This window comes from Choloepus didactylus, chromosome 11, assembly GCF_015220235.1.
Source record: "Choloepus didactylus isolate mChoDid1 chromosome 11, mChoDid1.pri, whole genome shotgun sequence".
In the NCBI taxonomy this organism is placed as follows: domain Eukaryota; kingdom Metazoa; phylum Chordata; class Mammalia; order Pilosa; family Megalonychidae; genus Choloepus; species Choloepus didactylus.
This window is the reverse complement of record NC_051317.1, coordinates 43,398,055-43,542,233: the sequence shown is the minus strand read 5'-3', so window position 1 is coordinate 43,542,233 and position 144,179 is coordinate 43,398,055. Positions and strand designations below refer to the sequence as shown.

General features: G+C 36.1%; 1 pseudogene; it reads left to right on the top strand.

Annotated features, from left to right (window-relative positions):
- The first annotated feature begins 47,471 nt into the window (after positions 1-47,471).
- Positions 47,472-130,363, top strand: LOC119505997 (annotated as a pseudogene).
- Positions 130,364-144,179: the final 13,816 nt, after the last annotated feature.

Below are 144,179 nucleotides of genomic sequence, written 5' to 3'. Positions count from 1 at the left end.
TCTGCGCCTTTCTTGTATGAATGAAAGGAACTGCAGGAGGAAACACAATTTATTATCCAGTCTGAAAGATGCACCCCAGGGTTATCACCCTTGGAAGACTCACTACTCTGCCCACTGAGCCAGTCCTCTCAGGTTGTAACTCCTTGCTGGCCTTAATAGGACCAACCTTTATACTTCTGTTACCCAATTCACTAAGGAGTATTACACTGTTGCCATTTTGTTCCAAATTTAAACCAAAACACAATCTTTCTTTACTGGCTCCCAATAGACAGTGTGGTTTTCCATTAAGCCTCCTGCTATTAGACTCTGCACTCACAGTAATTATCTTCACCAACAATTCCATTTTCTGCTTTTTGCCTTGTATAATGTCCTAGCAACTGTGTGTGGTTGGTTTCTCTATCCAAATGGCTTTCAGGCTGAACACATGCCTCAAAATAGCTTAAGCATTTGGGCAGTGTGGGAATTACCTATTACTTAGGGTGCTCTCACAGACCACATTTCTACTAGGGAGATAACCACATCCTTCCCAATCAGAGGGGGAGGGAAAAAAAAAAACTAGGTATAGGGTTGCTATGCGTGTAAGTACAAAAGAAGTAGCATTTTGAATTCTACAACTGTATCAATGTAACCTGAACATTTATATAACTTGGTCTCTATCAGTATATTCAAAGCTGTGAAAACTGAATTAAGGTCTCTCTAATTTAGTTTTTTTTATTTCACTTTGATCATTAGGTTTCTTGTCCCTCTTTATTCTTTTTATTTTTTATTCTATTCTTTTTTTATTCTTTTTTTCATACAGGGTATGGATGCTCCAATGTGATTTTTAAAAATGTATACTATAATTGTTATAATTTCTAAAATTGTACAAGTCAAATGACCAGGCAGTGAAGCTACCAAGTAAATTGACATGCAGCTATTCATATATTATCACCTCTAAGCCAAGGAATGAAAAAAAGGATGATGAAGACATGCTAAATCAAATTTATATTTTAAAAATAGTGTCTATTGAACCAATGGGTGGGGAAAAGCAGAGGATAAAGAGGTAAAGAAGCTTTCAATGGTATCCTGATAATAAAAGAAACACATTTGTATTCTAACAAAATGGGAAGAATTTAAAAAATATATATCTATAACTCCACTATCCAGATTTACATTTTCCAGTTACATTTTCTTTTCCTTCCCTCACTCTGTCTCTCCAGTTGGGTGCTTATCATGCAGTACACTTTATATCCGTTTTTCATTTCATTTATAAGAAAATGTGAATTTTTTCCATGGCACTATTCTTTTACAAATGGAAATAGGCTATTCTATTATACTGAATGGATCTTAATGTATTATTCTCAGACTTACTGCTAGATATCTTCTCCTTCATTCTTCTACAGTAATGTGATTTTACCTGCATATTCCCACACTTTGTGCCCTTATTGATGCCTGTGATATGGATTTAGAATTGACCATGCCGATGAGCACAGCCTTTAAGAGTGGGTAGAGTGACAGTTTGGAGGGAGCTTGAAACCCTGGCCAATTTGTGGAGTACAGTCATCATATCAGAACTAAATATCCCAGCCCAAATATTTCTAAAGGCATGTCTATCTCTTAGGTTGCAATATTTCAATCTAATCTAAAAAGAGTGATAGTTAGAAGGGACTTGCTGCTTCTCCTGCTCTTGTATCTACAGGTAGACTGTACTCCAGGGCTTTTAATGTTACTCATTCTCATATGAAAGAAAGCAAACTTTGCTTTCTAATAGTCCAAGACTTTTGCCTTCTCTGCTTCTTCATTATCTTGCACTCACCTCTCTGACTAAAAAGGGCAAGATCATACTCTTCAAATGCCCTACCTTTCAGCAGAGGTCACTAATGTAAGACAGCTTTTAACTCAGCCTCTGGGAAGCAAAATTCAGTAGAGTCACCTGTATTGCTGGGTAATAAAATTCTTTAATTTTCATCACACAGACATCTCACTCTCAGTGTGATGATTAAGTTCAAGTGTCCACTTGGCTAGGTTATGATGCCCAGTTGTTTGATCAAGCAAGCACTGGCCTGATTGTTACTATTAGGATATTTCATGGATTTAAATAATAGTAAATTGATTGCATCTATGGTTGATTGCACCTACAGTTAACTAAAGAGATTGCCTTCAATAGTGACAGGAGTCTCATCCAGTAAGTTCAAGGCTTTAAAAGTAGAATTGATGATTTCAGCAGCAGAAGGGAGAATTTCCTTCTCTACTTCAGCCAACCAGCTTCTTCTGGGGAATTCATCCTCACTTTCATCGGAGTTCCCAGCTTGCGGCTTGCCCTACAGAATTTCCTTTGCCCATCTCCACAGTCATCTGAGGTAATTTGTCAATAAGCCTCAAAAATTGTTTGCCTGGGTGTGCAAAAATGTTATTCATAGACTAAACAAAACTAATAATTTTGAGTTCACAGCCTGATCCAAATTATACAAAATAAATTAGTTCATTCCAGATATTCTCTGTGCCTAATATATTTTTTGTGACAGGCATGGCTAAAACCCTTATTATTGATTATCCCTTTGTCCTTTAAATGATAGAACTCAGGGTTCTATCTGGTATCTATCTGGTACACTAACTGCCCATCTAGAAATCTAGAAATCATGTTTCTAGAAATTACATCTAGAAATTACATTTCTCAACTGGTTTTGTAGCTAAGAATGTATAAATGTAGCTAGGGCATTGAATAAGTTTTGACAAATGAAGCCAAAGTCCTGGGTCATCTATCTTCAGATAAGGCTCCATGTAGATGTTGACTAATACTACAAGCCGCAAGCCCTTCAGAGTGAATTTCACTTCTCTCCTCCAGTCACAACCCTGGTTTGTTCTCCTCTTTCTGTAAATAATTTCATAGAGACATTCTCACCCTTGCCTCCCTAAGAAAATGCTACTACATTTTTTCTCATGGTTTTTCATATAGTACTTGATGGGGCTGCCTGCCTTCAAAATTTTACAGGAGAGAGTAGTATCCTCTATTCTGAGATTTGACCTAAAAGAATCAGAAGAATAAAGATGCCACACCATTTACACTCACTCTTCTTAAAAGCTATTTGACCCCTTCATCTTGGATCGTTTGGAAAGCCATTAAATGCACCATCAGCGAGAGCAGAACAGGAGGAGCAGGTTGAGAGGAGAGTTACGTATATTATCTAGTCTTTTTTTTTCCCTCACGTGTCATATAATATCTGTCTTAGCTTGCTAGGCTACAATGATTCTAACCTAAACAATGAGAATTATTGGGTCATGGTTTTGAGGCTAAGAGAAGATCCAATAATGCCACCTCTAGTAAAACTTGGTGATAATATATGAGTAAATAGGGCAAAACAAGGCAGCTAGGGACCCACATGCTGTGAATGTCTGTGCATGGGGAAGCAGAGGGAAAGAGAAGTGGTGTCTGATGGAACTCAGAAAAGGAGAAGCTGCTTGGATTAAGCATGGTAAGTGTCTCTCAGAACAGCAGCCAAAAATAGGAGGGATTCTGGAGAATCCAATAGGCAAATTGGGAGCGAGGGGATCACAGCATGTTCTGAAAATAATTTGGTCTCCAGGAACTCCTGAAACTAAGAGTCCAAAACTTTCTTCAGCATAAAGCCCTGTCCTGAAGAGAAAATGATATCTAAAACATACAGGACAAAGAAACAGAACATCCAGAGAAAAGTGAAGGAGGAAACAGGAGGAAACAGAGAAAGCAGATCTCAGAAAGAAGTGCTTTTTTTTTTTCTTTTTGGATCATTTAATGAAAACAGCAGAAGAGAGAATTCTAGAGATATGGAGATGGAAATCGTATCTTGCCCCTTTTCTTCTTTCTAAAAGTACATAAAAACTTACTTTAACTTACTCTTAAACTTCTCAACAAAAAAATTGCAATCATTCTGTTTATGAATATGAACCATAATAGCATCCCTGTAGATAATAAAATGACCAAAAAGGGAAAACCAATATAACAATAAAAATTGTATACTAAATTTGAAATAAGCTAAAGACAAGAAAATAATGGAAACTATGAAAGAATAATAGCAATAAGAATTTTTAAAAAATGAAAATGAGATGAATGGGTCAATAATTATTTAAAAAGAGATCATAAACCTGAGAAAAAATAAAATGAAAGAAAACAATTTCAGAGATGAAGACAAAAGTAGAACAAATACAAGAGAAAATAAATATAATGGGGTACATAAGATGGAAAGAATAACTTAAAGTTTAAAAATAAATGAAGAGACAGATAACAATGGATTGACAGGACATCAGTGTGAAGTCTGATGAATTATCTCTTTTCACATAGTTCTGAGAAGAGTGCAGGTGCAGGTGGCTGTATTTCATCACTGAAGTTGCTCAAAATTGAAAGCTTATGGCATTAAGAAAAGAAGACTGATTATAGTCAGTTTTATGATATTTATATTCTCTGCAAATAATGCATCCCCTTATTATTCTTGCCCTTGGTGACTGCTCCCACTAACCTACCTTGAGATACCTCATAAATCAGGCAGTCCTTTGTAGAACTAAAAAGAAAAACAGCAAGAAATCTGAAGAGAAACCTAACATAGACCCATTATCCTGAAGAAGAAATTCTCCCTTACCTTAAGGGTACTGCTCCCAAAAAGTCAGTTTCCTATTTTGAGCAGTTCATGGGAAATCGGTAAAAAATGGAAAGTGTAAAAACTATGCTCTCTGCTCCAAGCTGTTGCCTTCAGGCTCTATTGTCTTTTTAATAAAGTAAAGCCTGCAAAAAGACAAACCTCTAACCAACTCAAAAACTTATGGGAGCAAGCAAGATACTTATCCAAAACACAAAATACAAGACATACCATGCTTGCTAGTTTGGAGCTCTTATGGACCCCAGAAAGCCATGTTCTTTTAGTCCAATCTTGTGAGGTGGGACATATGATTAGATTATTTCCATTGAGATGTGACCCCACCCATTCAGGGTGGGTCTTAATTAGATCACAGGAGTCCTTAAGACAGCTGAGAGCCCACACAGACATAGATGCTCGGAGACACTGGAAGATACAGACAGAAGGATGTTTGGAGATGCTAAGCTAAGAGATGCAGCCCAGAGTTTGCCCCAGAGAAGCTAAGAGAGGACTTCCAGATGCTTAGAAAGAAACTCCCCAGGAGAACCAAGCAGAGATCTAAGAGAGAGAAGCTAAGAGAGAAAGAAGCCTAGAGACATTTTGGAGAAAGCCGTTTTTGAAATGCAACCTTGGAGCAAAGGACCAGCAGACACCAGCCATGTGCCTTCCCAGATGAAAGAGGTGTTCCAGATGCCATGGGCTTTTCTTCATTGAAGGTACCCTCTTGCTGATGCCTTAGTTTGGACACTTTTATGGCTTTAGAACTATAAATTTGTAACTGAATAAATCCCTTTTATAAAAGCCAATCCATGTCTGGTATTTTACATTCTGGCAGCATTAGCAAACTGGAACACTATGGACAAAGCAGAGATCTGTGGTGGGGAAAACTATTTCTTGCCTTCAAATGTCAAGAAATGCTTTTATAATTTCTACAAAATACTCCCAAAACATAGATATAAAGGAGATACTATTTTGATCGTTATCTTCTGAGCTCTGTTTTCCCACTGGCCAGGATGAACACAGACATGCACATGCACATGCATACACACACACTTGTAAAGACTAATAAATAAGACATCAGATTACTCCTGTGCTTTGTTCTCAAGTCTGTGACTAATTGGCTATGTGCCCTTAGGCCATTAAGTGTAGGAGCACAGTTTTATTTATTCATCATTTGTAATATAAATGAGGTTTGGAATAGATGATTTCCAGGATCTCTATGTGAGCTAAGCAGAAGTAATTGAGTGGGAGAGTTTGATAAGAAAAAGAATGAGTCAACAGAAGAAAGATATAGTAGAAAGAGCTTGGATATTGATCCAAGGATCAGTGTTTAAGGTACAAAATCTGGAACAATTGCCTGTATGTTCATAAGCTTATTTATAAAGCAAGGAAAAATTATCTGAAAGAGTTGTTGTGCAGTAAATTATAGGACATTTCCTTGTTAAAACACTAGAAATATATCATACATATATATATATATATTTTTTAAATGTCTCTGCACACGGTTGGAGAAGATGCTGAAATTGGAGCTGCAAAAATTTGAAGCAGGCAGAATTTCAACCTTGGCTATCTAGTGAAAATTTGAAGTCGGCAGAGTTTTAACCTTGTCTATCTAGTTAAACCTTTTCAGTGCTATATGATTTCTCTCAGTTAAGGAACTTTAATTCCTTTCTTGCCTTCCTTCTCTTTCTCCAATCCAAAATTGGGAGAATCAGGCTTTTCTTTCTCCCAAAAATCTAAGGAAAGATGGTTTCTTGAGGAAGTTCTGTTTTCTGGGGATCAAGATCTCACCTACTCTAATTAGTTCAACACTTTCCCTCTGATCTCACAAGCTAAAATAAGATACTTTTATTGTGGCAAATTTGGATGGACCATGCAAAAATTTAAAGCTCCTTTGCCTACATTTTCCTCCACGAAGAAACAAGATCTTGGCACAAGTGAGCATCTTATCATTTCTTATGTATCAATGGCAATTTTCCAACACAAAACTCAGTGGCCAAAATGTCTCACCACTCAGTAAATAGAGAAAAGCAGGGGGACAAGGGATCTAAGGTGGGTGAGCAGGGAAATTAAAGCTAAGGTCACTCATTTTATCTTGGTTATCAACCTTTGAGCTTTGCTGAATATCAGACTCCATCCTAACTGAAGAGGTTGGTGTGCTTGTTGAAGAGGTATGGGGTAAAGATGAGAAAAGTAAGAAAAAGTAGCATCATTAAGTGTTTAAATAAGCCTAGTCCTATTAGGGACTACTGTGTTTAAGTTCTGAATGGCAAAACTACATGTTAGTAATGCTGAATTTAAGTGATATTTAGAAGTCTTGCAACTGATTCTCTGTTCATCACCATAGAAACTAGATGCATTCAATCACTGTGCAAAATCTATAACACAATCAATGCCATGTCTTTCATATCCCAGGTACAAAGACAAGTTTAAATTTGAAAATGCCCTCAATAGGATATATGTTTGAAGATGGGGTATATGAATATGCGTGTGTGAAAAAAATAAGAAAAGGTAGAGTTATTATTACATGATGAAAGGCAAGTTAATACAGATACTATGCTGATTTCATTCACAGAAATTAAAATTTACATCAGTTAATGAATTATTCCCATATAGGAGCTTTAAAGCAGGGGTTTCAAATTGATTTATCTTAGCCAGATTTCTTCATGAAGTGAGTCCACAAATCTCCCTACCTCATTATATCTCCAACAACTTCTTGTCTTCAAATATTTCTGAGATAAAAAACAAGACTTCTGAAATGTTTGTCATAAGGAAACCATTCTGTAATATGATATTTCAAATGTATGTAAGTGTACTGTGAAGATTATGAAAATAAAAATCTCTCTATGATGCTACAGAAACACTTTATATTCTATCCTTAAATATTTCTGAGAAAAACAGTACAATACAAGCAGACAATGTGCAATGATTGTGATCGAGATGGGAGGATGTTGGACTTTGGATTTGGTAGCTAACTCACTTCTTTGTGCTGCTAGGATTTGTTTTTTCTTTATTTGAGAAGTTGTGAGTTTGCAAAACAATCATGCATAAAATACGGGATTCCCATACACAACCCTGCAATCAACATTGGTTTAGGTCATTTGTTACTATTGATGGTAGCACATTTTTATATAATTGTATTTTTTAAAAACAGTAGTTTCCATTGTTATAATCAAATAAAGGTTATTAAAATAGTTCTATCATCCAGTATTTACATTAGGTAAATTTTTCCCATTTACCATTCTATTATTACCACCTTGTCATACATTTTTTATAACCCATGAAAGAGCATTCTTAAATTTGTACTATTAACTATAGTCCATCATCTACAATAGGGTTCGCATTGCTGTACAGTCCCATGTTTAATCTTTTAATTTTTATTCTAGTAAGATATACATCCTGAAGTTTCCTTTTTTAACCACATTCACCTGTATAGTACAGTGTTGTTGATTACACTCAAAATAATGTGCTACCATCACCACTATCAATATTCAAGCCTTTACCATCAGCCCAAATAGAAATTCTGTATGAGTTAAGCATCATCTCCCCAATCCCTAACACTAATCTATCCCCTGATAATCTGTATTCTAGTTTCTAACTCTATGAGCTTGCTTATTATAATTAGTTCATAACAGTGAAATCATACCATATTTATCCATTTGTGTTAGGCTTATTTCACATAACATTCTGTCCTTGAGGTTCATCCATGTTGTCACATGCATCAGGACTTCATTCCTTTTACAGCTGAATAATATTCCATGTGTGTGTGTATATATATATATATATACATATATATATAATACATACACACATATATTCCATGTGTATATATATATATATATATATATATATATATATATATATATATACACACACACCACATTTTGTTTATCCATTCATCAGTTGAAGGACACTTGGGTTGTTTTCCATCTTTTGGCAATTGTGAATAATGCTGCTATGAACATCAGTGTGCAAATGTCTGTTCAAGTCCCTGCTTTCAGTACTTCTGTGTACATAGTTGGTAGCAGGAATGCAGGATCATATGGAAATTTTATACTTTGCTTCCTGAGGAACTGCCAAACTGTCTTTCACAGTGGCTATAGAATTTTATATTCTGAACAGTAGTGAATCAGTGTTCCTATTTCTCCACATTCTCTCCAACAATTGTAGTTTTCTGTTAGTTTTTTTTTTTTTTTTTAAGAAGGGCCATTCTATTGAGTGTGAAATGATATCTCCTCATGTTTTTAATTTGCCTTTTCCTAATAGCTAATGATGTAGAGCATCTTTTCATGTACTTTTTAGCCATTTATATTTCCTCTTTGGAAAAATGTCTATTCAACCCTTTGCCCATTTTTTTTAAATTGTGTTTTTTTAATTGAGTTGTAGAATTTCTTTATATATTCTGAATATTAACTTTTATTGGATATGTAGTTTCCAAATATATTCTCACATTGAGTATATTATCTTTTTACTTTCTTAACAAAGTCTCTTGAAGCACAAAAGTTTTTAATTTTGAGGATGTCTCATTTATCTATTTTTTCTTTCATTACTTGTACTTTTGGTGTAAAGTCTAAGAAACCATTGCCTACTAAAATATCTTGAAGATGCTTCCCTACATTTTCTTTTGTTTTTACTGATTTATTGTTACAGTTTATATATTTTAGAACCTGTAGGAAGTAAATAGTGGAGTTATAAATCAAAAATACAATATTGGTATTTATAGTTACCATGTGATCGTTACTAGAAATCTTTATTTCTTCATGTAGTTTCAGTCAATTGTTTAGTGTCCCTTCTTTTCTGCCTGCTCAACTCCCTTTAGCATTTCTTATAGAACTGATTACTGGTGATGAAGTACCTCAGCTTTTGATTATCCAGGAATGTTTTTATCTCCCCCTCATTTTTATCCTCCAGGTGTTTGTGAATTCTCCAAGTCTCTGATGGTTATTGACTTCTATTTGTATTCCATTGTGGTCAGAGAATGTGCTTTGGACAAATTCATTTTTTTTAATTTATTGAGGCTTGTTTTTAATGTCCCAGAATATGGTCCATTCTGGAGAAAGATCGTGATCACTAGAGAAGCATGTGTGTCCTGGTGACCTGGGATGTAATATTCTATATATGTCTGTTAAAATTTTCTATATCTCTCTCTCCTTTCTTTGTTTCTCTGTCAGTAGGGCTCCCTTTAGTGTCTGAAGTAGGGCAGGTCTTTTATTAGCAAAATCTCTCAGCATTTGTTTATCTATGAAAAATGTAAGCTCTCCCTCAAATTTGAAGAAGAGTTTTGCTGGATAAAGTATTCTTGGTTGGAAATTTTTCTCTCTCAGAATTTTAAATATGTCATGCCACTGCCTTCTTGCCTCTATGGTGGATGCTGAGTAGTCACTACTTAGTCTTACGTTGTTTCCCTTGTATGTGGTGAATTGCTTTTCTCTTGCTGCTTTCAGGACTTGCTCCTTCTCTTCAGTATTTGACGGTCTGATCAGAATATGTCTTGGAGTGGTTTTATTTGGATTTATTCTATTTGGAGTTCACTGGGCATTTATGCTTTGTGTATTTATATTGTGTAGAAGGTTTGGGAAGTTTTCCCCAACAATTTCTTTGAATACTCTTTCTAGACCTTTACCCTTCTCTTCCCCTTCCAGGACACCAATGAGTCTTAAATTTGGATGTTTTATTTTATCTATCATATCCCTGAGATCCATTTTGATTTTTTCTATTTTTTCCCCATTCTTTCTTTTGTTCTTTCATTTTCCATTCTGTGGTCCTAGAGGAGGCTGAGCTGTTGTTCAGCTTCCTCTAATCTTGTATTATGAGTATCCAGAGTCTTTTTAATTTGGCCTACAGTTTCTTTAATTTCCATAAGATCTTCTATTTTTTATTTACTCTTGCAATTTCTTCTTTATGCTCTTCTAGGGTCTTCTTTATGTCTTTTATATCCTGTGCCATGCTCTTCTTCATGTCCTTTATATCCTGTGCCATGCTCTTGTTGCTTGTCTGTAGTTCTTTGATTAATTGTGCCAAGTACTGTGTGTCTTCTGATCTTTTGATTTGGGTGTTTGGGTTTGGGTTCTCCATATCATCTGGTTTTATCATATGCCTTAAGATTTTCTGTTGTTTTTGGCCTCTCGGCATTTGCTTTACTTGATCTCTGATTTGTCAGAACTGCAGCTTGGTAGTGTACACTTTTTCTATCTAACCAGCAGATGACGTCTGTGAGTCACCTATTCCCCTCAAGTCAGTTCTCCCCAGCTTCGTCTTTGTGGTGTGTGGGGATCTGACTCTTGTGGGGTCCAATTGGTGCACTTAATTTGGGTGTGTTGTCAGTGCTGTCCACCCTGAATGAGAGGAGTGTGTCTGAGGGTTAGGGAGGAAGGGCAGCTTTAATAATCAAACCTCCCAGGTGTTCCCGGAGATTTAAGGCTGTTCTCCACCACTGACCCACAAGTCCTTGGTATTAGCGTAGGTTCCCTGGGATTTCCAAGCAGTTCCCCCTTCCCTCCTGCGCTCTTCCAGGACCTCTGCTGAGGGAGGGCCGTGCCGCATCACAAGAGTGTGCCAGCCTCCAGGGAAGCCCTGGGATGCCGGGCTGTGTAGGGGCGTTCCCAGTCCACTTCAAAGATGGTTGAATGGGACTCATTAACTTCCCCCTTTCCACACAGCAATGCCCTCCCGGCTCCAGGACAATCAGCCATGGGTGTATTAAAAGCCACTGTCCATGGCCAACACTGTGGCATGTGTGCGGTGCTGCAGGAAAGACTCCCCATCACACTGGGCTTCTCAGCATGGCCCTGGGCTGCGGGTCTGGCCCCAGGCAAGAGTGTCCCCCACCTGCCGGGGAGATGGCTGCAAGTTGTGTAGTCCTTTCTCCCTTTGGCTCCCCTTTGCTCCCCTGGACCTGAGACAGTCGGCAGTGGGTGTGGGGAGGGGTATCCTCCACGCCAGACACTGAGGTGTTAGCCCAGCCCACTCCCACTGTGCTTCACTGTGGGGCTCTCCCTGTCGTATCTGCCGCTGTTCCTGGGCTTTTTTTTTTTAAAGAACTAGTCCATCTCCAAATGCCAACCCACCATTTCCGCACACTGCAGCATGGCTGAGGGACTTTCAGCTGACTCACTCACTTGTTTCATAATGCAGACTCCTGGTTTCACCAAATGCACAGTCCCTGTAGATTTAGCAGACCTTGTCTGGCTGTTGCTACTCTGGAACTGGTGTTCTGGGTCACTTTCTGGTTTTTATCTAGTATTTTTCACAGAGGTGTTTTTTTGCCCTGTCTCACCTAGCCTCCATCTTAGGTTCTCCCCTACATTTTCTTTTAGGAGTTTTATGATCCTAGTTTTTATATTTAAGTCTGTGATCCTTTTGAGTTAATTTTTGTGCCTGATGTGTGATAAGGGTCCTCTTTCATTCTTTTCCGTATGAATATCCAGTTCTCCCAGCAACCATTTGTTGAAGACACTGTTCTTTCCCAGTTGAGTGGACTTGGCAGCCTTGTCAAATAATAATTGGCCATAGATGTGAGGGTCTATTTCTGAACTCTCAGTTCATTTCCATCAGTCAATATATCTATCTTTATGCCAGTAATATACTATTTTGTCCTCTGTAGTTTTGTAACATGCTTTAAAGTCAGGAAATGTGAGTCCTCCAACTTTGTTCTTTTATTTCAATATGTTTTTGACTATTTAGAGCATCTTACACTTCCAAATAAATTTGACAATTGATTTTTCTATTTCTGCAAAGCAGTCTTTTGGATTTTGTTGGAATTTTATTGAATCTGTAAATCAGTCTGGGTAGAATTGACTTCTTAATATTAGTTAGTCTCCTAACCACTGAACACAGAATACCCTACCATTTATTTAGGTCTTCTTTGATTTCTTTTAGCAACATTTTGTAGTTTTGTATGTACAATACCTTTCAATCTTTGTTTAAATTTATTCCTAAATATTTGATTATTTTAGTCTCCATTGCAAATGGATTTCTTTTTCTTGATTTCCTCTTCAGATGGCTCATTACAAGTGTGTAGAAAACTATTGATTTTTGCAGGTTAATCTTGTATCCCACCACTTTGCTGAACTTATTCATTAGCTCTAGTAACTTTGTTGTAAAATTTTGGGGACTTTCTATGTATAGGATCAAGTTATTTGCAAATATGAAAGTTTTATTTCTTTTCAATTTTGATCTCTTTTATTACTTTTCTTGCATGTCTTGGTTTGCTAAAGCTGACAAAATGCAATCTACCAGAAATGGATTGGCTTTTACAATGGGGATTTATCAACTTACAAGTTTACAGTTCTTAGGCTGTGAAAAATCTCCAAATTAAGGCATCCAAAGGGCAACACCTTCTCTGAAGCCTTGCTACAGGCAAGCTTGGGCTCTTCTGTCAGATGGCAAGGCACATGGTGACATCTGCCAGTCCTTCCCTCCTGGGTTTTATTGCTTTCAACTTTTGGCTTCAGTGGTTTCCTCTCAGCTTCTCTGGGGCTTTTTATGTGAGTTCTCTTAATTTCATCTCTTAGCTTCTCTGTGTTTTATCCTCTTAGAAAGGACTCCAGTAAGAGGATTAAGACCCATCTTGAATGGGGTGGTTCACATCTCAATTGAAATAACCTAATCAGAAGGGCCCAACTGCAATAGGTCTACCTGCACAGGAATTGATTAAAAGAACATGATCCTTTCTTGGGTATGTTCAGTCAGCAAACTGCTACACTCCACCCTATGGATCCCTAAAATATGTGTTATTTCTATATGCAAAATACATTAATTCCATCACAATATCACTAAAGGCTTACTTAAATCATTCCAGTAATAATATTAGGTACAAAGTCTCATCAAAATCAGTTACAGGTGGTCTGTCCTGGGGCAAAATTCCCCTCCTGCTGTGGATCTGTGAACTTAGAACAAGTTATCTGCTTCCAATATACAAAGGAGGGAGAGTAACAGGGTAAATGTTCTCATTGTCATAGAGAGAAATTGAAAGGAAAACATGGTTCACATATCCCAAACAGTTCCAAAAAGTTTCAGGGCATAATTCATTAGATTTCAAAGTCTGAAAGTCATCTATAGAATGACATTTTGTCCTCAGGGCTGGATAGAGCATCAGCCCCACTGTACCCAGGTGATGCACTCTCCAAATGCCAGAGAGAGGGTTCCAACATTTCCAAACATTGGAGTAATAGCCCTGCTCTCTGCTCCACTTTCTTCAAGCAGCATAGGGTGATGGCCAAACTCCAGGCCCCACCCTCCTCAAGTTTGGTATGGCAGGCAGACTCTACAATCTCCAGGGCACAGTTTCAACCCCCTCAGAACATTGAAGACTCTACCCAACCCATGGGGAATGGGCTTCACCCTCTCTGAAGCCTCAGGTGGTAACACTCCCCCTGAAAAATGGGGCAGCCAAGCTCTCCTCAATCTCCCAGGTATCTGAGAACCCAGAGGTGGTAACACTCTTCCTGATCAAGTGGAAGAAAGCCTGCCTTATGCAAGCTCCAGGGTAAACTCACACTTTCCATTTACATGGGGAGGTCCACTCTCCTGGCCTTAGGTGTCTTCTCTCCAGGCCTCAACTTCCATTGTTGTGCCTTTGAAGACATTTTTCCTTCAGTCTGTCTCTTTGCTGACCCTCTTAGCCCAATCTGGTAGTGGTTCTGTTCATACAGCTCTTACAACAAACTTGTTGGTTTCCCATGTAGCATGCAGGTGTCCCAACATAAGTCAGACAATAGAACTTTCCACAAATCCTTTCTGGATAAATTCACTTCCAATCCTGACTCACACTGAAATGGCTGACTGGTTTCAGGTTTGGTTGCATCCTCACAGAAGACACTAATCCCTGGGAACTCACTTTCCAGAAGCTCAGAATTTTCCAATTTCTGGTTTCTTTGTACCCAAGAGTTCAGTTCTCAGTTTATCCAATTTCATTCACATTTTACTATAAGCTGCAAGGAGAAACCAGGCTGTGCTTTCCACATTTATTTTGGAAATCTCCTCAGTGAAATATCCAAGATCATCACTTTCAAGTTCTGCCTTCCATATGACATCAGCACTCAATTTTGCCAAATTCTCTGCCACTTTAAAATGAAGATCCCTTTTCCTCCAGTTTGCAATGACACATGCATCATTTCTGTCTAAGACCTCAGTCAAAGCACCTTTAGCATCCATATTTTGACCAACAGCCTCTTCAAAGGAACCTAGGTCTTTTCTATCAAATATCTCACAATGCTTCCTGAATCTTCTCTTATTCATTTAAAAAGCCACTTCAGCATTTTTGGTATTTGCATCTCAGCATCTCACTCTTCTGTTACCAAAATCTGTTTTGATTCCATAAAGCCAATGAAATATACCAGAAATGGATCAGCTTTTACAACAGGGATTTAATAACTCACAAGCTTTCAGTTCTTATGCCATGAGCCATGTCCAAATTAATGCATCAACAGGATGATACCTTCTCTGAACACTGGTTACCAGTGAGCTTGGGCACCTCTGCCAGATAGCAAGGCACATGGTTACAACTGCCAGTTCTTTCCTCCTGAGTTTTGTTGCTTCCAGCTTCTGACTTCAGTGTCTTCTTCTCAGCTTCTCTGGGGCTTTTTCTGTGGGCTTTGCTTAATTTCATCTCTTAGCTTCTCTGTGTTTTATCCTCTTAGAAAGGACTCCAGTAAGAGAACTAAGACTTACCCTGAATGGGGTGGGTCACAACTCAATGAAATAACCTAATCAAAATGTCCCACCTACAACAGGTCTCCATCCACAGGAATGGACTGAAAGAACATGATTCTTTTTGGATACATGCAGGCTCCAAACTAAGACATTACCTAACTGTTCTAGCTAGAACTTCTAACACAATGTTGTATAACAGTGATGATAGTCAGCATCCTTGCCTTGTTCCAGATCTTAGAGGGAAAGATTTCAGTCTTTCACTACGGAGTATGATGATAACTGGGTTTTTTCACATATATATATTATCATCTGGGGAAGTTTCCTTCTATTCCTAGAGTACTAAATGTTTTTATCAAAAAAAAAATGCTAGATTTTGTCAAATGCCTTTTCTGCACCAATCAAGATGATCATGTGGTTTTTCTCCTTTGATTTGTTAATGTTGTGTATTACATTAATTGATTTTCTTGTGTTGAGGCATCCTTGCATATGTGGAATAAAACCCACTTGAGATGGCATGTAATTATTTTAATATGCTGTGGGATTCAATTTGCAAGTATTTTGTTGAGGATTTTTGCTTCTACATTCATTAGAGAAATTGGTCTGTAATTTTCTTTTCTTGCAATATTTGTCTGGCTTTGGAATGGGGGTGATTTTGGCTTCATAGGATGAGTTAGGTAGTGCTCCCTCCTCTTCAATTTTTTGGATGAGTTTGAGCAAGATTGGGATTAATTCTTCTTGGAATGATATGCAAAAATCCCCTGTGATGCCATCTGGTCCTGGATTTTTATTTGTCAGGAGGTTTTTGATGACTGATTCAATCTTTTCACTTGGAGTAGTTATTCTATTTGATGCCTTCTACTTCTTTTCAAATCACTGGAATTTGTTCACGTTTCTGGAAATATGTCCACTTCATCTATGTTGATTAATTTGTTGGCATATAGTTATTTTTATGATCCTTTTTATTTCTGTGGTCAGTCAATGATCCCCTCTCATTTCTGATTTTACTTATTTGTATTTTCTCTCTCTTTTTCTTTTTCAGTCTAGATAATTGTTTGCAGATTTTATTGATTTTCTCAAAGCACCAACTTTTGTTTTGTTAATTTTTATTGTTTTTTCCCTTCAATTTCATTTATTTCTGTTCTAATCTGTGTTATTCCTTTCCTCCTATTTACTTTGGGATTAGTTTCTGTTCTTTTTCTAGTTCCTCCAGCTGTGTAGTCAGGTTTTTTAATTTTAGTTCTTTTTTCTTTTTAAATGGAGGAATTAAAGTCTATAAATTTCCCTCTCAGCACTGCCTTTGCTGCATTCCATGAGTTATAATGTAGTGTATTCTTGTTTATATTCATCTCAAGATATTTCCTTAAACCTCTTGCAATTTCTTCTTTTACTCACTTATTGTTTAAGAGTGTATAGTTTAACTTCCATACATTTTTGAATTTTCCAGTTCTCTGCCTGTTGATTCCCAGCTTTATTCCATTATGGTCAGAGAAAGTGTTTCAATAATTTCAAACTTTTTAAATTTATTGAGACTTGGCTTGTAACCCAACGTGTTCTATCCTAGGAAATGACCAATGAGCACTTGAGAAGAATGTATACCTGTGTTTTGGGTGCAGCAATCTGTATATGTATGCTAGGTTTAGTTCCCTTATCACATTAAGATCTCTTTTTCTTTACTGATCCTCTGTCCAGATGTTCCATCTGTTGATGAGAGTAGTGTGTTGAAGTCTCCAGATGTTATTGTGGAGACTTCTAGTCCTCCCTTCAGTTTTGTCAGTGTTTGTCTTATGTATTTTGGGCACTATAGTTAGGTGCATAAATAATTATTACTTTTATTTCTTCTTGGTGGATTGCCCCTTCTATTAACATATATTATCTTTCTTTGCCTCTTAAAACAGTTTTGCATTTAAAGTCTATTTTTATCCAATATTAGTATAGCTACCTTAGCTCTTTTTATGGTAATAGTTTGTATGGAATACCTTTCCCCAACCTTTCACTTTAAACCTATTTGTGTCTTTGGTTCTATGGTGAGTCTCTTGTAAAAAGCATATAGTTGGATCTTACTTTTTTTATCATTATGCCAATCTGTTTCTTTTATTGGGGAGTTTAATCCATTAGAAATCAATGTTATTACTGTAAAGGCACTAATTACCTCAAGTATTTTGTCCTTTCCTTTTTATATATCATATCTTATTTGTCTGGCATTTTACCTTTTTAGTTACCCTACTGATAATCTTCTTTTCCACACTCTCCTCCAAGCCTTTCTCCTGTCTTTTACTGAAACTATTTCTTTGATTATTTCTTGTAGGTTGATCTCTTGTTGACAAGCTCTCTGTTTCTGTTAATCTGTGAATATTTTACAGTCTCTGTCATTTTTTGAAGGAAAGTTTGGCCAAATAAAGAATTCTTGGCTGGCAGTTTTCTCTTTCAGTACTTTAAATATGTAATATCACTGCCTTCTCATCTCCATGGTTTCTGATAAGAAAGTATCTCTTAGACTTATTGTAAATTCCTTGTATTTGACAAATCACTTTTGCAGATTTCAGGACTCTATCTTTGGCTTTTGAAATTCTGTTTAATATGTGTCTCATGTAGGTCTATTAAGATTTATTCTGTTTGGGGTACCTTGAACTTCTTGGATATGTATATACTGTCTTTCATAAGAGTTGGAAAATTTGGGGCCATTATTTCCTCAAATATTCTTTCTACCCCTTTTCCCTTCTCTTCTTCTTCTTGGACATTTATTACACATATGTGTGTGCACTTCATGCTATCACTCAAATCCCTGAGACCCTGCTCAATTTTGTCCATCCTTTTCTCTATATGTTCTCCTGTCTGTAAGATTTCTATTGTCCTGTCTTCTTGTTCACCAATTTTTTTCTTCTTCCGATTCAAATCTGTTGTTGTATACCTCTCGTGGATTTTTAATCTCTTCTATTGTGCCTTTCATTCCCATAATTTCTGTTCTGTTTCTGCTTATACCAGCAAGTTTTTCTTTATGCTCACACAGTGTCTTCTTAATATCCTTTTTCTCTTTAGTCATATTTTTCTTCACCTCCTTGAATTGATTTAGTAGATTTTTTTTTGAGCATCTTTGATTTGTTTTACAAATTCTGCATCTTCTCAAAAATTTTAGCTTCTTCTTTTGACTTGGCCATGTCTTCTTGTTTCTGATTATGTTTTGTAATTTTTTACTGATGTCTAAGCATCTAATTTTCTTGAAAGTTTACTTTGAATCTCAGTTTCTTTCTCTTGGATAGGATTTACGGCTGATTGGCTTTGTGTTTGGCATTTGATTCACCTTATTCTAGACATTTAGAGTAGCCCATATTCAACTCAGTAGATAATTCCCTAAGAAATTATCTTCCTAAGAAAAGGTGGAGGCAGGCCTAGTTCAAGGGACTGCCCTCCCTCAGAGAATTCAGACCCCAGGGCCTGGGAAAAAAAAAGAAACAGTTTAAGATGGAATTCTGATTCACTCTTGGTCCCTGGCTAGGGCAGAGTATGCTGAGAATTAAAGGCACTGCACCCTTTTGACCACTAAGGAGCTGCGGGCTAACAAGCACCACCTGCTGGGGAGGATAGGAAAAGCCCAAAGTTAGAGACCTCACAGGAAATTCTGACAGTCTGTTGGGCCTCATCTTCAGGGAAACTTGACACTGATTACACCTCCTCCTGAGACCTGGGCCAATCTGGACTTGAAAAATCTGATTGGGGTAATCAAGGAAACCAGATACCTAGACAACAAAAAAATTATGAGTCACACTAGAAAACTGAAGATATGGCCCAAAGGAACAAACTTACACTTCAGATAAGATACAGGAGTTGAAAAAATTAATTAAAGATGTTCAAAATTATGCTAAACCAATTAAAAAATCAAATCAATGGGTTAAGGAAGGATACTGCAAAGTATATGAATGATATAAACAAGATATTGGGTGAACATAAGGAAGAACTTGAAAGTTTGAGAAAACAATTGGCAGAACATATGGGAATGAAAGGCACAATAGAAGAGATGAAAAACAAAATGGAGATATACAACAGCAGATTTAAAGAGGCAGAAAAAAGGATTCATGAACTGGAGGACAGGCATCTGAAATGCTACACAAAAAAGAACTGATAGGGTAAAGAATGGAAAAATATGAGCAGGGTCTCAGGGAAATGAATGACATGAAGCACTTAATATATGCATTATCAGTGTCTCAGAAGGAGAAGAGAAGGGAAAAGGGGCATAAAGAATAATAGAGGAAATAATCAATGAAAATTTCCCAATTCATGAAAGACAAAACTACAGGACCAAGAAGTGCAGTGTAAGCCAAACAGAATAGATAGATCCAAACAGACCTACCCAAGAAATTTAATAAGCAGATTATCAAATGTCAAAGAAAAAGAGAGACTTCTAAAAGCAGCAAGAGAAATGCAATCCATCACATACAAGGAAATCTTAATAAGACTATGTGCAGATTTCTCAGTAGAAGCCATGGAGGTGAGAAGGCAGTGGTATGATATATTTAAGATACTGAAAGAGAAAAACTACCAAGAGTTCTATATCCAGCAAAACTGTTCTTCAAAAATGAGGGTGAGTTTAAAATATTTTCAGACAAACAGACACTGAGAGAGTTTGTGAACAAGACACCTGGTCTATATGAAATATTAAAGGGAGCACTACAGGCAGATAGGAAAAGCAAGGCGAGAGAGTTTTAGAGAAAATTGTAGTAATGAAACTATCAGTAAAGATAGAGAGAGAGGAAATAAAATAAAATATGATGTAAAATTCCAAAAGACAAAATGGTGGACAGTAGACATTAGGTTGTGTGACATTAGCCAGAAACAAAATGACAGATACTGTATGGTCTCACTAATATGAACTAACATTGATAAGCAAACTTTGAGAGTTAAAATTGAGAACACAGTTTAACAGGAAATAGAAACAGGTTAGGGATTAGGCACTTGATGCTGAAGGAGTACAGAAGATACAACAGGATTGGTTGTATAGATTCAGAAATGGATACCACAATCCTGAGAGATGGTAGCACATTACTGTAAGTACCCTGAAAGAAGATGAGTGTGAGTACTGTTGAAAGAGGAAGACTTGGGCATGTGTGACACCAGAAGGAAAGATAGAAGATAAAGATTGGGATTGTGTAATTTAGCAAACCTGGAGGTCAATGATGGTGATTAAATGTATAAATATAAGAATGTTTTACATGAGGGAGAATAAATTAATGTCAACATTGTAAGGGGTTGAAAATTGGATGGTACCAGGGGAAAAATACAATCAATGCAAACTAGAGTCTATAGTTAACAGTAACATTGCAATATGCTTCTATTAATTGTGACAAAGGCAATATACCAAAGCTAAATGTCCATAAGAGGGGGATATAAGGGAGTGGCATGTATTCCTGGTGTTGTTGCCTGACCTTTTCATTTTATTTTATTTTATTTCATTATTTTATTTTCTCTCTATATATTATTTTTTTATTCTTCTTTTTATTCCTTTTTTTTTTCTTTATAGAAGAAATAGAAATATACAGATTGTGGTGGTAGATGCATAACTATATGATTATACCAGGAATCACTGATTGTTTATTTTTGATGGATAGTACAGGTTCTGAACAAAACTGTTTGAAAAATGAACACAGGGATACAAGTGCTGGAGAAAATGTGAGAGAGGTATTCCTTGTTGGTGGGGAAGTTAATAGTGCAGCCCATCTGGAAGGCAGTGTGGTGGTTCCACAGGAAGCTAAGGATGGGTTTGCCATATGGCCCTGCAACCCTGTTCTTGGGTATAAACTTTGAAGAACTGAGAGTAGGGACACAAATGGACATTTGCACACTGCTGTTTGTGGCAAAGTATTCACAATTTTCAATGGATAGAAGTGGCCTAAAGGTACAATTGATGAAATTGAATGGTGAATTATGGTGTACGCATACAATGGAATATAGAGCAGTTGGCAAGAAAGAATGAAGTTGTGAGGTGTGCAACTAGGTGAATGGACCCTGAGGATAGCATGTTGAGTAAAATAAGCCAGAACCAAAAAGACAAATATTATAATGCTTCACTCATGTGGACTAACTCCATTGTGCAAACTCTGAGAATTGAATCTGAGAGCATAGACTACCAGGTAAAGGTTAATGTTACCATTACCAATATAATGTTCTTGTGTTGTAAGCTGTAACAGCAGTCACATCCATTCATGAGTTGTAATGGTTATTTCTAAATTCTGAGATGCTGAGCTGTTTATGTATTCCCTGGTCAGTCCCTGGAAATTCGGGTATCTGTGTGACACCTGAGACTTGGAGCCAGAGTGCAGAAGCTGTGATTATTTGCATTATCCCATACAGAAACTGTTAAAAAAGCTGAAAAGGAAATCAGAGTTCAATTACAGATACAAATGGAGCTGATCTGGTTAGGACTGAGGCAAATCAGACTAAATGGTAAATGATGATATTGATGGTGTTTTTAAACTTCAACTTCTGTGTGAAACCAAAGGAAGAGATGCCTATTTGTTGCAAATTCTATATTTTCTGTAGCACAGTATATAATTTAACTTGTATGTTCAGTTTATTCAAACACTATAATTACATGGAATCTTGAATAGAGAGTGAGATCTGGTTGGTTTGTACAGGTTAGTTTTAAGCCCCAATACATCCCAGAGTACCCAGAGAATATAAAGTATTTTCAAACCCCCCTTGAGGGACTGGGGGAAAATGTGGAAATATTAAACTTCCCCACCTGGGGAATTCCTGATATTCTTGCAAGCATTGGGGACTACCAGTTTAGAAGGCCATGTCCTATATCTTGGGCTTGCACTTATGAAGTTTATTACTACAAAGGAGAGGCTAAGTCTATTTATAATTGTGCCTAAGAGTCACCCCAGAGAACCTCTTTTGTGGCTCAGATTTGCTCTCTCTCTCTAAGCCAACTCTGTAGGTAAACTCACTGCCCTCCCCACTACATGGGTCATGACTCCCGGGGATGAGCCTGGACACAGCATCATAGGATGGAGAAAGCCTTCTGGGCCAAAAGGGAGAAGAGAAATGAAGCAAAATAAAATTTCAGTGACAGAGAAATTTCAGATGTAATTGAGAGGTCTTTCTTGAGGTTATTCTTATACATGGATATCCCTTTTTACTTTTTAGCTTTTGGTTTTTAGTATTAGAATAGCTAGAAGGAAATACCTGAAACTGTTGAACTGCAACCCAGTATCCTTGATTCTTGAAGATGATTGTTAACTATATACCTTACACAGAGTGAGCATGTGATTGTGAAAACTTTGTGGCTCACACTTCCTTTATCCAGTGTATGGAGAGATGAGTAGAAAAATGGGGACAAAAAGTAAATGAATAATAGGGTGGAAGAGGGGTATATTTTGGGTATTCTTTTTTACTTTTATTTTTATTCTTATTTTTATTTTTATGTTTTGGAGTAATGAAAATATTCAAAAATTGATTGTGGGGATGTATGCACAACTATATGATGATACTGTGATTGTACACTTCAGATGATTGTATGGTAAATGAATATATCCCAATAAAATCACATTAAAAGCAGATTAATAAATATTAAAAAAAAAACAATGAGAAACTATTTTGCACCACTAGAATGACTACTATTAAAAAATATGGAAAATAATGTTGGAGAACATATGGAGAAATAGGAACACTCGTTCATTTTTGGTGGGAATGTAAAATGGTGCAGCCACTGTGGAAGACATTTCGACAGTTCCTTAGAATGTGCAATATAGAATTACCATATGACCCAGCAATCAATCCCACTTCAAGGTTTATACCCCAAAGGAATTGAAAGCAGGGACTCAGATAATTGTACACTAATGTTTGTAGTACCATTATTTACTACTGCCAAAAGATTTAAGCAATTCAAGTTTCCATCAACCAATGGATGGATAAACATAATGTGGTATACACAAACAATAAAATATTATTCAGCTTAAAAAGGAATGAAGTTCTGATGCACGTGACAATATGGATGCACCTTGAGAATATCGTGTTGTGTGAAATAAATGAGACAAAAAAGACAAATATTGTATGATCTTGTTGATATAAAATAATTAGAATAAACAAATTCAGAGGAGCAGAATCTATAATATAGGTTAACATGGGATGGAGTAGCAGAAGGGAATAGGGAGGTAATGCTTAAATTATACAGTGTTTCCCACAATTGCATGGAACTTTGAATAGGAAGTGAGATCTGGTAGGTTAGTATAGGCTGGAGTGAAATAGTGACAGATCCCAAAGTAATTTGGGCAGATAATAAAAAATATATTTACAGGATCTGTAATATATCCCGAGGATCTGGGGGAAGGTGCGGATGTGTTGGACATCCTCACCTGGATTGGTGTTGATGTTATCACAAACATTGGGACTGGCGGTTTGATGTGCTGAGCCCTCGAGCATGGGACTTGCCCTTATGAAGCTCGTTACTGCAAAGGAGAGTCTAAACTTGCATGTAATGGTGCCTAAGAGTTTCCCCCTGAGTACCTCTTTGTTGCTTAGATGTGGCCCTCTCTCTCTCTAACTGAGCCACCTCGACAGGTGAACTCACTGCCCTCCCCCCTACGTGGGACCCGACTCCCAGGGTTGTAAATCTCCCTGGCAATGCAGAATATGACTCCTGGGGATGAATGTGGACCCAGCATCGTGGGACTGAGAGTATCTTCTTGACCAAAAGGGGGATGCAAAATGAGACGAAATAGTTTCAGTGGCTGAGAGATTCCAAATGGAGTCGAGAGGTCACTCTGGTGGACATTCTTATGCACTATATAGATAACACCTCTTAAGATTTAATGTATTGGAATAGCTAGAAGTAAATACCTGAAACTACCAAACTCCAACCCAGCAGTCTGGACTCCTGAAGACAATTATATAATAATGCAGATTACAAGGGGTGACAGTGTGATTGTGAAGACCTTGTGGATCACACCCCCTTTATCTAGTGTATGGATGAGTAGAAAAATGGGGATAAAAACTAAAGGACAAATGGGGTGGGATGGGGGGATGATTTGGGTGTTCTTTTTTCACTTTTATTTTTTATTCTTGTTCTGGTTCTTTCTGATGTAAGGAAAATGTTCAGAGGTAGATTGTGGTGATGAACGCATAACTATGTTATCATACTGTGGACAGTGGATTGTATACCATGGATGATTGTGTGGTGTGTGAATGTATTTCAATAAAACTGAATTTAATAAAAAAAATTGTGCAGTGTTTCTATTTGGGATGATGGAAATGTTTTGGTAGTGGATCATGGTGATGGCAGCACATTGTGAATTTAATTACAACACTGAATTTTATATTCCAATGTTGTTAAAATGGGAAATTTTAGTTTGCATATATGCTACTAGAATAAAAGTTTAAAAAGGAATCATTTGTGTCTGTACAGGGCAAACAGTGAATATTATGGTAAACCATGGATGATATTTAATACTATAATTATTTAAATGAGCTCTCATCAATTATAACACATGTACCACACTGATGCTACATGTTAAAAATACAGGTTATAGAAACCTGTATTTTATGCATGATTGTTTTGTATACCTGCAACTTCTCTAATAAAAAAAAAAAAAGGAAAGGAAAAGGGAAGCAAAAATTTTAAAAACAGAAAACAAAGAACAGATGAAAATGGAACAAAAGTTATTAGATCCTTGAGAAAAGAAAGTGTGAGCCCAGGACAAATGCTATAGGTAAATTGTTTTCTTCTTTGGGAAAAACTACTAACAGCCTTAGCCAATCCAAACTTGATTGGTGAAACTATAAGAAAATTTAGTGCCAACATATCCGTACTATGAAAAATATTAAGGGAAATTCTTTATGCATGAGGAAAATAAAACTAGATGGAAACATAGAATAAATAGTTCCAGGAATGGCAAATTCATGGGTAAGGATAAAGGATATATAGATATATTTCTATTCTTAAATTTCTTTAAAATATAAATGAAAGTTTAAAGCAAAAATAATAAAAAGTAATTTATGACATACAAAGATCTAAAAAGAAAGATAAGTGTAATCCTAAAAAGATATGATAAATGGAAGTATAATTGTTTTAGTTTTCCTGGCTGCTGAAGCAGACATCATGCAACGGTTTGGTTTAAACAACAGGAATTTATTGGCTCTCGATTTGAGTCCAGGTGAAGTCCAAAGGCATCATCCCAGCAATGTGTTCTTCCCAAAGACTGGCATTCTTGGGTTGGCTGCCAGTAGTCCTTGGTCCTGGGATCCAGGGTCACATGACAAGGCACACTGTGTCCTCTCCTGGCCTCTCCCTTACCTTCTGGGTTCCCTTGATATTCAGCTCTTGGCTGCTTCTTTGTGTGGCTTTCTCTCTGTATTTCTGAATGTCTTCCCTGCTTATAAAGGACTCCAGTAATAGGATTAAGACCATCCTGATTGAGTTGGGCCATGTCTTAACTGATGTTACCTCATCAAAATGTTCTACCTACAGTGGGTTCACACCCACAGGACTGCATTAAATTTAATAACATTTTTTGGGGGGATGCATAACTCCAAACCACAATAATAATGTTGTATGGTTATTACATTAAATGTGAAGAAGTATGTTATTATTGTAAGGTAGAGTATATGACTTTTGATGTTTAATATTAACCCAAGAACAAGTGATATTTAAAACAAAGAAGGAGGTTAATATGAAAATAGTGGAGACAGAAGAGAACATTAAAAGGCATTTAAATGATCCAAAATGAGTAAAAAAAATTTAAAAAAGAATTGATAAAAAGGAAAAACAAGCAGATAAAAGCAAATAGCAAGATGGCATATTAAAATCCAACCATATTATACATACATTAAATGTAACAGGACTAAATGCTCTAACTAAAAGCAAAACATTTTACAACTGGATAAAAAAAGTAAGATCCATTTATATGCTGTCTGAATTAAACCTATTTTATTTTAAAGACAGACATAGGTTAAAGTAGAAAGAAATGATAAAGCACTCATGCATTAATCATAATAATTCTAGATAGCTATATTAACATCAGAAATAAAAACTTCAAAATAAAATATTATCGTCAATGAGAGCAATTTCATAATTATAAGTGGTCAACTAATCAAAAATATATAATAAACCTAAATATTTTTGCACTTAATAGCAAAGGTTCAAAATACATGAAGTAAGAATTGATGGAGCTGAAGGTAGAAAAAAAAACCACAATTTTAGATGGAGATGTAAACACTTTCAGTAATTGATAGAATAAATAAGCAACAAAGAGATATGAGACTTAGACCACATTTTCAACCAGCTTGATCTAATTGGCATTTATAGAATACTCAACTCAGCAATCATAGGATAGACATTCTTTTCAAGCGACATATTACATTCACCAAGATAGACAATAATTAAGGCCATAAAATGAGTCTCAATTAATTTAAAAGTTTTATGTTGTACAGAATATGTTTTCTGAGAAAAATGAAATTAAATTAATTGCATAAATACATTTAGAGACGTTCCAAGTATTTAGATATTAAATAACATGCTTCTAAGTAACCTATGTGTCAAAGACGAAATAACATGGGAAAATATAAAATATTTTGAACTAAAAGAAAATGGAAATGCAACATATTAAAAATTGTGTTTCAGTGTTTTACAATAAATTTATAGTTTTAAAATGCTTATATTAGAAAAAAGAAAGGTTTAAAACAAATAATCTGTTTCTACCCTAAGAAACTAGAAGTAGAACACCAAAATAAATCCAAAATAAGTAGATGGAACAAAAAGAATGAAAATAAGATCAAAATCAATGAAAAGAAATGGAAAAATAGTAGAAAGTCAAAGATAAAATCAAAACATGGTTCTTTGGAATGAAAAGAAATTGATTAATCTTTGCATAGATTGATCAAGAGAAAAAGAGGAGCTCTCTTCACTTCCACATGAAATCCTTTTTTTTTTTTTAACCTCTGGTGCAATATCTGTCAGCATCAGCAATTAGGTTTCAAAGAACCACATTTCTTTAGAGTAAAAGATAAAAGGAATTGGTGGGAAAGCAGTATATTCATTGGTTCTGGATAGTTATCCCTCTCTGTGCATAAATGTTTAAGTATTAAAAAAGAGAGAAAAGGAGAGAAAGGCATAAATTAGTGATATCAAGAATCAAAGAGGGGACATGACTACAGATATGAAATGGATGGTAAATGAACAAATTTATGCCAATAAATTAAATGCATATGACCATTACCATTTAGCTAAGAGGTGACAATTCTTTTTGACATTGGATGTATAATTTTATAGCTCTTGCTCTTTTTATAATGCAATTTTATTGAGATATATTCACACACTGTTCCAGTTTGCTAGTGCTGCCACTATGCAAAATACCAGAAATGGATTGGCTTTTATAAAGGGGGTTTATTTGGTTACAAATTTATAGTTCTAAGGCAATAAAAGTGTCCAAACAAAGATATCAATGATAGGCTACCTTTACGGAAGAACATCTATGGCATCTGGGAAAACTCTGTTAGCTGGGAAGGCACAGGCACATGGCTGGCATCTGCTCAGGGGTTCTGGTTTCAAGATGGCTTTCTCCCAGGAACTTTCTCTCTAGACATCTGGGGCATTCTCTTAGTTTCTTCCCAGCAAACTCCAGACTAGCAAATGTCTACTTTCAATGGCCATCTCCAAAATGACTCTCTCAGCTGCAGCAGCCCTGAGAGCCTTCTGTTTGTCAACTATTTTATATGGCCCCAGTGATTTAGTTAAGAACCACCCTGAATGGGTGGGGTAACAACCCCATGGAAATTATCCAATCAAAGGTCTTGCCTACAGTTGATTGAGTCACATCTCCATGGACACTCAATCAAAGGATTCCAACCCAATCAACACTACTATGTCTGCCCCCACAAGATTGCATCAAAGAACATGGCATTTTGGGGGACATACATCTAAACTGGCACATACACCGTAAAATCCATCCAAAGTATACAATCAGTGGCTCACAGTATCATCGTACAGTTGTGCATTCATCACTGCAATCAAATTTAGAAGATTTTCATTACTTCAAAATAAAGAAAAAAGTAACAATAAAAATAAAAATAAAAAAGAACACCCCAAACATCCCATACCCATTTACCCCTCTAGTATTTATGTAGTTTTTGTCTTTATTCTATTATGCATCTTCCCATACACTGAATAAAGGGAGTGTCAGTCACAAAGTTTTCACAATCACACTGTCAAACAATAAAAGCTATATAGTTATACTATCATCATCAAGAATCAAGTCTACTGGATTACAGTTCAACAGATTCAGGTATTTCATTCTAACTATTCTAATATACTAGAAACTAAAAGGAATATCTATACCATGCATTAGAATAACCTGAAAAATGACCTCTTGACACTACTTGAAATCTCTTAGCCACTGAAACTTCATTTTGTTTCACTTATTTTCACCTTTTGGTTAAGAAGGCATTCTTAATCCCAAGAAGCCAGAGCCAGGCTCATCCCTGGGAGTCACGTCCCATGTCGGGGGGTAGAGCAGTGAGTTTATCTGTAGAATTGGCTGAGAGAAAGATGTCCCATGCTCTTAACCATTACACTAGTTGCTGATAAGTTCTTTGCTTTCTTTTAAATATTTGCATAAATGTTTGTAATTCATAGAATCAAAGATATGGTAGGTAACTTAGATATTACCTTTTCTTATGCTTTTATTTCACTTATATGCAAACACTGCTTTCATTTTATTATTTATATTATCTTTAAATAATAAAATTATCAGGAAATTATAGATGTCATTATATTTTTCATTATTCCATACTTAGATCTTCCTGCATGAAAAAAATGTGAAGTGGGGAAGAAGGAAGAAGTCAAGAGAACAGATGAGAATTTGTATGGTCATAGAGATCCTTTTTATCTATGAAAGTAAATTATTATTATTTAAATGTTTATGAATTACTATTTAACAAAAAGCATTGAAAAATATTCTGTGTATCCCATGATCAGATCCAAAATGCAGTAATAAATTTATCTTTGTAGAAAACAGCTAATTCATTTCAATGGAAAAGTTAAAAGCATTGATTTTTAGGCCATGTAATGAATGGATAGCTTTTGCCCCATTTAATCATGATCTAAATTGACTAATTTATTGAGTACCTTACTCCTCAGGGCAGAAAAAATTGTATTCTCTCTCTCATCTGTCCCTCAATAAAATACCTAGGACTAATAAGTACTTCTCACATAGGAAGATTTAGTTAGAACAAGAATAAGTAACTGAAGGAGGAAAAACTAATACCCAGAGAGAGAATCAAGGTAGTTGAATCATTTACCTTCTTTACACAGCAGAGTGTTTTAGTTCAAAATTCAATTGAGCATCTACCAAGTGCTATAATAGGTACTATGATGTCAAAACTGCTTAAAATGAGCTCATAGGGGAGATGATTTACCAACAAATAGCTGGCAATATATAATAAAATGCCCTGAGCATTCTAAAATGTCACATACATTGGAAACAAGATTAGGAATCTGGATGTCTTCATGTAGGAATTGTTGTTTAGGTAGACCCTCTAACAAAGGGTTGGGTTCATCCAACAGGCAGTCATGGAGAAACAAGGTGCACCAGGTAAACCAGTGCTGTATAAGTAAAAACACCCAACCACAGAGATGCAGGTGATCTTATGCTTAGTGTGTCCATGATTTGACAATGTAGAGGGCAGTAAAATAGGTGAGGTATTCTGAGTCCTGATGCAGAGCACCTGGACTGTTATGTTAATGAGCTTTCTCTTCTGGCTAAGATTTCCCAAATGGTTGGATGTCCATGGCTGTGAACACATGAATGCAATAATCCACAGTTATATAAGCTTGAGAAGTGCTTGGTAAACTCAGTTCTCTACTGAAAGACTCCTCAGGGCTTTGACTATGACTTGTGAATCTGCCAGGGGATGGTAAAGATGGAGGCAGAGAACAGACATAATATACATTATTTCTTCAACCTGATGATAGAACTCATTTCCATCACTTGGATTTTGTGAGATACCTCACTAGCATTTGAGAAAAATAAATATGTGGGGAGAGGCTACTGAAGAAAATGGAAGGGTGTTACATGAATAGGAATGAATAAGTGATAGAAAATTTTGAATAAAATCCATAAAAATAATCAGGTATAGAAGGCATTGCATAGAAGAGACATTCAAAAAAAACAGGAGGATACAACAACTGAAAAACTGAGAGTAAGGTCATTACAATGGTTGGAAAAAATGAAAAAGTAACAGGTAATGGATGAAAACGGTATTCTGAAATACTGTAGGAGAATGTATATATGTGTCATAACATTTTTAATTGTCGTGATTAAACCTTGAAAAAATTGGAATATTTATCCATTACAAATTTAAAATATCTCTACAAGTCACCAAAAACAAAGTTAAATGATAAATAAGAAACTGATAAAATATTATAAGTAACAAGCTAAGTGTTAATATAGGAGTGTGTGTGTGTGCATATGTATGTGTGCATGCATGTATAAAATTTAGAGAAATGAATACCCCAATAGAAAAATAAAGACTCTAAATAGGTAATTCACAGAAGAAAGGAGTCAAATAAATAATAGATACATGAAAGCATGCTTACCAATAAAGAAGTGCAAAGGGAAAAGGACATAAGTCATTATTTTTGCTTTTGATATTGAAAAACTTGAAATGCCAGAGATAATCCAATGTTAAGGAAAACCAGAGAAGTTCCACTATGGGAAGGAGTAAAAAATAGTACTTTTTAGAGAGGAATTTAGAATCCATTATCTATCACCATCTCTTAAAAATATATATGATATATGATATATATATATATGTATCATAGCATATGTGATAATCTATTAAAATGGACACTTTTGTGATAATATTAGTGGAGAGCAGCCAGAAGGAAGACATTTTTTTTTCTACTTTTAAACCCTGCATATTTTGCATGGAACATATATGAATTTAGTGACAGAATAAAGAGATAAAATGCTCAAGGGAGTGGGATTTTCAGAAAATTTAAATTTAAATAATCCTTCAAGATAAACATATCATAGGCTTAATACTCAAATACTGAGATATCTTAGAGCAGAATGTAGCTATAATGTATAGGGGTATAGACAAAAAAATTAAAATTTCAAGTCATTTTTTAACCTAGACTGCTTATAATACATTGATAAAATAACTATATATATATTATTACACTGTATTATATAAAATCCTACAGTATATTATAATATGCCTTCATATTGTTGAGTGCACGAGTTGATGTCTTTGGAAGGGCACTAAATTTTCAGATGGTGGTATAGTATTCTGTAGTGGTTAGGATCACAGGCTTTGAAGTCATTGAAGAGAGGATTTGAACCTTGGACCCATCATTTACTAGCTGAGTCACTCCAAGTAACCTGTCAATAGAGCCTTTGTCCTTGCTATTTCCTCAGTCTGAAATGCTCTGAGTACATCACCTGGTTTTCTAGCTCACCTGACTCCAATCTCTATTCAGAGTCTACCTTATCCTGATGGCCCTATTTATCATATTTATCATAGCAACACCAACTTTCCTGCCATTACCATTCTTTACTTGGCTTAAATTCTCCTCTTAATCCTTACCTACCCTTGGAAAATGTATTTATATTTACGCACTTTGTTCATTGAACAAAGTAGTAAAGGTAAAAGACATTCAACAATTATTGACTGAATGAAACAATGAGTAATGAATGGCTCTGAGCCTAATTTTTCTCATGTATAAAATCTTGATAACACTATTTCCTATAGTTATCGTGAAGGTGCTTAAATATGGTTAAATGGTTAGCACAGTTTCTGACACAAGTTACCATTTAGAATATAACTGGAATTAGTGTATCTTGTCTTAGTTTTCTATAGTTTCAGTGTTTTACCTTTTTGAAGAATATGGCTAATTAGTAAAAATAATTTATTTTAAGGCTTCCTTAAGACCGCTTTCTTCTATCTCTCTAAATATGTCTAGTTTATATTATTTGGGTTTATATATCATTTTTATCATGTTTTGAAATTGCAATTGATTGTCATTATGAAATTATACTAAAAACAATTTTAGCACTATAGTTTGCAAGGATAAAAGACTTTATTCACTTTTGTTTTTGTTCTCCAAGCCCTTTAATATTCACTTAAACAGTTGAGGCACAAGCAATAAAAACTGTATTTCTTTTATGTTACAAGAAAAAAAATTTGTATCATGATCTCTTCTGCAATAACATTTCATTAACACTCTGGTCCATAGGTTGAATCAGTGAGGTCACAAAGACAGGCAGGAAAGAGGTAAAAATTTACTGAGGGATTAGAAGAATCAAGTATTTACTGACTGTATGCTAGGCACAAATATATTAGGTTTTACACATTTTACCTAAGTTAAATGTGAACATAAGGTCTAGTTATCTATTAATAGAAAAACAATGCTACTGTCAGGTAAGCCTATGTTTTAAATGCTTTCACCTTAAATACAAACTATAGAACCTTTGTATTTAACAAAGATCTTTCCCAAAGAATCATGTCAACATACCCTAATACATGTTTGCATTTCCAAAGATTTTATAACAGCATGCAACATTAGCACATGGTAACATTGTCTGTTTTACTCAAATTAAATATTGAGTTGTTTACTCCCATCTACTGGGTACCATTTGGCTAGCATCATAATTCCCCAGTTTCATCACAACTATAAAAAGCCTAGGTAGGAAACATTGTGTTCACTGGGGGCAAAAAAAGTAGGTGATTTTTTTCTTTTTTTTTATGTAATACTTTCAAAAGTACCAAAACTGATTAAGCCAAAATGTACTTGGCTTAATCAGCTCTAAAGTGAGGTTATCACAGACTTTTCAAAAAGTCTTTAACCAAAGTGGATTATTTTCCAGAAAGCCAAGTGATACACAGCTTGTACTTCACTACAATTTTCAACGACATATACAGTTGGCTTTCTACCCTCCCCAAATCTAAATTGACCCCTACTCTTCCAGCCAATTCTATTTTCTGGGCCCATTCTTTCTTTCCAAGCTGTCTGCTCCTGGCTCGTTTTTCCACCTATATTCTCCCTCTATCCACCCCACACACCACCCCAATCTGTTCCTAGACTATTGCAAGAGAAAAGCTTGTTTTTCAGCTGCATGGTCAATTATTAAATCACTACTACAATGTTTTGAATTGCAGAGCCTATTAGTAAAATGACTGTCATTTTTCTACTGATCATCCCCCCCAAAAAAGTACACCAAGTGTCATGATAATAATAATGAAAGTAAGAAGATACCTGAAGGAAGAGTCCTTAAATGTTTGAACCATCTAGTTTGATGTTGTAATTTATAGGTGAGACTATTACAGGTGATATGACATGATATGCCCAAGGCTATGTGACTAACTAGAAGCAGAAACTAGACCTGTATTTCAAATTCTTTCCACTGTACCACAACCACCACACAGAAAAACCCCTAAGATAAGTAAGAAAAGTTTGTTAGTAAACTAAAAGCCCAGTGTATAGGAAAAACCTTTGGGATCTCTCTGCAGACTTTTAGACAGCATAAAAGCAAGTTTTTACAATGTTCACCACATGCCATACAATACCAAGGATCTTTATTCTCAGTTCAGAAATTGACTGCAGAAAACATGTCAATATTTGAGAACAAAAGGTCCCACTAGCTGCATTCTTTTCAGTCTTCAGCCACAAGGTTATGCCTTACTCTTTGTGTTCAACAAGATAAATGAATTAAGTTGAATTAGGATTAAAGTACATTAAAGAGGAATGCAAAGGGGAATAAACATTTCTTACAAGCAGGTCATCCAGTTACCAATACACTTCAAATTAATTTACAAAGTTGTGACAGAACCATATGATGTCAATGAAAATCAACACAATAGTTAGACATTAACAAAAGATCAATTTGGAAATACTAAATCAGGTAAGCATGTGAAATTCAGAGTATAAAACAATGCAAGGCCTAGTAATCAAACAAAGACACTCCTCAGGTGAAGATGGATTTGAAGATGCTGAAAAGAATGATATACATTAGGAGCTCAAAGGGATGCCTCAGCAATCAGTGGACCGGTTCCCTTATTTTACAAATGAGGAAAGTGAACAGACATGAACTGGTGAAGCTCACACAGCTAGTGTTATTTGCAACTACACATATCTAAAATACAGGGTGATAAATACCCAGAAAATATCAAGCCCACTGCTTTAAATAAAACATTTCACTAAGCTCATTGATTTAAACAAAGTATTTCAAGACTGATAGAAGGGGTAGAGGTGAAGTTGATAATATAGCACAGCAGCATGTTTCACAAATATTTGATAAACACAATCAAGTTTTCAAACAATCTTCTGATGCATAGCAAAATGTACTAGCTTTAAAAAAAAATGTGCAGCCTTCAGCTTTCTCCTATACTTTTTCTGTCTTATCTTTCAAAACTGAGCACTGGGTATTTTTAACCTAAATATTGTTACATGTTCATACATTTTAATTGCACATTTTAGGAAGAAACTAAATCCATGATATTTCAGTAACAGTGTATTTATAAAATGAAAAATACTCATCAAAATACACTTATCACTGGGAAAAATAAATAAAACAGACAAATGGATCTACACAAAGTAAAAATTAACGTTGGTAGACTTCAGTGTGGTATACAGTCCATATGAAGCACATTTGCCCTTATTCCCCCAGAGCTGTTCATCTTCTGAATTTTTAAAATATTTTAAATTGAGATTTTATTATGCTGACATTTGTTTTTCATTCCACATCATCTTCAGCCAAGCTCTGAGCACTTATAATTCTCCAACTAATTGTTGGTAGCCTAGTCAGAAGCATCTGGAACACTGGGGGTGGACGAGTTTGCTGTAATACTTGCAATAATTGCTGTGGCTGTCCACACACAGCAATTGCATTTGTCAAATGGTCCACACCCTTCTTATATTCTCCTTGGGCTAGTAACTCTTCACCAAGCTGTATTTCTTCAAGGAAAAATTTCTGAACAGCTTCAGCATCTTTAAGGTCAGATAACTTGGAAAGCCCAGCTCTCTCCTTGGCAAGTTTCTGTTTCTTTCTTCCTATTTGTGAAGGAGTCAGTCCCTTCTTGGCCAGCTTGTCGATTTGCTCCTTCACATCGTCAGATGTCAACTTCAACCATGTGGGGATGCTGTGGTGATAGGGCAGAGCCGACTGGGACAGGCCCTTCCCAGGAGCATGCAGGCAACTTTTTATTCACTTCTATTATAAAAGTTAGAGGTTGTCATAGTTGTAGGATACAGACTGTTTCTATGAGTACTACATTCAGTTTTTGTAGAGTTACTTTCTGCCTAAGCTTAAGTTCATTTATTTCAAACTACATAGAAGATGGATTTTATAGAACACAAAGTTTGACAAATGTTGCTATATCTGATTTTAAGAGATTGTGTATCTCCTCAATGATCTTTAACAGTGGTCACAATACAAATATTTGTTGTTGCAGTCAAGATCCTGGGAAGCTGACAAGGATTTTCATGATGAAAATATACAATTTGTTTCAGTAAATATCATTAAGTAGTAAAGGAAACTTAAGAATTATTATCTCTTTCCTAGAGAGTATTTGACTTTACATCGTTCTATGTTCCAGTAAAAAAAAAGCCCAAGAATTAGCCACTCTAGAGAAGATTTCTAATCCCAGGATGACTCTGACATTGACAAGTCATTTACTTTCAGTCTCCTTGCCTGAGAAATGTGAACTGGCTAGACAATCATCAATTCTGCAACACTTGCAAATCCTTGCTAAAACTGCAGGAAGTTCCTTGAGTCCATGATTAAGATATATATATATTCAATAAAAATATTTTTAAAAAGCAGTTTTTTCATCTTGAAAATTGTGACAATTTAGAAAAACTTGTATTTTTCCCTCTTAAGTATTTCAAATTGAAATTCCTCTTCAGTATTTTCACAATAGTCAAATAACATTAGTCAAAATTCTTCTCTCTTGTTAATTCCTAAATTATTTAAATGTATGAATCACTCATATAGATGGTTATAGACACTGCTTCTTTTGTCTGTATTAATGTCTTATTTCTCCAAAGAACTGAAAACCCTTAGACAGTGGATGTGTCTTTTTAAATTCGGGTCTGCCATGCACCCAGCAACCTTTGCCCACAGTTGGCACTTAGTAAATCATTTTTAAATAAGTGTAATTAGTAATAGTTAAGGATATTTCATCTGAATTGCCCTTAATGAATTAAATTAAAAAATATATTTATGAATATAACATATATACAGAAATATTTCAAATTACAATCCAACAAGTAGCTATATAGCCAATTGCAAAGAATGTTACAGGTTACAGTTCCACCATTTTAGTTCTTTCCTTCTAGCTATTCTAGTACCCTAGTAACTAAGAAAATGAAAGAGATTCAATAGTCATAATCCATTATTAAATTCTATCTTGTCTGTTGTTACACCTTCCTCTAGTTTAATCATTTTCCTGATCTTCGGGCAGTAACCACCCTAAATTCTGCATGTTGAAAAGGAGCATCGATATTATGGGAAAAGGGGACACAATTGGTTTAGATTCTTGCAGAATCTAAGGTTATAACTGAAACCATGTTACTGTAACCTATAACATTCTTGGAAATTTCCTATATAACTACTTTTTAAATCATACTTCGAAAGTTATCACCTTTTTACATATATGTTATATTTTATAATAAATAACTGAAACTGAAAATGCAACCCATAACATTCTTTGAAATTTTCTCTCTACTTGTTAAATTGCACTTGGAAAGTAATCACTTCTATGTAAATTTGTTATATCCCACAATAATATATGTGTGTGTGTGTGTGTAATATAATAATATATATATATACATGTGGGTATTTGTGGAATTATTGGATCATAACAAATTTTAACTTAGAGCTTCAAAGAAGATTTTAAAACTTATTTTAAAATAGCAATAGAAAATCATCTTAGAGATTTCTTAATAGGAAACATTAATTTTTGACAAACGCTTATTGTGTACACCAGAAGTCTAAGTCATTCTTTTCTTGAAAAGAAAGAAAGATGAGAGATGTAGGGATCATTCAGACATGAATTTGAACATCAAGACACTTGCAGTCTGCTATAAAAGATAAAATTTGTATAAGTAGTATAAAATAATATATTACAATACAGATTATGCAAATTGCAAGAGATTTTAGAGGACAGAGTACTAACTCCCACCTAAAGGAATCAAAGACAAATGTATTTTCAAATCACCATCAAACTATTCTATTCAAAAGTATAACACCTTTGCAATTGTAAACTTATAAATCATAGGTTAAGGAATTACCTATTGCATTTTCAGTTGGACTCATTTTCTGTCCAAAGAATTAAAGTACCTTGCTAATTGATGTATTTCAAAGGTAAGAAAGCATAGAAATGATTATATACAATTTCAGTATTACATTTGTATGTGAATATATCTGTTCCCCAAAATATTCCATACATATACCACACCTATATGAGTCTGTATTTGTGTGTTTTATGAAAGTCTTATGAAAAAATTAATAAATATAATAAAATAAATCATAGAAAATAAAGTTCTTTTGTTGAATTTATTATATGATTTGAAAAGTTATGTATAGCTGATTAAAAATTTCTTCAATAATAGTGACCCATTAAGTAATTACAATGAGCCATATCACCTGCACATAATGTTTGATGGTAGATACATTTGCCACTTTTCATAGTTGTGGTTTCTGATAAACAGTGAGAAGCAGTATTTGACCTAGAGCTCTGAACCTTATTTTCTTAGCCATTGTGGAAGCCTCCATGATGGCCCCCAGAGACCCTCCACACCTGGTATTTGCACCCTTGGGTAGTCCCCTCCCAGAGTTTATCAAAGTAAGTCAGTGTGATCAGTCAAATGTGACAGAAATGATTGTGTATGACTTCTGATATTGAGTCATAAAAGATATTGCCTCTCTGACTTGCTCCCTGGGATTATTTTCTCTGGGAATAGTCAGCTACTGTGTATGTGGACAGTCCTAGAAAGAGGTCATCTTAGAGAGGAGCTGAGGCCTTCTCCCTACAGCACCACCAACTTGCCAGCTGTGTGAATGAACCACTTTGGGATTTTCCAGTCCCAGTTAAGCCTAAAGCTGACTGCACCCCAGCTGCCATATTAACTGCAACCCCATGAATGACCCAGAGCCAGAACTGTATAGCTAAGGTGCTCCAAAATTCCTCACTCACTGAACTGTATGAAATCATGTTTACTGTTGTTTTAAGCCACTCAATTTTGGAATAATTCATTACATGGCAGTAGACAAGTAATATGGTCCCTAACATTTTCTTCCAAAATATATGCATCATTATATGAAAGCTGTAAGAAATGTAGGCTATTTCTTACATATTCTTTATGTATTTTATTAGAAACACTGAATCATTTCAGAAAAAATACAACCACCACCCTCTTTTATGGCCCTAGCATATATCAACTAAAATCTGTTGTTCATTTTTGCTTTCTCTATGCACAGCTAATGACTTTGAATGGTGTTAGTTATGACCTGACACTTATCTTTGTTATAGTAGATCAGTAAATCTTTGTTCATAAGCAAATTTCTTAGGAATATAAAATACACTTTACCTATTCAATGTCAAAAACTGAAATGGTTTACCTTTGAAGCAAAGAGTACTATTTTACATTAATATTGACACAATTTATAAATTTTATAATCTTGAAGATAATATGATCTCTTAAAGCTTGGCATTAAATATCTGCCTTTCATTGTTCAAAATCTAAAACAAATTTTCAAACAGTTTCTGATAAATGTGAAAGGAAACATTTGACCAGACATATTAATTATCTATCAACTCTGCCAAATTTAATGAAAACAAGCAGGACAAGAGAATTTTGCAGATAGAATTCCTCTAGTTTCAAAAACTGGGGGAACATTATTAGAAAGAGATACTGGTACACCAGAGCATAATTCCCTTAATTGTGGGGAGGAGTAAATGAAGGCATACTCTAGCTCATTTTGTGGACAAATGAGGCTTTGACAAATACTGTAGATCTGACAAGCAATAATTTGAATAAATGAAGAGAAAAAGAAATGTTCCCAGTTTGGAGAAGGAAGGGGTTTTCACATTAGACAAGACAAATTAATGGAGGTAGAGAAAGTAAGGGAGTATTCTGGTGTGTTCCATATCCAGAAAGGTACAGAAATCCTTGGGATGACACTGTTTAGCAGGGGATAATGAGACAGAGTTCTAATCTCAGGTCCTAGGAGTTTTTCCATTGACTCTCTTGTGTTTTGTTTCCATGTTCAGGGGTAAGCTCTTGAGATGTGCTTTTAAGCAAAGACTGTAGATAGGTTTCTCCCAATTATTGTGAAAGTTGAAGTATCAAATTTCAGGAGATTGTTACAGAATTAGTGGACTTTCTGTTGTCTTGCTGGGAGCATTTAATTTCCGTTCACATCTTAACAATGACCATGGTTTTTTCTATCAGTGAAAATTTTTATCCATACTTAGTTCAAATCTTGTTTCTGACTAAAGGTACATAGTCAAAGAAGAGAGAGGAGTTTGGGAAAGAAAATCTATTTGCTCCTCAAAATTTGGGGGTTTGTGATACAAAGAATTAGCAAATCCTATTTAATAATGCTTTTTAATAACGCTCTGAGAGAGGTTTTCTTTTATTTCTCAAATAAATTGATTTTGCTTATTTAAAAATCCAAATTCATCATTTAGATCATCTACTGTTCACCTTCTAAAATACTATGCTTTATTTCTCTCTTATCATCACTTCTCCAAAATATATCTGTTCTCTGTTTAGAACATAATTCAGCACTTTTACCATCTTGCCTATCTCTTTCCAGTAAGGATAAAGATTAGCAGCTGAGTAGGCAGTATTTCCTAGCAGAGGTGATATTTCAATAATGCAATCAAACCCTGAAGTATGAAAGTTGTACCTGAGTCTTCCCTTATATTCTATATTGACAGTACATGGTAAGAAGCAAATACCACAATTTTAGAGTTTCTTAATTATCCATACATCTAAATTGAAAGATGGTACAGAAAATTTAATATGGCAGATAATCATGAAATAATTTATACTGATTTTTGTTGCTTGTGATAGATTTTGTAATGTTTAAGTACCAGTTTTGTCTTACTACTTGTACTAATAATATGCTTACATTAAAAGTACTTATTCATGTTGATAAATGTTCAGTAACTGGGGTAACCAAATCCAATCTGTATTGAATTAACACTATACAACTGTGCTGGTTTTAATCTGTTATGTACCCTCAGAAAAGCCATGTCCTTCTAATCCAATCTTGTGGGGCAGACCTATTTTTGGGTGGGACATTTTGATGAGGATGTTTCCATGGAGATGTGACTCAGCCCATTCAAGGGAGGTCTGAATCCCCTTGCTGGAGTCCTCCATCAGAGGATAAAAGAAAGGAGCCCAGAGACATTTTGGAGAAAACCATGGAAACCAGAAGTTAAACCCAGGACAGTAGGACCAGCAGGATCCAGCCATTTGCCTTCCCATGTGACAGAGGAACCCCAGATGCCATCAGCCTTTCTTCAGAGAAGGTATCATCTTGATGGTGCCTTAATTGGGACATTTTCATGGCCTTAGAACTGTTACTCCCATTGTAAAAGCCAATCCATTTCTGGTATATTGCATTCTGGTAGCTTTAGCAAGCTGAAACAATATCCTTCAACAGTGAACCAATTAATTGTTATTAACTTTTAATTCAATAAATGTGTGTGGAAAACCAACTATGTTCAAGATGCTACTCAATAATAGAAATGTGGTGTAACACATTGTGCTGGCTTGTATATATTATGTCCTCCAGAAAAAGCTATATTCTTTAATGCAATCTTGTGAGGGCAGATGTATTAGAGTTGATTAGGTTGGAAACTTTTGGTAGTTTCCATGGAGATGTAACCCACCCAACTGTGAGTGGCACCTTTGGTTAGGGTGTGACCTCTGATTGAATGTTTCCATGGAGGTGTGGCCCCACCATTCAGTTGGGCCTTGATTAGTTTACTGAAGCCCTATAAAACCTCAGACAGAAGGAGCTCAGCTGCAGCTGAGAGAAACATTTTGAAGATGGCCTTTGGAAGCTGACACTGACATTTTGGAGAACCCCATTTTGAAACGCAACCTGGGAGCCAGCAGAAGCCAGCCATGTGCCTTCCCAGCTAACAGAGGTTTATGGATGCTATCGGCCATCCTTCAATGAAGGTGCCCTGTTGCCATGGACACTTTATGGCCTTAAGACTGTAACTTTGTAACCAAATAAACCCCCTTTATAAATGTCAATCCATTTCTGGTGTTTTGCATAATGGCAGCATTAGCAAATTGGAACACATGTTTCTTACCTTTTCTAAATTATATTCATCCTCTAAGAAGACTCCATCATTTCTTCTAGAAATTTTCTCAACACTGCAGATTAAATTATTCACCAGTGTAGAGAGGACCCTGCACTTCACTTCAATGTCACTTATCACATTGGTAAATATGTATTCATAAATACAAGCACAATGATGATGGAGGTTTTGTCTGCCTTCTTCAGTACTGGATATTCAGAACCCAGAATTGTTCCTGGTAAACAATTAATTCTCAATGAATATCTGTTAAAGAATATCATATAGGCATCATTTAACTCTTCTTCCAGACTAACAGTGACTGTCTCTTTGTTGTTCACTGCTGTGCTTAATATAGGGTCTTATATATTGTTGGTGTCCAATAGCATTTATTTTCATGAGCACTTCATTTTGTACAATGCATGCCTTTTGTTGCATTATAAGCAGCCAAAGTTAAAATTGAATTTTTAATATTTCTAAAATCAAGGTACCTTTAAATGTAGGCTATGATAAAAAGATGATTTTTTAAAAAATTAACAGAGAACCATACACAGTGTCTTCATTTGACAGGGCTTCTGCAACATGCTAGCACAGACTGATTGACTTAAACAACAGGAATTTATTGTTTTAGAGTTTTGGAGGCTAAAAGTCCAAATCAAGGTGTCAGAAGGGTCATGTGTTCTCTGAAGTCTGCAGCATTCTTGTGGTGGCTTACAGTCAATCCATAACTCAATCTCTATACCTCTATCACATGGTCATCTGTCCGTTCTGTCACCTATACCTTCTACTGTTTCTAAATTTCCTCTTCTTATAAAGACTCTAGTCACATTGGATTAAAGTCCACCTTCATTCAATTTGGCCACATCCTAGTAAGATATTCAAAGATCCTATTTACAATGACTTCCCATCTACAGGACTGGGTGTTGGGACTTGAACATGTCTGTGTGGAGGATATGATTCAATCCATAACACCCAGGATAGTGTGCAGTATGGCAGACAGCTCAATTGCACAAGTTTCACAATGTTGTAGTATGTTTCTTTCATTCAGGATAAGGCCTTCAATAGCCCTAAAACTCAGGACCATGGATCACTCTATTTTTTCTTCACCACCTCTAAAACTTCAGGTCAGATATACTGTTTAATTAAAAAACTTCTTCTTAATAAATGCTTTTAAAACTGAACTGTTTGAATAAAATGAATTATGACCTGACTTTATTTTATAGAAAAGTTGAAGCAAATGTTCCCTGTAAATGGGCTATGTATTAAAAATCAATAACAGAGATTAAAACAGATAAACTTTTCAGAAACACTTTTTAAAATATTGTTGTTTAAAAGCATCCTCTAAATAATTAAATTCCTTGATAAAATGTGGTAATTTCCTAATTTTTGCATTTTAATACATTTTTTATTGTGAAATCCAACATAAATGTATAACAGTGACAACTTTCAAAGTATAACTCAACAAGTAGCCAGAGAGCAAACTTTAAAGAACATCCTGGACCACAGCCCCACACTCCCAGCTACCTCCCCGCTGTGAAATATAACACACACACAGAAAGGTGACGATCCCCAAAGTACAATTCAATAAGTAGTCACATAGGTAACTTCAAAGAATGTCATGGGCTACAGTTCCACCGTCTCAGCCATCTCCCCACTGTGAAATACAAGACACATACAGAAAGGAGGCAACTCCCAAAGCACAATTCAAAGAGCAACTATAGAGCAAACCTCAAAGAATGCCATGGGCTACAGTTTCACCACCTCAGCCACTTCCTTCTAGCTACTCCAATACCCCAGCAACCTACCCCCCACCCCCCAAAAAAACTATTTGTAAAAAGGTTCAGTATTCTTGAACTTTGTTAAATCCTATCTTGTCTGTCGCTACCCCTTCCTCTCATTTAATCACTTTCTCAATCGTCAGGGGTGTCTAAGCAGTGACCACCCTAACTTGTTCATACTGAAAAGATGTGTGGACATTATGGGACGTTATGGAGTGGTTAAATGCTTGAATGCTACTGAAAGTTAAGACACTTAATGTGCTTAGCATGGCATTTGGCATGTGGTGAGTGCTGACTAAATGTCAGTCATAATAATCACTATAACGATGGTGATTCTTACAGCCAAGACAGAGGAGTGCATTATATCTTCTGACATCTCTTCAAAATCTCAGTGTTCCATAACAATCATTCCATTCCACTCCTTCCTTCCTTCCTTCTTCCCTTCTTTCCTTCCTTCCTTCCTAATTAAAATGTACCATCACTTTTGCCATCTGTGAAAATGGAGTAACATAATGTATATGTTCAACATAAATTTAAATTTGGCTCTGAAATTATTCCTCTCTTCTCTTACTTCTTCCCTCCTTCCTTCATTTCCTTTTCTTTTAATCACTTGGCTTCTTGATTTTTTTCACCAAATCACTAATACTATTAACTAAAGAGTAAATTCTAACCATACGGTCTGAAAATTATTTAATCCATTTATTAAAATGTATTCTCTTTTAAATATATTCATATTTGACTTTGTTTGATTAATGCCTAAATTCCTGCTAAATTACCTTATACAACATTCTGCAATCTACTCATTTTATCTTATATCTCCTGTTTTTTCACTGATGTTTTCTTACATTTTATTGAGAAACCAACACAATGTTTTCCAAAATTACCTTCTCACTTCAGTAGTAAATCTTTTGTAGTTGTTGTTTTGTCAAATTGATGCTTTCATCTCTGTAATTTGAGCATGTGCTTAATCTTGGCATCTTGAGTTCAGTATTCCTTTTCGTTTACATGATAGTATAATCAGACCTTCAAAATGCTATTTTTCTTAAATGTGGAAATATAATCAAGCATCACATTTGCTAGTAAACAGTGAGTGAATTCTCCTTGCTTTTCCTTTTACCAACACGATGGTGTAAGATATCCCCTGAGAAAGCACCACCAGAGATTTAGTGAATAAAAGGACAAATCCCACTTATTTAGAACTCTGGAAGATGGTAGACACTGGAGAAAGACTCCACAAATGCTGAGTCAAAGAAACAGAAAAAGCTCAGGTAAGAGAATTCTATCCCAGACACTGGTTCATTCCTGCTCATTTCCTGTATCCTTCTGCCTCACTTGCTCCCCTATAGATTGGGTATCACAACAGAGGCAGCATGGCCCAGGTCTCTCCCAACATGGATTGAAACTATGGAGCAACTCACAGCAATGGGTTAGACCTCCACAAATTTCCAAGCACAGTGATCTAAGGCTGGGAAGACCCAGGGTGGAACAAGAGCTGGTGATGAGGGTTCCATACAACAGGGCCCCCAGGGAAGAAAAAGGGAAAGAAAGAGAGAAATCATGGTTCAGCTGCTAGCAAGAACTATAGTACCCTCACTCAATCCAGTGTCAGTAAGCTGAACCACCTTACTACAAAACAGACTTTTCTGAAATGATCACATTTCTGGATTGACCCCATCTGGCTCCCTGGGGCAGGATACCCTAACAGAGAAGAAACTAGAGGCATTAAATCCTCACCAGAACAAAAAGGGGGTGGGGGAAACCTGAACTGCTGTAAGATAGGAGGGGTCCCAGAACTGAAAAGTATAAGGAAAATGGGGCAATGAGTGAGGGAGGGAATTAACCAAATCATAGGAACTCAGGAGAAAAGTCTGCATAAAAACAGAGAGAACAAATGAAGATTCCAGAAGAAGGAACAAAAGGAAGCTCTCTCCTGGAAGTGAAACTATTGCAAAAATAGTGCAATCTGAAAAATTGTACCACATATCCAGGGCAAAAATCAAATGAAGAAGAGGTGAAAACTATGATCAGTTAAACACAGGCCATTCTACATGTCAAGAATAAGTTGAATCAAGTGTCAAAGAAGAGCCTTAACAAAGCCAACCATTAATAAAACCTTAAGCCAGAGAAAGAGACTGAATTCCAGAGTAAACTCATCAAGAAAGTAAGAGGCCTAGACATCAGTGAAAATTTACATGCCATACTAAGAAATAAGGAGATAATTCCCAGTAAAACAACAAATTTAAACTTTGGAGGAGACACAGAATTTGAGACAACTAATTAATGATTTGCAAACAAATCTCCTAAATCAATTCAAGGATATGAAGCAAAATATGGCTAAAGAGATAAAGTATATTAAGAAGACACTGGGTAAGTATAAAGAAGAATTTGAAAGTATAAAAAGAAACATAACAGAAATTATGAGAATGAAATACACAATAGAAGAGATTAAAAATCTCAGATTTTAACAACTAGAAAAAAGAATCAATGAACAATAGACAGGACAAAGATATCTTAGAGAAAGAAAGGAAAAAAAAATCAAGGCCTCAAGTTCTCAGGGATTTGGGTGACAACATGAAGTATAAAGCACACATATCATAGGAGAAGAGAAGGGAAAAGGGGCAGAAAGAATATTTGAGGAAATAATGGCCCAAAATTCCCCAACTCTTATGGAAAACAAAAATATACATGTCAAAGTGTGCAATGTACCCCAAACAGAATAAATCTAAATAGAGCTACTCCAAGACACATAGGATGTCAAATGCCAAAATAAAAAGAGAATCCTGAAAGAAGCAAGAAAAAAGTCATTCATTATATACAAGGGAACTATAATAAGAGTAAGTGCTGATTTCTCATCAGAAACCATGGAGCTAAGAAGGTAGTGCTGTGATATATTTAAGATACTTAGAAAAATTTCCAACAAAGAATTTTTTATTGGGCTAAACTGCCCTTCAAAAATGAAGGTGAGTTTAAAGTATTCAGATAAACAGAAACTGAGAGACTTCATCAACAAGAGATCTGCCCCACAAGAAATAGTAAAGGGAATTATGCAGGCTGCAAGGTAAAGACAAGACAGAGAGACTGGAGTACAGTGCAAAAATGAAGATTATCAATAAAGGTAACTAAAAGTGTAACAAGAGACTAAAAAAAACAAAACAAAAACAAAAACAAAAACAATGAAGGATATGACATAAAACCCAAAGCATAAATTGAATGAAGGAAGTACTGCCTTTACAATAATAACATTGAATATAAGTGGATTTGCGGTCGCGTCTACTGCTTCGGGGGGGGGGGAGTGGCTGGTTGCTGAACCCTCGGCTCTCGGCGTTGCTCGGAGGGTACCGGCGGCTGGGGCTCTTTCCCAGAGGCGAGGGCAAGGCGGGGGACTTGGCCAGGTCCCCGGCGGTGGCGTGCAAGGTGTGGAGGGCAGCGAGAAGGGAAAGACAAGACACTCTTCCTCCAGTAGGGGTAGAACAAAAGGGCAAAAGGGGCTTTATTCAGGGGGGTAAAGCCAAGAGCGTTTATTAGGGGTGAGCACAGGTTATATAGGCTGGCATAGAGGGCGAGGGTTGTTACATGCCAATGCTGAGAGGATAAAGGCTAGGATTGGTTCTGAGAGGGTGCGGAGGTTAGGATTGGTTCTAAGCGGGCGCGGAGGTTGTTTGAAAAGGGGCGGGAGTTGCTCTGGCAACGGTGTCTGGCAACAGTGTATGCGCACTGGTGGTGGCGGGAGTTGCTCTGGCAACGGGGGGTGTGCGGGCAAGATAAGGGGGTGGGGAAAAGGCGATTCCCTCCGGCAAGCCTCCCCTAACGGTGGTATTTTGGGTGAGGAAATGGGGCCTGCCTCCGGCCTCACTTTCCCAGGCCTGGGGGGCTGTGGAGGGCGCTGTCGCCCGTGCCCACCACCCTCCCCAGGGGCTGATCAGGTCCCCCAGCCCAGGCCCGCCAAGTCGAAGCACGTAATCAGTATCCCGCATTTCCCCCTTCTGTTCTAATTAAAGGAAGAAGCTTACCGGAGAGATCCGCTAAGGGATGAGGGAAAGGGGAGACCGGGGAGGGGAAAAGGGGTAGATGGTGGCTCAGCGAGGCTGGAGCTTGACGTTGGTGTGGCGCCCGGGCACTCGACAAGGGCCTTGCTGCTTGCGGGATGGACGAGGGTGGCGGCGCTGCAGAGGGTCAGTTTCTTCAGTGGAGGCAAGTCGTTGATACTGGACTTGCACAAATGATGAGAAGACAGCATTGGCTTGGTTTTTAGCAAGTTGGACAATTCTGCGGATAACCCAGGGTCCTAGGGTGAGAGCTAGAATAATTATTAGTAGGGGGCCTATGAGGGGGAGGAGGTAAGGGAGGAGGGAGGTAAAGATGTGGGACCAATAGTTGGCAGCTTCACGGTCCCTTTTGCGCTGTTCTAGTCCCTCTCGGACTTTCTTTAGGCTGTCTTCGGCGAGACCTGTGGAATTGGCATAAACACAGCATTTTTCTCCTAGGGCGGCGCAAAGGCCTCCTTCTTTGAGGAGAAGAAGGTCAAGACCTCGGCGGTTTTGGAGCACGACCTCAGAGAGGGAGTTAACAGAATTTTTAAAATGGGAAATAGCGTTTTGTAGGTGACGAATGTCCTCGTCAACAGCCGCCCGGAGGTGAGTTAGGGCGGAGCCTTGACTGGCTAGCGCAGCGATTCCGGTGCCAGCGCCTGCAAGACCTAGGAGGGAGGCAATCGTGAGGGCGGTGATGGGCTCTCGCTTTTGCAGAGGGGCAGGAGCTGCAGTTCTTTCCAGGCGGAGGAAGAAATCTTCCTCGCTGTGGTATAGGACCCTAGGGATAAGGACAATTAGGAGGCAAGTTTCATTAGTTGTATTGAGGGTTTGCACATTAAGGCAGGGGGTAAGTCCTGTAGAGGAGCAGAGCCATTGGGAGGAGTTGTGGGGAATAAGAAACTTGGCAGAGCTGCTGGGAGATGAGTAGTTGGCACAAGCTGTGAGGTTGGGAGAGTTACTTGAGCGAGGGTGGATGCACTTTCCTGTAAAGGAGACTGAATGAAAGGTTAGGGGGACGGCAGAGGTATTCCAATTGCATTCCAAGGGGCTGTCCTCTGTGTTTTCTGAAAAGGAGAGGTTGGAGGCAATTGGCTCATACAGGGGGGAGGAAGTGGAGAGGCAAAGCCAACAAGAGGAGGTAAGATTGGAGTTGGAGGAATTCACTTGGACTGGGGTCCAGGCCCAGGTGTACTGTTGTCATCTGGTGCACCAGGTTGCGGAGACGACGGCGTTCTCGTCTCGTTAGACGCGTGGTTGCTGGTGGCGGGCCGGATTGCCCTTCCTGGGATCCAGATTGGCTGTGCTGCATCATCTGGGAAAACACAAGCAAACCCGCGCCCCTGGGCGAGGAGTGGGGAGGGACCCTTCCAGGCATTATTCTCTGGGTCCTTCCAGTAAACCATCGGGGCCTGGGGTGGGCCTATACGAGGGCCCCCAATGTTTATGTAGGGGCGAAAGCCCTTCCTTATTGAATGTAAGTAGATTAAGGTGAATAAGGGCTGCTATGATAAGGTCCCCTGGAGTTGCCTGGGGGAGCATTGCCCTTTCTTTTTCAATTTGTGTTTTTAAGCGGCAATGGACTGCTTCCACAATGGCTTGCCCCTGAGGATTATAGGGGATGCCGAAATGATGGGTAATGTTATATAACTGAAGAAAGGCTGCAAAGGAGGCACTGCGATAGGCAGGCCCATTGTCTGTTTTTAGGTCCCAGGGGATTACCATGAAGAGAATTCCTTGTCTTAGGGCCTTGATACAGTGTTTGGCCATTTTCCCGGCAAGGGGGACTGCATAACACATGGCCGAGAAGGTGTCAATTATTACATGCACATATTTGAGGCGCCCAAAGGACGGAACGTGAGTTACGTCCATTTGCCATCTAGAATTGGGTTTTAGGCCTTGTGGGTTGACTCCCTGAGGTTGCAGGGGGCCAAGCGGCGCAAAGGGCGCACAAGTTGCGCAATTGCGGACAAGATGTTTACAGGTGTCTAGGGGGAGGCCACATAAATGATGTAACGATGTAGCCGAAAAGTGAAACCTGGAATGCAATAACTTGGCTTGGTTAACAGCATCCCCCGGAGGGGCTGCCGTGTGGGTTAGCATAGCTTGGGTATTCTGAGCTGAGACCGCTTGGTCTACTATACTATTGCCATTAGCCAGGGGCCCCGGAAGGCCTGAGTGACTACGAATGTGGCTAATGAACCAAGGATCCTGTCGATGCTCCAGGATGCTCCTGAGGTCAGAAAGGGCTTTATCAATGGCCGAGTTCCCCGGGAAAAAGGTGGAAAACGCGAGGACTCGGCAGACCTGATACGTGTAGAGGCTGTCTGTGAAAGTTTACTGGGTGGTTACAGTGGGTGTTTAGCACGTATGACACTGCCAGAATTTCCCCCACTTGGACTGAATGAAGGTTGACATAACTGAATAGGCGGGGTTCCGGGTGGTCCTGGGAATAAGAGAGGAAGGCGAAACGGGTTTTGGAGGCGTCAGTGAAGATGGTAGTGGCACCCGGGATGGGTGCAGAGGAGGGGAAAGGATGGAAGGGGCTGCGGAAGGGAAGCTTGGCGAGCCCCTGTAACAGTTGATGGCTAGGATAGTGGCAGCTGAATTCCCCCTGAAATCCTTCTAAGAGGATTTGCATGTCCGGGTTATCACGTATAAGCAGGCGGGTTTGGCCTGCGTCCAAGGGCCAAACAATTTTTTCCGGCGGCTCTCCAAATACATGAACAGCCAGGGTGACTAGATCTGAAGCTAGGCTGATCCAGAGCCGCACTGCGGGGCAAATTTTCCTAAGCCGGCTTTTAGCAGGGTGCACTCAAAGCAGAGGGCCTGGCACGGGAGTGGGGGTAGGGGCAGCGCTGTCCTAAGGGTTGCCTTGAGGTGTAGAAGGCAGCCAGGGGTTGTTAGTCGGCAGGGTGGGAGGAGCAGCGGCAACTGCCAGTAGCGGCTCCGAGGGGGAGCTTGTCGAAGGGGGAGGCGGAAGTGGGAGGCCCCAAGCGTCGCAAGATGGCGGTGCGGTAGGCGTGGCTAAGACACAAGATGGTGGACTAGCTCCGCCCAGTGAAAGGGCGGGGTCTAAGGCATAAGATGGCGGACTAACTCCGCCCTGTGAAAGGGCGGGGCCTAAGGCATAAGATGGCGGACTAGCTCCGCCCTGTGAAAGGGCGGGGTAAAGCGCATGCGGTTTCCGGCCCGGCTTAGGGCTGACGTCATCACTAGAGCACTTCCTCCCCTTAGTAGAAGAAGGAGGAAGTTCGCCATTTTGGAGCAGTCTGGGGGGGCGGTTGCAAAGAGGCACACGGCGCCAAACAAAGAAACAAAGACACAAAGGACTACAGCAAAGTAATGGAGGGGAAGAGGGAGAGTGACTGGAGGAAGAGTGTCAGGAGGAATGGGGGACATAGGAAGAGAAGACGAAAGGTAGTCGGGGGCAAAAGCCGGGTTAGTACAGGAAAGGAGGAGCGGCCCGGGCGCGGAGCGGCAAGGGAGAGGCGGCTCTGGACGTGGAGCGGCGAGGGAGAGGCGGCCCTTACCTTGCAGGCGAGGAGAAGGGGAGTTGGAGAGGCGTCCGGGCGAGCGGGTGGTTTTACTGGACCGCTGTGTGGAGAGGACCAGCCTCACACGGGGCACCAGTTGCGGTAGCGTCTACTGCTTCGGGGGGGGGAGCGGCCGGTTGCTGAACCCTCGGCTCTCGGCGTTGCTCGGAGGGTACCGGCGGCTGGGGCTCTTTCCCAGAGGCGAGGGCGAGGCGGGGGACTTGGCCAGGTCCCCGGCGGTGGCGTGCAAGGTGTGGAGGGCGGCGAGAAGGGAAAGACAAGACACTCTTCCTCCAGTAGGGGTAGAACAAAAGGGCAAAAGGGGCTTTATTCAGGGGGGTAAAGCCAAGAGCGTTTATTAGGGGTGAGCACAGGTTATATAGGCTGGCATAGAGGGCGAGGGTTGTTACAAGCCAATGCTGAGAGGATAAAGGCTAGGATTGGTTCTGAGAGGGTGCGGAGGTTAGGATTGGTTCTAAGCGGGCGCGGAGGTTGTTTGAAAAGGGGCGGGAGTTGCTCTGGCAACGGTGTCTGGCAACAGTGTATGCGCACTGGTGGTGGCGGGAGTTGCTCTGGCAACGGGGGGTGTGTGGGCAAGATAAGGGGGTGGGGAAAAGGCGATTCCCTCCGGCAAGCCTCCCCTAACGGTGGTATTTTGGGTGAGGAAATGGGGCCTGCCTCCGGCCTCACTTTCCCAGGCCTGGGGGGCTGTGGAGGGCGCTGTCGCCCGTGCCCACCACCCTCCCCAGGGGCTGATCAGGTCCCCCAGCCCAGGCCCGCCAAGTCGAAGCACGTAATCAGTATCCCGCATGGATTAAATTCACCAAACACATAGATTAGCAGAATGGATAAAAAAGTATGATCCAACTGTATGCAGTCCACAAGAGACTCAACTTAAACCTAAGGACATAAGTTTAAAGTAGAAGGTTGGAAAAGATATTCCATAAAAACCATACTACAGAAGAGCTAGGGTAGCTATACCAATATCAGACAAAACAGACTTTACATGCAAATTGTTATAAAAGACAAAGAAGGACACTATATTTTCATAAAAGGGGCAATCCACAAAGAAGATATAACAATCCCAAATATTTATGGACCTAATCATGGTGTCCCAATATATGTGAGGCAAACATTGGCAAAATTGAAGTGAGAAATAGACACCTCTACAATAATGGGTGAATATTTCCATACACCACCCTCATCAATAGACAGAACACATAGAGGATCAATAAGGAAACAGAGAACATGAATAATATGATAAGTTAACTAGATCTAGCAGACATATACAGATCATTGCACCCCAAAACAGCAGAACAGAGAACAGTTGTCTCAAGTGATCACAGATCATTCTCCAGGAGAGACCACATGTTGGGTCACAAAACTCTCAATAAATGTACTGGTTTGTATATATTATGTTCTCCAGGAACAGCCATGCTCTTTGATGCAATCTTGTGGTGGTGGATGTTTTAGTGTTGATTAAGTTGGAAACTTTGGATTATGTTGTTCCCATGGAAATGTGACCCACCCAACTGTGAGTGATACCTTTGGTTAGGGTGTGACCTCAATTTAATGCTTCCTTCCTCTAATCTTGTACTATGAGTATCCAGAATCTTTTTAATTTGGCCAATAGTTTCTTATACTTCCATAAGATCATCTATTTTTTTATTTACTCTTGCAATTTCTTCTTTATGCTCTTCTATGGTCTTCTTTATGTCCTTTATATCCTGTGTCATTCTCTTCTTCATGTCCTTTATATACTGTGCCATGCTCTCATTGTTTATCTTTAGTTCTTTGATTAATTGAGCCAAGTACTGTATCTCTTCTGATCTTTTGATTTCGGTGTTTGGGTTTGGGTTCTCCATATCATCTGGTTTTATCATATGCTTTAAAATTTTCTGTTGTTTTTGGCCTCTTGGCATTTGCTTTACTTGATAGGGTTCTTTCAGGACATGAAAAATACCAATCTCAGGTCCACAGCTTGGTGGCGTACACTTTCTCTAACCAGCAGATGGCATCCACGACCTAGTCCCCTCAAGTCAGTTCTCCCCAACTTTGTCTTTGTGGTGTGGGGGGATCTGATTCTTGTGGGGTTCAATTGGTGCACTAAGTTTGGGTGTGTTGTTGGTGCTGTCTGTCCTGAATGTGGGGTGTGTCTCTGAGTGGTTAGGGAGGCAGGGCAGCTTTAATAATCAAACCTCCTAGAAGAAAATGTAGGGAAGCATCTTCAAGATCTCTGGGTAGGCAATAGTTTCTTAGACTTTACACCCAAAGCACCAGCCACAAAAGTACATATAGGTAAATGGGACCTTCCCAAAATTAAAAAAAAAAAAAGCTTTTGCTTTAAAGGACTGTGTCAAGAAAGTGAAAAGGTAACTACTCAATGGAAGAAAATATATGGAAATCATATATCTGAAAAAGGTTTAATGTAAAGAATATATAAAGAAATCCTACAACTCAACAATAAAAAGACAAACTCAATTGCCAAATAGGCAAAAGACTCAAATAGACATTTTTTTCTGAAGAGGAAATCCAAATGGCTAAAAAGCACATGAATTCAAAACTACACTGAGATATCATTTTGCACCTATTAGAAATAACAGAAAGCTACAATTGTTGGAGAGGATGTGGAGAAACAGGAACACTCATTCATTGCTGGTGGGAATGTAAAATGGTGCAGCCACTCACTGTGGAAGACAGTTTGTTCCTCATTCTTATTCAGCTGTAGGAAGGACTGAAATTCCAATGCATGTGACAACATGGATGAACCTTGGGGACATCATGTTGAGTGAAATAAGCCACAGACAAAAGGACAAATATTATATGATCTCTCTGATATGAGCTAATTATAATAAGCAGACACATAGAGTCAGTATCTGAAACATAGATTACCAGGAGATAGAGTTGGGGGTAGAATGGGAGCTGATACTTAATACATGCATAATTTCTATTTAGGTTGATAATGGTGATGATAGAACATAATTATGAGTATATATATTATCACTAGTAATGATTGTGAAGGTGGTTGAAAGGGGAAGTTTTAGATTGTGTATGTTACTAGAAGGAAAGTTAGAAGACAAAACTTGGGACTGTATAACATAGTGACCCGTGTTGTGGATGATAGAGCATAGTTATTAATACAAATATAAGAATGTTCTTTCATAAATTATAATAAATGTATGATGCTATTACAAGGTGTTAATAATATGGTGGTTGTGCCAGTTTGAATGTATTATGTCCCCCAAATGCCATTATCTTTGATGTAATCTTGTGTGGGCAGACCTATCAGTGTTAATTAGATTGTAATTCTTTGAGTGTTTCCATGGAGATGCACCCCACCCAACTGTGGGTGATGACTCTGATTGGATAATTTCCATAGAGGTGCTGGCCAGCCCATTCAGGGTCAGTCTGAATTAAATTACTGGAGCACTGTATAAGATCAGACAGAAGGAGCAAGCTGCTACAGCCAAGAGGGACACTCTGAAGAATGCCCAGAAGCTGAGAGAGGAACTGCAGTTTGAAGATGGCCATTGAAAGCAGACCCTTGATCCGGAGAAGCTCACAGAGGACAAATACCCTAAGTGCAACTAAGAGTGACATTTTTGAGGAACTGCAGCCTAGAGAGGAGCATCCTGGGAGAAAGCCATTTTGAAACCAGAACCTTGGAGCAGAAGCCAGCCACGTGCCTTCCCAGCTAACCGAGGTTTTCCGAACATCATTGGCCATCCTCCAGAGAAGGTACCCAATTGCTGATGTGTTACCTTGGACACTTTATAGCCTTAAGACTGTAACTGTGTAACCAAATAAAATCCCTTTAATAAAAGCCAATCCATCTCTGGTGTTTTGCATTCCAGCAGCATTAGCAAACTCAAATAGTGGTAGATGGGAAAAATACAACTAATGAAAATGATGGACTATAGTTAACAGTAATAGTTTAATATTCTTTCAGCATTTGTAACAAAAGTATCACACTAATGCATAGTGTTGACAGTAGGGGCATATATGGGAACATGGTATTTTTTACATGACTTTTCTGTGAACATATAACTTCTCTAATTAAAAATAATTACAATAATTAAAAAACATTATGCTAAGTGAAAGCAATCAGACATAAAATACTACACATTATGATTCCATGTATATTAAATGTAAATATAAATAAATGTATAGAGATGGAATAGATTAGTGATTACATAGGGCTGAGGAAGGATAGAAGGCTTGAGAGGTGGCTTCTAAAGAGTATGGGATTTTCCTTTTTGGAGTAATGAAAATGTTCTAAAATTAATTGTGATAATGAATGCCCAACTGTGTTATACTAAAAACCACTGATTGTACACTTTGGATAGATTGTATCACATGTGAATATATCTGAATATACTTGCTTTAAGGAAAGAATAGTAAAATGTTAATTGCACAATTGGTATGGTGGCTACATGGGTGTTCATTGTAGTTATCTACTTTTCTGTATGTTTGAATTTTTCATAATAAAATGTTGGAAGAAAAAAAGTAAATGTGAAGGCAATATTTAGAATAATGGAGAATAATGTCAAAGAGCAGCAAAAGAGGTAAATATTTGCATAAATATGAAATACTTGATTTATTTAAAAATCCTTACAATTGGTTTTTTAAGTTAAAAATAACAATAAATAATAGTTGTGGTATTTTTCATGTAGGGAGTAAAGTGACAATAGTAATACAAAAACATGAGAAGAATAAAATTATAGGTGAAGTGGTGTAATATTTTTTGGACTTACGGTATAAGTGAAAGACGCCAGACTTATTTATGTGTTGTTTGAATATATATCTTGTATCTTGTGAACTTGCTGAAATCACTTCTTAGTTGTAGGTGTTTTGTGAGGTATTTGGTAGATTTCTTGAAATATTCTACATAGATAATCATGTCATCTGGAAAGAGGGACAGTTATACCTCTTCCTTTCTGATCTGTATAGCTGTATTTCCTATTCTTGCTTTATTGCCCTTGTTATAACTTCCAGCAATATCTTAAATAATAGTGGTGAGTGCAGAGATCCTTGCTTTGTTCCAGATCTTAGGCGAGAAGCTTTCAGTCTTCCACAATTAAGTAATATGATATGTATAGATTTTTTTGTAGATGCTTTTTATCTAATTGAGGAGGCTCCCTTCTATGCCTCTTTTTCTGACAGTAAGCCTTATGATGAATGAGGACTGAATATTATCATGTAGTTTTTCTGCAACAATTGCTATGATCATATAATTTTTCTTCTTATCTAATTAATTTGCTATGTTTCATGATTGATTTTCAAATATTGAACCAGAGTTGCCTTCCTGGAATAAACTCCACTTGGCCATGTTTTACAATTCTTTTAATATATGGCTGAATTCTCTTTGCTAATATTTTAAGGACAATTTTCTATATTTATGAGAGATATTTTTATCTAATTTTCTTTTTTTTTGTGCTGTCATTGTCTGTTTTTTGGTATCTAGGTTATACTAGCTTCATCAAACAAACTGGGAAGTGTTCTTTTCTCTCCTATTTGTTTAGAATTATTAATTCTTTAAAAGTTTAGACAAATTCTTCACTGAAACCCTTGCAGCCCCAGAGATTTGATAGTAGGTTTTTAACTATAAATACAATTTCCATAGTAGTTACAAAGCTACTCAAATTACCTATTTCACATTGCGTTAGTTGTGATAGGCTTTTTTTTTAAAGGGATTTTTCCGTTTCATCTAAGTTGTCAGGTTTTTGTGTGTTGCATTGTTCATGGAATTCCCTTCTATCTTTTGAAGTCTTTCCTGCCTGTGGTGATATTCCAAGATTCATTCTTAATATTGACAATATATGCCTTCATGCTTTTTTACTTTGTCAACCTCACTACAGGTTTGTGAGTTTTATCCTTTCAAGATTAACAACTTTTAGTTTCATTGATATTTTCTGTTGTTTTTGTTTCCATTTTCAGTGCTTTCTGCTCTTATACATATTATTTCCTTCCTTCTGCTTCTTTTGGGTTACCTTTCATCAACTTTTTCTTGTTTCTTGAGGTAGGAGCTTATATTATTGATTTGAGACTTTTCCTCTTTTCTGACCTGAGTCTTTCGTGCTGTAAATTTTCCCCTCAATGCTGCTGTAGTCACAGTTTTGAAACTATGTTGTTTGGTGCATGCCCACTTAGGATGACTAATTCTTCTTGCTGGATTGACTCTTTCATCATCGTGTAATGTTCCTGTCTTTTTTTCCTCCGAAACCTGTTTCATCTGATACCAATATTGATACTCCTCTCTTCTTTTGATAATTGTTTGAATGATACATATTTTTCTATCCTTGTACTTTCAATGTGCCAATATTATTATCTATGAAGTGAGTTTCCTATAGAAAACATATAGTTGGGTCATATTTTTTTTTTGTTTTTAATCCACTCTGACAATTTCTATTTGTACCTTACATTTAATGTAATTATTGAAATGTTAGGACTTATGTCTCCCATTTTTATTTTTTTATTTTGTGTGTGTGTGTTCTCTCTATATTTCATTTATCTGCTCTTTTTCCTGCTTTCCTGTGGGATACAAGGACATTTTTTCAAATTCCATTTTGTGGTAGATAGATATATAGTGTTTTAGAGTTTATTTCTTCATATATCTTTTTAGTGGTTTCTCTAGGTATTACATTACTGTGATGGTTCTGTATGTACCCCAGAAAAAAAACATGTTCTTAAACTTTATCCATTACTATGAGTGTGAGTCCATTGTAAGTGGGAAGTTTTGATGAGTTTATTTCAGTTAAGGTATGGTCCAACCCATCAGAATTAGTCTTAATATTATTACTGAGTCCTTTATAGGCAGAATAAAATTCAGACAGAAAGTTTTGGAAAGCAAGAAGCTGAAATTCAATGGAGACTGGAAGAAAACTGAGTGACCAGGAGAGGCCACTATGTGCATTGCCATGTAACAGAGGAGCCCAGGACCAAGGGTCACCTGCAGCCAGCCCCAGAGGGCCTCAGTCTTCAGGGAGAAAGCATTACTTTGGTGACACCTTTGTTTGGACTTTTTTTCCTAACCTTAAGGTCATGAGAAATAAAATTCCCATTGTTTAAAAGCCAACCCATTGCAAGCTATTTGCTTGAGGAACCAAGGAAACTAAAACAATTTTATATACATATCTTATCACAAACTAATGATGCCATCATTTTACCAGATAGAGTGAAATATATACTTCCATTTATGTACCTTTGCTCTCCCCAATTTATCACATAATTATCCAAAATGCATCCTCTGCAAACATTTAGAACCACATCAGAAAATGCCAAAATGTTTGTTTCAGCTGTCAAACATAATTTAGAAAATTCGAAAGAAGGAAACTTTATTGTAATTACTCATATTTTTGCTTACTGTGTTCATCCTTTCTAACTGATATTCCTAGATTCCTCCTTTTATCATGTCTTTTTCAGTCATAGAACTTTCATTCTCTTAGGGTAGGTCTGCTGGTGCCAAATTGTCCTAGTTTTCTCTTCATTCCTGAAGCACAGTTCTGCTGGATATAGGATTCTGGGTTGACAATTTGTTTTCTTTCAACACATGAAAAATGTGCCTCTTCCTATGGGTGACTAAGGATTCTGATATGAAATATTCTGTTATCCATAATGTTTTCCTACCTATAGGTAAGATGCCCATTCTCTCTTGCCACTTTCAAGATTTTTTTCTCTGTCTTAGTTTTCAAATTTTGTCAATGAATGCATCTTGATGTGGATATTTTGGCATTTATCCTATCTGTGGTATGCTTAGCTTCTTAAATATTTGGGTTTATTTATGTCTTTTTGCCAAATTTGGGAAACTTTTAGTCATTAATTCTTGAGTACCTTTTCAGCCCATCCTCTTTCCCCTCTCCCAGTGACATGAATGTTCAATTTTTGCACTTGTTCTACAATTTTCTGAGACATTGTTTATTTTATTTTCAGACTATTTTCTCTTTTTCAGCTTGTTTAAGTTCTATTGTTCTCTCTTCAAATTCACTGACTCTTTCTTCTGTCTCCTCCGTTCTGCTGTTATCCCCATCCATTGAGTTTTTAATATGATTTATTATATTTTCATTTCTTAAAGTGTCCTTATGATTAAATCTTCTATTTCTTTGCTGAGACTTTCTATTTATTTTCTGAGATTTTCTATCTTTTTCCTTTGTTTCAAGTGAGTTCATAATTGCTTGCTGAATAATTTTTATGATGACTGCTTTAAAATCTTTACCAGATAATCCAACATCTCTGTCATCTTAGTGTTGCGATCTGTTTTGCTTTTTTTTTTTTCATTCAATTTCAGATATTCCCATTTATTAGTATGACTTGTGATTTTTTTATTAGGGAAATTGTAAGTTTACAGAAAAATCTTTCATAAAATACAGAGTTATGGTTGGTTTTTTTTTAAATCAAAACTTAGTTTATGAATTCAGTTGTGAGATTCTGGATCTAATTTAAATCTTTTCATTTTGTTTCCTCTGACACTACTCTGACAGGGGAGTAGAGGGTGCCATATTATCACTCTCATTAACAGGTAGAAGTCCAAATTTACCACTTGGCCTCCCTTGAGGTCTGATGGGGGAGCTCCTCAACACTGCTGTGTGTGAGTAGGTGTACCATTTCCCCATTGGCTTCCACTGGCTTGAAGTGGATGGAGTGCCTCACATCCTCATTACGACTCCCAAGATGGCCTCCATTGACTCCACCTGGGTAAGGGCTTACCTTGTTACTGTTAGGCTGTCATGAAAGTCCTGACTGTCCAGAAAGACTCCTCTGAAACTACCCCAGTCAGGAGAAGGAAAGGTGCCTCATTACTGCTAGGTGGAGCTGGAAATTCATGCCCCCCACATGGTCTCCACTAGTACCATGGTGAGGGGTAGATATTGCCCAACTGCAATAAAATCTGGGCTTCCTCTTCAGCCTTGCTTATACCACCACAGCAGGGGTTGAGGGTGAGGGTGAGGATGGAGATAGGGGGCTCCTCATTACAGCCTGGTGAAGGTGGAAGTCTAGGCTCTTCACTCAGTCTTTGCAAACTGAGGTGAGAATGAGGCACACATTTCTGTCACGGTCATCTTTAGTAGAATGCTTATTGTCTGAAAGTCTTCTGTCTTGAGATGCTTCCCTTTTTCTAATTCTTTGGCAGGCGAGAGCAGCCTTTTGCAGGGACTCTTCTTCTCTGTGCCTTTTGGTTTTCTTGGGTTGCTGACTTCTTCAGTTCCAAGTCCAGGATATATGAAGCAAGAAGAAATCCCAGGGAACTCACCACTACATTTTTCCTCAGCTCTAAGGTCACTAGCCTGTCTTTCTCCTCTCCATTTCCCAGAATCTTTTTATGTTTGCTTTATTTATAATGCCCAAGGACTTTTAGTTTGCTTAGCGGAATGAATAGGTAAAAATATGTCTACTCACTCTTCTCAGAGTAAAGTCCATAGATTTTATTCTGCCATCTCAGGTGCTGTCACACACTTTTACATGTAGAGCTGAACCGGTATGTATTTTTTAACTGTTATGTTTTGTTCAGCATGTCTATGTGTTTCAGTAGGAAAATTTATACATAATAATTCTGTCTTGTTTATTGCTAGAAACATCACAGTTAATTCTCATGGAAAAAACAGATATATTGCTTCTACTTGCACAACACCATTATATTGTCAATACCATTCAATTGTCACCCTTTTACTAGCACAGTATATGGCTAATCATAGACACTTAATATTTCTTGAATAGTAAAGAAATTAATGCTTATCTAAACAATGGCACCTAGCCACATGGCAGCACTCTAAAACCAATTATTCATTATATTAAGCAAAGGATTTCTTTTTACACTGTACTGGGATCACCTGGCATTCAGATAATTCATGATTAATATTTAAGATTCAGTGGAGTCTAATGGATATTCAGCACACTTTTTATAGGTTGAACCATAATATCAGCATTTTGGAAGTGCCAATATTGGCTCCAGCTTCCTACTTTCTGTACCTACTATACCTCTACAGCCTGCATATAAATGCTTAATTAGATCCATCTTAGAGCATCTATCTTCTGTCTTACAGAAAATGCAACATTTTTCATCTTATCTGCATGATGACAGCCAGTCTCATTAGATTCCCTTCAAGGCCCTCCAGAATGTAGCTCTCACATACTTTTTTGCTGTCTCATACCAATGCTAAGTAAATTGTCCTTCCAATCATATCTCATATCAATTCCAAATCTCAATTCCCATCACCTTCTGTCAAAAATTAAAGTCCTGTTTTGTCTTTATATAAAAAATGTTATGGCACCTTCCTACCACTCTGATTTTTCCAAATTAGTAGCCTCCATTTTCTAATTTTTCCCAGTTCCAGTTTCCTAGCAGATTGTTTCATGAATATTTTGAAACAGTTCTCTCACTATCTGCTGCTCAAACCTTCTTGCCCTGCCCAAGCATCCATGCCCATGATGTACTGCCCTTCCCAACACTTCCATTTTACTTAACACAGATTTCTCAGCCTCTGATTTTAGTGTCATCTGCTGCCACACTGAAATTGTGACATCAGAAGAAAAGATACAGTTCTTTCTACCAGTTCTCTCCAAACCAATCATTTTTCCTTTTAAAATTTTTTCACAACACAACTGAAATTAAATAATACTTTTAATAACATTGTACTAAAATATTATGATTAAGGATAAGGTATACACCACAAAAGGCAGTTAAAATATTACTTCTCTAGCCAAAACCTGTACAAAGTTTCCTTCTGAGGTTATACCCATACCTTATTTTATCTGCATGTTCATGTCCATGGGAAGCTTCCTCATCTTGACCCAACCTGATATAAGTCTCCTCTTTCTGAGTCCAACAGATTTTGACTACACTTTAAATGATGCAGTGGGGGAGAGGGAGTTGACCAATAAATGAAAAGTATTATGTCATTGATAAGGAAAATATAGGTTATACATTTCATTTTTAATTACAGAATTAAAATATGTGAAGTCAGTGAATCCAGAGGAACATATTTCATATGTCATTTAGCAAAACATTGAAGGAAACAAGCAAGAAAAGGAGGAAATAGCTATAGCATTTTAATTTTTTTCCTTTTTTTTAAAAAAAAACAAGATTGAACTGAGTGCATTTTGGAGGTAACCAAGTAGAGCAGAGTGTCTGGCTGAATCAAAATGGCCATCACTAAATCCAGTTGCTTCAATTACAACAAACTCCCAAAGTGGCCTCATGCATGAATAAAAACTTATGAAAAAGAAGTAAATGATTACTTTAAGCAGAGTGAACCTCAATAGCTCCATCTTAATGGAAGATCTGGAGAAGTGTTTAGGCTTTGAGTAGAATACAGGAGACCTTATGCAGAAGATCTGGGGTGGTCAGTTAGTGGCATTTACAGATCCTAGTTTCCCACATAGACCCTCTTCCTGCTCTCTGCCTATTTTGTCTCCTGCTGATAGTTATGTCCAGTGTAAGTAAACCAAGTGCCTATGATTTTACATCACGTTCCCTTTCCTCCTAGTCAAAAAGACAGTATGGGCGATGTATTGGGTTGAATAGAGTCCCCCCAAAATTCATGTCAAACTGGAACCCGTGAATGTGACCTTATTTGGAAATAGTGCCTTTGCAGATATAATCAAGTTAATATGAGATCACACTGGATTGGAATGGACCCTAATCCAATGACTGGTATTCTCATAAGAGGGAAATGTAGACACCAACATACAGGGAGGACACCGTATGATGGGGGAGGCGGAGACCGGAGTGCTGCATGTATAAGCTTGGAAATGTCAAGGATTTCCAGCAGCCACCAGAAAGAGAATGGTTTACCGACACCTTGATTTCAGATTTATGGCCTCCAAAATTGTGAAAGCATGTAATCTTTTTCCTTTTGAGCCACCTAGTTTTTTGTAACTTGTTATAGTAGCCCTTGAAAACTATTACAGGGGAGAAAAACTAGAAAGTTAAGGGTAGAGGGAGAAGTAGATAATGATTTCCCTATCCTCATGTAGGTTCCCTTTATCTATTCCTCATTTATTAGTCCATTATTAAGCTTTCTTCAGATGACAGAAAATAATGCTGACCAATGAAGAATCACAATCCACTCCTATCCACGGTGGTGAGAACTTTTATTGTGGCCCTAAAACAATTCCTCAATATATTCTGACACTGGCATATTTTCTAAAACATAGCATTCAGTTTCTTCCATAGTCAACTTGTTATATTTTCAGGGTCAGTATCTGCTTTTAATCACCGGTCTGGAATCCTGGAATGAACAGTGGAGTTGGAGCCACAGACTATAGTTGAACACATGACATTGCACTTAGTACATTGTGCTAAAGCAATACTAACTTTTCCCAACTTAGTCAATCACTTGATTTGTAAAAACTGATTTTTTTTAATTAGAGAAGTTGTGGATTTACATAAAAATCATGCAGAAAATACAGAGTTCCCTTATACCAACCTCTTTACACACGCAGTTTTCCATATTACTAACATTTTGGATGAATGTAATAATTTTGTTACAGTAAATGGAACACTATTATTATAATTATAATATTAACTGTGGTCCATAGTTTACATTAGGGTCCACTGTTTGTGTTTAAAGTACTATTTAAAAAATTATTCTAGTAACATATATACAATCTAAAATTTCCCCCTTTAACCACATTCAAATATATAACTCCATGATGTTAATTACATTTAAAATGTTGTCCTTCCATCACCACTATCCATGACCAAAAGTTTTTCAACCTCTCAAGCAGAAATTATGTACCAATTAAGTATTAACTCCCCATTCCCTATCCCCTGCCCGGGCCCCTGCTAATCTTTATTCTACTTTCAAACTATACAAATTTGCTTACCCTAATTATTTCATATCAGTGAGATCTTACAATATTTGTCTTTTTGCATATGGCTTATTTCACTTAACAGGATGTATTCAAGTTATATCCACATTGTCTCATATATCAGAACTTCATTCCTTCTTACTGCTACTTAGTATTCCATCTTGTGTATATACCACATTTTGTTTATCCAGTCATCTGTTGATGGTCACTTGGATTGCTTCCATCTTTTGGCAAGTGTAAATAATACAATTATGAACATTAGTGTGCAAATATCTGTTCAAGTCCTTATTTTTAATTATTTTGGGTATAAACCTAGAAGTCGGATTGCTCAGACGGTACTTCTATACTTGGTTTTCTGAGGAATCACCAAACTGTCTTCCATAGTTGCTGCTCCATTTTACATTCCCACTATCAACGAAGCAGTGTTCCTATTTCTCCCATACTCTTTCCAACACTTGTTCTTTTCTTTTTTTTTTTTAATAGTAGCCGTCTAGTGGGTGTGAAATGGTATCTCATGGTTTTGATTTGCATTTCCATAATGGCCAATAATATTGAGTATCTTTTCCTATACTTATTGGTCCCTCATACCTCTTCTTTGGAGAAATGTCTGTTCAAGTCTTTTGCCCATTTTTAATTGGGTTTTTGTCTTTTTGTGGTTGAGTTGTAGGGTTTCTTTATATATTATGGATATTAAATTGTTATCAGATATGTGGTTTCCAAATATTTTCTCCCATTTTGTAGATTGTCTTTCTACTTTCATGCTGAAGTCCTTTGGCACACATAAGTTTTTAATTTTGATGAAGTCCCACTTACCTATTTTTTCTTTTGTGATTTTGGTGAAAAGCAAAATTGAATTTTTAATGAGACAAAAATTGATATGTATGAAACCATTGATATGCTGAATGATAAAATTCAATGACTTCTTCTGATAATCTCCCAATACAGCAGTCCCAAACCAAAGTATCAGTCAATACTCCATATATCAGCATTTTAATTTTTTCAAACAATATGCATTCCATCTTGGATAGGGCTATGTCTTTACTTCCACATTAAAAATATAACAAGCTACATAATTATAACTGCAACAGTTTTTCTACCTACTTCATTATGCATTTAAGCATCTTTCATATTAGTAGCAGAAATGCCAGCACAAATCTTGACATTGTAAAAATTGGTGTTACTTATTTTTTCAATGTTATTTACCAATTATAACTTTTATTTTGAGATCAATGTATTTGCTTGTCACTTTTTCAAACTGAATTTTTAGCCTACCTTGAACTATCATTAAAATTTAGATTCTGAATTCATGCAGTTTTTTTCACATTTTCACTTCTACAAAAAATTCTGTGTGCTACATCATCACTCTTTTGTTAATGTCAGAGAGTTCTCCCCATCCCCTTTTATGTACTCCTATAATTCACAACATATTTTATGGTTAAAGTTGCAAAGCAAGCTCCTCTCCAGTAGGACATATTCTTTGGGCATCTTCAAATTTTAAAAGTATTTTCACTATTTGCTACCAAACTAAACTTTTGCTTATGGATTGGTCTTGTAGACTAGACTTTATAGTAATGAATGTCCTTAAAATGACTGTAGAGGTATGACTAAGACATGGTCAAGAGTGCTAAAATTACTGCAAAAGACCATAAATATCACTTCAAGTTTATGATCACAAAGAAAAAGAAAAATAGGAAAGAATAAAAGCAGGGGGTAAAGAAATTTTCAATTAAATAGTTAGTGAAGGCAATTAGCTTTGTAATGTGTGAAAGGTGCACAATTTCATAAAAATCAGGTTGCTGAAAGGTGTAAACTTATTAACTGTTGAAAAGCCCACATCCCTTCTCCACAGTTATCTATAGTGAGAGAGAACATCCACCCTAACTCATAGTATGAACAGCATAAAAAATATATATATACTATAGGGAGAACCTTTCCAGCCTTGCTCAGCCTCCTACACTCTGCTATATTTGAGGAGTGGTATCTGATTGCATTTGGGGAGAAGGCTTTCAGCATGCTTCTTCTGGATTCTCTTCCCAAGTTGACCTCCCTGCAGCAAGGATGCATCCATCTCCCAAAGGAAATTTTCAGATTGTCTAGTTTGCCAATAACTGAGCCAGGATGTCTGTCAAATTCAATAGTTAAGCATTAACAACCAAAATTGTGTTTGGATGTAGATCCAAAACATCTTTCTCTAAACAGCTTTATCAGAGTAAAGTGGACATTTTATCTCTTTCCGTCTCGTGCATTGTATGACCATAATTGTTCTAAGCACAGATTTTACTTCATAGGAATTCATCTAGACTATTTACTAAATTATGTTTAGAAATAATTAAAGATATGGAAAACTCCATGAATTATGTTAAAATCATTCATGGAATTTTCTAGGATGATTTAGGCATTTTTTTTGCATATATATTGAGCTCTTGCATTATTAACAACACTAAAAGTACAGCAATAACAGAAAAGTTGTAATTACAGATTTTCTCTGTCTTTTAAATGAAAATAATTATGATAAGCTGAATTAAGCAATTTAAAAAATAGAGTTGATCATGACATTCCTAACCAGTCAGAATATAGTATCAGAAGATTATTGATAAGTGCAGGATAGGAGACAGACATATCTTCCAACATGTAAGATTTCTAATCATAAAAATCAACTTGTAATGTTTAAAACATGATTAATCTATGGTTATAAAATTATATATTTAAATATTTTGAGATATTAAATTTCTATGCTTCCATCATAAGGAATAAGATAGAAATTATTAGTTCAAAATGGACAATGAATACTTTGCCTATTATCTTCATTTTATGTAAATAACACAGCTTCATAAATGAACTATCACAGCGCACAGCATAGTTTTGGAACCAAGAAAGTTATCTTGGAGGTCCTTTGTGTATCATAAGAGTACAAAGTATGCATTGAATAAAGAACAACTTTTTTAGATTGTCACTCATTTAATCATCCCAAAGAATCCCTGGTCTCACCACACCCGTTGAGCAACACACACACATAGTCAAGGTGCCCCCTACCATGCCCTGGGCTGTGTGAGGAACTGAGCATAAGAAAAAAATTAGAAGATATACTTCCTGGACTTAAGCAGCATTTCGCACAGTGGAATAAAAGTAAATAAATATGAATACAATTCACAGGAACAAATATTATGTTTCAGAACCAAGAAAATGTTCTTTTAGCCCAGAACACAAAGACAGAAAAGGCTCTCATTAGATCAACACATCTACTGAGGAGGGTCAAAACACAGCATGTAGAAACCTGTCAATTGTTCCTTCAGCTTTCCTGAGTTCTAACAACAGGATATCACCCAAACACCCTGTATGTTCATTCATAGTCCCTTCTGAGTTTTATTGTTGTACCTTTGTTCTCTAAAAAAATTAAAAAATTTCTCTTTCCTTCTCCACTTTCAGAGAACCAACACTGGCACAATTTTTTAATCCCTTAAAGTCAGAAGTTAGGTAATTCGGTCAGACTATAAAACAAAATAAATTAATCATGCATTTGTATTGTAAAATTTCATGAGAAATTCCAATTAACTTGGAGCTTAAGTCTCTGCCTCCAGAAAACTTGAAAACTATACGATTTCTGCATTGGCATTTCTCTTTAGCCCTTCCTCTGGGGAGAGGGAGCCAGGAAAATGAGGGAAAAGGGAAATTTAAGTGAATCTATAGGTATAGGTTCAAATTACTCTGTTGTCTCTATGTGGTTCTTCATGTTTTTGTCCACAGATGCAGAAAGAAATAGGTTAAAATTTCAAGTTGACTGATAAGCATAGGTAACATTAACATTTTTGTATGACCTAAATAAAAAGCTTTTATACTTTTACTCATTTTTTCACATATTTTCTCCAATCCTTTACCACTGAGCAGGGATTGAGTGACTGTGAACTTCAAATCTAAAAGCAATGCCAACTTGTCATTAGTGCTTCAAAAACCAGCTGAAGATGGTACTTTGAAGGATTTCTTTCTCTGCTATTTTTGCCCTAGGCAAGAGGCTTTTACACACCTCTTTGAGGATGAAATTAAGTAGCTTTGAATTTCAAAGCTAATTGCTGTCTATATGTCATTAATATAGCAAAACTGTCAAAGTTCTTTCAAGAACTTCTGGTTTTATTTCTTTTTTCTTTATTTCTGGTTTGTTTTGTTTGTTTGTTTTTGATTTGTTTGTTTGTTTGTTTGTTTTTTAGTTTAGGTGAGGTTTTTTCCTAGACTCATACCTGATGATTATAAAGTTTAAGGAAGTATAAGTGTTTTTGAAACTACCCCAGAACCTCTCCTGAATAAAATTATCATTATTCTTGATTTCTAAGTGAGTTTAACATTCAGTGTACACAGTCAAAAGCTGTAGAGGGCATTTTGCTCAGTTTACTGTAAATATTCATGTAGAAATGAAAAAATCAAAGAGAAAACAGATTCATGCCTAACTTAGTTCAGTAAATAAATCAAAAACCCTTTTTACCCACAATGCACAGTGAAATGAATACAGGGGAGTAGTATACACACATTTTTAGGTGGAGGAAAGCAATAGGAAATGCAAACTTATCCTGTAGTTCTTAAATAGCCTTATGGACAGTGTATTTTATGTGATTAATTAGAAGTGGAAAAGATTGAAATTAAACAGTTCATAACAAGTGGTGGCCATGGAAAACATGACTTTGAATAGCCCTAAATAGAGATGTTGTGATTATATAGTCTAAATGGGTCTTTTCACATATAATTGACATTTCTGCTCATTGCAATCATTTTGTTTTAATGTTCTATGTGTTTTAAGCTCTTGTTTATTTTGTCTGCCTTCTTTTTATCTGATTGTATCCAGCCTTGATTTTTCTGCCTGGAATCTCTCCCTTCTTTTGGAAAATTTGCTCCCTTACTTTTTAGGGAGCTATTCCTTACCCAATACCCATTTTAACTTATAGTTTCAAAGGAAGTTATCTTCATGCATGACTCTAAGGATCCTGGAACTAGTGATTGGTCTAAATATAAGCATTATGCAAAGTCTGTCCAGTTAGCATCTGTATCAGTTTGTATATATTATGTCCCCCAGAAGAAGCCATGTTCTTTGATGCAATCCTGTGGGGGCAGACGTATTAGTGTTGATTAAGTTAGAACCTTTGGATTAGGTTGTTTCCATGGAGATGTGACCCACCCAACTGTAGGTGATAACTTTCATTAGATACTTTCCATGGAGGCGTGGCCCTGGCCATTCAATGTGGGCCTTGATTAGTTTACTAGAGCCCTATATAAAAGTTCAGAAGGAAGGAGCTTGCTGCTGCAACTTACAGAGACATTTTGAAAATGGCCGTTGAAAGCAGAGTTTGCTGATGCTTTGGAGGTACTAGCCCCAAGTTTTCCCCAAGAAGCTGACACAGAGACATTTTGGGGAATGCCATTTTGAAACACATCCTGGGAGCAAGCAGATGCCAGCCACATGTCTTCCCAGCTAACAGAGGTTTTCTGGGTGCCAATGACCTTTCTCCAGTGGAGGTACCCTATTGTTGATGCTTTACCTTGAACACTTCATAGCCTTAAGACTGTGACTTTGTAACCAAATAAACCCCTTTTATAAAAGCCAATCCATTTCTGGTATTTTGCAAAATGGCAACATTAGCAAACCAGAACAGCTTCCTTCCCTGAAATTTTTGAAATGAAGAACCTGATATCCTAAAGGTGAAATTGGAAAGGTGCAAACCCACATTCTTGGCAGCTATTGTTGCAGCACTTTGGAGAAAGCATTTTTGATATTGTCTTGTAGTAGTTGGTATAGCAAGGGTTCCCATGGAAATTATAATTATAACTATACTTAAAACTAATTATGAAAATATACATTTTGCATCTTTGTGAATGTGCATTTTGTCATGTAGAATGAATCCTTCTAAACTGAATATGTAAAGATGTAACCTACTAACTTGGTATGCACTTCCTAAGCCCTACATAAAAGGAACAGCTAGAGAGGAGGATGCTGATGAGTTAAGACTCAGATTTTCTGGGCTGACAAGGCCTCCCAGATTCCATGATCTTACAGATTTAAATCAAGGCTCCTCAGATCTCATCCAGGTCCTCAACCCAGATTTCCCCAGGGTTATGAAGGGTGATGGGAGCTGCATAAATCTTTGTTTCAGAACCTGTGTCCTGAAACATTTGTTTGCTTGCTTTAATATTTATGCAGACCTGATAAATTTGTATGCAGACCTGATAAATTTGTATGCAAAACACTAATACTAATTACAAAGAATAAAACCAACATCAAAGAGAGGTAAAGATGAGAGATGGAGCATGTCCTGACCAAGTTCAAATCACTGTTCATAGTATTTGAGGTCCCTGAAGTTGTTCTTGTCCCATATTTCTTACAACTGAGCAGTTCAGTTATTCCTTTCAAAAAATAGCCCCAGGATCTTCCTGGCTAATTTCCTTCTTTTCTTAGTTTGAGTTGTGCATCTTTAAAAATCAAAAGAGCCCTGATTGATACAGAAACTGTCATCAGCTGGGATATTGCAAGTGACAGACCCTAGAATGTGAAAATGGATACATGCTGGATGGGAAAAAGAACTATTTTGACCATGCAAAAGCAATGCAATTAAACTACTACATATTGGCCCTGGGAACCCAAACATGCATCCCTAAAGGATAACCGTTTAGGTGATCCATCAAAAATATGTTAGGTACATGTTGGCTACTTATTAAGTAAAGTGTTGTTAAAGGGAGACAGGTTTTGGCGCAAGTTTGTTCATCCCAAGGCAGCCAGGAAAGACTGAACAGACAAGTAAATGATGGATAGGTTGACAGATATTTTATAAGATCATGGTTAGTCAGTTATAAAACTAGTCAAAAACAATATATTTTTTAAAAAACATACATTTAAAATTTTTTATTTATTTTCATGTACATTATTTTAACAAATATTACTTTAAGTATTTCATTTTATTTAACTTAATCTTTTATTTTATTTTATTTCAAGAGAATATTTTAACTTAAATATATTTTTCGAGTATGAGTCAGATGATAAAATTTCTGTAGCACTTTTTTACATAAACCAAATCCAAAATGAAACAACTAGAGTTTCTGGTTTCTTTAAAGTGAAATGCAAATTTAAGTATGCTATTAATCTGAGTTCAGATCACTTTTAAACACTTATTACTTTAGATATTCTAATATTTTTGTTAATTCATCTACACATAATTCCAAGACAATTTTTTAGCAACTTGAATTTAGCAAGTATTCCAAAACATGCAACTTAGTTTTTTTACAGAAAAAAAAAAAATCCTTCTTTCTTTTTATACTCATGTTTCCTTTGGTGTGCATACACAAAGTATTAATTTCAATAGCAAACAAACTGACAAAAACAGATAGGGGAGAAAAACAGCAGTTGCTCAATCATACTCCTCTAACTGAGCAGAGGCCTATCTCCAGCCACTCAACAAACTGTGGCACCAGTCCTAGAGTTTTACAGGGAAAGTGAAGGATGATACAATGTGTCCTAATCACAGCTTCCATCAGGTGGCATCAGAAAAAGAGTCTTTCTGTCTATGGCTAGAGATGTGACACAGAGCCCAGCCACATGTTGACTTCAGCTCATCGTTGGTGCATTTGTTTGTAGCTGTGCATTTAACAGTTGCATCATGGACGGTGGGGATTTTTGCAAATAGTAAGAATAAGAAAACTATAGTGTGTATATGATTTAAACATGTGATCCCTACAAATAGGAACTGCCATATCTTCATAAAGCCCTGACTCTCTGAGCTGGCCATGGGCATCTAACTCAAGTCAAACCTATCGACTTGAGTCTCACCGACCCATGGTCCCCCAGAAACCACAATGATGGCATCAGTGAAAGGCATATGACACAGCAGAGCCAATCAGAGACCATCCCTGGGAAGCTTTGTTTTTTATTGGTAGAGAAAATAGGAATATTTTTGTAATGGGCCCTTACTAAAAGCTGCCATTAGTCACATGCAACATCATTTGGAAAGATATTTGAGAGAACGCTGCTGCTGCACGCTCCTAGTTTGCTAGGTCTGCAATGACGGATACCACACAAGGGGTTGGCTTAACTGCAGGAATTTATTGGCTCATGGTTTGGGAGGCCAGAAGTTCAAAACGAAGGCAGCAGCAAGGCAGTGCTTTCTCACAGAAGTCTATGGGGTTCTGGTTCTCACTTGCCAAAATTCTTGGGCTTCCTTTGCTTGCATCTCTGCCTGCCATCTCTCTCTCTCGTGTCGGCTCTTTCAGTTTCCACTGACTCCTGCCTTCTTCCTGTGGCTTTCTCTGACTTCTGACTTCCTTTTTCACACCTGCAATATTATGTCCTGATTCAGTTGGCCAGTCCACACCCTGAGGCACCTTAAAATATTCAAAGATACTTTTTACAAATGAGTTCACACCCACAGGAATTTAGATCAAGATTAAGAACATATCCCTTGTTGGAGTACATGACTCAATCCACCACAACGCACAGAGAAAAGTAGACAGAAAGCATCTCTGCTTCCAATTCTGGAATTTCCCAGAAATGTATTTCCCAAAGCATAGCTATTCACTTGTTGCTGCAGCTTGGTGAGCCATCCAGGAATCATTTCAAGTTTACCTTTTTGTTAACCTGTCTCGAAAAGTTGTTTATTTATAGGTGTTCAAAAGTATTCTGATTTATCTTTTCTTTAAAAAGCAACAGAACTTCCACTGCATCTCATTATATTTCAGATGACATTGTATATAAGTTATGGATTTTATTAAAACATCTGTCTTTACATAACTCATGCATTTGAAAAATGTTTGTCTTTCAAAGATCCTTAATGTTTTTAAAAAGAAAGGTAATATATGCTAATTTTAAGAAATCAAAAAAAATTTATATAAGTATAAATTAAAATGTAGTAACTATGTATTTCACACCTGTTCAATTCCAAAGATACAAAAATAGGTTAGGATACATATTACCAGGCACTTTTTATGGTCATTGGCATATAATATTTGTCAACTTTTTTCTCCATTTCTATCTCTCTCTCTTTCACTCTCTCTTTCTCTCTTACACACAAACACACACGCATACACACTGCATTTTTGTTTTCCAAAACAGAGGATCACATACTACATATTGTTCTGCATCTGGCTTTTATAATTTAATAATAGTTTGAAATTTTCCTAAGAGTAGGCACAGGGATTTTCCTCATTTTTGTTAATCACTGCTTTGTGGACAACTATTCAGATATATCAAATTTATTTATTGATATGTATATTTCAAGTTCTTAAGTTTTTTGTTTTGTTTGATTTTGCTGTTACAAATTTTAGTGTTCATCAGTATATTTAAATCTTTAGTCATTTATGCTACCATTAGTGTTGGAAAAATATATAGAAATACAAGTGCTCGTGAAAGGAATGTGCATTTACAATTTCAAAACATATTTTCAAAGTGTCCTCCAAAAAGTCACATAAATTTCCCTTTCCATTAAAGTGTGTAAGCTGTCCCATTGCTCTAGCAAACATCATGTGCTATTAATCTTTTCTTTTACAATCTAAAAGGCAAAACTGTTATCTAATTACAGTTACTATGTACATTTCCTGCTCTCTAAAGAGCCTTGAATAATTTTGTGTTTGTATTAACTACTTTGTTTTTTTTTCTTATATGAATTATCTGTTAATATGCCTGCCCATTTTCTAGAAGGATCTTGGAATCACTAAATACAGTAAACTGTTTATGAAGTTTGTGAAGGGAGAAAAGAAAAACAAAGAAGTAGCTCAACAGCATTGTGTGATTGAAAAGATTTAAGGTTTTTGGTTTTTATTGGTCTTAATTTTTGTTCGTAAATGGGAATATTTGAGGATATCCAAACACCCACGAATAGCTCAAATTATAGTGCAGTATGAACTATGCAGAAATAAAATAAAATTCAATAATGAAATTTTCCTGAAAAAACAAGAAATAATGAGATTGAAAACATAGGCTAAGATTATTTCTTCCTAATCTTGTATCCCAAAACAACGTTTCTTGTAGAATTACCTAGAATTATAGTTATAGAATTTTATTTTCTTTTAAATGCACTATATATCTTTTGTTCATAGTCACATTTTGAGGGTTATCATCACTTAAGTCATATCATTTTACCAACTTTTCTTATGTTTCCCACTTTTGCATTTTCATCACGTGTGTGGTTAAATTGTGCCCTTTATTAGAGCTCAGAAACGGTAATACTTAGGTAATATACTTTCTGAATATGTGTTTCAATATATTTTTATTTTAAGTTTACACTTGAATGATAGCAGTCCAAACATAGAAATTTAAGGGAAAAATAATTTTTTGAGAGGCTTTTCCACCTTGATCAACTATCTTATTACAGAGCTTAAAATACAGTTAATGTCATTTGAATTTTCTTCTTTTACATATAAGAAGACTGAGGCTCAAAATACTTAAATTAATTTTCCAAGGAAAAATAGTTAGTTGGAGGACAGCTGAACCTGGAACGGGTGTATCCTCTATATCGCTGTCTATATTAAAGCATGAGGACTTCTACAGTATTTAAAACAACTTACGGCCCAGTTACAGAAACTAATTGTAACATTGACCTCTAGATATTTTAGAGCATACAGAGACAGGTACAACCCATGCTCCTCCAAAGGGCTTAGTTAAATAAGAATTTATCCTGATAAGTTGGTCTCTTCAGCTGCCAAAAGGCAAGTCATAATCAGCTTTCACATGTTGCTTTCAAATAAACCATGCGTCCTACCTCCAGACAGCCTACCTGTGAAACAGAATTACAACCTAAGCCAACCCTGTCTTGTCATTCTGCTTAGAAAACTTATCTCTTTGACTTATCTGTCTCAGTAAAGCCCATCTTTTAAACAGAGCATTAATGGATAAAACCTACATGTATTTGTCCTCATTCTGTGCCCTTGTTTCTTCTCTAAAATAAACAGAGCACTTCTCAACACCTTACCTTGACTTAAGTTAAACATAAAATCAAAAGATTTATACCTTTTGTATGTATAGCAGATGGTTGCCTTTTGTAATATAGTAGATAATGCATATTTATTTTGTTTCTCATGTATAGCAATAGCAGCTTCAACAAATGTATTTTCTAAAGTGCTGTTTGGATGATAGATTCTAAAGTGTGGGAAGATTTACAGATGCAATTCAAGGGAGTTAGTTTCTTAATATTGCAGGTAAAGATTCTTTCCCCCTGAATGAGTAACATTAGCTACTGTCAATGTAATACTCAGATTATGATAATAAACTACTCAGGTAGAAAGCAACTATTCAAATCATACATTCTAACAATTTTAAAGATGAAGTCTTCTTCCATAAAAAGAGTTTCTAATATAGGTTGCCAGAGGATGATGGGGAAGGAACAGGGAATGGGATTTTAAGTCTTGTAATGTACAACGTTCCTATTTGGAACAATGGAAATGTTTTGGTAATGGATGGTAATGATGGTAGCACAATATTGTGAATGCAGTTAACAGCACTGAAATGTATATCTGAATGTGATTTAAAGGGGAAATGCTAGATTGTATATATGGTAACAGAATTTATTTTTAAAAAAACCCACAGAACTACACTACACAGTGAACCCTAAGTTAAACCATGGACTTTAATTAACAGTACAATTATAAAATGTGCCCATCATCAATTGTGATAAATGCTCCACACCAAAGCAAGGTATTGGTGGTAGGGTCGTATGTGGGAATCCTGTATTTTATGCATGATTTTTTTGTAAACCTACCACTTTCTCTACCAAATAAAAAAGTTTATATTGCATACACTATTTTCACCTAAGGATCAACTATGCTGGTTTTTAATCTATTATGTCCCCCCACAAAAAACCTTGTTCTTTAATGCAATCTTATAGGGGCAGACTTATTTATTCTTTTGATTAGGGTGGGATGCTTGATTAGACTGTTTCCATGGAGATGTGATCCACCCAACTGTAGGTGAGACTTCTGATTAGATCATTTTCATGGAGGTGTGACCCCACCAATCCAGTGTTTAGTTCACTGGAGTACTTTAAGAGAGCTCATGCAGAAGAGAAGCTCAGAGAAACTGAGAGAGAGAAATTTTGGAGAGAAGCTAATTTATATAACCCAGAGTTTCCCCCCGGGAGAAGCTAAGAGCTGACACAGACACAGATGCTTGAGATGCAGACAGAAAGATGTTTGGAGATGCTAATCTAGGAGATGAGGCCCAGAGTTTGCCCAAAAGAAGCAGGGAGGAATCCTAGACACTTACAGAGAAACATCCTGGGAGAACAAGTAAGGATGAACAGGAGCTAAGAGAAAGAAGCTAAGAGAGACAGAAGTCCAGAGACTTTTTTGGAGGAAGCCATTTTGAAACCAGAACCTGGGAGCAAAGGATCAGCAGACACCAGCCACATGTCTTCCCAGCTGACAGAGGTGTTCTGGACACCATCGGCCATTCTTCAGTGAAGGTATCCTCTTGTTGATGCCTTAATTTGGACACTTCTATGGCCTTAGAACTGTAAATTTGTAATTTAATAAATCCCCTTTATAAAAGCCAATCCGTTTCTGGTATTTCACATAACAGCAGTTTTAGCAAACTGTATCATCAACTATAATAGAAAACTACTTCAAAATCAACTTTTTCATCAAAGTATATGGAATAGGGAATGAATTCCTGAGATCTCATAATAAAGCATAGTTTTTACAGACAACAAAACAGATGAGTTAATTGACCTGCCCAACTTTAGCATTGTGTCGCACGCATGAGTTTGTTTCAAATTTCCTAATGCAAGTCAAAAAGCAAGCAACTTAAAGCATGAAAGGGTGTCTTTGGAAATTGTTGGTGTGCCAGTTTGTATGTATTATGTCCCCCAAAACACCATTATCTTTGATACAATCTTGTGGGAGCAGACGTATTAGTGTTGATTAGGTTGAAACCTTCTGATTGAGTGTTTTCATGGAGATGTGACCCACCCAACTGTGATTGACACCTTTGATTAGGGTGTGACCTCTTGATTGAAGGTTTCCATGGAAATGTGGCCCCACCCACTCTGGGTGGGTCTTGATTAGTTCACTGGAGTCCTATAAAAAGAGCTCACAAACAGGGACCTCAGAGCAGCTGTGAGTGGCATTTTGGAGAGCAAATGAGAGAGCCATTTTGGAGACAGCCATTGAAAGCAGACTTATGCTAGCCCAGGGTTTGTTTCAGGGAAGCTAAGAGAGGACAGAACACCCCAAGAGCAATATTTTGGAAAATGCCATTTTGAAACAGAACCTGGGAGCAAGGAGATGCCAGCCACATGCCTTCCCAGCTAACAGAGGTCTTCCAGATGCCAACAGCCTTTCTCCAGTCAAGGTACCCTACTGTTGATGTCTTACCTTGCACACTTAGTGGCCTTAAGACTGTAATTGTGTAACCAAATAAACCCCCTTTATAAAAGCAATCCATTTCTAGTATTTTGCATAACAACAGCATTAGCAAACTGGAACACTGGGTAAGTACCAGATTGACAAATACTTGGAGAACTACCTGGATAAAAGGACAGTAATCCAGACTAGATGAATTTCTGGAACCATAGCCATAAGAATTGCCAAATCTGTGCCACTGTTCCTTTGATGGCTGGAAGAAACTGCTGGAACTATGAGATGTTTTTGCCATGGCAATGGATTAGCAATCAGTTCCTGCTTCTTTGTATCATGCATTTACATCCCTGATGGGATCATCCAATTGGGCAAGCTCAGGTGAGTGATTTTGCTATAGATACCTTTGCTCATGGAAAGCAAATATCTAGAATGCATAGCTTTCCTAATGGACATGAGACCAACTCCTCCTGAAAATTCACACATTGATATAGTCTGTAAATATAGAAAGCAGATGCAGAAGATGCTCAGATCAAATTTATCTCAAAAATTCACTATGAGTTTAGCCACATTCACATACTCACTTTCTCATATTTCTGCTTCTCAAGGAAATGCTCCTGCCTTTCACAACACAACTATCCCTCATATAACTGAAATCACACTCACAGCTTTCCTTGAGGAAACAACCCAAACATCATCAGGTACTGCATCCTTTCCAAACCTCAAATCTTGCATTATTGATCATTTTCCTTGAAAACAATCAAATCCTATCTTTGTGTTCGACCACCTCTGAGCTAACTTCTGAAGTTAACTACTCCCACACACACTAGCCAGAATGTGCAACTGCAGCTGGTCCCAAGGCAGTAGGCAGTAGCTATGCCTGGCTCCTAAACAATCCATCCCAGGGACATTTGCCTCTTGTTTGACTGTCGTTACTTGTGGTGATATTCTAATTTTGCTTGTGACCCCAATTTCCAACACCAATGTTTTTAATCCTTTGTAGATCCTGCCTGCATTGGTTGCATGGACTCCATTGTGCAGCAGCAACCCTTTTATTTCCCTTTGGTCATTCACCCAAATATTCAACACAATCCACTTTTTAAGGTGCATTAGGAGCTTAAATTGGCCAAGTTGCAGCATTAAGTCTGAATTTAATAAAACCACTGTTATGTTTCCAGGTAGAAACATATTTCTTTTGGGGCAAAACCTCTAATTGAGAAGATCCCAGGGGGAATGAGAACAGAAAAGGAATTTTTTAAAGTGAGACAATAGATTTAATCATGAGAAATACTGTTCACTGACTTCAAGCATAAACTGTACCCTATAAAATAACATTCCAGTCCTGTACATTTGAATCATTCAGCTAGTGCTGCACCTGAATCTTCATAGACCATCCCACTGTTCTTTATAAGGAGAATTACTTCTATTTAATGAGTTACATTATAGGGCTCATTGATTAATATCATGGCCCTTAGACCATTTCCTTATTATTTTGTTAGAAAGTAAGTTCTAAGTTTGTGTAGAAAGAGCTAAGATTGTGTATGATATATCTTTTGACTGAGGTTGATGGGAAAAGGAGAGATTCTTCTAAAATGCAGAAAGCTTTGTACATTGATAAATAGCAAAGAATTCAAAGAGAGGAAAGAAAATGTATGAATTCTGAAAAGGAGTATTCAGACATGGAGACGATACTGATGGTTTACCGAAAGTGTCCATGGGAATATAAGAAAATGGGAAAGTAAAAGACAGTCACCCAGTTGCTTGGTAACACCCAGCGTCCCTCCAGTCCAACAATCTGTTGTCCACAAGTGACTGTGACCCCTGTAGTCTAACCTTAACTTTAGCCATCCCATCTTTTATTAGGAGTCATGTATGTTTATAAACAATGCAATATATAAATATTTTTCTAATGAAATTAAAACTAAAAGTTAGTATATAATTGAAAGTATCTGCCTGCTAGTTTAAGGAAATAGATTGCATGTCTTTATTTAATGCATAAGTTTACTCCTTGATCAAGACTACGGCAATACTACTAGGAGAAGCTAGCCTAGTTTTTATCCTGTTATGAAATACCAGTGGTTTCCTAAGTCTTCTAAAGGTTACATTTAGAAATATGCATGGATATTGGCAGTAAGATTTTCAGAAGGGTATAGGATAATATTACTTCCGCAAAGGACAATTTCATGGTTGTTCATTTGGGTTTTGGTGTTTCAAATCATCCTGAAGAAAATTTTGTTTTTTCATTTGTTTGTTTATCAACCACTTTGTAAGAGATAAGAATATTCCATAATTGATTCCCAGTTGTTTCTTGTTATGCTTCTAGTAATATGTTTCTGTACTCTAATGAATTGGTTATAGTTTAACAAAATATTTGTAATCCACGTTATCTATTTGCCAATGTCTTATCTTTGGAACCATAAAATACTTGAGTTTGGAACTGGACATTTCATAAATTGCATTCAAATAAGTAATTATTGTTTGCAAAGTTTCATGTCCTTGAACTTGTGCAAGTTTCTCTGGAAGATATACATAAATATAAGCAGGTTTCTGTTAAATAAGTTTAGCAGGATATATCAACTCTTAGAAGGATGGAAAAGCATAGAGATAAATAAATACCAGGCATGATTCAGAGTGTATTACAAGTACCCAAAATGTATGTCATAAACAAAATATGTGAATTGATATTTTAAAAATGGGTAGAATTTTGGTAGGTAAATATGTGAAGGAGGAAAGCCATTGGAAAGAAAGGACATATTTACACGTGCAAAAACTCAGAGGCTAGAAAATTTGAGATATTAAAATGTATTTACTCTAGCTTTTTAGATTGCATAAACCTTGTTTAAGAGGAGCCAGCTATAAGACTGGGAAAGGGTCTTTTCCTGAGGTTAAATTCATTAATTATTTGGAGTAACACTGGTTTCTGCAGCAAACCAACCACAAATTTCAGTGGCAATAAATTCTATTTCTCATGCATATAAAAGTCACAGTATTTATTTCTTTTGGGAGGGTGCCCTCCTGGAAGTAATGATTTAAGGACCCAGGTCCTTTACATCTTGTGGCTCAGTTATTTTCAATTTATTGTGATTTGTTTTATGATCCTGAATGTGGATTATCTTAGTCTATGTTTTCTGTACAATTGAAAAGCATATATAGTTAACAGATGTTGGGTTGAGAATCCTATAAATGTCAACCAGGTCATATTGATTTGTGAAGTCATTCACATTTTTCACATATTTACTGCTTTTCTGTCTGCGTGTTCTATCAACTACTAACAATAGATTTGAAGTCTTGAGCTATTTTCGTGGCTGTGTCTATTCCCCACCTCAGTTTTATCAGTTTTCATGTTATGTACTTTAAAACCTCATTGTTGGGTGCATTTACTTTGTGAATCTTCTATAATTTGTGTTGTCTCTCCCTATCTCTAGAAATTTAATTATTCTGAAGTCTACTTTGTCAGAAATTAATTTAGTCACTACAGTTTTCTTTGTATTATTATTTGCATGGTATGTCTCTCCCATTCTTTTATGTCTGTCTGTATAAAGTGTATTTCCTATAGACAACATATAATTGGGTCTTCCTTATTTTTTTCTTAACAGTCTCTTCCTTGCAAATGTAGATAGTAGGCATCTTAGATTTAATGGAATTATTAATACAGTTTGGTTTAGATATACCATATTGCTGGTTGTTTCTTCTCTGTCCCCTCTGTCATTTCCCGCTTTCATAATCTGTTTGGGGTTGAGAAGTTATGATTTCCTTTTCTCTCCATATTTAGTGATTAGTTTTACCTATTTTAAAAGGTTACTCTATAGTTTACCATTTTTAATTTATCAATGGCTACTTCAAATTATATTGCTTCATTTCTTGTATAGTGTAAGAATCTTCTTGCTATATAATTCCATTTATTCCCTCCCTTTCTTTGTGCTAGTGTTGCTATATATTTTACTCCTATGTATGTTTAAACCCCACATTACATTGTTACTATTTTTGTTTTTCTAGACAGCCAATTACTTTTAGAGTGAATAAAAAGGCAAAAACATTCTTTTATATTTACCTTATTTTTCACTCCTTTCATTGCTCACCATTAATTTATGTAGTTCCAGATTTCCTTCTCATATCATACACCCTTGGTCTGATCATTCTGAATTTTCCAGGTGTGTCTTAAATCCAATGACACTGTCTTTATAAGAGAAAGGAGGAGGGAGACTTGAGACAGACTAAAGAGGAAAAGACATGGACACACAGAGGAGATGGGGATGTGAAGAAAGAGGCAACAACTGGAATGCTGCAGCTCGAAGCCAAGAATCTCCCAAGAATGCTGGCCACTTCCAGAAGAAGGAAAGAGGCCTGGAACCGATTCCTCTTCAAAGCCTCCAGAAGAAACCACCCTTGTTGACTCCTTGATTATGGACTACTGGACCCTAGAACTGGGAGAGAAATTTCCATTGCTTTGAGCAATTAGCTTTGTGGTCATTTACTACTTTGGCCCCAGAAAATTAATACACTGCCATGTATAGCCTTTACAAATTCATAAGTGTTTTAGTTGATTTCTTCTTATGTCAATGTGGGCATTTCTTCTCCTCGTGCTCAGCCACAGGCATCCTAAGCCTTCTCAGAGAAGATTGATATTCTTTGGAATTCTACTAATTTGGCTGTCTTCCACATCAGTCTTTCATGGGTTAAAGAAAAATGATGATTTATTTTCAATTTTCTCTTTGTTAGGATAAAAGTGACCCTCTCGTTGATATCTAGATCCTCTTAGCAAATCTTTTTAATGGAATTCTCATGTATAATTTCTAAAGATACCCAAGTCAAAAATCACAGCCATGATAGATGTGGGTTTGAATGGGAATTGATAAAATATGAGTATATATTTCCCCTTCTATATTGTAAATGCAAAACTCCAAAATCACTGAACTTCAGGGAAATAAAGAGACAGTATACACTTTCAGAGGAAATTCTGAATGGTCTTTGCAAGCAAGTGTCCACTGTTAACTGTGGATATATCCTTCACTTGTGCCCTTGAACCAGTCTATAGATTCCATGGCACACCACCTTTCATTAAATTGAGATTTCTTATAAAAAGTAAAGATCCAAGTTTGAAATGAACTGAAACAGTTCAAGCCAGCAGTGGTCACCAACAAGAATCAATTCATCCCCATTCAGTAACTGACAGAACCAAACCTTGGACAGTGTGAGCAACCTTAGCAGTGTGGCGGTCAGAGGTCAGAGAGCCTGAACATTCAGAAAGCCCACAACCAACAACTCGAAGAGCCTTTTGCGAAATCACAGCCTGGGATTCACAGAAGCACCTCTGGCAAGGGCTCCTACAGTACAAGGCTAAAAATGGATTTTACTTCCTCTTCATAAAAATAGAAAAGATGTGCACTAATTTGACATTTCACACAGAAACTTTTAACATTATTTTCAAAGGTTAAGAGAGCAATGCTGAGGTCAAACAGGTAAAGCAAAAGTTTCTGATTATCTGCCTGCTTATTTAGAATTACTCCAACCCTGTGGCTAGCAGAGACTTTCATACCTGTATGTGCTCTTTTGCCACATGGATATAGCTATTTGAAAAATCGGTATAACAGACTACCTGCAGATATATTCATTTTGTTTTAAAACATGCTTCTGTTTGACCCCTGTTTTTCAGTATCAACTGAAGAAATTACATTATTATAATAAGAAATGTAAATATAAAATTAATGATTATAAATTAATATTTACTAGTGGCCTCCGAAAGAAGGTAACCACATTGAATGAATTTGTGATGAAAATAAGTATTTGAATATTCAAAATCACTTGAGAGCATGAAAAAGCAAACTTTTTATATAATTAAGAAAATTAATATTCCAATAAAAATTGCAGCAAAATTTGTGCAAAAGACACAACTCATTACTGTGGGATAAAAGAAACCATCAGAGAATATGAAAAATTCCTTGTTTGATTTGTAAATTAAGTAAGTAAAAAAAAGTACCAACAAGTTCTGAGACATAAGCTAAAACATATGCAGGATATTTAAACACTGGGCCAATGATTTTGTAAGGGTTATACAAAATACAGCACTGTGCATTATACTTGGATAAAATGCATGTAGGACTATATTACATTCCACTATATTTATTTCTATATAAGGGTTGTTTTTCATGTTCACGTTATTTTTAATTTTACTTTTCCTCTTCAACCTCTATAGGCATTGCTTATATCCATTATTAGTAAAGTTTGAAACAATTCCTGACTTCTGTACTTCAGAATCATGCTATGTCAGAGAAGATAGAGGTGGTGAGATAGAAACTGGAGCTGTATTCTAAATTTTACAGTTTTGAGTAGCGCTGGCCTAGGCTGAATCACGAGGCTTGGTTTCATTGCATGAGACTTTTCATTTAATAACTGTTTTCTTTGTCTGCGTCATCTCTGCTCCCTGACCCAACCAAGAACTCTGACTGATGTTAAGTCATCTCACATTTAAATACTTTCTCCCTCGTCTTCCTTAATATTAAATTACTGTCAATGCAGCAGCTTGAACTAAGCACTCCATTCTTAAGCTATAGGAATAAATATTTGATTATTAAGATTTCAAGATAAAATAAACTCTTTTAGTTTAAAAGAGGGATAAAAATTTAACTCTCAGAATTTCAGGGGCTAGAGGTTTTGAAAAGCAGATAAATGTGAGTTTAAAATTCTCTCTGTATTCTCTAAATTTCTTTCTCTACTTAAAAATGCAATCTTGCCTATTTCCTTTACAAAATTTCTTCTCACTTTACATATAATCAAACATCACCAAGCCTCAGATGCTTTTTTCAATATGTGACAATGAAAATATTCCATGCTTGCTTATGGCTTAAGCTATACAATTTTTTTTAATAATAGAGGTATTTCAACTAAAACGCATTGGAGCACAGCAAAGGCATCATCTTTCATGTGGCACTTGGACACATAAACTGTTTTAGAAAAATGCCAACAAACTCTCATCCCACACTCAACTGTCAAACACGTTCACAAAGATGCTTGAAGATTCTGGGATGTAGTCATTTCTCAAAAGTTGAAGTGGGTTTCTTGACATGATAATTTTCTCAGTAGTACTCTTAAGAGAAATTGTTGATAGCTGAGGCCCCATCTCTGCTCGAGTGACCTGAAAAACGATGGATGTCAAACTAACTCTGTGAAATATTGGCTGAGAATGTGAACCACACTGATGTGTACTGTGAGCATGAACTTCAACTAGTAGGAAATATTGGCACACTGTTACCTAGTGGCTGTCTTTCAGGGAAATATATGCACCATCTGCAAGGCTAAACTAAAATGACAAGTCTTTGAGGCAGAGAGAGCAAATGTTCAATCCATTTGGCAGATAAAGCAGGTCATAGATTGGTTTATTTAGCTCTGGTTTCACATAAACAATACACAAGCAGAAGCAATGAACCATTGCTGAATTCAACAGGAAATTCCATTTGAGGATATATACATGCTCAAGCTTCAAATGGTCACCATTCTCCCACCCCAACTTTCTCATGCTTGTTTCTGTTATGGCTGCCAATATCTTTTGGTGGTTTAGATAGCAGAATCTATTTGAGCAACATGTATTTTCTCTTCCTAGAAAAATCTGAACCATCACCCTTCTACAACCTACCTAATGATTTTTTTAAATAGAAGATTGCATGCAGAGATAAAAATATAAGAATATTTTTCTCATTCCTGAAAAAAAAAAATAGTTGGCCTATATCTAACCATGATAAAAATGTACTCTCCTAGCATTTCATGGCCTTGAGCACATAGCAATCTTAAGTAGTCCCTTCAATGCCCCCAGCAACTAATCATCCACAGACAGCAGCCATGCATGGCTTGTTCTACCTTTGATCCTTAAGTGAAATTTTTCTTTGCATTGGCTAGTGTAATGAAATACTAGGTTCCAGTTCTGCTTGACTTCTTATATCAATTTTATAGAATTTCATGCTATTTCTAAAGAGCAAAAGCATATTCTCTTCTTCAATTTTGATGAAAGAATATGAACTGCATTTCACCTTCATTCTCTTTGTTTAGGTCAAAGTTCCAATATGATAGAGAATTAAGGTCCAAGATCTTCCAGTTTCCTATGATCCAATGCAATAAATTCTGGGTAATGACTTAATTAAAGTTGTTCTTTTTGTCTTTGTACTGTAAGAATATTTGATAGTAGCTAGATTATATGAAAGCAATCTCTTATATAGAACCAAAAGGTCTTGTTCCCCATTTAAATGCAAAAATATGAAAATAAATTGCATGTTACTCAGTTTCCCGTTTTTTAAACAACAAATAAGAGTTCACTTCTCTTTTCCTTACAATTATTTCAATATTTTGCTTTATCTTGCTTTTACTATGGAACATTACTAGGCAATAATAAGACTTGTGAAAAACTCAATTTATTGCTCATCTGTTTTGCCAAATTTTAGTAGCAAAAACTTTACCGCAAGAGGTAGGATTAATTCACACAGGTATATCTATATCTACCTATCTACCTACTTATATACCTATATATGCATATATTTTATTACATAGTTATGTATGTATATCTATACATATATACTACTTTAAGGACATTATAAGTTGATTAAATATGAAATCAATAAAATGTTTTTCTGAGAATGACACTGAGAACTATAGTTCAGAACAATGTATGTATTCAGTTACTCTTTACATTTAATTTAGTGAGGGACACTGATGCAAATTTAATTAATATAATTGATTCTCCACTGATTCAGCCTAAATTCATCATTTGGTCCTGTTAGCCTCTTATGGAGTGTCCTAAGCTGATTTTAGTGGACTCTCTGCTACATCAGGACCGACGGACTTATCCCCCAGCCACTGGGAACACTGCTGCATACCGTCCTCAGCTGCTGGTTCCCCCTTGGACTGGTCCTATACTGAACAGGACTGTCTTACCCAAATTCATGCACCCCTTGAGGGACAACTAATGTAATGACTGGCCAATTGGAAGGTATAAAACACTGTCCCCTCACCCTAACTCCAGAAAACTCCAAAGAGTGACTCTAGGCACCGTGTTCACTGAGGGGTCATCTGAGGCTTTATCAAGATGGCATTACAGTCCAAATTCTCCTTTGCCACACCCAGTCTTTTTTCTTTCCCCCATAATGTTTTGATTCTGACAGTACTTCCAAATAAGTTTCTTGCGTTCTTATCTCTGTCTGAAGGTATGTCTTACTAGAAACTTTATCTCCAACACTTTGTACTATGATGGGTCCGATAAAGTAGATGCTACAATGGGATATTTGGGCTGGAGTACCTACCACCCTGCTGGCAAGGAGGACTCCATCACTGGTAGCACATGGAGCTCGGGGGTCCTTGGCAGAAGGAGGTGCAGTTGTTAAACTTCCACTGGTGGTGAACTGATATGGGATACTTATGTAATGAAATGCACTAGTGCATTTGATGAGAAATAGTATAGAAATTAATTAAACACAATTGAATTGGATGGTCTTTATTTAAGGGATTCATTACGATTTTTAAAAAAATAAGTGTAAAATCCAGAGAACCCCTTTTCAACATGTCAGGACTCAGTGTCTAAAGCTGGAAAGTAAGTAAAGCTGAAGATAAAACACAAATGTTAATCATAAGAGTGTCAGAGGGGGATAAATTATCACATAAGACAGGTCCAGTGTTGTGAGGGCAGAACCATGATAGAAAAGAATGGGGCACTGATACATGGGATGGTGACAACTGGATTGATGCTGTTGAAAATCTTGCAACCCTCAAACCCATGACCTCTCTGTTGAGGAGTAGTGAAGCTCCTTTTCTCTGAAAATGATGCAGAGGAACTTGCAGTATAACTAGAGTTTCCTCAGGACCTGTCCTCACATGTTTCCTTGTGGTCATGGCATACTAAGGCAAGGGAAACACTGAGTCTATTAAGGGAGCAAAAGAACTATGCATGGAAGGCCCTAGACAAATTATACCAGCAAGAGACGGGCAAATGTATATGGGACTACCTCCTGAGGATGAAACAAAAATGGGTGGAAAAGCATCTTATTCTCCTTGCTTTACGTAAGAATGCTTGTGCAAACAAGCTGCTTTCTAAAGGGCACTATATTAACCTACTATACCTTGGTACTTGAAAAGTTATGCTTTATAATGGAACAATAATGACAACAATTAGATTATTCAGAGTTTTCTACATTTAATTCTTTACAAGAATCTTCAATTAGGTAGGAGATTGAGACAGGAGGAATATGGAGAGAAATATGAAAGTAGATTTAAACAAGAATATCATCCACAAATTTTCAATCAATGTACTGAAATTATTTTTGATTATTTAACATACACGATCTCATTAAGAAGTAACTTGCATAATAAGTCATTCAGCTAATCATGTTATTTTTAGGAATATTTTTAATTTTAAGCATTCATCAATATTACATGAGTTTGTCTGATCTTAGTCAAACCCAAGTGTTTAAAATGCATGGAGAAGGAAATAAACTAATATTTAAGAACCCAAGACCCTGAATCCTACAATGATTTATTTACGGACCATCTGGTTGTATAAACCTGATATCATGATCAAATGTGCTCTATATGCTTGGAGTAAAGTAACTATTCTGATAGAAATAATTAGATTTTATGAATGAAATCCCAAGCAAGTGGAAAGATTTAGGTAATAGTCTGTTCTTGTGAGGGAAAAAATTATATAAAATATAACTTCAACATAGCAAGAGAGAGTTAAAAGTGTACTTTATCTAGGAGATTATAAATGCAAACAGATACAGTGAATGTGATTTTCACTTTCTAGGAGTTAAGGGATGACAAGAGCACTCAAGAGTGTATTGCCTCCCATTTTTTGCTATTACCATCATTAATCATTTTGTTTACCACCCCATCTGTCACATGTCTTTATGGACAGACACAAATGTCTGTACAGGGTTAGAAATGAGAGGGTATGATGAGGGTGAAAAATCATCTTGTTTTTTTTCCCCACAAATTCTTTAATTAAGTACTGCTTATAAGGTGGCTAAAATAAATTAAATTTTCCCAAGTGTTGTCATTCTAAGGATCAATTTAAACTTGAGATAGCATATACTATCATGTTTTCTATTAAAGTTACATGTACACACATCTAATTTTGTTTTAATATTTTTTCTTTTGGGCTCACTTTTCATTTATTTACTTTTGAATTTGGGTCCATGTTGATAGGATGCTAATGATAAATTTTCCAGCTACATAACTTCATTATTTATAACTAGGACATTATAATTTACTTCTTGGTCTTGTGTCAAATTCTCACCAATGTTTTCTAAAACATGTAGAGGGGATATAAATTATACTAAGCTCAATTTTTTTCATTCTAAATAATATGACATTCTTGATTATAGCCAAAACTCAAAATTAATAGTATTTCCCAACATACAATCAATCACACAAGCCAAGCAATTAAAATAGAAAGCAATGTTTGGGGAACAACTTCAGGATATCATGGGCACAAACCTGATAAGTTGGAAATAAATCATATCTAAGGCTACCACATATAGTCATATGTGCTTAACATCGCATAATTCCAGGATGGCATTTACCTATACTATGATTTAAATGGTGGTCCCTATCATATAAATGCCAGTCTTGACACAGGTGTTATGGACATATATTGTACCCATAGCAATGAGAGCAAAGACTTATTAAGTTATTCAGATACTTGAGCTTTCAATTAAAAATACCATTCATCTTTGTTTTCTTCTGACCACCTATGTTTTATTGCTATGCAAACAATTAATTTTACCATAAATTTAATAATATAAACTTAGAAAATCTATGTATCTGTATTAGGACATACAGAAAATAGATAGTGATTCCCCCTTAAAGGTAAAAAAAAAAAAAAAAAAAACTTGGTTAACATATCCTAGAAGGTCTTTGAGGAAGGAAAAACACTCAAATATTTGCAATTATTTAGTATATTCCCTAAAAGCAACTTTCTGATTCAAATAGTCTATGTCACTAGGTATATGTGAAGTTTTTATCTAACAATAAACCATAAAGTATATGGTACAGAAATTTATCAAGAATACTCTGTACCTATCTATTTATCTTCTCCAGAGTTTAACAGAACCCATCAACAGCTCCCAGTCCCCTGAGTCACACATTTTTGCTTGCCCTGGCATTAGGAGGTCATAATGCCACTTCTTGACTCCAGGTCACACTTTCTTAAACTTTAGAACTGTTTCTGTAAATAGGTCTTCCAATTCTATGCACACCTATACAACACTAGTGAGAGGATAAATCATTTTATATGATGGATTGTGAACTCATCCCCAGGATCTGCGATGAAAGGCTGTAAGGGAATCAAATATCATGGGAGCTATTAGGGTCATAAATATGTGAAAATTAAACAACACATTCCTCAATAACTAATGGGTAAAAAGAAATAAAAAAGGAAATTAGAAAATACTTTGAGATGAATGAAAACAAAATGCAATGCATCATGTCTTATGGAATTTAGATAAAGCAATACTTAGAAGGAGGTTTATAGCTGAAAATATCTATATTATTTAAAAGGATGTCAAATCAATAATCTGACATTTCACCATAAGAAACTAAAAAAAAGAGGACCAAAATGAACCCATGTAAGCAGAAGGAAAGAAATAATTCATTTTGGAGGGGAAAGAAATGAAACAGAGAAAAAAATATAAAAAATTTCTTTACAAAGATCAACAAAATTGATAAGACTTTAGAAAACCCAACCCCTCTTCTCCCCAAAAGGTAGAAGATTTAAAATTACTAAAATCAAGAATGAAAGAGGTGGCAATACTACTAATCTTACAGAAATAAAAAGGATTATGAGGGAATATCATGAATAATTGAATGCCAATAAATTAGATAACCTAGATTAAATGAACAAATTCCTAGAAAGACACAAACTACCAATACTCAACTAGAAATAGAAAAAAACTGGATAGATCAATTACAAGTAAAGAGACTGAATTAATACTCAAAAAACTTCCCACAAAAGCCTAACCTCAGATGGCTTCATTTGTGAATTCTACCAAATACTTAATGAAGAATAGGACACCAACCCTTCACAAACTCTTCCAAAAATTAGAACAGCAGGGAACACTTCAAAATTATCATATAAGGCCAGTATCATCCTGAGAACAAAACCAGAAAGGACATCACAGGAAAAGAAAACTACAGACCAATATGGCTTATGAACGTCAGCACAAAAATCTTCACCTACTACTAGCTAATTAAGTACTGGTATATGTAAAAAGGATTATACACTATGACCATGTGAGATTCATTCCAGGAATGCAAGGTTGGTTTAACATAGAAAAAGCTATCACTATAACTCAACATATGCATAGAATAAAAGACAAAAACCACATGATCATATCATTAGAGGCATACAAACCATTTGACAAAATTCACAAACTTTTATGATAAAAGCACTTCACAAAGTAGGAATAAAAAGGGATTTCCTCAAACTGATGCAAGTCCTGAGGAAAAACCCACAACTAACATTATACTTCATGGTGAAAGACTGGATGCTTTTCCCTAAAATTCAGGAACAAGGCAAGAATGCCTGTTCTCACCACTCCTATTAAATTCCTATTGTACTGGAGGTTCTATCCAGGGAAATTTGGCAAGAAATGGAAATAAATGACATCCAGATTTTAAATGAAGTAGGTACAGACATAATCTTGTATATACAAAATTCTAAGGCATTCACACAAAGCTATTAGGAAAAAAAAAATGAGTTAAGCAACTTTGCAGGATATAAGATCAATAGAAAAACCAATTGTATTTTTATATGCTATCAATAAACAATTCAAACTAAGGTTAAGAAAGCAATTCCAATTGCATGAGCTTCCTCTTGAATGGCTCTCACAAAGCTGCAATCATGAGTCAGCTAGGACTAGGGTTCTCTCTGGAGGCTCCACTGGGGTAGGAAAATCTTTCCCACTCTCTTGCTTATCGGCAGCATTCAGTTTCTTGTGATTGTCAGATGAGAGTTTCTTTGCTTGATATTGGCCAGAGGCCACTGTCATCTCCTAGAAACCGTGTGCAGTTCATGTTGTGGGGTTCCCAACATGACTGCTTATTTACTCCCAGCCAGCAAGGGAGAGAGGGACTCCAGCAAGACCAAAACTGCAATCTTTTGTAAGATAAACATACATACATAATCACCCATATTCTGTCACCTTTGCCATATTCTATTGGTTAGAAGCAATTCAAAAGTCCTGCCCATAGTTAAGGGGAAGGAATCAGACAAAAGGGGTTAATAACAGGAGACAAGTATCTGAAATGTTTGTCTGCCATATCTGTAGGGGGAAACCTAGGGCTATTTACAAAGACACCTTGCTATACTGAAAGCTAGAAAAATAGGAGAGAGCAGCAAGCAATCCTGCTTTTGAAGGAAAACTGATCTTCTCTATCTTGGAAGTTATGGATTATCTTGGAGTAAATATGAAAAAAAAAGATAGAAAAAGAATGTTGTGATAAGCTTGCCAGAATTCTTGGCAAATTTTGAAGGACTTTTTTGAAAAGCTAGAAAGTGGAATTAGGTCGTATAATTAGCAGCTGAAAAGGTAGATAACTCTTTTATTCTTTCAGCTCCCAGTTGACTCATTGTCCAAGGGGCAGGAAGAGATGCCCACTGAAAATATAAGCAATAGAATGAGGGTGAGAAAGACTATAAGATGTTGCAGAGTGAAGACATTAGGACTTAGCCAAGGCTTGAATTGTAAGTTAAAGGGGAAAATTGCCCAAGAGAAAAGGCAGGAGAAGTTAGTCAGCACTAATGAAATGGACTAAAAATGACTGAAACTAGAACTTTAGGTAATCTCCCACTTTATGGAAGATGCACATTTTTGTTCCCTAGAACTTCACAAAGTAAAACAAGCTGGATGGCGCAAAACAGCATAGGTGTATTGTCTCACAGTTCTGGAGGCTAGAAGTAAGAAATCTGGAGAGGAGAATCCTTCCTTCCCTGTTCCTAGCTTCTGGTGATTTGCCAGAAATCCTTGGGCTTCAGTCATATGCTGTTCTCCCCGAAGTCTGTCCACATGTCCAAATTTCCTCTTTTTATAAGGACACCAGTCATATTGGATCAGGGCTCACCCTAATTCGTTTGGCCTCATTTTAACTAATCATATCTTCAAAGATCCTATTTTTAAATAAGTTCACATTCATGGGTCCAGGGATTAAGACTTAAGCATGTCTCTTTGGGGAACAAAATTCAACATATAACAATGAACATACTTCTGGGAGCCTAAGGTCCTGCTTAAAAAAAGTCCACCTGTGTTCCAGTTTTCTAGAGCTGTCGTTATGCAAAATACCAGAAATGGATTGGCTTCTATAAAGGCGGTTTGGTTACAAATTTACAGCCCTAAGGCCATAAAAGTGTCCAAACTAAGGCATCAACAAGAGGATACCTTCACTGAAGGAAGGCCAATGGTGTCCAAAAAACCTCTGTTAGCTGGTGTCTGCTGGTCCTTTGCTCCTGGGTTTCATTTTTCAAAATGGCTTTCCCCAAAATGTCTCTGGGCTTCTGTCTTCGCTCCCCTCTCAGCTCATGTGCGTCCTTGTTTCTTTTTCCCAGGGTGTTTCTCTGTAAGCATCTGGGAGTCTTCTCTTAAATTCTCCAAGGCAAACTCTGGGCTTCATCTCTTAGCTCAGCATCTCCAAAGTCCTTCTGTCTGCATCTCCAAGCATCTCCAAGTATCAGCAAGCATCTTTGTTAGCTCTTGAGTTCTCTTAAGTAACCCAATGACCCAATCAAGACCAACCCTAAGTGGGCGGGGTCCACACGTCCGTGGAAATAAGTTAATCAAAGGTATCACTCACAGTTGGGTGAATCACATCTCTATGGAAACAATCAAGAGGTTCCACCCAACAATATTGGCTTAAAAGACCAGGATTTTTGTGGGGGACATGGTAGATTCAAACCAGCACACCCTGTTAGCATGGGTTTTTGCTGCCTAGAGAAAGTGTTGGCTCACAGCTGATAGGTGGCTCTCATATGAGGGGGAAGCTAAGAGGTGGAGGCAGAAGGCAGTGGTGGTTGTCCTCCTTAGTGGTCAAGGGCATCCTGAAAGAAGATAACTGGCTGGGATTTCAAGTCCATTTGATAATTTAGGAGGATTGTATTTATTAAATAAAGGGATTGAAAATACTTAAAAGGGAAGAAAATATTTTGAATATGAAAGCAATTTACACTGTCTGGAGGAAATGATTTGAAGTGAGAAGATAAATGGGATTAATCATTAATCTAAGCCCTCTTAAAGGTAGTTAAATTTTAATCAGCATAAATAGAAAAGTATTTGTAAAATTAGCAATAAATTTTAAGGGAAAACAAGTCTTGAAATAATAAATGTAATAAATTTAATGTTAAATACTTACAACGAATTATTTTTTTTCTGAAATAGTGGTATTCAAATTCTTAATTGAAAGCTGATAGTCTGAGTCATTGGAAATTAAATTCAAAGGATCAGTTCTCTGCCTGGATGAAATCTTTGCTGTATAAGACTAAAAAGTAGAGAAATTCTTTTATCTAAAGTAATGAATCCTAGCACAGAATGAAGTATTGGATAGATAAAGAAACATATGTCTAACTATCAGAAGAGAATGATCTTTACTGTTCTCTCCCTTCTTAGATATTGGAAACCCAGTGCCCTGGACATATCAGCATGTCTCAAAGAAATTTATAGGAAAAAACACTTTGATAACAGCTACAGAGTGTGATACTACCAGTCAACAGCTAAAATACAGCTTCAGAAACATATCTATGCTTATGGAAAAATATGCTTGCATAGCAGCATTGGATAACCAAAAGACTGAATGGATATTTTTCCTCAGAGTTTCTCTGAGTATCTCAGAGAAGTATTGTGCCAGTTTGAATGTATTGTGTCCCCCAAATGCCATTATCTTTGATGTAATCTTGTGTGGGCAGACGTTATCAGTGTTGATTAGATTTCTTTGAGTGTTTCTTTGGAGATGTGCCCCACCCAGCTGTGGGTGATGACTCTGATTGGATATTTCCATGGAGGCATGGCCCCACCCATTTAGGGTGGGCTTTGATCAGTGGAGCCATATAAATGAGCTTAAGGAGAGAGGGAACTCAGTGCAGCTGTGAATGATGTTTAAAGAGGAGCTACAGCCAAGAGGGACACTTTGAAGAATGCACTGGGACTGAGAGAGGAGCTTCAGCTACAGAGACATTTTGGAGATGGCCTTTGAAAGCAGACTTTCACTCTGGAGAAGCTAAGAGAGGACAAACGCCCCAAGAGCAACTGAGAGTGACATTTTGGAGAGAAGCTGAAGCCTAGAGAGGAACATCCTGGGAGAAAGCCATTTTGAAACCAGAACATTGGAGCAGACACCAGCCACGTGCCTTCCCAGCTAACAGAGGTTTTCCAGACACCACTGGCCATCCTCCAGTGAAGTTACCCGATTATTGATGGGTTACCTTGGTCACTTTATGGCCTTAAGACTGTAACTGTGTAACCAAATAAACCCCCTGTTATAAAAGCCAATCCATCTCTGGTGTTTTGCATTCTGGCAGCATTAGCAAATTAGAACAAGTATCTTTCTCTCAATGTCACAAAATTGGAATAGGGCTCTCTATCATAATTATCTCATTGTATAATTTAAGGCCAGTATCAACTACAATGAGATGTTGAACTTATTCATGTCTGGTATATATTAATTAATATTTAGGTAGCCCTAGCTTAGAAAAATAAACAAAAGCTAAAAACATGGATTTTAGTATCTTTTTTAATAATGAAATTGTGGTTCATTTTATATGATCACTTTTCTACACAATTTTCTACATCTTATATAATTATATGTATAGAGAGATAGACATAGATATAGATAATAGAAAATCTTCAAATGTCCTTTTTGTCAAAAGTGTGGAAACTATTCCTTTAATTTTCCATACAACTCTTTATACCATTACCAATTAAAAAAAAAAATGGAAGCAATGATTTGTATTTCATTCCTTTTTGGTTTTCACTGAACTCTCAGATTCTGTTAGTTTAAAAGGTCATTAGAAATACAATTGCAGCATTGCAAACACCTTAATAGTCCATGTAGCCTCTCATATTGAAGAGATTAATGCTGAAATACCATCAGTCAGGATCTCCACTAAGATAACACTAGGTCCTTCAAGTGTTAGCTAAGATGCTGCTAGCTCAATGAGGTATTCACCAAACATACTACTTAAAAGGCTTTCTGCTTTGGGCATTCCAATCCCCATTATCACACTTTTTAATTTCTAACATAGAACATGATTCACTTATATATTGTGTTTGTGGTATATTGTCTGTAATCCACCAATAGATTGTAAGTGCCATGCAGGAAATTTGTTTTGTTTTGTTCACTCATATCCCAAGTGCCCAAGACAAATGCCTGGCACAAAATATGTGCTTAATAAATGTTTATTGAATAAACGAAAGATGGAAAGATGAGAAGTTGCAAGTAAGCTCATCATCTAAACAGAAATCTAATTGGCAGATGTCCTCCACATGTCAGGAGACAGTACTGGATTTTTTTATTTTTAGGGGAAAGTAATCATAGAATTGTATTGTGAAGTGAGGTCTCCATCTGAAGAATTTGGATAGGGAACCAAAGAAATTGGGTGTTGGTTTTCTCTAGGGATTTATTCTCAAGCCAGAGATTGAAATAGAACATTGTTTATGCCAGTATAGAACTACAGGAAAGTTAAGGATTCTGGGTTTGCCTAATATTTTAATGAGTCTTCCAAACATTAGTATTATTTTTCTGTTACTTCAAATTTGCCTAAGTGAGACATAGAATAACGGGAGACAGGTGTGAGAGGAAGATTTGGAATCAAGTTAATTACTTGGCATATGGTAGTTCTATGGATTATTCCAGCTAAAAGGCAAAATATCAGCAAAATCTAGGAGTACTTGAATACTTCTCCAGTCTATCCCCTCTCTTAGCTCAGCATCTCCAAATGTTCTTCTGTCTGTATCTGAAAAACAAAGCAAAGAAAAATAACGCTTGATTGCAGAGTGAGGCTTTGGTTCCAGACCTCAATTTGACATTACCTGGTCCCTGCATAGAGTTTCTTTATCGAAGTTCTATTGGTTGGAATGGTGCAGAACTAAAGCAGGCTGAAAGATTATTTGACCAGTTTAACCCCAAACTAAAAACGTGGGACTTCTCACTCCATTGAGGAAAACAGGCAGCATAAACACATCAGCAGAAAGAATCACAAAAACAGCTACAGGTTGTGAGTGTGTCCCAAAGCCTAGAGCAGGACTGGCTATATCACACCCCAGCCTTTTCTTGGCCTTCTCTACACCTACACAACTATCTTTCCAACCTTGTGTGAGAAAAAGCAAGACATCTGATTTCTACAAGAGCAGAAGACTTTCATTTTCAGGTTCCAGAGAGGCAGATTAGAATGAAAATAGCATCAATATATATGCTTGATTTTTAGTCAGCTCAAAAGCTCTAGCACCAAGATGGTGGTATAATTCTCTAGGAAGAGAATAAAGAGGACAGCAAGTGATTGGAAGTTATTTAATTGCCTCCCTAGTGCTGGATTCTGGTCATGGCTCAACCATTTCACATCTGATTTTATACATTTTTGCATTAACTCTAAGACTCATTTTCCTCATTTGGTAAATAACTATCCATTAAGTGAATGGTAATGCTAGTTCTAATTTTACATCTTATAATTATCTGATTACATAAAAGAATAAACTACATCTAGGTTGGAAGTATTTGGGAAAACTTTCTGTGCCTTCAAATGGAGATTGCTTATTTGAAAATATGATATCTTTAGATGGACTTTAATATTTTATGTAATTACATAATTTCAGTTTAAGAGGAAAGAGAGGAAAATCATAAATCAGTATTCCACTTAGACTTTAATCATAGTGCATTATTATTTCATATTAATTACAACCATATGTCTTAATAACAGGCTATATCTTTCAAATTAATTGTAAGATAAGTGAAAATTACGCTTATTTCATTTTATGGATAAACACAATTGACAAAAGAAAGATAGGCAATTACAACTAAAAGCAAAAGATGATTAGATCTTCAAATAGAGATGCAATAAAATCCTAATAAAAAATATGTCTTTTCTCCTGTTGTCAACTATAGCTGACACTGGCCTTTTCTAGACTTGGAACGGTTTTCTACCAAATATGTACAAATGTCATGGTAATAATTATAATTATAAAGAACTCACTAAACAAATGGCATTGTTAAACTAGTCCTTGGAAATGCAATCTTACAAAACACAATTTATACATAAACTTGGCTTTTATGAGAAAAATTAGTTTAAATAGTTTCGAAAAATATAGTCAAGTATGGATGTTATAGTAAAGTATGGTCCCAGACCTTGAACAGCCCAATTTTTTGAATACCAATACTAATGGAGAATAATATATCATTAATAAAACTCAAAGTTGAAAGCAGAGAAGGGTTAATTCTCTCTGAAGCAAGGATGTTGCCCCATGAGTGGACCGAGAGTCCACCGCACTGCAACAAGAAGGAATTTGGGAGGAGAAATTCCACTTTTTTATTGACCTCCATTTTCACAGCTCAAAGTGACTTTGCAAGGATTTTCTTTTTGGAGTCTGAAACAATAAAACCTCCCATTTATTTCTGGAGTGATTTGGAGGTTTCAGAATTGCATCAGGGGTTGGAATATCACCAGCCATTCTTTCCCATGTTTCTTGTTTCTTTCTTTGGCAATAAAAACCTGAACGGATTGAAAACCACTTTATATTCTTTAGGCTTGATGTTTTACTAAGGGAGATAAGAAAGATAATGTGTCAAGTCATGGTCCTTGGATTGGATTCCGACCATTAGATTTTTGACTCTTAACTACATGGCTGGTGTTCTATCTATCCCCTGGATTTGGCTTATCTGCTTTATTCTTGGACTCTGTTTCTGAAGAACCATGGCAATAGGGCAGGGTAATCTGCTCCTTGCTTCCAAGCTCTTGACCCTTAACAATGCAAGCAATTTTCTCTGCTCTGGCAAAGAGTTCACAGCATTCCTCTACTACAGAGGTTGGCAGGATTTTTTCTGTAAATGGCCAGATAGGAAATACTTTATCCTCTGCGGGCCACATGGCCTCTGTCACAACTACTCAACTATGCCATAGTATCACCAAAGCAGCCATAGACAACATGCAAAGAATGGGTCTGACTGTGTTCCAATTAAACTTTATTTACAAAAATGTGCAGTAGGCTTGGTTTGGCCCTTTGTTCAAAGAGTCTTTAGTGTAGGTTAGAGAACTTGACTCTTCCCATGATCTCAATTTTAGACGTTCTAGAAAGTGGAGGACAAGCATGAAGGAGACCTTGGCTTTCAAGTGGGCCCTTATGAACCTCTCTTAGTTCTAAGATTAAATAAGATTCTAATTATGAGTTTGTCTTTTTAAGAATAGGAGGTGAATTCTAGCAACAGAGCTTTTGTCCCAGTAACTCTGGGTTTTCTGGATCCTTAGCACATCAAGAAGCTAGGCTTGAAAAGCAAAAAGAAGTAGGAAGAACTTTTAAAGTCCTGGAAATTTTCTATCTTATTCTTTAAAGCTCCTGGATAAGCAATGTGTCCTGAATTGAGGTTTATATAAATCAAGTGCTTTGGTACCACATAACAGAAATTAATAATTTCTTGGATGGGAATTAGAGATTTATTACTGCTCCTTGCTATTTCTTGATTCAGAACATCCCTTACATTTTGGGTTGTCATTTTTAGTGCACTCCCTTCCACTGCACACCTCCACTTACAACCCTCTTCCCCAAACCCCCAAATAAAAACCCTTCCAGATTACTTCAATATTCACTGGGATGGTTTAATTGCAATTGAATGAAGTGTAATTAAAATTAGATTAAGTAAATAATAATTGGAGGACTTACAAGACTAAACAGGCCAGAGTAAAGGTGATTTTGTGCATAGCCAGATACCAGGACTCTGATAATGTCAGCAAACCTATATCTTTCTATATTTCATATAGTCCCTGAATTGTGCACAAATACTTTCAGCTACAAGTAAAAGAATATTGACCTTACAGTAGTTTAATCATTGAAGACATAACAATTGACATCTCATGTGACAACAAGAAGGTTATACGCAAGCGGTCAATGTCATTTAGTTCTATGGCTTCAAAATGGCATGGCCTACATCTTTGCCATTTTTCTATCAAGATGGGAGCCATGTTCTGGGCATGACAACTATATTTTAGGAGAAAAGAATTTGAGGGAGGAAATTGTCCAATGACATGATTTTTGTTTAATGAAAATGAAAAGCTTTCTCAGAAGTTCCCTAACAATTATATATCAATATCTAGTTTACTATCACACAGCTTTACATAATGATCAGTGACATATAAAAGCAAGAATTCAGCTTTTCACTCTCCTTAAAGGAAAAGGCAGCTGGGGAATTGGCATTTAATTAGCCAACCAATAGTGTATATCACAGGCTCCAAGATTATGGTAGAGCTGATGGACATTGACTGTGAAAGACCACATCATAAAAGATGAGGTAGAAAGAGAGACGCCTTCTTACATGGTTGTCAGAAAAAGCCTAGAAGGATGCTGATTGGTAGAGCTTTGTTCATTTGTGTACCTCTAAACCAGTTACTATACTCAGAAGGCTGGGCTACACTGACCGGGGTTGGCTTATGATCAGCTGCAACTGAATCGAATCAAATGGTTTCTATACAGCAAAGCAGTACCCTGTCACCTAAAATAAGAGGAAGGGTACAATGTTATATTAGTGGCCTTTTGTTTTGTTGTATAACAAAATACCAAAAAGTTAGCAGCTTAAAACAATGCCCTTTAATTATATCACAGTTTCCATGGGTCAAAAGTTCAGGCAAAACTTAGTGATTCTTTTGTATAGTGTCTCAGAAGACCACAACCAAAGTGTTTTCTGAGATTATCTCATCTACAGCTCAGAGTCCTCTTACAAGCTCACATGGTGGTTGGCAGAATTCACTCCCTCACTGTTGTAGAATTCTTTTTCTTCAAGGACATGATTGGATTGCTTCTTCCAGGACAGTAGTAGTCGTCGTCTCTGATATGTAGACCCAGGAAAATCTCCCCTTTGAGTAAATCAAAAGCAACTGATTAGAGACCTTAATTACATCTGCAAAAAGGCCTTCACCTTGGCCATACAATGGTACTCAAATGGGAGTGGCATTCATCCTCTTCATAAAACCAGCCAACTCTCAAGTGGAAAGGACTACACAGGACATTTATAAGAGTGGTGGGACTCCTAGGGACCCTCTTACAATTCTGTCTACCACACAGTGTCTTCCTGTGAAAACGAACTTATCACTAGAGAAATATGAATGGAAAAGGTCATACATTCATCAGTTTAAGTAGCAGTTACCTGAAAGTTGAAAAATTAAATATATTTGACAATCTAGTCCACTTTATCATTTTAAAAATGTCATAGAAAAATTAGAAAATTTTCTCAGAATATGTTTTTTCCAGAATATCTTGGTCTTTTTATTTTATTTCTATTTACCATAAGCCTAAGTGGAGAAAGCAAAAAAAAAAAAAAAAGTTAGTTGATTTTTACTCAATATTTTTTGAATAACTGGCATTACTTATGCTGATTAAACAGATTTTATATCATAGTTAGGAACAGTCTATTTGTGCCAAAGGGATAGGGGAATTGTCAGAGTGGAATGAATTTCAATGTGAAAAAAGAAGCTAATGTGATTAAATATGCTATTTTCTCTTATTAGGAGTAAGCTAAGAAATAATCCATATGGTGGAAAATACAAAATCTAAAACAGAAGATATTTTTAAACTTAACCCTCTCAGTGAAAAAAATATATATCTTTTCTATTTTTATTTTTAAAAGATCATCATCGAAATGAGCATAACATCTGAAAAAATATTGAACAACTGTTCATAATATCATACAACATCATATTACAAAGATACTAAAGAAAATATGTGAACTATATTGAAGGAGAACATTTAATTCTAATGCTATGTCCATAGGAATTTGGTGAGGGAAATCCCAGAAAGCAGGATTTGCATCCTATCAAAGGATTTAAGGTGTACCAATTGAAAAAGTAGTTTTTATCTAATATAAGCCAAACAGTTAAAAAATATTATGGTAGCTCATTCAATCACCTCAGCTGGAATTCCTTGATTTTGGCAAAAAAGTCATCACTGGCAATCCAGTAACAATTTGCATATGATTAGAAGAAATGATTTGCATTTCATTATGAACACTTATTTTTAACAGAACTTTGCCCTGCATACCACTGAGGAGCAAAAACAATGTTTTTATAAAAAACTGATTGACCTGGATGTGACCAGTTAACACTGATGAATCAAGGGTCACAAAGGACTTTTTAATGTATGAAACAAATAAGCAAAAGAAAAAAACAGTTATGGAAGTGTTAAAAATTTCTAATTGATAAAATTCATGGAAAACAATGTGTTTAAAGAGTCTCAACCTCTAAAACAAAATTAAAAAAAAAATCCTCTACAAAAGAAAAATAAACCCCCTCCCATATATTACGCTCAGCAGACTTCATGACAGCGTAATCCTTTTTTGCTGTGTTAGGCCATTTATTCACTTTCATTTCAAGTCATATTCCTTTAACTGATGTGGAATTTACATATGCCTCATTCAAATGTGTCATTAAGATGCAGGCTATGTTACAGGGTTTGGAAGTGATCTTCAGACATCTGTCTCTGGAACACTTAAGGAGCTAGCTACTCAAAACAGACCCTCCGCGCCTCTCATCAGAATATGTCCCTGATGCTCAGCATTTACATGAGGAATAATTTAAAGCAGAATTTTAATATTGTGTGGGTGAGGTCAGTTATGTCAAGTTTATGGCAGCAGTAGAACATAAATCCAACAACTCTTGGGAACAGTGTTCCTATTTGCCTTGTCATAGCTACATTCAGAAAAGAGGGAAAGAGAGAATGAAAGCTATTTGAATCTAAAACCTTGATACAGGAGGTTATTTACTGGGGTCCAATGTAGTTTACCCTAAGTTCCTTATAGCCGCGCAGCAAGAGGCAATCTTGGAGGAAAGGAAGCAGGGTTCAAAATTTTTGAAAATTTCCTTTTAAATAATTATAAATTTTAAATAGGGAAACTCATTTATGAATTATAGACACACAGGAGTCTGTGTAGTTTTGTGCTGAATTACTGATTTTCAAATAAAAGCGAAAGCTGACAGATTTGTCTTTATTAATTTTCTATTGCTGATAAAACAAATTACCAAAAAAGTAATGGCTTAAAACAATACCCATTTATTATTCCCTGGCTCTGTCATATGCCCGTGTCTCCGCTGAGGGTCTCATAAATCCTCAATCACGTTGTCAGCTGAGCTGGGCTCTTTCCTGAAGTTTCTGGAGGAAGGATCAGCTTCCAAGCTCATTCAGATTTTTGGTGGAATTCAGTTCCTTGCAGTTGTGTGAAGGAAGGCCTTGTCTGCTTGGGGCTGTCAGCTGGGAGCTGCCTGCATTCCTTCTCATGCAGCCTTTTCATCTTCACAGCCAGTATCAGCATATCAAGTCCTCAAGCGTGAAATCTCCTTGACTTCTACCATCAGCTGGAGAAAGCTCTCTGCTTTTAAGGACTCATGGATTAGATCTGGCCTACATAGAAAATTGCCCTATTTTAGGGTCAACTGTATCATATAACCTAATCTAATCATAGGAGTGGTGTTTATATATCCACAGGTCCTGGGGATTAGAGCTGGACATCACTGAGGACCATTTTATAAAATCTACTTATTGCCTCCCTCTTCAAGCAATCAGTGCACTCAGCGGCAGCTCCTTGTTCCATAGTATTTCTAAATACCATTTTCCTCATAGCCATCCAGTGTGCTATCATACCAGCTAATGAATCCCCTTCCACCAGCATCACACCCCAGTGTTCTACTGGTGAAGTTTAGCAATCGCAGTGCTACAGTGTGCAATACAACTACTAAGAGTACTTCCACCATCAGTGAGGGGATCCCCTCCTTGCTGGCTGGTCAGCGAATGTTCTGGCAATAACATCCCATTTAATGTCCACTTCTTAAGACATTGTCTGGTATCAACTGTCTTAGAAGGACTTTGCTGAAAATAGATTCTTGAAAAGAGTAAATGCAGAGATTTTATTGGGGAGTGCTCTCAAGAGATGCACTTGAAAGGATGTAAGGAAGGTAGGATTGGAGAGAGGGAGAAGCTGGCCCACAATGTGGCTGCAAATGAGGTCCCAGTTAATCCTAGAGCAAGTTTTGGAGTTTCGGAGCTGGTGTGGATCTTGAAAGATATGATGACCGGGTCTCTGTATCCCCTCATCAGCCAGTCCTGGGAGGTGATTCCCTTCAGGGATCAGTGACATGCACCAGCAGTCAATGAGACAGAAACTACAGTATGTACTAAATTACCCTTACAAGGGAAAAGATCTTCCTGCTCAAGTGGAAGTAAGATTCCAGTTCTATTCCAAATTTCATATGATACCTCTAAGACAGAATATTCTTGATAGTAAAATGATTACTTTATAAGACAACAACTGTGTATCACACTTGGACACCGTCAGAATAGGCAATGCACAAATAATAAAAGATATCATAATTTAAAAAAATTATATCCTTCCTGGTTACGAATCTAGCTGTTTAAATACTCTATCTTTTACCACTAAATGGTAAACTTATTCTTTCTCCTAATCCCACTTACTAAACTAAATCCATACTACTTTCCAATAGAATTGGTGTTTGTTTAGTATTTAAAATATGTGGGACCGAATGACTTAGTAGAGAGAAGACTCTCAGTGTGAAGACCTGAGCTTTAGTCCTTTCTCTTAGAGAACTGAAAGAGATCATTTAACCTCATCCCTTTTCTCATTTTTTTAAAATTGAAAATATTGGAATGGCTAATATTTAATGTTCTTTCCAAGCTGGAAGCCATAAGCTATATCATTGCCTTTATCCCCCTTGTGGAAATTTTTCTTCTTTGAGCTTAGACTTCACAATCTGCTTTCCCCATTCGTCATCTTCCCCATTTGAGCAGCCTTAACTTGAAATGTAAGGCCACCCCCGTACAAGCTGTTCTGCTTTGCCAAGCTGTCCACTCGCCACTCTACCGCTGAGCATGTGTATATGTGCGTGTGAGTGTGTGTGTGTGTGTGTGCTATTGCATATCCTGGCAAAAGAAATTTATGGCATTCCTTCATTTAAAATATTGCCAGTATGTACAAGCTAGCACTTCCAGTAGCCATAGGAGGATGTAGCAGCACTAAAAAAAGAGATCTGACAGTGAATATAAAGAACAATTTTTCATTAAATAGACAAGAAAATTTCCTTTTCTAAATTGCAGTTCTTTGGGATCCTTAGAATTGAGTCATATCTAAAACTTACTAATTATGCAGGAATTCACTGACTCCCAATGAAAGGGCTTGCATTGGCACTGTGGGCCAATGTTCCAGGCCTGTGACTTCAACACACCTTCATGGAGTTGTGTGTGTGTGTGTGTCTGTCTGTCTGTCTGTCTTGCACCCTTCCCACTTGCTTCAATGAGTAGTGGTTTTCTCTTACAGAATATGCACAATGACGACTGGAAAAACACATTTACAAAGAAGAAATAATTTGACCACCTAGAGGTGAACACTGGTAACACTTCAACGTATTTTAGTATTATTTATAATGCTTTGGTATCCACTGAGGTTCTAGATTTTGTGTAGTCAAATGCCTTAGCCTTTTGAGATATTGATATTTTAATTTGGAAATAATTTTAATGTTTCAAGAAATGATTCTGTGATAAGATTAAGAAATATAGTTTAGACAAATACATATAGGAAATAGCCAAGATAGCTAGAATATATGTCTGTATCCGAGGTGATATGACAGAGATTAAGTCACACCATGTTGTTTATTTGAAATGGGAAGGTATCATAATTGGTAAGACCACAAACTTTGGAATCAGAGAATAATGTCTTCACATTCCGACCTTGCCACTTTCAAAAGTGGCAGACTTGAAAAATTGCTTAACTTTGCCATGTAATTCCCATATTTATGAAAAGAAAATGCATATTTATTAAATCTCTTAAAAAATTCTTAAGTTTTTATTATACTAGTAAAGCTTTTATTTTAAAGTTCAGGAAATAAAACATGATACAAATATATGTTTTGTCAGAACAATAATCATTAAAAAACCTAACACTGATCTAGTGCTTGCTGGGTGCCAGGTACTGTTCAATGCTCTTTAGAAATATCATCTCCATTAATTCTCACAACATTTCTGTGAAAGGGTACCCTCATTTTACAAGTTAGGAAAGTGAAGAACACAGAGGTTCAGTAACTTGCCTAAGATCAGGCAGCTGGTAAGTGGTGAAGCTAGTATTTGAACCCAGAAGTCTGGCTCCAAAGTCGGTGCCCTTAATCACTAGACCAAATAGCTGAAAACGTTAAATCAGTTTTATTTTAATTTTATTTAAAGGTAAGCATAACTTATTTAAGGTCAAAAGATATTACCTAGAAAATGTTGTTTAAGTTTATACACTTTGATGACTAGGTAAGATCAGTGTAAAGATTTATTTGTGATTGGCTAATCAATTTTATCATCAACTTTGAGAATGTTTAAAAAATGTAAATGTTTAGGTAATATGTATCTTGATTAGCAATTATTATTATGCTAACAATGTGTATGATCATCAACTCTATCTTATTAAATCCCACATTAATAAAGGGTTGAGAACCAAATTCTAACTTAAGGGGACATACTCAATTCAATGGACCACTGGGGGTTTGGGCAGCATTCCAAGATCCATCCATTTGTTTCTGGTAGCAGCATCTTGACTTTCCTTCAGGGAACAACTTCTACTTCCTCCAAGCATGTGTGGTTTAGGTGGTCGACCCTACGTTCTGGACATGAAAGTGGACCTGACCATAGAGTATCAAACAACATATCCTTTCTTCCCTTCCATCTTGCCATACCCCTGCCCCAAAGAAACAATAATTGATTAAGGAATAGGTCCATGACCAAAGCCAGGCAGTAAGACATGATGCCAGGACATTTTGTTCAAATTATTAAGAAAGATTTTTTTTTTTCTATCTAGAGTTGCCAAATTGAGAAGATGTGCACTGGGAGATTTGGGAGGCCGCTACTTGGAGATGAAAGCAGAGGTGAGAAAGAGAATAAGAGAAGATGAATTCTGGTGACCTTGCATGCACTTAACAAAAGATCTTTTTAAGGGATGCATGAGCAAATGATTAAACGAAAAGAGACCATTTTGTGCCTTCTATAAATACAGGTTCTGTATTTATAGATGGGAAAATAAGATCAAGAAAGAAAAGAGAACTCTGATGTCAGGATGTATCAGTAGCTAGTGTAAAGGGATTCTGTTTTTAAACTTGCAATGACATATAAAATTTCATGAGCTTAATTTACTACATAGTAGGTACCCAAAAAAGGATGTATTCCAATCAGTCTTGGTAACTATTATTTGGAAAAATAATGTTTTGCTTATTTATTGCCATAAAGACACATACTGATACACATATTTCTGAAGTTTATTTTGTCTAAGAAAATGCAGAGTTTAATGCATTGCCTGATACTTTCTAAATACAGTTTTTATATAAATCATAACTGTGAAATTCATACTATAATGACAACAGCTATATTATGATAAGTAGTAGAAAGATAATTTTTACCAATCTACCAATAAAAGATAATAAAAATGAAATTAAAAGAATTTAAAATATTTTACTGCATTATCTGTGTGACAATTTCTTGAAATTTTAGAGAAAGAGACCATGAATATCTTGAAACAAAACTTTATGTAACTATGCATTATTTAATACTGTAACAATTTTCATATCAAAGTAATGCTTCCTAATGAAGCATTACTCTGTGTATGAAAGTTGTGGGAAAATATCAGTAATAAAATTGGCCATGTTTTTATTTCAAAGAGAAAAAACACTTCCACCTCACTGAGTTCCCTTACTCTTTTCCCCTCCTATCCTACAGTCCTCACAATTAAGTTGCTTGAACCACAAACAGAACAAAGCTTCAGGTCACTTTTGCCCAGGGCAGGAAGAATTAGAAAAAATAATGGTTTGGCTTGGAATTATAAGATCCAGCATCTGCCAACTTTGCTGCTGTGTCTAGACTCCAATGCTAGAGACTAACTTCTGCCTTGTCTTAGAAAGAAATCTCTTCTCAAGCTATTATACCAGTTCCAGTTGCTTGGCCCTGCCTTATTGTTTGTTAGCAAGTCTCCGACTTAGTAACCTGCTAATAACCCAGTTCCTACACTGAATTTGCTAGTGCATCCAGGACAAAATCATCTGCCTTGAGTTCTTAATAATATTTCTTTCCTTCCAGAATACCTATCATAGTAATTTTATTCAGTGCTTCTCATGAGCCAGCTGCTGTGCCAAAAAATAGGGATATTAATTAAAATAAATGTAAATTATTTCTGTTTGCCAGAACCTCATGATTCATTGGGGAACAAAAACATGGTATCAAATGAGAAGCCCTAAACAATGAGAAGGACAGTGAGAAGTGTCCAACATGGATCTATCTTCCATACTTAGTCTATAAATTAATTGGCAACCACAGAAGATTAATTATATTTGTAGAAGAGAGTTCTTTAAAGCTAGATAATACAAAAATAATAGTGTGCTGGTTTGAAGCTGTTAGGTACCCCAGAAAAGACCACGTTCTTTTAATCCTTTCTTGTGGGTGAGGATCTATTGTGGGCAGGACCTTTTGAATAGGTGGTTTCAATTGAGTTGTGACCCACCAAATTCAAGGGAGGGGGAGGTCTTAATTCTTTACTGGAGTCCTTGATGAAGACAAAAGAGAAAAGAAGCCAAGGAAGCTGAGAGAAACACCCAGAGAGCTTGTAAACAAAGGCCCCAGAGTTGCTAAGAGAGGACCCACAGGAGCTCTGGAGAGGCCACTGGAATCAGAGGCTGGAAGCAACAAGATTTGGGAGTGAAGGACCAGCAGACACGAGTCATGTGCCTTCCCACCTGACAGAGGAACCCCAGTGCCAGCAGCCTGTCTTCAGAATCCAGGTATCATCCTGCTGATGCCTTAACTGGGACATTCTGATGGCCTTAGAACTGTAAATTTGTAAACTAATAAATTCCTATTGTAAAAGACAACCCATTTCCGATACATCCCATATGGCAGATTTAGCAAACCAAAACAAATGGTATGGAATATAAAGTTTGAATGAGGAGAAAGGAGAAGTGGTATAGAAATATACAGATGCTAAATACTTCTAACATGACAACTAAACAAGACATGATGTCTAAAGTTGATGAGTAAGGAAATAGAGGTCCAAATATGTCAAGTAGATCTACAGATTTAATCAAGAGAGGAACTAAAACTAAAAAATTCAGCTTCAGAGAACAAAGGATATGGCGGAAGGAGACAGTTTATGTGAAGCAGAGTTCTTATCTTTCTTACATAGAGACACAGAAAATACAAACATAAGCATTTTATTTATAGTCAAGAAGGGAACTACTAGAAAAAGATATAACAGAAATGTTTGCAATTAAAAGCCCCTGAAGATTGGGAGTGGGGTTGAGTGAGGGAAAAGGAGACTTTTACTTTTTTATTTGTTATCCTCCTCTAGTATTTTTATTACCAAACTTGTATACTGCTCTTAAAACATTTACTTAAATTAAATTATAAAAATATTTCTTAAATTCTTTAATTAAATCATAGAAATAATTTAAGAGCACAAATATTTCAATTTGAAATAAAATTCCTTGGGAAGGAAGTGTTTCCAATTTCTGACAGAGATACTTTCATTGTTCATATTTTCCCTTTTGAAGAATCAAGTCTCAGTGATTTCATATAAGTTGGTCAAGTTCTAAAGGGTAATACGGAGAATTTGCACTCATTCCTCTCTGAATTAAAAAATCAATTTTTCTAACCCAAACCTCTTACTTCTGAAACATGCACTTTTCCCAATACCTTCTGTTCCAGGCACCAAAGCTCTGAATTACAGCCATCTCTCCAATTCAGAGTTTTTGCTTCATGTATCTTTGGGGATAATTAATAATTGAATTATTTATTTAGTGTGTGATCCTCTCAAGATATGTTACCTTGCACCTAAATTTATTTTCCTTCAAAAATTTTTATTGAATGCCATCTATGAACTAAGTCTGTTATATTCAAAGTGGAATATAAAAATGAATGAGATACTGCTCCAGTAATTCAGAACAGGACATCATGCTAAGATAGTAGCCAAAGGAGAAATCAGCATGGTCTGTTGCTTATTTTCTGGAAACATGATTTAACTTCAAAGTCCAAAAGCCCAAAAATGCTTGAAAGTTGTGAGAACAATTTTTGTCTCAAAGAGGTAAAAAAAATCATTAAAACTCTAATTACACCTGAATTTTACACTCAAATACTATGTAAACATTTCTAGTACTTTGAAAATATTCTTTAATTTGATATATTTTATTGGCACAAAAACTGTTAAGTATTTTAAATCTATTGATTATTTTACTGAGGATAAAATGTCCTATTTTTGGCAAGCTTACTGATTCCCAAGTTTTCTTCTGTTGACGTTAGTGTGTGAGTCATTTTCTTATTATTCTTATCAGCATTTTCATTGTTTCATCCTTCATTTATTTTCATAAGATGTTAAAGACAAAATATGCTTAAAAATTACCCAATTCTTTAATAAAACACACTTTCAAGACATCCATGATTTAGAGAGGCAACATCTGCATATCTCGATATAAGATATAATCTTATCTGTGTTATCTGTATATATAATATATACAAATATAAGTGAAATCTCTGCCACTTTCTATGTCGCTCTGAATGCCTTTGAGGTCCTTTGAAGAAGCCCTAGTCTCCAGAGCACACAGCTAGAAATTATCTGCAATGAACAGTGAAATGTGGGTTCATAGAAACCATGCTATTTGAACATAGCAGTACTTCCATATGGAGCTCTTGGCTGCTGGAGCAAGCCAACAGAGGATACACCAAAATAGTCTGAATAAGGCATATTAGAAACAATTTGTGTGTCAGTGTTTAATATCCTAATGTTTAGATTGTTTGAAGGCTAAATGGATACAATTCCAGAACCACCTCTATGTGGGAAAGTAGAAAGACCTACTGGTAAGTGGCCGACACTCAGGGATGATGGAAATGTAGACTGAGACCAAGGAGACAGGCATTTCTGTATTTCTTGGCTCTCTTCCATTTTTTCATCTTTAATCATTATTTTCATGTTTCTGGTTTGTTTTTTTGCTCTCCATATCCTTCCTATGCCTTATATCCTGCATCTCTTTAATTTTATAGCAGCAATAGTTGAACTTTTATTTATATCCACTGTCCAAAAAAGAGAATGCACTTATCTTTCTTGTCAGTAAATGAAAGAGTTATTCCCTTGCTTTTGAGGCATCAATTATTTTCACCATTACTATAATGCTTAACCTCTAGCCCTATCCTTGTTTCAGATAATTCAAATTATAAGGGCCCATGAACTTCCATATGGAAGCTGACTGTTGGAAATTATTCAGTGTAATAGCCACAAAAGACAAATAAAATCAGGGTTCGTTAATCTTTCCTATCTTGCCATTCTCTCTGATTGAAGCAGTGTGAAGTACTGGAAAGAACAGAGGAGGGCAGGGAAACAGAGGAGCCACCTTTGAGTTTAATTACCTAAAATGTATTTATTTATTCATTTATTTATCAATCAGGAATTTTCCAAGCCCTTTACATAGCTTATCTTATTAACCATCACAACACCATGAGATCTTTTATTTTCCAGGATTTTAACTGCAATCAGCAGACAGACACACTGATTAAGGATACCTGGTAGTTCACAGAATTCCTCAGAAAGCTGGAGAACAGAAGCAAGATCTAAGCTTTCAGGAATAATTCCCAAAACCAAGAGCAGATCTCATAGATGAAGAAATAGCCAGGTATTAGAGGTTTCAGTTTATATACTGCAGCAACTCCAGGATCAGGAACACATTTCTTTTCCTGCAAATTCTATCCATGCCATTGCTAAAATTCCTTCAGTTCTGTGCTAGGGACTCTACTTTGCAGCTTCACGATTAGCATTGCCTCGGCTATCCCAAGTGAGCTCTCCCATTCCTTCTCTCTTGTCACTAGCTATAGAGTCAAAATCTGGCATAAGGTGGTGATTGGGAAAGTGTAAGTTAAATGCCTCTCGTCTAGCTGAGAGGAAGTTTGTGTGGGTGGAAAAGCAAATGTCTAGCATTTCCAGCTACTACATAGAAAGGTAGTCTTTTCTCCCCAAGAAGACATATAACTGGGGATTTCTTCATCATAAAAAGGAGTTCAGATGCCAGAAGCCAAATGAAAGACATAAGGGTACTACACATAGATTCTATGCTATTGCCATTTTCAAATTAAGAATCTGTGTCTTAGAGGTAGAGAAATTTGCTGAAGGTCACAGTTACTGAATAAGTAGCACAGGGTAGCATTTAAAATCAAGTTTTATCTCACTCTAGAGTCTGTATGCTTAACCAGCATTTTTACTCTCCATGTAATCTTTTACTAATCATTTGATCAGAGTTTCTCCATACATGGTCTGAGTATCCCTGGGGGTTCTCAAGAGACTCTCATGGTAATTGCAAGGTGAAAACTATCTACATAGTAAAACTAACATGTTATTCCCCAATTTCATTGTATTGGCATTTGTACTGATGGTGCAAAAGCAATGGCACCTCATGTATCAACGTAAAGGAACCAATCCTATGTAGTAGCTGTTGTATTCTCCACTGCTACCCATTCACGGAAGGAAAACATTTCACTTGAGTATGTCCATAATGAAGCAGAAATGCTGTTAATTTGATTAAATCTCTACTCCTGAGCACACGTGGTTTAAATATTCTGTATGAAGAAATGGAAATTGTACCTAAAGTACTTCTGCCTCATACTACATTACGTGGTGGGCTCAGGGAAAGCCCTGGGACAGTTGTTTGAGTTGTGGATGAAACTAGCTGCTTTTCTCCATGGGACATCATTTCCCTTGAAAGAGCAAATGAAATGACAGAATAACAAATAACAAATGGTTATTCAGACTTGGGTACGTGGCAGACTTTTTCTCAAAAATTAATGAAATGACCATTTCCCCGCAAGGAAAATGACTGATGTTTTTGATTGTCAATGATAATATTCAGGCTTCCAAGTGTAAACCAGAAGTTTTGAAACTGTTTATTCACTACCGTGAGCTTCATGCTTCCCAATACTAAAATGGTATATCTCAATATGTTCAAAATTATCAAGTCAGGATGGTTCAAAATCACAGATGGGTAAATCCATTCAAAGTGCCAAGACATACCAATTTATTTTAATGTAGTAAGAGCACAAAAATTCATTGTTATGATGTTAGATTCCACCTTGCAGATAAGCTTTAAGAAGCTACCATCGTTAAGTTTTGGTGTAACATCAAAAGGCTATATCTACAACAATCCTAAAGGATATGAATATGATATATGAAATACCTTTCCAATAGCGTGTTTGTGTAAGGCTATATTTTCTTCATATCTTTGAACAAAACAACTGATTGCAATAAATGGAATGCAGAACATATGAGAACTCAATTGCCTTCCTTAAGCCAGTTGTTGCAGAGATTTGCAAAGTGTAAAATAATGCCTTTCTTCACACTATTATTTTGGGTTTGGTACAATGTAGTCACTTTCATACGTTATTTATAGTAATAGTAATGGGTTTGTTTTTAAATGATTTAATAAATATGAGTGTGACAGTTTGAATGTATTATGTCCCCCAAAACGCCATTATCTTTGATGCAATCTTGTGTGGGCAGATGCATTAGTACTGATTAGATTGTAATTCTTGGAGTATTTCCGTGGAGATTCAACCCACCCAGCTATAGGTGTTAATTCTGATTGGATAATTTCCACAGAGGTGTGGCCCTGCCCATTCAGCATGGGCCTTGATTAGTTTACTAGAGCACTATACAAGCTCAGACAGAAGGAGTGAGCTTGTGACAGCCAAGAGGGACACTTTGAAGAATGCACAGGAGCTGAGAGAGGAGCTGTAGCTTACAGAGACATTTTGGAGACAGCCTTTGAAAGCAGACTTTTGCTCCAGAGAAGCTAAGAGAGGACAAACACCCCAAGAGGAGCTACAGCCTAGAGAGGAACGTCCTGGGAGAAGCCATTTTGAAACCAGAACTGTGGAGCAGATGCCAGCCACATGCCTTCCCAGCTAACAGAGATTCTCCGGATGCCATTGGCCATTCTCCAGTGGAGGTACCCCCATACCTGGGACACTTTATGGCCTTAAAACTGTAACTTTGAAACCAAACAAACCCCTTTATAAAAGCCAATCCATTTCTGGTATTTTGCTTAATGGCAGCATTAGCAAACCAGAACAATGAGAATCATAAAATGTCTCTTTTAATTTCTAGTATGGTAAATTTTGAGCTAAAGACCCAATAAAAACAAAATTTCTTTTTGGTTTTCAATAAGTTTTCACTGTGTAAATGTTTCCTGAGAACGAAATGTTTAAGCATTATTACACTGTAAAATTTCCTTCCTTATAAAAGCCTCCTTTCTGGTCTTCAATGGATTCTGCTTGGTTTGTTCTTACTCTTTAAATCATTTATTTATAAATGCATTTCTCTAGTCCAGGCTTCTTTTACAACGCACTATCTCATGGGCATCTCAGTTGAACATTTTCACTTTTGAAGTCTTTGTTTTGTTCCCTTAAAATCTATTTTTTTCCCAGTGTTGCATAATCTGCCTTAATGGGTCTCCCAAGTATACAGACAAGACAATTGACTCATTTTGACTATCCTTCTTTTTTATCCCCCATACCATATTGGTCATTAAGCCCAATTTATTTATTTATGGTATTTCCTGGATTTATCAGCCACTCATGATTTATTTTCTTAACTATTTTTAGCCTACAAACCAGTCTCCATTTCTCTTACTTTAATTCTCTCCCACCGTTCCATGATATTGCAACTAGTTTCATCTTATTTCCTTACAAATCTGATGTTATTCCATTACTTAAAATCCTACAATAAGTCACTAACAGAATAGGAGTACAGAACTTAATATCATGGCTTCTCCCCACCGTCTTCTCCAGATTTACTTTGCTGTGTCTTGTCTCCACACCTTCGCACAAGTAGTTCACTCTCTCTGGAATGTTTCTCTCCCACCTTATTCTTTTTTCAAGGTTTAGTTCTAATATCAACCACTTTTTTCAAGAGTTAGTTTTAATATCAATTACTGTCTCTTACAGGCCCATGCCTATGTTTTCATTATATCTTACACACATTTAGCAAATTGCCATGATTCATAATTGCATCACATGATTGCATTTTCACTGATTTATTAGCTTCTCAAGAATGGAGAGCTTGTCTTTCTCTCCAGATATTCCCAGAGACTAGCACCCTAAGCGCCTAGGTACATGGTAATATTAAAAAGCAAGCAAACAATTAATGAACTCACTGAACATCTTATGTTTTCATTTTATTTACATATAGTATAACTTTTAGGACAGGTAGAATAATGCAACAGTTAAGAGTGTGAACTCCAGGGCCCTTGGCCTTAATTCATTTTCTGGCTCCACCACTTACCAGATCCATACATAACCTTGGGTAGAAGACGTAACCTTTGTGCTTCACTTTCTTCATATGTCAAATGGTGATGACAATAACACCCATCTCATCAGATTGGTGGAAAGGCTATTTAAGTTAATAAATATAAAGCACTTCAAACAGTGCCTGGCACCTAGTAAGCCCTATATGGGTTTGCTACTTTTATTATTACTATCGCTATCACTAATGTTTACTTAATTAGTAAAGAGCACTTATTTATGCAAATATGGCATACTGCTTATAAAGAAAATTCAAGTTAACATTCACATATATTTTCACTATGTATAGTTGAGACAATATTGGAGTTGAGTCAAGGAGTTATTTTGTGAAGTGGATTTTCATTCATCCATTCAATAAACATTTCTTAAGTTCCCAGTCTGTGATAGACACCCTCCTAGATATTGAAGAAACAAAGATTTATAAGACATAGTCCCTAACATCAACACTTTTAATCTAGTCATGGGAGACTGAAAATAACCTGGACAATTACCTTCTAATGTGCTAATAGTTACTCAAAATGGAAAGACAACAGCTATAGAGGTAAGATATTTTCCTATTCTTTAACTTCTGAATGAAAAACAAACAAACCAGCAAATGCCTGTAATTCCCATATTGCCAATTTAGTTTATGTTGTTAGGAGGTAATCATAAACTGAGCCAATATTTATCAAATATGGTAAAATAATTTTATAGTCAGTATTTGGCATTGCCAGCAGGAATTAACTTTGATAAATAAAATCCACAGATAACACAAAAGAAATTTTATCCATTAATTTCAATAGTCTTCACTTTTTGTGCTATTTATCATAATTCCCTGAGCAGCAAAAATTAAAAATTGAAGTTTGATTTATTATCATTTATGCTATGTACATGGTTATGGAAGTGTCAGGACCCACAAAGCAGACAGAAGAGGGGAAACTAAAAAGTCAGTGAAGGCTATAATTAAAACCATTAAAAATTTAAGGATCTCAGAGATAATTTAGTACAGATCCTTAGTGTTAGAGGTGAAGGCACAGAGGTTCCACTTGGGCTTGAATCAGTGTCACTCAGCTGGTTGTTTGCAGAGCAGGAACTATATATAACCCAGGTGTCCAAACAGCAATGCTCATTAATTTACCCTGAACAAAATGACAGCTGGGTAACATTTTAGACACATAAGCTTTTCTCTCATTCTCTAATGCATTCCACAGTTCAAGGTCAGTAATTAAAGGCAAGCCTTTCCACCAATGTGTTCATTCCTGAAGAAATAACATAGAAGACTGGAGGGAAACAAATGCTAAAAATCCAAGGGGTACAGAGTTGGTTATATAATATTCAGAGAAATAACATTGCAGATGTTAAATTATGCTAAGGCAAAAGAAGTGGCATAAGATTTTAAGAAAAAACTAAGGAACAGGAATGATTCAAATAATGGATATATTTTCATAGCTGGTATTAACTAACTTTTATTAAAATAGACCCACAGTTTTAATAGTAAAAGTGTAGACTACTCAGAAAAGTTATCTAATAAAATTTTACAAATATCAGCATCCTCAAATTCATACATATTTTTCTTCCTTTCCAAGTAGATAGAAATCTAATTATATGTTTACATAAATTTTTTTTCTTACTTCAAACAGGTAAAATCATTTGTCTTCTTTGCTCACATCCAAGGGTAACCATTTTTTTTTCCTAATACAAGACCTAAAATACTTTGTTTAGAACATACACAAAAATATAATGAATACGTTTTTCTCTGTACTTCTCATTTTTTAACTGAGGAGATTCATAATTAACTTCGTTTTACCATTTTATTGCTAATTATTGGATTACTTTCATATTTGCAGTTCTTAAAATTGAATAGTTAGTAGGCATTTCCATAGTATGCCTACTATGTATCCTTAAATGTTTATGGATACTGCTCTCTTGGAGATGGTGAGTTGCTGGGTCAACACCTAACTTCTTTGGTCAAAGCCATTCTGCTGAATATGATGGGTATTTTCATGACAATTGCACTTGACTCCTTTCTATTTTATCAACAGTTATCGAGAGATTTTTCTTCATATGTGATTGGTAGCAGTAAGAAATGCTCTATATATGCTTTATTAAATTTGTGCTTTATGCTACCAGTTTCATAATGTTAGAATTAAGTACATTAAAAAACTGTTGACAATTAAGAAAACAGATTAAGCATCAAGAAAAAGTTGGATTATCACAAGAATTTTAGATTTACATATTAGAAAATTCAATACATTAATTAAATTACAGAAAAACATCATGATCAACTAATAAATGTTCAAGTCTTTCCATTATGTTCAACAATTTATGGTAACACTTTTAGGGATATAAAGATCCTTTCTTGACCTGACAAAAAGATCAGCTCAAATCCTTCACCAGACATATGGTGAAACAATAAATCTATTTTCTTTAAAATGAGGAACAAGAAAATGATGCTTGCTTCTATTGTAAATTATATTGTAGGTTCTAGCCAGCACAAAAGAAAAGTGAATCAAAGCATTAAAGTATGGTTTAGAAGAAGCAAATAATTAGTGTTTCACAGAATATATGATTGCTTATACTACAAAAGAAAAAAAAAGAAATAGAATTAATAAATAAATTTAGCAGTTTCTAGATGTAAAATCAATGTAATAATGTCACTGCATTATATTCACGGTACAGAAAGTTTGTGTGCCTGGCGATACTTGGTCTAAATTTGGGTCCTTATTTTAGACATATTTTAGGCTTTCAGAAGCAATGGTTTTCAACAAGGTCATATCAATGAATTAAATCCCGGCTTTTTATTTATCCAAACATTTCCACCATGATCTAATCGTACCATTTAACTGCTGATTCCAAGTACATACTGTTGCTTGACTTTCAGTCCAGTTTTGTGAGTTTCTTTAAGCTGCTGCCAAACTTCCCAAAATTCACTGGACTGCATGGAAGAGAAGTCCCCCAATGTTTATTTTTTGTGCTTTTAATAATTAACATTTTATATTGAACTGTTTCTCCTACCTATACTTTTCTCAAACACAAATTTATCTCCTCATCACCTTGTGTCCATTCATGTGTCTTGTGTCCTTTGTGACTCTCAATTTTATTTCATTCATCTATTCATCCATCCATTCTTCCATCCACCATTCATTTAAAAAATATACATTGATTTCCTATGATGTATTAGACAGTGGGCTGTTTATTCCAAACATAGTGAATAGAATAGATAAAATATTTGCTTTCTAGGAACTGAGGCAGGGAAAGAGACAAACACAGACAAATAAATACAATTATTGCAAGATGTGATCAATTCTACAAAGGGTAAAAACAAGGCTGAAAGAAATCAGTATGGAACCATATCATGGATATGGTGATCAGCAACACTTGGTTTCTTCAAAAATGCCATTGTGACCTAAAAGATGAACAAAATGGATAGGTACAACAGGTCAAACCATTTTCTATAACTTTCTGTGTTTTACTCTTTGCATTGTTGCTGGTTCTTAATTTCTACAACGCTACCTGGGAAGGCTTTACATGATGGCCCATTTTAGTTCATCCATAGCCCTAAGGACTGTATATGGCTCCTGATAACTTTCAGCCTAACCTGCCTCGGTCTATGTTTAAGGGCAGGAGGCATATAAGTAGCTCTTTCTTCACCAAGATAATTTCCTACATTATTACTTTTATCCCACATTATTAAAAGTAATGCAATTTCTTAGTAGAAAATGAGAAATGTAACAGGTAAACAAAAAAATATTGAAATAGAAATCACCTTCTCATCCAAGGAAAATCTAAATTAATTTTTTTTGTTTTTTATCATTCACAAAACATTCCTATGAGCTCATATACGAAAAGGACACTGTTGTTATAAATGCATTTTCACTTGACAATATGTATGTGTTCCAATCTTAATGTATATACACATAATTTTAATGGTGAAATATGGGTGTAGCTTTTTTAAAACCAATTTTCTATTGCTGTCCTTTCCCCAATAGTCCACAATTTTGAATAAGATTGCAAAAAAAAAAAAAAAAAAAGACTTGCAATATATATTTGTACAACTCTATGATTATATCCTTGTAAGTTCTTAGATTTGGAATTTTGGATCAAAGAATACAGTAAAGCATTTTTGAATAGTATTGACAAAATGAATTACAGAGAACTCATAGGAATTTAAATTTTGAATAACATGACATGAGTTTGCTTATTTCTCCATAGCCATACTCATTATGGAGACTATCATTACTTTTTAATTAACCTATCTGAAATGTAAAGATGTATTCCCAATATTATCTAAAATTGAAGGTATTTTCCTTAAAATGTCTAATGAATATGGATATTTTATATGCTTTCTATCTGTTTATTTCATTTTTAAATATCCATTTTATGCCAACTTTCCATTTTTTACATGATCCATCCTTTCTCTTCTCAATGAATATTATTAAATCTTCATAAATCAAGAACATCAACTCATTACATTGTATTTTAAATTATCTTCTACAGTTCCTCTTCCTTTAGTTTCATTTATACAATTTTTCATACATTATATTTCTACAATTTGCATGTTCAAATCTATAAAACTTTTTTTGGATTTGTGCTTTGGGTGTCATTCTGAGAATTAAAACAAATGTTAATTCATCTAAGTATCTTTTTTTCACTTTTAACCAACTCTAAATCTCCTTAGAATTCATTTTGCAATGAAGTGTGGTCAAAGGAAATAATTTCATTTATTTTTTTCTCTAAATAGTTGACCATCTGTTTTAACACCATGTAATGAGCAATCTATCTATTCCTACCGACCAAAATACTACCCTAATTATATACAAAATATGTGAGAGTTTACATAAATGCACATACACATATATATACAAATTTACTCACAAATATATATTATATTTTCTTCCACTGATTCTTCTATTGTCTTGTTACAATAGTATATTAACCATTAATGATTTAAAACCTGTTTTATAATTGGATTAGGTAAATTTATCCTCATTCTTTCTTTATTTTTCAAATATTTAATGGCACATAATGCAAATTTAGGCTTCCAGATGAAATTAAGGATAACTTTTACATGAACCCTTACCTCACACTGTCTTAATTAAATTTTTCTTAGAATTATATTAAGTAGGGAGATAAATTTGGATAGAATTTACATATTTACAAAATTTAGTTTTCCAATTCCTGAATATAGTATGTCACCATTTACCATTTGTTCAAATCTTCTTTTAAGTTTCCTCAGTAATTGTGGGTATGAGTGAGTATGCAAATATGTGTATACATGCATGATTGTGTATGTACATGTACTTTCTACATGTTTCTTTTTTTGATTATTAATAAAAGATTTTATGGGAAAAATTCAGTAAATATTAGTAAAAAATTTCTGAGATCATTTATTTCTGCCTTATGTTAAAGCATAGAATTATTCTGTTGGTTTGGGAGAATGTCTGTTTCTGAATTTTTAACTGTTTTTTTTTTTTTTAACACTGAGGAACAATCAGGAAAGTAGAAATCACATAAACGCCAGAGGCACACAAGTTGTATAAAATATTTATGGAATGAAAATGGTTTTGGAAATCTTTGATTTTTCACAGATTCATATATATTTGAACAGAAACGAACCATGATTTCAAAAGGCAGATTGCAAATGATTTGTTCAGCACATATAAACATGAAACTGTCACCCAATTATTAAAATATTCTCTGAGTTACTTATTCCAGTTTTATGAATAAATTGATAATTTGCTATTGCTCCCAAGTTGCCAAACAATTGACAATGGAATTCAAGGTGCATATATGTATGTGTACGTTCTACATGTTTCTTGATTCAAGGTAGCTGACATTTTTATTCACATTATGAATCTTTTCTTCCCCGTCTTACTATTGACCTGGCTACTAATCTAAAAGAAGAAAGGTATTGACAAAAATGTTTGTTTTGTACTCAACCACCTTATTGTGATCTATGTTCATTAACAGTTGTTCAATTGATTCCTTGGGGTCTGCCTTTCCAACCTTTTAGATTATGAACTTTGTGAACTTTCTGGCTAGCACCGCCTGAACATAATCAAATGATAATAGGGTTACTAGTCACTACTAGTTTGTTACTTTAATGGGTATTTCTTTTATTTTTTTTTCATCATAGAATGCTAATAATTGTATGAAGCAAATATTTTTGTGATAAGTTGGAAATAGTTTCTTTTACTCAAAGAATGACTGTGGAACTTGATCAAATGTCTTTTAATCTTTTAGTAAGATGATGACATTCTTTATTTTTTCTTATAACCAAAATTCATAGCACAGTCCATTAATAAATATATTAATATTTAACAATTCATGCATCTAAGTAAAACAGAGGCATCCTTGATCATGATGGAATTGATTTGCAAAAAATTTGTGTAATTGGACCTATGTTAGTAAGACAAAATTGCTCATATGTGATGACAGAAACAAGGCTGTATTTGTCAACATTTGGTTCCCTAGTTATGCTAATTATCTAAAACAGTTGTTATTATTTTCTTCTTTCTTTGAGATCTATAGGGCTTGACTTCAGCAAAAACTTTCTTCTTAGTGATAAACATTTTTGTTAGAAATATATTTCTAAATTGGAGCTGAAACTAAAATTTCCCTGAAAGCACCTCTTATAAATTACTGTCCAATGATTTAGTTTGCTCTCTATGGTCTGTTAGGATCTTAAGTTGTTCATTCTTTTACTTATATTTGAGAGAGAAGAGATTATTATATAGAGAAGAAGGAAGAGTTAATTTATATATTTCTGCTTTTAACTCTAGCCTGAAGTCTTCTCTATTCTGCTTTGGCAGCATTGATAGATAATCTGAATAAATGGTTTTTATCTTGTATGGCATACAATACAATGAATATTAAGCCATCAAAAAATGTTTAAAAAAGAGAAATAAAACTGTACACAAAGTAAAATTCAATAAGGTGATAAATTCATTCAATATGGCATACAAATAACCAGGGAAAATTTATTACAAAATATTATAAGGAAAAAAATGAAATTTATGGCAAGATGGTAATGTTTTTTGAATTGATATTGCTATTTCAAGCAGAGTTTTTTTTGTGTGTTTTTTGTTTTTTTTTTTTGTATGGGCTGTACACTAATGTTGATAGAATGAAGTCATGAACTCACTATGAAATATAAGGTAAGTTGTCGACAAATCCCTGTAAAAAAGATACACCCCAAATTATCTCAGGTGTCTTTCATCTGAAGCAAAGTTTCTAAAATTGCGTTTATGTTGGGGCACGAGGTGGTTATGAAACTGTCACACCATAGAGTTCTTTGCGCTCACAAAAAATATTAATGATGGTTTTCAGCAGCAGGCAGTTCATTTCATATGTTTTCAAATTTCATTCTCCACTTACTTGCAAATATTGGTGAATTTTTGGCAACTGATCTACTTACATTTATGGCTACATTTCAACATTATTTCTTTTTATTAAGGAGAAAATAAGACAGTTTTTTTTTGTTTGTTTATGATTTTTTTTTCTTAGCAAGAAGCATATCTTGGCTTTTCCCCTAGTGTTTAATAAGAGAAAGACTTCATTTTTGATGCTTGAATGTTGGCAACTTTCAAATCCCCACTCTTTCCTTTTCCCCTTTCTCCAGATATGGATGACTTAATGAAAAGCCCACACACACCCTCTATCTCTTAGTACTGGCAGAAATTTTAAGCCATGCAAACCCCTGACAGAAGCCGTACTCCTTGGGGAATCCTTTTGCTGTTTACTTCGTGAGTTATAACTAATGTTCGTGACCTTGGTGCTTGTGTGTCATTCCTCCCAACATCCGTAAATTCTTGAGTGTTGGAGGATGGAGACGGGAGCTGTCCAGCACCCAGTAGGGGATGCTAAGAGCCCAACTAAAAGAGCAATTTGTTTCCATTGTCTTGGGATTTGTTTTCACCAAGTCACTTTGCCTGCCCCAAAGTGAAATGCTAGATTTGGACTTCTGACTTGTATCACATCAGGGAATGTGCATAAATTCCCACTGAATCAATTACTCTTTCAACAACCAACTTTAATCTAGCTATACGATATGCACTCCTTTATATGGTGCTTGTTCGTTAATTAAAAAGAACTAATTTAAATTGGAAACACAGTCATTAGATCTTTATCCTTACTCTAATTTTTCTTCAAAATGTCAGTAGATTGGATGAAGTGAATAACTAAGCAAAGCATTGCCTGAAGATATCATGAGGTCAAAAAATCTTGTTATAAGACATTTGATCAATATAATTGGAAGAAAAATAAAATAAGAAGAAGCAAAAGAAAACAGAGGGTAAAACAAGTACATTAGTATGTACTTGATATTTTAAAATATCCCCAAAGAAAATCTAGTTGAAAATAATAGATTACCTTAAAAATGTTTGCCTGCACAGCTCTTAAGTAAAGGAAAAACACTTTCTTGTAAGTCTAATATTATATTTCAGAATTTGGAATACTTAACAAAATGACATAAAATCATAATTTATCTGTTCCTTTTTATTAGGGCACTACTGTTTAAGCATTTTTTAACAATTATTAATATTATAGTACATATCAATTGTAATTCCAGTTGAGAACTCTCCAGCTGCACTGTATATTTTCTTTCATTCGCCACATTAATATATATTGAGCCCAAGTGGATATATGTTGGCTTAATGCACCACTAATTCCTATTTCCTGCTTTTTAATTACTATTTCATTCATGAAAAAGGTTCTGTCTCTGTTTACTTGGGGAAAAAATTATATCTGGGCCTAATGGTCTTTTTACTCTCCTAAACATGAACAGATTTGCTTTGTCTTATTTTCCCTCTGACACTGATTGACTGAAATCATATCCTGACATTAAACATCAATCCAAACACTGCTTACCCAATATTCCTATGTTTTAATTGGGTCTCTGTACTAATTAGATTAGACATACTTTCTTGAGCATGCTGTTTACCCTTTTGAATCTTCGTGTTTATGCATGTATGATTAGAAAGCAAAACTAAATGATCTCCATAGCTGCTTATTTATCCAGACCTTCTTCATTTTACATTGCATTTGAGTCTTTCATAAAAATTTATTTTTAGTAAACTTTAAATAGGCGTTGGACTTCAGTGATTCTGAGGTGTAAATAGATGGCATAAATCTAGAATGTTTATTACCAAGTTTAGGCAGTCCTGGAAGGAGGGCTAAAGTCCTTTCATGAAAATTGCATGGCCCACCCATACATGTGTCTCCAAGGATGGATGACTCATCTCAGCTTGTGGGCTGAGATAGTTCCCTCATTTCAGAGCAGATTCTCATTTTAGAATTCGCTATGGTGGTCCACCATAGTACAAATGGGAAAGGATCTTTAGGTTTCAACTGTAAAGCCCTGTGTCTCCATTATTTATGAAGTGTTTCTTAAATCTCCCTTTCAAATAGAAATTCTCCTTCTTTGGAACCCTTAGTAAAGTCTTTTTACTTTTATGTCATTTATCTTATTTCACATAGAATCACAGGTTGGGGAACAGTGTGATATAGCAAAAGGCACAGATTTTATGGCAGAAAAAACCTTAGGTTCAAATAGCTCAGGTTTCTTGTTTGCTCACTTTATTGTTTGACTTTCTGTCTTAAGGTGTCAGGAGGCAAGGGAAGCCCCCCACTACCACCCCCCAAAAAAAGGGAAGTAACAACATGCATTTCTTTTTGAAAAGCTAATCTTCCAGGCAAAGGTCTTGATTAGCATTGGTTTAAGGTGGCATGTCTTGGCTAATATTTAGACCTGCAAAAATACCTTTTTCACCTTTAATCTGATCAGTAGTAAATCTGATCATTATGCATTAAAAAGTAAAATGATAATCAATTTATTTTATACCCACAGAGAGTGGATGATCTCCTGAAATATTCCTCTCTGGGAACTTTTTTCTATCCTTGCAAGGTATAGCTGACTCCCCACTCTGGCATCCTCAACATACCACTACTGTATCTCCACACACACAAGAAAACCATTTTATTGTTTTACTTTGGTACTTTTACATATGTATCCCTCCAACTAGATGTAAGCATCTTAAGAACACAAAACATGCATTCATTTTTCTATCTTGAGAAATGATAGAATGACTATAAGAATGAAGGTGATATCTTGACTCTATGGTCATAGTTTATGTAGAAGGGAAAGTAATAAAATACCAGCAGAAAGCATCTAATTCCTGACTGCAACATTGCAGAATGTTCCTGTCTGCAGCATTGGAGAATAGTAAGTACAGACGAGATTTCAAAAAAAGAAAAAAAAAAAAAAAAACAAACAGTTATTCAAAATAATTATAGGTCTAAAGTTGTGTGTGCTTCTCTGAATACTTCTTGTTAGAGCCTCTAATTTCCACTCATCGTTGAAATGATTATTGTTGTGGCTATAATTTCCCATTTGTGACATTTAAGGTGACCTGCATTTCATATGTTGTAGAGAGATGCATTTAAATACTATAACTTAATTCATCTTGCCCCTGTTTAGTGTAATTATCCAGGAATATTTTCAATGAAATCTAAAATGTATGATAGGACTTCTGCACCCCATCTTCCATGTTTCATGGTTTTAATAAAAATACTGTGTGTATTTTTGTTCAGAAAGTCCAGAAAGCTCTATGGTATTGCTTATTCTTGGAGAAATGCTTTGTGCAAGCACTAGAAGAAATAATTCCTTGATCTATCAGAATTTATGAATTGCATTACATTTATGTGGCAAGTTAAAATCTTTCTAAGCTGTTTCATATCTATCATACACAATTTTCACAAATTATGTGGTAATAAAGTTATCTGAAAAATATAGTAATTTATTCACTGTACGTTGATGAAATCAGAACAAAAACCCTATTAGCAAGTGTCTTTTCTCTGCATAACCTGTTGCTATCAGAAAAGAACCAATAAATTACAAATGTTTCAAATAGTTCAGATTGTACTCTATGAAGTACAGATTGCCATTATTGTTGAAAACAACTTTTAATTTTTTTCAATTTAACTGTTAACTTAAATAATAACTATATTTTTAACCACATTCATAAAAACTCATTTGCCTGTCAAATGTTATATTAATTGTCACTCAACACAACTTTATTTGACATCTAGTATGTTCCAAGCATATTCTTATGTGTTTGTGACCCACCAGTAATAAAACAGTCATGGATTTCATGAAGCTCATAAATTTAAAGGTGCATATTTGTAGGTGTATGGGATGATGGTAGGGAATAGACAAAGAAATGTAAACTATAATCTAGAAGCAAACATAAAAATAAAAATAAAGCATTTTATTTAATAGGCCGATGAAGATGGAAAATTGAAAAAAAATTAGTCAATTAATCCAAAAGAAGACAGAAAAGAGGAAAAAAAAGAAAAAAAAAAGAACAGATGGGACAAAGAGAAAGTAAATAGCAAGACAGCATATTCAATCCTAACCATATCAGAATATTCATTAAATGTGAATTGTCTTAAAGCCCCAATTAGAAGGCAAAATATATCAAATTGGATTAAAAAGCAATACCTAATTATATGCTGCCTTTAAGAAATTCATTTTAACCCTCTCATCTATGGCCAGTTGATTTTTGACAAGGATGCCAAGCCCACTTAATGGGGAAAGAATAATCTTCAAAAAATGATGCCGGGAAAACTGGATATCCATATGAAAAGAATGAAGGAGGGCCCCTACCTCCACACAATATACAAAGACCAACTCAAAATGTATCAAGGACCTAAATGTAATAACCAAAGCTATGTTTCTTAGAAGAAAAAATTGTGAAGCATCTTCAAGACTCCATGTTTGGCAATGGTTTCTTAGACTTGATACCGAAAGCAAGAGCAACAAAAGAAAAAAATAATAGATAATTGGGACTTCATCAGAATTAAAAATTTTGTGACTCAAAGGAATTCATCATTAAAGTAAAATGACAACCTACACAGTGGAAGAAAATAGAAACCCATATCAATTAAGGTTTTAATATCCAGAATATTTAAAGAAATCCTTCAACTCACCAACAAAAAGGCAAACAACACAATTAATAAATGGGTAAAAGACTTGAATAGACATTTCTCCAAAGATCTGCAAATGGCCAAAAAGCACATGAAAAGATGTGCAACATCTCTAGGCATTAGGGAAATGCAAATCAAAACCCATTTCACACCCACTAGAATGGCTACTATTAAAAAAATCAAAAACAGGAAATAATGAGTGTTGGAGAAATAGGAACACACGTTCATTGCTCGTGGGAATATGAAACAGTGCAGCACTATGGAAGACAGTTTGGCATTTCCTCAGGAAGTTACAAATAAAACTGCCATATGACCCAGCAATTCCACTACTAAGCATATACCCAAAAGAATTGAAAGCCGGGATTTGAAAAGATATTTTCACACTGATATTCTCACAGTGGCATTATTCAGTTTCCAAAAGATGAAAGCAACCCAAGGGTCCATCAACCGATGAAGGGATAAACAATATGTGATATATACATACAATGGAATAATTATTCAGGCATGAAAAGGAATGAAGTTCTGATACTTGCAACAATGTAATGAATGCTGAAGACATCATGATGAGTGAAATGTCAGACACAAAAGGACAAATATTATATGATCTGATATGAAATAATTAGAATAAACAAATTCATATAATCAGAAACTAGAATACGGGTTACCAAGGCCAGGATGTGGTAGGGAATGGAGTTAAGGCTTACTTGGTGCAGTGTTTCTGTTTGGGGTGGTGAAAAAGCTTTGGTAATGGGTGGTGGTGAGGTAACACAACACTGTGAAGATAATTAACATGACCATATTTGAATGTCATTAAAAAGGGAAATTTTAGGTTGTATATATGCTAATGGAATAAAAATTGAAAAAAAAAAAAAAAGAAAACACCAGACTGTATAATGCAAGCGGGGAACCCTGAGGTAAACTATGGAAAATAGTTAATACTATAATTATAATAATATTCTTTCATCGACTGTAAGAAAGTTACCACACTAGTGCAAAGTGTTAATAATGGGGGGAGGGGATAAATGGGGACTGTCTATTTTCTGCATTATTTTTCTGTAAATCTACTTCTTTAACAAAAAAATATTAAAGTGTTTTATAAAAAATAAATGCACAAAATATAAAGACAAAATAAAAGTTGAAATTAAAAGAATGGAAAAATGTATAACATACTAACACATAATAATAGAGTAGGAACGATTATATTAATATCAAAAAAGTTGATTTTAGAGAAAAGAAGATTACATGTAATGGAGGTCATTCCACAATGTTAAAGGTGCCAATTCTTCAAGATGATGTAACAATCCTAAATATTTATGAACCTAACAACAGAGCTTCAAAATCCATGAAACAAAACTTACAGAAGTACAAGGAAAAGTAGATAAATCCACAATTAGAGTCAGAAATTTCAATAACATACTATCAATAATTGATCAAAGTGCAGGTATAAAATCAGTAAGGATATTGGGGATTTGAAAAATGCTAGCTTTATCTAAGTAGATTTGACTGAAATAAAACACTCCACCCTACATCAGCACAATACACATTCTTTTCATGCACACAAAATACGTTACCAAAATAGACCATATTCTGTTTTAACTAACTTAAAAGAATTTAATGATTCAAGTCAAACAAAGTTTATTCTCTTACCACAAGGGAATTAAATTAGATATTAATAACAGAAACATTTATGTAAAATTCCCAAACATTTGTAAACTAAATAAAATACTTTTCAGTAAACCATGACTGACAGAAGACATCAGTGGGAAAAAAAAGAATTTTAAACTAAATTAAAATGAAAACAAAATATAGCAAACCTATGCACTATATTGCTAAAACACCATTTAGGGAGACATTTATAGCATTAAACACCTCAAATAAGAGACATTACCTTCCACCTTAAGAAGCTATTTCAGGAAGAGTCAAACACATAGTAGGAAAATAAGGAAAACACTAGAGAAGGGAATGAAAATGAAATAAATAGAAAAAAAAGAGAATTAGTGAAAGCAAACCATGGTTCTTTGAGAAGGTCAATAAAATTAGTAAACCTAGAGTCAGAAGGAAATCAGGAAAAATAGAGAAAGGACAAAATATCAGTAAAAGTAATGACAGAGGTGGCATCACTGCAGATGCTACCGATATTAAAAGATAAGTGAATATTATGAGCAAAATAGACAAATTCCTCAAAAGAAACAAAGTACAAAATTACCAAAGCTCATTTGAGGAACAATGGATAAGCTCAATGACTATATATCTATTAAAGAAGTTGAAATCATTGTTGAAAAACTTTCCACAAAGAAAACTCCAGGCCCACTAGACTTCTCTAGGAAATTATGCCAAATATTAATGGAAGAAAGAATACCAATTGTACACAGATTCTTTCATAAAATTAAAAAGGAGAAATTAAAATAAGTGACAGCATTGATCTGATACCAAAAATAGGCAGAGATTTTATATCAAAAGGAAACAGCAGATCAACATCATTCATAACTATAAACATAGATGCAAAAATTCAAAAGAAAACTAGTGAATTTAGTACAGTATCAATATGCAAAAATCAATGGTATTTCTCTAGTCCAGCAACAATTGAAAATTTAATTTAAAAATGCCATTTCCTATAGCATTAAAAAATAAGAAGTAGGGCTGGGAGCGCGACTTCCGTCGCGGTTCGCCAGTTGCGCGCGGGCCTGGGTAGTAGGTCCAGCCACCCCACGTTCCGCGCCGTGCGTCTCCTCGGTGGGTGGCAGGTCCTGCTGTGGGTGCTCGGGCCTCCCTCCCGTGGCCGGGAGGTTGCAGAGGGAAGCGACCACTAGTGGTCTGAGGAGCACCCAGCTCTCCCTCTCCAGGTGGGGGCTGTGAATCTGAGTGAGGAGGAGCCCCCGCATGGCCCGACAACAGAAGAGGCCAGTGTAGTGCTGGGACTGGACACTGATGATGATCGCATGGTGATGTCTGTGATTCCGGGGGAAGCTGAGGACAAACAGCTCAGAGCCCAGCGATGGCACCTGGGGAACTGGAGGGGAGGAGGACTCGTTGTGCAAAATCAGAGACAGCCTCTTCTCTCTGGACTGCGCTGGGGCAAACTTTCCTGATAGAGAAGAAGAGTATTACACAGAGCCAGAAGTGGCAGAATCTGATCTAGCCCTGACAGAGGACTTCAATATTACTGAAAGTCTGAAATCCCCAAAGGTGAACTGCGAGGAAAGAAATGTCACGGGAATAGAAAATCTCATTCTGAAAATTTTAAATATGTCACAGGACCTTAAGGACTTTCTAAACCCAAACGATAGTGATTGCACTCTAGTCCCATTTTACACCCCTTGGTGCCAATTTTCTGCCAGTTTAGCCCCTCATTTTAATTCTTTGCCACGGGCATTTCCAGCTCTTCATTTTTTGGCACTAGATGCATCTCAGCACAGCAGCGTTTCTACCAGGTTTGGCAGTGTAGCTGTTCCTAGAGTTTTGTTATTTCAAGGAGCTAAACCAATGGCTAGATATAATCATGCAGCCCGAACATTGGAAACTGAAAATCTCTTCTGTAACTCTGATGACAGGTACAGAAGCCATGAAAAATGTGGTGGTAACTCAGGATAACAAAAAGGCCCTCTTCCCAGCACATTGGTAACAAATGTGGACTGGTTGCTTCTGTTTTCCGTATTCTTTTTAATTAGTTTTATTATGTATGCTACCATTGGAACTGAGAGTATTCAGTGGCTAATTCCAAGACAACAGCAGGAACATGCAGATAGCGATGGCCTGAAAGCAGAAGTTGGAAAGATGAATTTCGGTGCTTTACTGAAGAAACTAATGCTGTGATCTCATACATTTTCTTCAGTGAAGTGTTCACTTGCAGTGTCACTCAGATTGAAAGAATCATGCATTTGTTCAACTATTGAATGTGTAAAAAAATTCTAAGCTGGTGTTTTAACTAGTATTGTAACAAGCAAATGCAATATTCAAGAATTCACGATTCTTGTTTTTACTACTTGAACATAATACAATATTTTAAGGGAGCAACCAGTTTAATATGTGAAGATGTATTCTGGTGGAATAGTGAGTAGAATAATAATATGCTATATACTATATAAGAGGCAGAAATCAGACTTTAGATTATAGTTTTAGAAAACTTTTGATTCCCTATATGTCTAAGAAGGTTGGTTTCCTATTCTTTTGCAATTTCTCTTCCAAAATCCATAAGCAGAAATGTGCTCTGCAAGGAGAAGAGAAACTAGAATGAATAAGTGTGAGCTCACAAGTAGCAACTGCTACTTGGTGTCTTTGTTGATGGAGAAATAAAAGTGTCAAATACCTTGGTGAAAAAAAAATGAAATAGGGATAAATCTGAGAAAAGATGTAGAAGAATTATACTAAGAAAACAAGAAAATCTTGCTGCGAGAAACTAAAGAAGATATACAGAAGTATACTGTGTCCAGGGATCGGAAGTTTCAATATTGTTATATCAATTCACCCCAATCTAATCCATAGATTTAAGACAATTCTATTAAACAACACAGCAGTCTCTTTTGTGGAAATTGGCAACCTGATTCTAAAATTCACTTGGAAGTGCAAAGAGCCTAAAGTAGCCAAAACAAAAACAACAAATATTAAAAGAACAAAATTGGAGAACTTTATCTCAAGACTTACTGTAAAGGTTCAGTTGTCAAAGTAGTGTGACATTAGCATAATAATGGGCAAATAGATCAACGGAGCACAATAGAGAGCTCAGAAAGAGATCCACACTTTCATGGACAACTGATTTTCAACAAAAGTACAAAATCAATGCAGTGAAGTATAGACTTTTCAAGAAATGTTGCTGGATCAATTGGATTTCCACATGCGAAATGAATAAAGTTTTATACAAAATTATCTTAAAATGGATCATAAATCTAAATGTAAAACCTAAACTGTAAAAATTCTGGCAAAAAGGAGAAAACCTTTGTGACCTTGGGTTAAGCAAAGATTTATTAAATATGACACCAAAATCATGATCCAAGAAAGAACAAACTGATAAATTAGACTTCATCTAATAAAAAAATTAAAAACCTTCTGCTCTTCAGGAGACACTTTTAAGAGGATGAAAAGATAAGCCACAGACTTGGAAAAATATTTGCAAAACATATATCTGATATAGGACTTGTAACCAGAATATATAAGGAAATCTCGAAAATCAATAGTAAGAAAAAAAGTCAACCAAAAAAAATGTGGAAAAGATTTGAACATACACTTCAACAAAGAAAATATACAGATGACAAATAGCACTTGAAAAGATGTTCAGTATCATTAGTTATTAAGGAAGTGCACATCAAAATCACAAAGAGATAACCACTACACACCTACTAAAGTGCCTAAAATGTAAAAGATTGACTAAACCACGTTAGCAAGAATGCAGAGGAAATGGAACTCTCAGGCACTGTTAAAATGGAAGTTTAACAGTTTATTAAATGAGTAAACATAGACCTCTCATTCTTTCCACTTGTGAGCATTTACCCAGGAGAAATGAAAACAACCATACAAAGAATTGCACACATATTTTCATAGCAACCTTATAATAGCTGAAAACTGGAAACAACTCAAATGTCCACAAACAGGTGAAAAAATTGGTCTATCCATACAGTGGAATACTACTCAGTATTAAAAAGGAATAAATTGTTGACTTGATACAAAATGGATAGTCTCAAAATAATTATACTGAGTAAAAAAACTAGACAGAGTAAACACTGCATAATTCCATTTATATAAAATTCTAGGAAATGAAAACTAACCTAAGTGAAAGAAAGTAGATCACTAGTGGGAGAAAGGGATTACAAAGTAGTATAAGGAAAATTTTGGAGGTGATATATGTTGTGGTTGTTTGAAGCTATATGTACCCCAGAAAAACATCTTAAATTTAATCCATTCCTATGGGTGTGGACCCATTGTAAGTAGGACTTTTTGATGAGACTATTTCAGATAAGGTGTGTCCCACCACATTCATGACGGGACTTAACCTAGAGTCCTTAATAAGAGCATGAAATTCAAAGAGTGAGAAAGCCATGGAAGCAAGAAGCTGAAATCAACAAAACCCGAAAGAGGAGGAGAAACAAGCAGATGCTGCCATGTGCATTGCCATGGGGCAGAGGCCAAGAATTTCTAGCAGCCCTTTGGGAAGAAAGCATCTCCTTGATGATGCCTTGGTTTGGACATTTTCTCGGTCTCAAAACTGTAAACTAATAAATTCCCATTGTTCAAGCCAAAACGTTTCATGGCATTTGCTCTAAACAGCCTGGTAAATTAAAACAGATGTGTTTGATATCTTAATTTTGATGATGGTTTTACAGGTGTATACATGTCAAAACATCAAATATTGCACTTTAAAATGTGCTGAATCTCTCTATACATCAATTACATATCAATAAAGTTGTTTAAAAAAATGTAATGTAAGGCAGTGGAAAGTGAGAAAAATAAACTGTAAGAGGATATAGAATGACGGTGGGGTTGTCACTATTTTAGAAGATAGTGACATTAAAAGAACATTATTAATTAATCTGTAATTAGGCACAGTTTTATCAGAATGCCTTTGTGTATTTCTAATCCATATTTATAGCACCTGAATTATTTTTATCTGTTAGAATTCTGCATTAAATAATAGGAAGAAAATAGGTAACAATTTCCTTTAGATCCAGTGGTTTACTCATTTATGGCATGATTGTATACCAGTATATGTATATGCATATGTTTCTATATTTATTTTTGTATGTATATTTATATTAAACATATGAAGGATGCTTGATGCACTTAACCTATATGATACTTCTGATTAGGCTTCAACTATCAAGAACAGTATAGAGTATGTATATATATCTGCATGTACATATCTTGAATGCAAAAATTTCACCCAGTTAAGATTAAATGAAGATAGAAAGACTTCCCAGCATCATTAATACTAAACCCACTAAGATGTATTTCTTATATAATGTATTTAGAATATTACATTAGCCCCCTCACTTAAAGGATACACAGAATAGAGTTTAATTATGTCTACCAGTTTCAATAAAATCACACTTTCATCTCTTCATTTAAGGAAAGACTTTTCAAAGACAATTATGATTCAGACATTGACTGCGACAGGTGAGTGAGGATGACCAGAATATCAATTAAGCTCACTGCACTGTGATTAATGCTAAAGGGAGATACACCAAGTGTAGTAGAAGTACCAAGACAAGGGTTTAATTATTTCCTCTAGGGCAATAATCCCTCAAAGGAGGAGAAAAGTTATAATATTTCAACAGAAACCAAATTTATTAGAATATTAATCCATGGAATTAGAAACAATACCTGCTTCCACACATCTAGCAACAGAATTGAGAAAGTGTTCAATAGATCCACTTTATTAATAAGCAAAGCTCCCATGTAATAAAGACGAAAGCAATTCTGAAAGAACCAATTTTAAAAAGGGGTATAAACATTCCCTCACAGGTATTTGGAAAACACTAGTGAATGGGAAAGAGAAGTAAGACAAAAACAAGGCCTGTAAAGAATAATCAAAATACCTCTTACACATTTGGCAGTCAATGAAACAAGGAAAGATTTCTCATTTATTGCTGACATAGAAGTGTGTTGATGCTATCCTGAGGTATCAAGAAGTACAAATTCATAAAATGTTTCAATGGCTTCCCGTTGCTCACCAAACGGCAAGGCTGCTGACCTCTTCTCAGAATATCTTCTAGTTTTCCTTTGAAATCTATATCAGAATTATATTGAAATCTATGCTAAGGAATCCGTGCTTTCTTCAGTACTAGGAATATTTTATATGTTATTTGATCTAGGAAGGGATATGATCCAAAGAGGACCTAGAAAACAGTCTGAGAGATTTAAAGAAAAGAATTGAAGAGGAAAAAATTGGAGCTCAAAAGAACTGTCACAAGGGTGCTTCAGTAGAGCAAATCTTAGGTAATAAGTCCATGTCTTATATGGTACATAGAGGCCAAATGGGAAGGGATAAAATGCCTCAGATGTTTTGAATTTGCATTAATTGTAGAATAATAGTAATATTGACAAAAATATGTAAATTTAGAAGAAAGCTGAGGTTGCTTGGATTTTGTTTCTAAGAAGAGGAAATCCAAAAGGTTGGATTTGAAATGACAGCTGAAAGAATATCCAAGTAACACTGACAGTGAGTTAATATTTTAACCATTTATTATGCTCCAAGCAGTAATCTAAGTACTTATTTACTGTTTGCCATTAAGCCATTATTCAGATGAGGAAAATTGGGGCCCAAAAGAGTAACAGCACCAAAGTTAGTTTAGTAGTTGCCAAATGAGGACCTGAGCACAGATATTCTGTCTATAAGAGTTTGTGTTCTTATCCAATTTACCATCCACAAATAAATGTCTTAAATAGGGCTCAGGAAAGGACTCAGAGCTGATTAAGGATCACTGGACAGAGAAGAAGCCACAGGGTGTAAGAGAATGAAGAGCACTTGTTCTCAGTCATGGCCAATCATGTAGCTTTACAACTAGGATCAGATTCCTAGTCCATGTCTGATGTTTCTTCATCACTAAGTTTGAGTAGAGGCTGATGTTGCTATTTAAAAGAAGACTCACTTGTGATTTTGATTCACAAGCAGGATAAGAATCCCTAATGTAGAAAGACAACACTCAAATCAAAGCCTGATTTTAAGGACTGTATTTTCCCCACCAAACTGGTGTTTCTTTGATAGTATATTTTCAGAGCACTAGGGTTCTAAAGAGTTGTCTTGAGGCCACCTTAGTAGAGGGTAGCAGAATAAATTAAAAGGATACAGAGCAAGATCTGTGACGAAGATGGTGGCATAGAGAGGAGTGGAAGCTAGTTAGTCCCCCAGAACAACTAATAACCAGGAACAACTAGTAAATGTCTGCTGGGGGACCAACATGACTGTCCACACATCATATACCAACCTGGATTGGGAGGAATGCCTGAGATCACAGCATAATATCTGTAAGGAAAAACTGCAGACCTGTGCTGAGAGCCCTCTTCCCCATAGCAGCCCGAACAGCAAAGCCTCACTGTAATACACAGCAGCACTCTCTGAACAAGTGAATATATCTCAGTGCAGCTCCAACTGGGGATTTAATTAACAAGTGTTGACTGCTCAATGCAAGCAGATGGAGGCTTTTGGTGACAACTGACCTTGGAGAGCCAGAGCACCTCTCTGGGAGGGAGGGGGAGCCCAGAGGACCAGGTGCTATCTCTGGCCAAAAGGTGAAACTGAGGTTGGACATGGACTGGCCCTAAAGGGGAGCTTTCTGTCCCTTTATCAGCTCAGTGGAGAAAACCTCAGCCATTTTCAGTTCCTAGCGCTCTGACCCAGACAAGTATGGAGATAGCCAAGTCAGAGAGACTATTCAAATGCAAATGATATCTCCCTAGGAGGTGTATCTTCTGTAAGAGGAAAGGTGGTGCCAAGCTCTACTACCCACCTTCCATTCAGAACCAGACCCCAGAGCCTGGGGGAAAACAGCCATGGGCCACACCTCCTTACACCATTCTGGAGTGACAGGCTGACAGGTGCCACCTGCTGGGCAGAAAAGCACAGCAGCTTTAGGCCTCACAGTGTGTATCAATGTTCTAGGACACACCCTTAGGGAAACCTGATACTATTGCCTTCTTCTGGGACCTGAGCCTTTCTGGTCTGGGAAAAACTGATTGGGGTAATCAAGGAAACCAGATGCCTAGACAACAGAAAACTATAACCTACACTAAGAAAAATGAAGTTATGGCCCAGTCAAAGGAATAAACTTACACTTCAACTGAGATATAGGAATTGAAACAACTAATGCTAAATCAATTCAAAAAGTTTAGGGAAGATTTGGCAAAAGAGATGAAGCATGTAATGAAAACACTGGGTGTACATAAGGTAGAAATTAAAAGTTCGCAAAAACAATTGGCAGAATCTATGGAAATGAAAGGCACAACACAAGAGATGAAAGACACACTGGAGACATACAAAAGCAGATCTCAAGAGGCAGAAGAAAACACTCAGGAACTGGAGAACAAGAAGCCTGAAAGCCTAAACACAAAAGAACAGATAGAGAAAAGAATGGAAAAATATGAGCAATGTCTCCAGGAATTGAATGGCAACAAGAAACACATGAATGCACATATCATGGGTGTCCCAGAAGGAGAAGAGAAAGGAAAAGGGGCAGAAGCAATAATAGAGGAAATAATCAATGAAAATTTCCCATCTTTTATGAAAGACATAAAATTACAGATCCTAGAGGCACAGTGCACCCCAAATAGAATAGATCTGAATAGGCCTACATGAAGACACTTAATAATAAGTTTATCAAACATCAAAGATAAGATAGAATCCTGAAAGCAGCAAGAGAAAAGTAATCCATCACATACAAAGGAAGTTTGATAAGACTATGTGAAGATTTCTCCATAGAAACCATGGAGGCAAGAAGGAAATGGGGTGATATATTTAAGATACTGAAAGAGAAAAAACACCAACCAAGAGCCTTATATCTGGAAAAACTGTCCTTCATATATGAAGGAGAGCTTAAAATATTCTCTAACAAACAGACATTGACAGAGTTTGTGAACAAGATACCTGCTTCACAGGAAACTCTAAAGGGAGCACTACAGACAGAAAAGAAAAGACAGGAGTGAGAGGTTTGGAACACAATGTTGCATCATGGTAGCACAACAATGTAAGTACACTGAACAAAGATGATTGTGAGTGTGGTTGAAAGAGGAAGGTGAGGAGCATGTGGGACACCAGAAAGAAAGAGGAAAGATAAAGACTGCGACTGTAAAGCTCAGTGAAACCTAGGGTGCACAATGGTTGTGATAAAAGGTACAAATATGTTTTTCCATGAGGGAGAATGGATGGGTGTCAACATTGCAAGGTACTGAAGATGGGGTGGGATTGGGGAAAGTATACAGTCAATGCAAACTAGAGACTATGATTAGCAGAGGCATTGTACTATACTTCCTCTAATGTGGCAGGGGTGATGTACCAAAGCTGAATACATATGGGAATGGGGGTGTGGGGGAGGAGTATGGGACTCTTAGTGTTGGTGATGTTGTTTGACTCTTTATTCTACTTTCTTTAAATACTATCTTTCCTTTTGTTGCTTCCTAGCTGTCATGTTTGTTTGTCTTTTCTCTCTCTTTTTCCTTTTTCTTTTGTCACTCTACCTTCTTTGACTCTTCCTCCTTCTTTGTGGAAGAAATGGAGATGTCCTTATATAGACAGTGGTGATGGTGGTGAATACATAAATATGTGATTATACAGGGAACCATCGATTGTTTACTTGGGACAGAATATATGGTGTGTGAACAAAACTGTCTTAAAAAAAAAACTGGGTTGATGAAGTAATCTTAAGGCACTATATTGAGTGAAATAAGACAGACATGTAAGGACAAATATTGAAGGGTCTCACTGATATGAGCTAATTACTATATGTAAACTCATAGACATGAAATATAAGTTACCAGGATATAGAACAAAGCTAAAGAATGGGGAGTGGTTGATTATTATGGGCAGAATGTTCAACTAGGGTGAACTTAAACATTTGGAAATGGATGAGGTGGTGGTAGCACATTGTGAGAATAGCTAACAAACAGTGCTGAATGGTCTGTAAATATGGTGGAAAGGGTAAGCTCAGAGTCACATATGTCACCAGAAGCAAAGTTGGAGGTTAAAAGATGGGAATGTATAAAAACAGTGAATCTTGTGGTGAACAATATCCATAATAAACTATGCAAATATTAGAAATCTCTCTCATGAACTAGAACAAACATATGACACTATAGCTAGAAGTTAATAATAGAAGGGCATATAGGAAAAAAATATACCTATTGCAAACTACATACTACAGTTAGTAGCATTTTAGCATTCTTTCATCAACAGTAACAAATGTACTATACCAATACTATTAATCAAAAATGGAGAGGGGATGGTGATTCAGGTATGGGAGGATTTGAGTTTCCTTTTTTGGGGCCTTTATTTCTTTTCTGGAGTAATGAAAATGTTCTAAAAATTGAAAAAAAAATTAATTGTGGTGATGGATGCACAGCTATATGTGGTACTGTGGGCAATTGGTTGCACACTTTGGATCTTTGGATAATTGTATGGTATGTGAACAATCTCAACTCAAAAAAAAAAGGATACAGAGCAAAGATGTCTTGGAGGCCTCCATTCCCTTTATATATTTCAATCACAGACTCTCTATTATTAGACAGTGGGGTTCTGTCTAATATTTAATTTAAATGGTGGTCCCAATCATTAAAAAGTTGAAAATTACTGAACTAAGCCAAGAAACAAAATAGGAGTAATGATGACAGATAGGAATGCTCAGGAGGTATTAACAAAATAGATGCTCAGGAATGAGCTAGTTTAATCAATTTATGGAATCATGGAAAAAATGGAAAATGTTACAAATACTATTAACTAAAAGAATAGTTGAAAAATTGAATAAAATATTCCAAGTGGAGCAATACTGTTGAAACCATTTCTCTATATCAGAGAAACCAGATATTAATTTTTCACAAGAGCTAAAGTTTGTTCATGAAATGCTGAATTTGGGGAAGAGATTTTTAGCTAACCTATCAAAATTCCTCACCCTCTGTGTGGAAACCTTAACATCAGTGATTCCAAACTGTTACCCAGACCAGAATGGATTCCCCTGCTATGTTGTATTAGGAGGATGACCATGTGATCTAACATTTAAACTGGGATACTTTTGAGAGTGAAATTTTAAGTGCACAAGGATGTATGGCCATGCTACCAATCAGCCACTAAAGAGGTGTACAAACATCAGTATGAACAACTTTTATGTGTGTCAGGCCCCAAGTTCACTTACGTTCTTAGAGCATTTCTTAATTCTTGTTACCTACATGATGCCTGTTTTATACAAAGGAAGAAATACAGACATAAAATAATTCCCTTTCTAAATAAAGTCTTGAAAAATGTGTGTGTGTGTATGTGTGTGTGTGATTTTTAATCTATTCATGATTCTCCCACACAACAATCTTCCTTCTGTGTCTCACCTCATGTATTTTCTCTCCTACTCCCATCTCTGTCCAAATCAAAACCTTTGGTTTGCCCCCAAAGAAGCAGATTCCAGCTGACCATACCATCAATGTAGTGAATATTGTGATTTCCATTATTCTCTTTTATTGGGCATAATAAAATCCATTAACATATCTTTTGCTGGTAAACAAAGAGAACCTTATGCCTGTAGAGTTCTTAATACTTGGTCAAATTTCTGCCAATATATTGTACTTTTTAACTGAAGTCTAATACAGTGCTAACTTCTCTGAGTATATTCATCATAAAATAAATGGAGTATTATTAGCAAAGTAGACAGCTTAGAAAATTCCTGGTACACAGAACTATTAGGGTTTCTATTAAAACTTGTCTCCTAAAATGGAGTACTTAAACATAAGCACAAAATCACAAACAATGGAATAAGAATGAGAATAATAAATTATGGAAATCAGAATTAGTTATGTTTTCAGGGGTTTGGTAGATTATTTTAAAAAGAGAGAGATGAACTGTTTCTCTGTGTGTGTGCAATGCCGAGATGATTTACCCACGACCTTACGTAAACCGAAAGCTTGCATTGACCTGTTGAAACAGGAAAGCTGGTAACCATGGCAACAGAAGAGAAGTAAAATAGGTTTAGGCTGCAGTTATAAATAAGGTGGAGGAACCAGTGGGCTTTTCCTCCCTCAATCTGTGATAAAGACAGCAGAGAAAACAAAACCTATCGTTTTTCTGTCTATGATTTTTGCAGTTATAAAATGTACATGATGTTTTGGATAAAAATCTCCCTAGAGGCAGGCTGTAATCTACAGCTGGGGGTGGAGCAGTGGGGGCAGGGAGGATGTGGGAAATGAAGAAGAGCAATAAAGATGTGAAAGAGCTTAGGTGATATCCCTGCTCAAAGAATTCACTTTTTTTTTTAGGAGCATACCAAAACGTAATTGCAGTTCAGGATTGTAGATTTTGGATGGTCTGAATATATATGACCCAAGGTGAAGGAGAAAAACTCATCAAGCTCTTTCAAATTGTTATGCCATATATATCATCTAGCTAGAATAAAAAGGATATTAAGTAAATACAATTTATTTTTAATTACATTCATTCTTACTATATTCTAAAATCTGTCATAAATAAGGTTTCATAACATGAACCCATGCAGGCTTAACAGCCACTATCGTTAATTCTATTAATTCTTTTAAAACAGAATTGCCATCAAAATTCTTTCCAAAATCTGAACCTCTTTCACCCAACACTTGGTGGCACTACTACTTCATAAGGCAAGTCCTGCAAAAGATGCCCAAACCCGTATTTCTCAGCTTTGGAAAATGCTTTGGAAACTGCCATCCTACAATGTCACTCTTCAGCTGTAGTGCCTAGAACATGTTACACGAGGAATTTATAAGCCCTCTGCCCCTCCCATAGCACTGCTTCCAAGGCAATTGAAAAACTTGTTAGAAGTGCTGATTTTGTCACACTAGCTGCATGGAGAATGATTATTGGGTTGATGTTCTAGAGTCTCCAGCAGCACTGTCCAGTGCAACAGTGTTCCATCTGTGCTAACATTTATACACTAGCTACCCATGGCTGTTGAATGTGGAATTTAGCTAGTGCAACCCAGAAAATAAAAATTTTAGTTAATTTCACTTACATTTCAATAGTCATGACTGCCAAGTGGCTGCCATGTTGGCCCACTTAGCACAGACTTTGAACTATACTCAGCCCTAGGCTGTTGGCATAAAAGAATTGAATAAAGAGGGAGAAGGGAAGGTGAAGTGTGATAAGTGATGACACCACCCTGCTCCCCAATTAGTGGGGAAAACAACAAAACAAAATCAAGTGAACTAGTCACTCGTAAAATAAAATCAACTCACTCTCCTTCCCATTGTCCCTAAGGAAGAGAAGAATGTTTTCTTTGCAGTCATACATAAACACTAGTCTCCCATTCTAAAAATTACTTCCTTTAGTTTTTACTTTTACCAGCATCAAGTTGGGGAGAAGAGGAACTTTTAGAGGAGATGTTCTGGAATGTGGGGTTCTTAGGGATGGCCCCATAGAGATCCTATCACTCAGCTACATCCCCAATAACCTAACCTAAAGAGCAGAATGAGACTTGCCAAATTCTTTTCTTTCTTATCCCATTGAATTCTAGACAATGTAGAAGGGATGAGTGTTATGCAGGGAACTGCAATAATGAGAGGGATGATTCCAAGATGTGGGTTTTCCTAAGAAGGAGGGCATATCTGAAAGAAGATGGGAAAGGTGACATTCATATTGCTGCCACTTGTGGGCCTTAGTTCTATCACCAGTCTTGCCCTTTGATCTCCTTATGGGGCTTCTGTGATTTTTATTAAATTCCATTCTGGCTCCCTTACTAGGTTTTGAGTTCTCAGAGACAAGGGTCTGCTCTTTAATATTTTCGTTTTTGGCAACCTCTTGATCCATGGTGAATCTTTTCCCACTTGCAGATAAATGAAGGGATTAAGAGAATTGAGATGTTACAATCCGGTGTTCCTCTATGATAAAAGAAATGTGCCGATAACGACCTCCTGATAGTGACGATGCAATTACACTGCTGCCAGTTATGGATGTGCAGGAATTACTGCCAAAGCCTTGTAAGAAATCTATTCTGGGTTCTAAGTTGGAGCAACTGTGTTGCTTTGGTATTAAATACCACGGTATATCAAGAGCAACTTTACATGTAACTTTGATCATTTTAAACAAATGTATTCTGCAGCTCTATTACTTGAATTTATAAGCATATAAATCTTTGTGAAACAATATTGTGTTTCTCTCTCATCTGCTTCCTGTTTCCTTCAGCTGGTCAAAATCTGTACTCAATTCCTACCGACCATATGCTAACACTACTCTCCCCACTTCTATCACATAAGAATTTTCATTTTTTTCTTCCACTTCCCTATAAATAATCACTTCTGTTTGTAATCCAGTTATAGTTTGAAATAGGTACAGAATGGACTTGATTACTTCACATGTTCATAATTATCTTCTCACATTTTCATTAATATTTCCCTTGATCATTTTCTTTTCTTATCATTTTCCCCAATTGTATGTCTCAGAGAATCACAAAATTTCAGAGTTTGAATAAATTTAGAGACCCACCAGTTAAGCATTTCTTAACCTTTAATCCATTAACCTACTGAAAATTGCAGAAATTTCGTGTTTGTGTTACAGCATATATCACTCAGGGTCCAGCTGACTGAAACGACAGAGAGAATTTGACATAAAGAATTACCAACGAAGTATAAACAATTCAAAAAAAAGAAAAAAGAAAAAAAAACTAAGATATTGTGGAGGTAGCAACTGTAGAAAACAGCCACAAAAACTTACAAACTTAAAGGGGAGTCCCCAGGGAGCTGAAGCTCAGCTCTCCCAGGAGGGGGCAAGGCTGGTTTCCCTGGATGGGAGACAAGATGAGGTTGGCTCTGCAGATGTTGGAAAAATTGCTAACTGGTTTCAGCTGCTGCTACGGAAAGTAGCGCTGCCACCTGGAAGAAGAAACATTGTAGTGATGCTCACAGGAACTACATGAAGCCAGGAAGCCCACATAGGGAACACAGGAAGGAAGCTGATTATTCCTCTTCCAGCCTTACTGCCTCCCTCCAATAACTTGAATTGGCAGAGCCGAACAGGAAGACAGTTCACAGAGAGGAAATGCTGGGAGTTCGCGCTCCACAATCGCCAAGCAGACGGAGAAGGGCGGGTTTGAAGCTGAGAGATAATTACCACAGTGCACATACATCTGTATAGGGATAGAACCCATAATTTTATTAGCTTCTCAAAAAAATATCTGAGCCACTCCCCAAATTATTAAGAATCATGTAATAGTCAGAAAAAATAAAAGAACTTCATGATAACAAGCCGGTGTGCTTTCTGCTGCTTCTTCCATTCCTCGATTAGGTACAATCTCACTAACAAGAAGACACCTTAATGTTAGTTTCAGAGCATCATTAGTGCTCAAAAAACAATTGGTATGAGGATTTGGTCACCAAAAATAGGATCCAACAAATCTTGCTCACAATTTGATTTCCATGCCCAAAGGAAGATCTACAAATTTTACCAAAAGGCAAATCATTATTTTCATTAAAACAAAGTCTACAGTTTGTTCTCTTTATTCAAGCATTTCTCTTGAGTAAACAAATTAAAAGTATATTGAACACATGAATCGTTTAACATAGTGTGATATATTAGAAGAAATTTTAAATTAGCCATCAAAATACGCTCTTATTTTTCCTACTTGATAATGCCTGATGACATTCCTTTGGAATGATTGTTTTCACTCATGCATGTAGATGCACAGTCACTTGGTTATGTTGGAACCTCTAGTGTAGGTCAGAGGAAAAAGAGAGAAAGTTAAAAAGGAGACACGGTCAGGTGTGTTCAAATGTTTGCACTGTGGTGAACAATACATCATACTAATTTCCAAAATGGAGTGATAACTTTGATCTTGATACTCAAATGGGTTCAATAAATGATGTGTTCTGAGCATGTGGTTACCGTTGAGAAGAAAACTGGGAAGAGTTAGAAACTTTATTTGAGCTCAAACAAACGGACATGTCATCATAGCAGCTCTCCAGTTCTAAGGTAGAAACTTCACCTGAT